At 43.7% G+C, this 144,179-nt stretch overlaps 1 protein-coding gene across 5 annotated transcripts; it reads right to left on the bottom strand.

Annotated features, from left to right (window-relative positions):
- Positions 1-42,545: 42,545 nt before the first annotated feature.
- BCL11B (BCL11 transcription factor B) lies at positions 42,546-138,604 on the bottom strand. Of its 5 annotated transcripts, none has more exons than XM_075151122.1 (4): positions 137,721-138,604; positions 123,771-124,139; positions 95,751-95,966; positions 42,546-49,727 (listed from the first exon to the last, which is right to left on the bottom strand). In XM_075151122.1, exons 1-4 carry the CDS (start codon positions 137,776-137,778, stop codon positions 47,716-47,718), a joined length of 2,655 nt encoding a protein of 884 aa, XP_075007223.1. In that variant the 5' UTR covers positions 137,779-138,604; the 3' UTR covers positions 42,546-47,715. The 5 variants fall into 5 exon arrangements, with proteins under 5 accessions (XP_075007223.1, XP_075007224.1, XP_075007225.1 ...); XM_075151123.1 differs by having other exon boundaries at positions 123,771-124,136; XM_075151124.1 differs by lacking the exon at positions 95,751-95,966.
- Positions 138,605-144,179: the final 5,575 nt, after the last annotated feature.

Here is a 144,179-nt window from a genome sequence, read left to right as displayed (position 1 = left end):
CACACTGACTAGTTACATACCCAACTATTTGCGGGATAAATGTGTGCTCCTTTGAAGGAAGGATGTGAATTCAGTAGTTTTGTTTAATTAGCCTTTACGGCCTGTCAAAAGCTGGAAAGTGAAGAGAGCATCCATCGAATGTGACATACTGTCAAAACCAGGCAAGGCAAGTATTGTCTCCCCTGCTGTACAGTTCCCTCAGAAACATCCCCTTGAGATAAACATCTTAGCAGTATCAAACTCTTGGCAACCCTGACCTGATCCAGAGCTCACAAAAGGCAATAGGAGTCTTCCACAGACTTCACTGGTTTTCAAGTGCATCACTGGTGCTCCTTTGGTCTTAGCAGTCAGACAGGATTCTGCTCCCCCCAGGACGGCTCTAGATGAGAAACCAGTGACACAGCACAGTGATCTTCTCTAGGTTGTGTTTTTACTTTTCCTTTTTTTGCCAAACCGGAGGCGTGTTTCCTTGAACATGGAAGGAGTTTCTGTACCCAGTCTCTGTACCCAGAATTCACCGTCCAGCACCGCAAAGCTCCGCTCCCAAGACCCCCGGTCCCGCTCCTGCTGCCCCAGCCCTGCTCACAACTGCTCCTCCTGGATTTTGGGTGGCTTTCCTGCCACCGGACGCTCAGCAACTGCAAACCCAGTATCACATCCCCTGTGTGCCACCAAGGAGATCCCCCTGCTTACATGCTCAGCTCTGACCTGGCATGTGCTGTCTGAAATCCCTCCATTGTCTCTGCCTGTTATTTTCTTTGTATTTAAAGAGGTTCAGTTGCTTCTTCTTCAGAGCCTGAAAAGGAGTGTTTGGCAAGCCCACTGATTTTAATGAGATCTATTATTGTCTTTGGATCAAAGGCTCACTTGATGGCAGCTATTAGCACCTTCCACCATAACAGTAATTTAAAGGTGACCACAGGCATTTTCTGTTTACTCCTCAACAGTACCCCCTCTTTCTTCCACCCAGATTGGAGAGGTCTGTGGGCACATACTTGACCAAGAATGAACCTGGAGTGTGTCTTCACTGTCAACAAAGGTGTAGGAGGGGGAAAAGGGAATCTCAGTATTATAATCCACACTATTTCCTTGCAAATTCAGGTGGAATAAAAGCTTTAGTTTTCATTCTTTTGTAGGCACCGCTGTAATCTCTTTACTTACACAGTCGACTTTACCTAACTGGCATCCAATATAAACTAGAGCATCCAGTTCACCACAACGGTACAGGAATATATCTATATATCTGTATTTTTTACCTTGCCTAAACCACTCTTATTGGGGGGAATTGCTGGTTTTACTAGGCTGGCCTGTTCCACTTGAGGGAAGTCAACTCCGTCCTTTCTCCTCTCCTTCCACAAACTCTCCTGCTGAAGCTGCTTTAACCTCATGGGTGAAAATAAAACAGAACTTACCTTCTAACAGCTGAAGACTTAAATTAAGCTATTTCTGAGAGAAAAAGCAGGCCGGAAACCTACTCATTTTAATAAACAGCCAAACTTTACCTTACACAGGACTGAGCTGATAATCAGTTGATAATACCTGAGAGTAATATCTAATTTATAATACTGGTATCACAGATTAGATTTTCCAGGCTGTCCAGCTGATGCACAGGAGAATGCCAGGTCTCTGGCATGCCATTTTTCAAAATGGGCTCCTAATAAGCGGTGCTGTATTTTAAAAACCATTAAACATGCTAACATCTTCTTCTATCTACTAAGCCAGGTGCAGAGGCACATGGCTGAACCTAACATCCTTTGCAAGGTATTAACATTGCATATAACCACTATTTATTATAGGACTACCAAAGATGAAATAAAGAAAATGAAACGCTTGCACATCTCCAAGAGCAATGGTTTCATTCTGTCTGTTTGCATGACCTATAAAGAAATTTCACGTAACTATTCTTGTCAATCATGTTCAAATAGCTCAGTCCTGCCCTTTCTGTGTCACTCTGCCTTCTCTCCATTGTGCTCGCAATCACTGCTGCCACCCTTACAGCTATTAAAGCAAAACATTCAACCACAAATTGTTAATTTCTGCAGTTACATGTACACTCTCTCTTTTCTATTTCATGGGACTACCGTGTATGTAGTTTATTTTTTATAATGGTTTCCAATTAAATATCACTAATTCAGTCTTAACATCTCATTTTTTACTTAACTTCAAATGCGACGAAGCAACTTATACACCAAATTAATTATGTCTATTATCACTTAAAGAAATCCACTTAATTCTGTCAAGTCTGGCAAATGATATAAAAATGTTGGTTTGATAATATTAACATCAACAACTTAAACTGTATTTAAACTGGGGAGGAAGAAAATAGAAATAATTAATTGCTCATCACAAATCTGCCCAATATGGAATGCCATGTGGTTCTGCTTTTCTAATAAATTAGTTTGCTTTCTCTGCACTATTCTTTGTGAGGTATATAAGTAGTTAAAGGAGCATATTGAAAAATGAACAATCAGGCTAACGAGGAAAGTGATTAAAAGTTATTAAAACCAGAGCCAAAATACTGAGGAAGATGTAGAAGTTTTGAAATGTTGTCCCATGTGAGCAGGACCAGAAAGCGTTTACCTTTTCCTTTCTATTCTTCTGTTTGTATTCCTCCACTAACCAACGTGAGAAAAATTTATGATGAAAAATAAAACAAAACAACACAGGAGAGGAACTGGGACAATCACATTGATTTAAGTGCTAAAACTGATGAAGGGAGGGACAAAATTCAGGCCTCCAATGTCACAGAGGCTTGCACTGTGATGACTTTACTAGGGCTCTGCGTGGGGAGCGGGTATGTCTGAGCAGACCCCAGTCTCTTTACATCGCACCCGGGCCAGACGCGGGGGGCAGCAGCCATTAGCAGCCGGCACCCCTCCTCGCGCAGCTCCACCCCGAGCGCCTGGCAGCCAGCGGACGCCGGCATGGGCGGGTGTCACGGCAATCTAAACAGACAGAGCAGAAATGAATTTCACCACCAGAGATTAGCCAGCAAATTAAACTCAACCTCCCTGACGGAAAAGCGCAGCGATGGAAAGCGCCTAACTCTTTGCCACGCTCCCGAGAGCTGTCCCTGCCCACGGTGCCTCTCCGACACCCGCTCCCTCAGCACCGCTGAACCCAGCGACAGGGGACACCCGATTTTTTGGCTGGGCAGAAGCCAGGAGGAGACAATGGCCAGAGAGCTGCCAGTGCAGCCCGCAAACACGGGACGAGGCCTCGGTGCAGGCCGCTTTCTGCAAAAGCCTCCCACAAAATAGAGAGCCAGATTCACCACAAGTTCATTACTCTGTTTGTAATAGTAATATTGACTTACACAAGGTGATGGTCCAAAGTCCCACATTTATTCCCAGGGCACAGTCTCATTTAGGTGTTCAGACTGCCCCCAAAAATAAGCACTTCATGGTAAGTGTTTGCAGAGTGAGGCACTATTTACCTATTTTCTGACACCAGAAAATCCCCCTCTCGGTTTGCCAGTCCATGTGCTCACACATTTTTCTCACTTTATCTTCCAAGGCCATGTTAGCCAGGTGTATACCATGACCAGAGCTGGCTTCCACGGTGATCTTTCTGAGGGAAACTTTGCAGTTTTGAAGAACCAAAAATCCAGATCAGAGTAAAGAGTGGAGGTTTCAAAGCTGGGTATGGAAAGGAAAATTCAAGCTACTGTAAATGATTGAAACGCTTTGGTTAGAAGTGCTGAGTGCAGGGGAAGCCCAAGTACAGACACCTCCAGCTCAGCTATGGCCCTACAAGCAGAACAGGGCACCAGAGCAGCGTGCTGGGGAGCTCCAAAACCTGCTGCCGCAGAGGCATGCCTGGCACCGGGAGCTGCAAGGGCAGCGTGGGGCTGCAGGAGGGTCACACCAGCAGCAGGGATGAAGCCCCGGACCACCCCAGCCCAGGAAGCCCACAGGGTGGACAGCAGAGAGGGAGCAGTGAGGAGCCAGGCTGGTTTTGACAGAAATCTGCTTCGCTGTCCAGTTTTAAAATCGTTTGGAAGATGTGTCAGCACAGGCCTGTTCTTTTGAAATGTCTCAGTGCCAGCAAACAAGTGTGTTTTTAGGAGAAGAAATGTTTCAGCACAAAAGCTTTGACCAGATTCACAGAGCACAGTCTGCTAAACATCCTCCTCAGCAGTCAATCTATAGGATATAAGAGTCTGCTTTAGCCAGAAAAATAAAAGCCCCGTTTCTTAATTCGTGCTGTCACAGCTCACACCTTGTACCTTTAGAGGTCAACCTCCAGCATTTAGCCAAGACAGCAACCTGTAACAAGACCTCTGCTGATCACTGAAATCCGTGTATAAGCCCGATCCAAAGTTCAGAGAAGATGGCAGGAGGTTTTCCATCAGCCTCAGTATACACAAAGACCTTAATGAAGAGCGTGGATGTTCCCAGACAGTTTTCACACATTCATGACTGTTTTTCCACCCACTGAAAGGACTGATTTTATCTTGTATTGCTTGAGTCCAACCATGAGATGTACTGATTGGAAAATCTCAATGCATGAAAGAGGTTCTGCTAAACAGGGATACAGGATTCTGCCCTGACTCAACCCCTTCACTCCACTTCAGTGGTGAAAAGGGGATACCATGCCTCCATTGCTTGCCAGTACTGAATTCCCAAACCAAAGGAATATTTTCTGCTGCCATAAAACCCCCAGAGGCATTTCTTCATGCTAAACTCACCTCCTTCCCTGCAAGGGGAAAAGAAGGAAGGAGACATGTCTGGAAGGGTGTTTGAGGATATAATCTCCATTTTGTCACCAAAACCTCAGTGGCAAAGATCCCCTTAGCAGCTGTTTCAAATCAAAGCAACAAAGCAGTATCTAGCTCACATGGGGATAGGACGCTGGGAAATCGGGGAGTCAGTCTTCTATGAAATGGATCCTGGAGTAGAAAATAAATGAGTCTTCTGCATCTAGTGTCCTTCTACCAGCCTCTACTCTCAGGAAAGACAGCAAAACTGAACAAAAATCACTTATAATATAGAGCAATAGATAATTTAATAACCACCTGGAGAAGGAGAGACTTAAGCCCTTGGACCAGCAGTGAAAGCAAGCTGCAAAGTCAAAGCCTTTCTCCTTGGCAAATGCCCAACAAGCAGCTATTTCTGATTTGCACACACAAAGTGTGTTTATATCTTTCACGCAAATTCCTATCCAAAAGAAGGGCTGCACAGCAAATATTCCCTGTCGCTGCTTTCCCCTGTCGTCCCTGCTGGAGACCGTGGAGCATGCTTGAGAGATCTTGTCCAGCCCCACTGGGAGGCTTTGACGAGAACCCTTTTCTAGCACATGGTCCTAAGTGGTATCAAAAATAGTAATTCAGCCATCTCTAAGCAAACAAAAACAGAGTCTGCAAGAGACAAGAGGCTGCCAAATCTGAAGTGATGCATGTAACGTTTTTCTTTCAGGAAGGAGGGATGTTTTCTCTTTCATCTGTTTTCTGTTTGTTCATTTGGTTTCATTCATTTACAAGAGTCTCCTTTTAACCAAAGGGGAAAAAGTTGATGTTTATTTACATCCTCTCTGCATAATAAGGCCCTGGCCCTCACACACATATGTGTAGTCCCGCTTAAGTCAATGGGATTACTTGCCTGAGGAAAGCTAAATAAGTACCCAAGCCCTTGAAGGAGCAGGGCATAAAATAGCTACCTATTGACATAAAATAGCCACCTATTGCAGTAACCCAAATAATCAGATTCGGCAGTTGTCCCCCTTTTTCTTCATTTAATCCACAAAGTTGTGTTCTGTTTTGTTGTTAAATCAACACAAAGTTATCACCGGAGTTAAGGAGGCAGCACCCAGTCTGATTTCCACGCTGCCCGACATGCAGCCCTTCGTTATAATCATCATAATAATATTAAATAAAAGATAAGGACCGCTGTCAAAAAGTTAATCATCAAAAGCTGGGAATCACATAGCGAATCTGTCAGTCATCTGAACTGGACGGGGTCATGAAAATGAAAGGGAAAGAATGCGCAGTCCGCAGATGATGCTTACATGCTAATAAAAAGCAGCCAGGCAAAAACATATATGCACAAGACTGAGCAATTTGTCACCCTGGGCTATCATGGCTGTTCCCCTGCCTATTGTAACAATGCCAGCATTCAAAATAGTCAGAAAGGAGCTTACAGGAGCTGAATGCCAGCACATGTGTTTTTCCAGCTGGAGCCGAGTCCTGGACCAGCTTCTGAATTCTAGTTTAAGTTTCTTACTCTCTCCCTCAAACAGGAAAAACACATAATGCAAAGACTGAAAGCCCTAAAATAAAAATGTTGAAGAGAAACTAATGCTGGAAAGAGTCCTAAAAACATAGCTGCGAATCTGGAAGTGTTAACCATCCCCCTGCTGCACACATACCTTCCTCTCCATAGAGCCTCGCCGAGGCTCGTCTTCCCGCAACGCGGGAGCCCAGGGACGGCAGACCCCCCAGCACCCTCCCTGCCTTGCACCCACAGCCCAGCACGCCCCTGGCCCTACCGAGGCTCTCGGGCTGGGAAGGGCTTTCTAAGTTTGCCTCAGCCTGGCGTTGAACACTGTACCTCTGAAAACTTTCAAATGCTTTGATCCTTTCACTGTTTTGGTCTTGCAGTATTAATAGAGCTTCCCTCTCAGCCTCTCGCCTTCTTCAGCAGGAATAGTTCAATGCTGTGCAAGTGCTCGTTTAAAAAAAAAAAATAGTTTGAAACCCTCTCCAAAGTTTACAGTCACCTACTCCAGGCATAATCATTTCAAACTCTGCAGCACTTCACATTTGGTTAAAACCACTTCAGTTTAGAAGTGATTAGAGGTTGAAGATTTGCAGTTTAAAATTTAAATTAAACTGTTTAAAATTATTGGAACACTTCACACATTTAAAGCAAATAATTTTTTTTTAATTATTTATCTTTCCTTCCCAGTAGTCCTGGATTTTCAGTAGCAAACTTGCAGAGCAGAAGCAGCTATTAAAGAATCAGATTTAGGGACCAGAAGTCAGATTTAGGTTTTCAAATCCCAGTAACTTACAAAAGAGAAAGTTGTGAAAAGGACTGTGTTTCCACAACTGCAAGGACAGCAAAAATATCTGTAGATACATAGAGAGAGAAGCATGGGAATGGATAATAATAGTGTGTGGTTTAAGGCTTGTGCTAAAATATTACTTCAGAACATTTGCAGCCAAATTCCGTTATTTATAAAAAGCCTATACCAAAGGCAAATAAGCACACTATACTCTACATAATTTCATTTTAGCCTTCTAAGATTTCATATTTTAGTTAGACAAATTAACAGAAGGACAGTAACAATAAATCCTCCTCTCCAAATGAATGTCTTTTTCTTCCCCTCCCAAAGACACAGACAACATCCCCAAACTTATCACTCCTACAAATCTACGTGGCACAACATGTTATCTATATCTGACCTGTAAACTAAACTGCTATCTGTTTCATAGAAATTAATCCCGAGTTCCTCCCAAGGAGCACTAGTGCTTGTGTCGAATTGCAGCTCCCCATTCAGAGCAAGAATCGCACAGCGCGCGCATGTACGTAGGTAAACCAGAGCTGGACCGAGACATTACATAGAGCATAGCCTTATGCTTTCAGCTCGCAGGGTCTGACAAAGCAAGCCGAAAAATAACATAGTTCCTAGTTTACATCACTACTAAAAACAGGCAACCCCCACTCTCGGATGGGCTGGGAGGGAGGAGAGGAGAGCAGCTTCTCAGACGGTTCAAAAACAACCCCCTGTTCCAGCTTTCCACCCCCCGAGGCAGGGCAGGGCGCGGGGCCGGGCCGGCCGGCAGCTCGCAGCCGCGCTCGGGTTCTCCCCCCCCGCGGCCCCGCTCCGCGGCGGCTCCGGCGCCGGGGCCTCCCCGCCCGCTTCGCGGCAGCGCTCGTGGGGTGGCACCGGCCTTTGTGTGCGTATTGACGGGAAGCGTGGGCTTGTTTCGTTTCTTCCTGCAGGGAAGGAGGTGGAAAAGAGGACGGCCCTCATAGGTGATTCTTTAAGTGCCCCTAAAAATATATGTATATACGCTTATCACCAGCTTTCATCTGTGTTCCTCTGGCTTCAAAGATCGGTCAGGGCCGAAGAGGGCCTTTATAGTTAGCAAAGGGTCATTTACAGCTAGTCTTTTGTAGTGCTTGGGCTCCTTAATATTGCCACAGAAAAGGTAAAGAAACATAAAAGTAAGGGAAAATCGAACCCAAGACGTATAGTATCATGTTTAACAAACCCCTCAAAAGCAGTTTTCATCCCTCCCTTACATATCCTTCCTAGTATCATGAGCTAACAAACCACATTTTCTTACTAGGTCCATCTACACCTATATATGTACGTGAGAGTTTAGATATACAGGTTGTACTAGACAGCTGTAACAATTCTTCATAGATGGGAATCCCCATCTAAAACAAAAAAAAAAAGGGGGGAAGGCAGAAAAAAAAAGAAAAAAACGTTTTTTTTCAAGTACCCACAAGTAATACTCAACACTTGTACATTCGGTATTCAAATCTTTTACGATCTTTATATTAAAACTTCCTACTTGCCACATGCCTTTTTAAGCATACTAGTCTTTGACACACACACTGAAATCTACCCAGTGTGTTAAAGTTATTGAACTGTCGCGAGCTTCCTGACAGCAGTGCTCTGCTAATGCCAGTTTTGATTCCACTGACATTAATCTTGGTAGGGCTGAGATGCTGTTAATACTCACTTCCTAAGCGAGGTAACCCCTTCAAAGGCTGACACACACCACCTCGCCTTGTTCATCAAATATATAATCTTACTAAATGCTGTAATCTTAAATCCCAACCTAGAGTAACTAGCAGTGCTTACATTATCATTTTTCTTTAAAGTTCATCTAAAGAAAAAAAAAAATTATCTATTAAAGAATTGCAGATTTCAAAAACTACACAGTCAGAACTCAAGACCAACACCTTCTCCATATACTGCACTAAACTGCTTATTAAGCTTTAACATTAACACAATCTAAGATTATTCCTGCCTTTCTGCCAGTCCACCCACGCTTCCATGCACACAACACACATGAATCTTCCAGAACGTCCCACTGAAATTTTAAAGAGCTCTTTTTTTTTTCCATTTGACAACTTTACATCCTCAAATTAAAAAGGGGGAATGTGGTTATAGCATATGATGTAGAAGGAATTATAAAAATGGCCTTTCATTGCCAGTGCTACTCAATGACAGCTCATTTTCTTGTGCCAATAGGAAGAACAAGATTAGAAGTGACTCTAATTCTTACCCAGACTTCAGGCCAGTGAAAGTCAAGTTAAAGAAATAAGGCGCTCAGTCTCTGGAGGGCAAGGGTACCAGTCACTTATTTCTTATGAACACTTGCTGACATGTGCACTAAGCATAATAATAATAATTTTATTTATAAAGTGCTCCCCTACTGAAGTGCTTGGGGCATTGTACAATATCATAAAAGCAATTTAAAATACATTTTAAAACATAGGAAATAATGGACCACCCTCTAATAATAATAATTTTTATTTAGAAAATTATGACAAGAACACTGGCCTAATGTTAGGCACTCCCATAAGCTACAACAGAGAAGAAAGAAAAAAGGAGAAAGAAGGAAAAAAAGAGGAGAGAAGAAGAGAGGAGAGTAAAAAGAAAGAGAAAAAGAAAAACGAGAAAAAGAAAACAGAAAAAGAAAAAAAGAAAAAATAAAAAGAAGAAGAAAAAGAAAAAGAGGAAAGAGAGAGAGAAAGAAGGAAAGAAGGAAAGAGAAAAATAGAGAGAACGAAGATAAAAATCTCTTCTGGTTTTGATTTACAAGTTTTAAGGCTCCTAAAGCATCTGGGTTTAAAAAATCACACATTTGAAGTAGGGCTGTTTTCCTACGTATAATGAAAATCATAAGGGAATAATATGACTAACAAATTGCAGTCAGGTAGTTAATTCTCAGCTCCTGTTAGCTGGCATTGATGCTTCAATTTTCCAGACTAGCTTGAATTACTTCATTTCCTAGATTTCGCTGTTGTAAGTGATATTTCTTATAATGTTAATGCAGGAGCAGTTGGGTACCTTTTTTTCCTTTCATATATTTTATGTATGTAACATTTTTAATTAATGTTTATTTAGGGATAAAAAGAAGGGTTTTTGCATCACAGGAATGGCCAAATTTATCGCACATGCTAATCCACTAGTGTCAGCAAAGTTACCCTGGGGATACATTTGGCTCTACGTTTCACACTATCATATATAATTCCAATGACGAGCATCTCCTGGGGAATAAGAGATAGAAAGCGGAAAGAGAACTGGGAGGTTCAGGGTGGAATGCTGAAGGTGCTTTGACAACACCTGGTGCTGGACGGCTTCGCCCCACACTGGTGTGGAAGGGGCAGTAACCCTGGCTCGGCAGAGAGGGTCCGACGAGGGCACCTATAGCCCCGTCCCGACCGAGACCTCCAGCCAGATCCCGAGGCTGCAGCACTGCTCGCAACCCAGGACTCTGCATACAAGGGTACAAAACGGGATTTTTGCTCTTTTTCGGGAGGCCATCCATGAAGATGCCCACTGTGACTATCACACAGCCAGACTGCTTCTGCAAAGCAGGTTCAGAACTACTGAAAATTTTGGCTAAGTAGGACTGGGAAGGTCAGATAGAAAGACTCCCTTGCTAGGCACAATCAGAGAGCATAGATCAGATTCCTAATTAGGACTCTACTAATTACTTTGAAAGGATGGATATGCTTAACAAGAAACTTCTGCAGAGTGTCCTTGTACACTCCACATTTCCTGTGCATCAGTGTTTTTGCACCCACACTTAGAGGTTAAGATTTTCAAGGAAGACTCAAAATAGATGCATTTTAATAGAAGCTGCTGAATAACTCTCCAAATTTGCTTTGAAAATTTCAACAACAGTGTCAAGGAACACATCTAGTCAGTCTGTACGCTCCCAGGAGAAAGGATTATAGCTTTACTGGTATTTTGGACAACCCCGAACAACTCTTCATACTTAGCAAATACAAATACATTCAAATAGGATTGACTGGTCTTGCATTCTCAAATGTGCATATGCACCCAACAGGCGGACAGTTCTGCTCAGGAATAGAACTGAAATTATCATAACCAACTCACCACTTCATTTTTTTTAAGCCTTTTTCTGTGCCGGTTGCACCTTTTCACTGAGTAGATTTACTTTGGTCTTTAAATTGTATTTTCCTCATTGAATTTCCTCGTTGCGTGCTCCTTTGCATGTTTCATTGCTCAGCATTATCATTCATTAATGTTTCAGCTGCTTTCTTTTGTCTGCTGCCCTTCTCCTGTTAACATCAAGTTTCTTTGCTAGTCAAATAAGTTATCCCGCTCTTTTTATAATGCCTTGGATTCAGCTTTAAAAAAAAATAAAAGCAGGAGGATGAAAAATCTTCAAATGGCTTATTAGAATTCAGTATGACTGGCAAGTGTCATTTAAAAAAGAGATACTGCACCTTTAATAAATTTAATCCACGTCTGATTACAGAGGAAGAAAGCTCTTTTTTAATCTTACAGGGTTGGAATATTGCAATAACTGTTCCATCTGATTTTAAAAATAAGATTTGCTAAAGGTCAACGTATCTCCTGGCCACATATGCAGCAACATTGAAATTTCCTTGGCCAGGGAATAAAAAGATTCTATCATTAAAAATAAAAGCGCAAGGACATCTTGCAAGCCCATAGGGTTTTTAGAAAGAGAAGGAGACATTTCGTTATCAACTAGCAATCATAAGATTTTTAAGCAATATCTCTAATCTGCTTCTCTTCCCCCCACCCCCGCTCCCCACAACCCCCCTTTCCTTTTCACATCAAGGTCTTTTTATCTTCCAATTTTGCATCTAAAGATGAGGTGAATGCCATTAGCTCAATTCAACCTCAAGTGTAGTCAGATGTGCCTGTGATTTCTGAAAAGCACTGTCTAAGGTCACATTAAAATGTATAAGAGCTTTTCTATTCCTGAGAAGGGGGCTTATTATCCATCCATGGTGTAAGGGAGTAATGTCAGTGGCCATAGACTAGGGTGAAAACAAAAGAGATACCAGGGTTTCAGGCTTTTGTCAGGGAACCTCTCTGCCTCTTTTTATTGCTGTCTGAAGCCCTACAGATAGCGCCACAGACTGTAAACTTGGGCAGCTCTGGGGGAGAGAAAAACAAGTTTAGCAGGCTCAGACTCTCCTTCCCTGAACCCTCGTCTTTAAACGCCTAACTCTTTCCACAAAACTGAAAGCCGGGAGCACTACTCCGCACCCACCGAGGGGTTTTGCTCCACACGTTTCCCAGCTGGGAACGCTACCGCGGCAGTGGCCGCCGGAGCCCCGAGCCTGCCGGAGACAGCGGCACCCGCTTTGCTTTGGGCACACCAGCGTCCTCGGAAACGAAACCTGGTAAATGCTCCTTGGGCTTAGAGGCAGGACAAGATCAGAGCTGCCAAATTTGGCAGCAACTTGGAGGCCCTTTTTTTTTTTCCTTTAATTTAAAAAGGGCTGTCAAGAAAAGTTAATGAGTGTTTACTTGGGCATGATGTCCGTATTTTCCTGCAATTGAATTAAGGAGCTGTCACTCAGGGATAATGCGAGTCATCAGTAAAAAATATTACAGTATCAACAGTTTCTGTTTTCCTTCTTTTTAAAAAAAAAATTAACGGTCAAAAGGAAAATTCAGTCATAGGGGATTTTCAAAAACAGATATTCATGGCCTGTTTTAAAACATGTCTCAAATGTAATTGCACATTTTAGACTCAATTCCCGTCTCAGACCTTTGTGAGTGATGTTATAGTTTTAAGTACCTTGTAGATATCCCTTCAGGGCCATGTGCATGGCTGACTTACAGCAGTCTGATGTCTTTCAGAGACTGCAGGCATGCTCTTTCTACCGTACAACTCTGCACTGAACTCCCATGACCTGGTACAGAAGATACACTCTCTTGGTGATCTACTGCTGAAGCTGCAGGTAGGCCTTTTCTGGAAAAACAAGGGATTATTGCCACAACTTCAACAGCCATTTGCCCTAAGGAATGGGCAAACGAAAAGCATGAGACAGGTTTTTTCTTCCTTTTTTTTTTCCAAACAGCAGGTCTGATTCATCTCCTCTCCGAAGCACATTAAACACAATCTAATTTATAAAGGGTGGGCCAAATGTATTCAGGGCATAATACTTCTGAATGTTACACTAGGAGTTAATCTGACCCATAATTTTCCAGCTTGGTAAATTTTCCCATCTTGCAACAGTGATGCCAGTTAAGTGACTCACTGTGATGAGATAATGTAGTGACTTAATTACCATTGTGAACAATGAAGTTACCGTGCAGTTTGTGTACCCTAAAATGGCACGCAAGCCAGTAAAGGTAATTCCTGGCTTTAGTGTGTACCAATGAGTTTATTAGAAGGAATAATAGATTGATATTTCTCTTTCTTTGTGAGTAGGGTTGATAGCTTCCACAATATTTTTTCATGGTGCTGCATATTTTCAAACCTCGCCTCTGAACTCATTAGCTTTTCCCCATGCAAACGACTGCCTGAGAAAAGGGAGCTGAGGCATGTTTGCAAACTCCAAGCAGCAACACAGCTCTGTGATGCAGTCAGCACAATCATTGTGGCATGCAAAGACAATTGCTCGTGCAAAGGAAGCTTTGACGTCTCTGAGATGTTTTTTGCCTGGTAGACAACATGAGCTTGAGTAGAAACCACTCTGTTTCTATGTGCTGACAGTGCAGTTGACAAGTACAGGTGATCCCAGTATAGGTTTCATCTATCTATTTCAAGTACAAACAGCAATGAATATTCAGAATTCCAGGCTTCTAGCCCAGGTGAGGCAAAAACCCTCCTCAAGTTGCCCTGCTCAAGATGATATTGAAAGCCAGACCAGCTCTAAGCACCGCAGAGACAAAGCAAGCTCTTCCAATCCTTCTGGAAAGATAACGATGTGTTGCCTTTGTCCCTGCGTGAGAAGAAGTTGCCATCAGTTGGACAACACCCATTCCTGGCCTCATGTGGCAATAGATACAAAAAATTAAGCTCTTGGTTACATCACTGTATTTACCCTATTTGTCATTTGGTTACATCAGTGTTGTCACTTTCCATCAGCCCCACGGAGCACGGGCAGCAGGTGGCCCAGCTCTTCAGCCTTTACCCTGGCCTCACTAATGTCTAGAGGCCATCACTTGACCTCAGTACAAAGCACACCTGGTGCCTCTCACAGGGCTGAAAACGCTTCCTCTGCAGACTCCAGCCAGCCTGGGATCAGAAGGATGAGTTAAACGCATAACTTCAAATATAGTCAAAGTTGCAGTAGGCTACTTGGTTGGTTTCCACACCCCACATGCCAAATACATCCTCTAAATTACTTCCTTATTTGTCATTTATGTACTTTTGAATTTTAATGAATAGTTCTCTCGTTCTTTGCCAAACTCCTATATTCATAGAAAGCTGGCATTTCACAAATATCAAAGAGTGCTGCTAAGTGAACCAACCTCAGAGAAACTCAGGAATCATCATTCAAATTCCCTGTTGAAACAGGAAAACAGCTAACTGACATTTATCTGTTAAAATACAAATAATATTTCTGCTTATCCTTTCTGTGATCCTGCACAGTCCAGGAACGTCTCCTGGAGTGCTGGGGCTGCAATTTTGTTATGATGCCTTGAGCTCAGCCTTCAAAATCTGCAGCAATATGAATCAGATTGGACTTTCAGTTTTCTGCTGTTCTGTTTAATAGGAAGGTTCATAAAGAAATTGACCCTTCTTTTTTTGGCAGTCATTTGACAGTAGATCATCTTTCTTTTAGTAACCCACATCACTGTTTCCACAGTAATACCGCAGTATTTCCACAGTAATACTGCAGAGCATGGACATTAGCATACTGATAACTGCAGCAACGTGAAACATTTGTTTCATATTCGTCTAGTTTTGTTCTATTTATTTATTTCTTTAGAAGGAAGGATTTTTTCTGATAAGCAATCTCTGACTTAAGGAACAGCTATAATTTTGTTTAGGGAAGATGAAAGACCTCCTCAGAGATCAAGGAAAAGAAACAGGGAAAGAAACGAAGCTGAAATCAACCCAGGTGATTTTTTTCACAGAGCCTTCCAATACAATGCATTGGCGAAGAACAGTGAAGACAGATATGAGACACTGATCACTATATTCTCCCACAGCACAGAGAAAAAGATTTTAGAATCAAAGACCATTCGGCTATCTTCTGTGATGAGAGATGGCTGCTTTGCTTAGATGGTCTCCACTAAAACAGGGAGAGTGACAACTTCCCAGGTACAAAATTGGCTTGTTATGTGGGCTTTAAAATAAGCTGAAAGGAGAAGCTTTTACTTAATCCAAAGAATCAAGTGTGTGCTTTTAACACACAAAATAAGACAGAAGTTGAGGCTCTGAAATAGAAGATGAATAATAAAAGTACTAAAGTCATAAAGTGGCTTTATATGAATGGAAATTCTGTATGGGAAACAAGCAAGAAGAACTAGAAGTATCACTAAATAATGGAAAGGATGAGTGCAAGTGAAACCTTGTAAAATGATTCTCATAACCAGAATATCAGTACGGACAGGTTCAATTTATATAGAAGGGATACAACGGGAAGAGACAGAGGAGGGATGGTTTTGTATGTGAAAAACATCTCCAATGCCAGCAGACGACAATATGAAAATGGAGAATACGGTAGTGAAATTCTTGGATAAAGACAAAAGGAATGAAAATCAAAGGGGAATCTACAGGAGGTAAACGCTATAGATCACCAAGACTGGAGGAAAGCAAGAATAATAATTCTTGGACCAACTCTCAAGATACTTGTAACCACAGGATACCCTCCCCATTGGAGAGTTTAATTTCCCAGATATTTACTGTGCAGCTAGAGCAAGATACAGGCTACATCAAAGAGATTTTTAAATTGTGTGGGAGACAGCTTCATAATCCTGACAGGAGAGATTCCAACCGGTGGAAAAGTCAACCTGGAAGTAATTCTTCCTCAGAGGCTTGAATTAATCACGTAGAAGCGACCAGTAAAGAAACTTAGAACAAGTTAACTACCATCTTCTTGCCCTGAGAGGAAGGCATTCATGGCAAAGTATATGTTTTAAGAAGCCATATTCTGGGTAGGAATGTTAATTTAAACCCAGTCCTCTTGCCTTCAAATCAGTGACAAAGCAACCATTGATTTTGTTCTTTGATGCTGGCCTCATCTTCATCTTGAAGTCAATTCACATTGAGGTGAGAATTTACAGCACACCAGCAATTCTGCACGAAGGGGACGGATTCACCTATGAGATGTTACAGAGGCACTGTCTGAGACACCAAACCTGAGTGCCAAATCACACGGCCTAGTCAAGAGAGAGACATCTCCCCAGGGTGTTTCAACCCACCTAAGATCTGATTGCCCTCTGGATACGCCTAGGCTTCTATGTGAAGCACCTTAGGCACCTACAGTTAGGGAGAATTAATCCCCTGTTCGATCCTCACGCGGATGCTGTTATGCTCCCACTAAGAATACCTTTATGTGAAGCAGCTTACTCTGACGGTATCCATATGGAGAGCGGATAGGAAATAGTTTCAGTGTTGCATACTGTATGCTACTTTTCCTACCTAAAGACGACTGACAGATATATTAAAATGCATCTGTGAGAAAGCAAGCTGTGAAATCTCAAAAGACATAAGAAGCGATTGTTTTTAAGGTCTACATGTAGCTCTTAGCTGTTTGACCATAGAATGGTGGTCTGGGTGATTTTTATACCATTTTTGCCTGTGAAGCTAGAAATAATGCTCTCAGGAAGGAGGGCTGAGGCAGGACACTAGCTTCTCGTGTCGAGGTCTTGCCGTCTCTTTTCCTGAGACAGGTTGCTTCCCTGTCTTCTTCCCAGTAGATTCACGTATACATTTTCCCCCCATTTAAATTAATCTTCATTCAATAAGAGTGAACAGAATTGCATTGTACACCTTATTCTAGAGGAGATCCTTCTCATGCCATATGTAGTATCATTAATATTTTGCTATTTCTACTCGGTATGTCTTACCTGGGATTTCATTTGCCTTTTTCACAGCCACATCGTTGCCAATGGCTTAGGCCCATCTCTATGTACTAGTCTGCAATGTTCGAGGTGCAGACATTTGTCTTCTGTCTAAATGAGTCTCCTTTTCTAACAGAAATTCTTGTTATTGTTTCCTAAGTGAAGTACTTTGCACTTTGGACTACTAAATTTAAACCAATTTCTAGTACTAATATTCTCCAGACCATTTGTATTTCTCCTTCTCCTAGCTTTTGGAAGCATAGAGCCAGTTATACAGTGATGATGGAAACTCTCATGGTTTCTTGTAGCATGAAATCTGGGGCTAGTGGCAAAGCCCAGAACACAGAGAAAAATCTTCAGACTGTGTAAATCAACAAAGCTCCTTTGATTCAGTTTTCACAAGGATGTGGCTCCAAATCTCTAGCGTATGTTCAAAAAATGTAGTCCAGTTAATGTGGAAGAAAATCCAAGTGCTATTGTTATTTTGAAGACTTAAGATTATTATTCATGAAATGCACTGGGACAAGAGAAATCTCACAAAGAAAAAGCAAACAAAAAAAAAACCCCAAACATGTAACATTTAAAATTAACTTGAAGATTTTTATCTTAATATGGAAAATAATTTTTCTACCTAGATTTGAGATGTTAATAAGTTTTTCCTTATGCAGACTAACTTGAAAAGAATACAAATGTCATAATCTGGATTAAAATCATTCCTATTCTATTTGAGATATACATCTTGTAATCAAGAACATCCAGGTCCCCCTTTCACAGGCACTACTATATTCCCCAGGGGTTTTCCATGCTGAAGTTAACTTACGCAGGTAGAAAATTTAGAGAGAGTGAGACTTGGAGCATCAACATGCAGGGCAGGAATCTATATACCTGAAAAAATGGATGAACTCATTTTAAAACAGATTTTGCTAGATGCACGCTGTCTCTTAAGGGCTGTCTGTTGCCTCTCCTGGGTTCTCAGAGCTCTCTGTGAGTTCAGAGTTGCAGCTCCTTACTGGATAATCACCAAGGCAGCTTGTGATAAGTATCACGCACAGTGGTGGAAGCAGTTCAGAGTTTCTGAAGGTAAGGTAAATAGGCTTCCATTAATTGGAAAGAGCACTCTTTAATTACTTTTCTAGCCTGGACTAGCCTATTCTAATATATATCATAATTCAGAATACAGTATACTAACTAACGTCTACAGAATTTTCATTACAAAGGGTGAAGAGCTAACTCTTTTGGAGCCAAAGGTAGTTATGCCATTGATTTTAACAAGGTCAAGAATTCACCACAGATAGATAAAGTTATTCCTGACTAGCACTCAGTGCTTGTGTGAGCAAGAGCAAGTCACTTCTCCAGGCTCCTGTGGTCTCTCCCACAGTTTTTGTACTCAAGCCCATTAGCACAGGGACTGTCTCCCAGATTTGTTTGACTGGACCTAAGAGGGTGGGAAGAGCAGCACACAAAAGGTCTCAAGGTGCTAAAAAAAAAGCTAATAAAAATAATGAAATAAATCTAGTATAAGGCAAGATTTCTAAGCACCAGACACATAAGAACATAAAACCCATCCTGGATCAGATGGCAATCTGCCCAGCCTGTGTCCAGTGATGGATGCCTGGGGAAGCAGCAGAGAGGGAGCTCCAGGCTGGGCCTTTCTCCAGTTTACCTGCCAAGCTTCCCTCAATCAGTTTTAAAGACCCCGTGAAGTGTTTACTTCAGAGTTTACTTCTGAAACATATGGTTTAACAACCACGCTGGACTTCAATGAATATGTCTAGTTCTTTTTTTAACTCATTTTCACTTTTCACTTCCACTATATCCTATTCTCAGTTTTGATTATGCACTGCACAAAAAAGGAAGGGGGTTTTTTTTCAAACCTAGTAATTTCACTGGATTGTGAAAAACAGAGCCTAATCCTTCCCTAATCACATTCTCTGCAATATTAGTTATATTATAGATTTCTGTCATACCCCCTCAGAAGTTCTTTTCCAAGCTAAAAAGTCCAACTCTTTCCAGTCCACAGTGTGTGGAAGGCATTCCTGCATCTGGTAAAACACATCACATTTCTCTGTACCGCTTTCAGGTTACCTTTGTCTCTTTTGAGATAGGATAACCGTAACTGCGTTGAGTATTTAAGAGACAGATATGTCATGAACATGGATAATAACATAATGATGCTTTCCATTTTTCCCTCTATTCTTTACATAATCATTCCTAATGTTCCCTTTGCCTTTCTTGAGCTGATCGTTTTGGAGAACTCTCCAAAATTATTTCAACATCTCTGGGTACCTATACCATCCTGTCCATAGATATAAGATATATAGACATGAACAGACAAGGATTTTAGGGAGGATTCCTCCCTCTATATAACTATTTTGCAGTTACCACCATTGAATTTCATTTGCCATCTTAAAACAGTCTTTCTGGATCATGGGATACTTCAATCAAAGCTACTAAATGAATGGTTGTCAAAAGCTAAGTTTTGGCAGATGAAACTTTTAATAACTTTCCTTTATAATAGGTGATCCTATTGTAACCAACTCAACTCCAAGTTATTCAGGAGTCTGACAAGGTTGCAGAGTCTCACTGGAGTTCCCATTGAAAATGAGAAGTAATATTGATGGCACAATAGATCATACTGATGCAATTTTATCGGAGCAGACAGCATACTAGAAGCCACAGTTCGTGCTCCATGTGGCAATTACAGAATTTAGCCATAGCACTTCGGTTAAATACTTGTACTATCTCCTAATTAAACGATTACACTTCACAGTCAGATAGTCCTCTGATTGAGTAAATAAAGGACTGTACAAACTTCCATCACCTTAGCAAAGTTTTTTCCTTTTCTTCTTTTCCTTTTGGTCTTAGATGATCCCTCTGCTTCTACACCTATCATAAGGTAGGAAATATAAGAACGGAAAACAATTCTGAGGAATAAGTAACATAAGACGTTATGGAACTCAGCACCCTTGTGGCAGACATATTTCTGAAAAAAAGCACCCCAAGATATCATTACTTAATTATATGCTAAATTTCTCCTGATTAAAGAAAGCTTCCATTCTTTTCTAATTAAGATATTATATATATATAATATCTAGGATAATTGAAGGAGAATATTCTCCCAGCACTGAACCAAGGAGGGAATCATTTGGTAAGTAATGGCAGGAGCCTGATGCCATCCCTCCACTGCACAGGCTATCAGCCAAAGAGCACCACACAGCTGCAGTTTTACAGAAGGATTTTTGGAGTTCTGTGACAATACAAAAGAGCCCTGTTTTCTACTTGTGCTCTCAAGACAGCAAGAGCTTTTCTGACATTTTATTATATTTATAAAGAAATATTCTAAACTAACATATAAACACATTATTTTTTACAACTACAGATATAATGATATACACATAAAATATATAGTTATGCTTTTATAGATATGAATAAATATATAGGCATTCTATAGGGCCTATATGAAAATGTAGGGAAATTATCTGCTGTAATGTCAGGGACTAAAGGAGTTATGCCCATGTTGTCCTGTTATTTAATAATTCTATATGGAACACATTAGATATACAGCTAGTGGAAAAGCATGAAGAGATCACAGTTCTTAACTTACTTGGAAACTGTCAACATATATGACATCCCATCACTCTTAGGCTGTTACTTTAGCATGAAAAAAGAGTGAGCCAAATTGACCTCTTCTTCATCACTGAATTGGATGATGGGTGAATTGCCATAGCTTTTCCTATGCTTACACATCACACAAGGTTCATAGCTTACTGGCAATTTTATTTTAAAACAACCCTCATGTTCTATTTAGGATGCAGTAGTAATTGCAACTTTTAGTGCGTAGCCTGGGACTGGCTTTTGCAAGGTTGCAAATTTACCTTGTAAATCTGGAGAACCCCAAAATTAGGTTCTCCTCCTCTGTTTACAGAAGAGAAACGACACATGTGGTTTACGAAATGTTTCCCCAGAAGGAGAGCACTAAACATCTGAGTAATGCATGAGATTTACAAACTAAAGCCTACAAAAGTGGTTTTCCAAGAGTAGCAATGATTAACGCAACCCGTCAGAGCTTTATTTATTAGTTGGGCTCTCTGTGCCAACTCCAACCACAGAGTTGGAGGCACGAGCATGCGTGCACTCATACACACGCGTGCACGCGCACACACAACACACTTGTTGTTGCAACATGCTATTAGGATATTTCCTTCCTTTCGTGTAGAAAGCATTATAGAAGATTAACCAGCTCTCCCTTTTCTTCCCAGCACACTGTGATTCTCCAAACTCAGAATTCATGTAATTCTGAAATTCAAACTGGAGGAGGTTTTCCTCATTCTGTGCAGATCAAAGGCAAACAGGGAAAAAAAACAAAATTATGCCTCATATACAATGCAAGGGCCTCTTCATTTCTAAGTTATGCAGATGACCCCTCCGCAAAAATAACAATCTCTAGGAACTTGGAAGAAGAAACTGTAGTCCCAGTTGCTTTGACCTAAATAAAGTGTCTGTGTAATTATCTTCAACAGGGCTTGCCAAAACATCATTTTATACTGTTCAAATGCATATTCTAAGAGGGGATGGAAATTTGAGGGACAGGATGGCAAGCAAAGTACATTTTATTTCTCTGAACAATTAGAAAGATTATAATAATACAGCAAATACTGTGCATCCTGCCACTATGTGCCATCTTCCATCCCAAAGGATCTCAAAGGGACTTGTCACTAATTCCATTTTTCTCGTTCCAAAAAATATGTCAACATTTAACTATTTTGTTCCATACAGTACAATATATACTTAAATTTCATACTTCCCTTTTCATTCTCATGAAAATGTCAATGTGCATTTGTTTGGGTTTTTTTTTTCCAGTGACTTGGGATTCCATGCAGTCTTGATAAACAGGCATCTTTGCTCAAATACAAGCCAAATTTTGCTCATAAATCATACCTTCCTTCTTCATTGCAGACATTTTGCAAACCTTTTACTCGAATATTGGAGATGATTGGGCAATTTTAGTTATACAATAAGAAAACAGATAAAATCTTATTTTGAAAGGATTTGCATGGAAACAAAATCTCAGTTCAGTCGGTGAAAACTGAGGAAATGGGAAGTGAGAATTTTCTTTTTGATGAATACTTTTTTTAAAAAAATTGAACTTTTCATCAAAATGTCTATTAAACAAACAAACAAACAAAGCAATTTTAAATTGATAATTCATTACACTGGAAAACATGATTTACAGGATGATGTAAGCGTTCAATATCATAACATCTTTTTTCATGATAGAAGTACAGATTGATTTGTGAGATACACACCCCAACAGCTGCCTGAAACAGAGGATATATCAAAAAATAGGAGAAACATATTCAACATTCCAAAGTGTTTCGCAGATTTTTAATAAAAATTGAAGTTCTATTTCCTCAAAATTTAGAAAAATAGAAAAAAGGAATAAACATCTCCGGCTTTCTTCTCATTATCTTAAGCTGACATTTCCTTAACCTGACAAATTAAATTCAAGAGTCTTTAGGACTTGACTGTTTGTAACTTCGAGAGGGATTTTTATAGACAGAAAATTATTCCCTGACTTGGAGTCTGGCCAGGGCACTGCAGAGAGCAGCATCTTGAGAAAAAGCGATCTGGTCAAAACAAGGGATACGCTCATGCTAAACTGTTTAATACAAAACCCTCCTCCTGGAAACAAGACGAACTGTCAGACACTACCACAGTGACCATCCCAAACAAAGCAGTAAAGCATTTCATCACGAATGTTATCCCACACTGTGTAATTTCAGACAATAGACACTAGTTTGTTCGCAATGAGTTTGAGCAATTTACCAGGAAATGTGAAAGCTGGTCAAGTAGAGAAAGGAAAAAATTTCCAGCCTATTACAGAAAACCTCAATGAGAAAAAAAATAGAGGGAGAGGATCTCTCCCACACAAGACCTTACTAGGCTGATATCTAGATGCATGCCGATAGTCCCTGTGTTGTTAGAGCTTTATTAGAGCCAACAGTGAAAGGATAAGTAAGACAAAAATTGAGATTTCCAAAGTTCAAAGCATACAATAGTTGATGAACTAGCGACATCTCGAAACTACCATCAGGAGACCCTGTTGGGATCAAATGTAATCTCAGGAGAAATCATATATTTGTGAGGAAGATACGTGTGTTGATCAGATAAAGCTTCAATCATGTAACACAGTAGTGGCTGGGCATATTATTCACAAATATCACAGATACACACTTATTACAAACTCAGGACATTAACATGGATGTGGTACTGAACTCAGTCAGCAGGATGTGGAAAGGAACATAGCAGACAAACGACCAGTAAACATCAGAACAGACTTTAAAAATACCTTGCTAACAGAAGAACCAAGTACAAGCCAGTCTCTTATCATCACAAGAATAAATTGCATTGGCACCAACATCAAGATGCCTGCAAGGTAAACACAAGACTTTGTACAATACTGGCATGAAAAAGGTAACTGTCTTAAACCCAGAAGAAAACACCTTAATTCTCCAAGCGAGTTGGAAGCTCACAAAAACTATAAAAGAAAGAACTTGGTGTGAAATGGTGTTAAGTTATATAATTGATGAGAATTTTAAATGTATAAGAAAGTTCTGCTAATCACATTTAATGTTGCTATTTTAAGTATGGTAAAAAGCACATTAGGAACGGTGGCTTCCCAAGACGGGATATTGTGTTTTGATAGGCTGCTTATGTGATATATTTATGTCTGCTATCTTCAAAAACTCTGCTTTCAAGAAGTGCCTCATGAGAGAGGACACTATACGTGTAGGAAGGACTAAAACCTGAACTATGCGCCACTTTGGCTCTCTCTTTTTTTGTGCTTGAACATCAAACACCAAGGACATCACTTCACTTTTAGTTCACCTTTTTAGCTTACCCGATAACCCTTATGTCGTGGTTTAACCCCAGCTGGCAACTAAGCACCACACAGCCACTCGCTCACTCCCCCCTGAAAGTGAGAAGACTCCTGGGTTGAGATAAAGACAATTTAATAGGCAAAGCGAAAGCCACACGCGCAAGCAAAACAAAAGAAGGAATTCATTCACTACTTCCCATCGGCAGGCAGGTGTTCAGCCATCTCCAGGAAAGCAGGGCTCCATCATGTGTAACGGTTACTTGGGAAGACAAACGCCATCACTCCGAACATCCCCCCCTTCCTTCTTCTTCCCGCAGCTTTATATGCTGAGCATGACTTCATATGGTATGGAACATCCCTTTGGTCAGCTGGGGTCAGCTGTCCCAGCTGTGTCCCCTCCCAACTCCTTGTGCCCCCCCAGCCTCCTCGCTGGTGGGGTGGGGTGAGAAGCAGAAAGGGCCTTGACCCTGTAAGCACTGCTCAGCAATAACAAAAACATCCCTGTGTTATCAACACTGTTCTCAGCACAAATCCAAAATATAGCCCCATACTAGCTACTGAAGAAAATTAACTCTATCCCAGCCAAAACCGGCACATCTTAACACTTCCTTTCATGGAAGTATAACTTCTAGGTGCTGCCTCTTCTCCTTTCTTCCCATGAGTGCAGTAAAGGTGAAGCTACTAATGTCCTTCAAATGAAATGACAACAGCTGTAAAAGAGAAGGCATTGTCTGGGATTCTGAAGAGACATGTTACTTGTCACCTTCTGCGTTACCTGTTAGCGCTGTGCTGACTTACTGCTTTTTTTCTCTTTAAAGTGGATTTCACATTTTTCTCTAGCAGCTCCTTTGGCTTCTGTGGGCCTTTGTTTTATTGTTTATTTTGGTTTTATCTGCAGGAACAATTCATGCTGTTTTTCCTATAGTGTTTTTGTACACTGTGACCCAAAATCTAACACTTCAATTTCTTATTATCTACAACAGAAAATTCCAATATTTTGAATTAACTTTTCTGTTGAGACCAACCTCCACCCAGCATAGGAACATAGGACATAGGATGTCTATATGCTGTATTGTGGGTAGACACAAACACTCTGCCAGTGTGCTAAGCCAACCGCACTCCACTCAACCACAGTTAACAGGCGTTAAACCTGACATAATAAGCCTAGCTGATAATGAACCCAAATATGCTGACTGCAAGAAGGCAGACAACTATCCCACTGCTTACGATGTCCCATTTCTTGCAGCTCAGCAGGGTTATGTCCTTCTACATGTCAATTGAGTGTGGAGCTCACACACCATATCAAGGCATCCACCTCCGAAAGGAAGCCAAGCCAATGGATTCATTTCGTATATCTACAGCCGCTAAATATTTGCAGTGAGCTAAAATACACATTCTGATTACAGCTTTCCTCTGCTAAGACTCATGTTTAAATAATTTTCAACTTCCTTTTTAATTATGTGCCTTAGAGCCTGCTTTCCAGATTGAATCTTTACACTAGGCAGACTGTATCTATGCTAGAACAGCACATCTCGTTTCAGCAGGTATCTGGTTGGAGATGTCACCCAGAAAGCCAACTGTCTTCTGCAGGGGAGGATGAAACACAAGAGAACAAAACTGAGGGGCTGAGGAGCCCAGTACAAGCAAACACAGTGAGCAGATTTGTATATGCATGGTGTGCCTGCCCAGCAGCACATTGCCATGGGTGAGCAGAGCCTCTGATGCTCAGCCCCAGGCAGCAAGGACAGCTTGCAACGGGAGGGCAACTAGAGCCAGGCTGGCCTTCTGAGGCCAGAATTTGCCCTGTCTCAACTCAAATTCAGAAAGACAAGCAAGGAAACTGCTGCAGATGTCCTGAATTTTTGGCCTGTCCTTTTAGAACAATGTAAATCATGTGAGAGGGATCAGCTGAGGAAGTGAAGGAGACAGACGGCTTCTGTGCTAACCAATAACCCTGTCAGGCCTTCCCACTACATGTCTCCCCAAACCCCACAAACTGAGGCAACGCTCAGAGGGACAAAGAAATCCATTAATTGTTTTCCCCTGAATATGTCACAAACATCTCTTGCCCAGTGAACCACTCTCTTCTGTACACCCTGAAAAATCACAAAGCCAGATTATCAGAAGTTGTAAAAAGCATCACATTCAACAATCTCTACAATGGCTGAAGATTGGATCTGATATGTCTGATGGTTATGGGCAGTAAATTCCAAAAACCCTTTATCATTTCATTTTTACATGAGACTGTATTAAATGGTGGCTGTTGGTTGTCTGGAGTTTAATTGCCAGAAGGATTCTCTTCAAAGCTCCACTTCCAAAAAGCAACTAAGAAATTTGTTTTCCCCACTGAAAACAGCTCCTGATTTGGGGAAGTATTGGAATTGGTTATTATTAATCCTTCTGAGTGAAAATTATCTCCCACAGGCAAGTAGTCACAGCAGGTACCAACAATATGCACCTACAGACTTCTACTTACTCAATGTGGGAGCAGAACTGAAGAATTTCTTCCTTCGGTCACAATTTTTTTTTTTCTTTGCCTATCTATAGCTTTCTCTGTAAGGAAAGTGATATTTGCTGTCATAGCTTCAGCCTCACTATGTAAGTTAAAAACATGCCCTGTCTCCATTACATGATTACAGGCAGACTTTCAACTCTGATAGTCTATGAGCTAAAGTCAAGGAACGTGCGCCAGCTGTTACAAAACAGTTTTCCTGGAAAATAGCCACCGGACCAGCAGTCAAACTAGGACATTCTACATACAAGGAAGAATAAAATAAAAAAAAAGCACAGCAGTACAACACATGATTTTAATAAAGTCAGGAATGCCATGAAATGTCCAGAAGAAAACATGTCTATACTAACCACTAAATTTGATGATCCATGAACATTCACTGCAAGAAGAGTACTATGGCACCGAAACACTCACCCCAGCATCTTCACTTTCCATTGAAATCTCTTGCAGAAATTCAGGTGTCTTTCTGTCCTGTCGAAACTTGGATACTTGCTCATCTGAGTATCTGAGGACATCACATTATGTGATGTGTCTCACATCCATCACATGTTCTTTGTTCTCTCATCATCTCCCCATGGAGGAGGAGTATGTGGCGCCAGGCCTCTTGTTTTCCTAGGGATTTTTTTTTTTTCTGGTTTTGTCTGCACATGTTGCTGCATACTGGATAAAGCAAGGTCACAAAGCATGTCTCACACTTGGAGTGGAAGACTGTGAGGCTTGTAATGGTCCTTAGCTTCTTAAGCTTTTGCTTTAGTTGACGGAGAGCTCTCCGAAGGCTGTGTTTCCTTCACAGACTAACTTTACCCAAATGGAAGAGTGCTCTCGAGCCAGAAGAGCAAAACTATCAGTGTCCACCACCAGAATGCTATTTATGTAGCTTTCTACAAAATTCAGTGGATAAATTCCAGGTGTCCCCTAGAGAATTCAAGTGGGGAGTTGTGGCTTGGGCCCATTTCTGATCAGAAATGACTAAGCCTGATGATCCTCATACTATGAACCAGGACAACAAGAGAAATTATAGGTACTGTAGCTTTATTTAACACCCAAAGCAACCTCTGCTACAAATGTTCACACCATGTCCCATGGGTTCAGAGGCTGGGGGTTCAGAGTTAGGAGCCTACTCGTCCTCCCAGACTCCCGGGCTCTTATGCCGGTTTCCTCGTGCCAGCATGAACATAAATCGCACCAACACTAACCACAGACCTACTCACAAATAAGAATGAACTTAAGGACTCAGCTCCCTCCAGACCATAATGTTATGTAAAATCCAGGAGGAGCAGCCGCAAGATGTGACAACATGGCGTGGCCATGATTGCTGGCATATATCATGAGAGGAAGGAGGATGTTTAGTCAGCTTGTCCAGGATGTATTGAGAGCTGTTGGCAGCCGGGAAGGACAGTTTTGGGCAGTCGTCAGGGAAATTGCAGATGCATTAAACATTTTGGAGGGTCCGGGTATCTCAGTTGCAGGAGAATGAACAGCTGGGAAGAGAAGGGGACTGTGAGCACTCTCATCGCGGCTGGGAGGTGCTTCTCTGTGACTGTCTCTGGTTGACCCTGTGCATTTTGATGGCAAAGCAAAGCCATTCTGCCATGCAGAACTGACGGTGCAGCAGCCAAGGCATGCAGGAAGGCGTTGCTACTTGTTTGGGTTTAGCATTTTAGTTATTCTATTGCAAGTTACCCAAACGAACTGCTGTTCCTGGTGGCCGAGGTTCACAACATGGGACTGAAAATCTAAGTCAAAGAAAAGGGAGAGAGTGTGTGTGTGTGTGTGTGTGTATAAACACACATATTAGCTATCCTGAAGATTCAAAACAGAATTGTTCTAGAAACAAGAAAGCTTACATTTAAGACAATGAAAACAATGTCAGACCACCAAGAAAAAACAGAGAATCACATGTTTAGCATATGCATATCAAGGTTTTTAATGTTATCAGAAGGGAAGTTCTTTCAAGAAATGCAAAGTATCCTGATTTGGCTTGAACACAAGTATTCCCTTAGAAATGCTAATCAGTAAGGTAAAAATCTACAGAAGAATATTTTGTACAGATCTTTCATCCTAGATATGGGTGAAACAGGAATAATTTCCTGATGAGATATCTACTATGTTCCCCAACCAGGGCTCAGTATGGCATCAGTTCTAGCTCTACCTTCATCCATGAAAGCACCCCTCTCATAATTTTTTCGTTAGTAGAGGCATGAGCATTTTACTGTACATTGCAAGCATCATTTCAAGGCATCATATTCATGTTGTGCTTCTAAACATGCACAGATGTGTTTGGACAGGCCAATACAGGTTAATTGTAACTTTACCAGTTATATATTGCAAACAAAACACTGACAATAAAACACGAGACAGAAAATCAATATGGTGTCAGACAAATTAATTATCAATGGTATATGGAGTTAAAAATAATGGAATGAGATCATCCACTTAGTTATTTTCAATGGTCTGCCTCTCTGTGATCCTCTTTTGAGTTTAGAAAATTCTCCATAGGTCTGCAAAAGCAGAATAATTACCTGTTCAATCAAGCGCCTTTCTGCACCTGCTTCTGCAATGAAAACTCAAACGCACTTCACCAGCCCCACTCATAGCATTTTGCCTCAGATCACTTCCACCCTTGCTGGGACCTCCTGGTGCTCTTATGCCTTATTATCCCAACTGGGAAATGAGTATTTCCAATTTCCAAATCTTTTCCCATTCTCCCACTTTCCGCTCAGGTGCCCAGCACTGAAACCCACCTAACCACTCCGCTGACCCTCACCTCCCACAAAGCCCTGCTCTTTCTCACTGCCTTCCCATCTCCCTGGCCTGGATTTTGTTCCCATGCATTCCTCGTTCTCTCCTTGCTTCTTTTGGTCTATCCCCTATTTTGCATCTTCCGCATCACCCAGGCTTTCTGAACCTTTTCTTCAAACCTGTTTGAAGGGCTTCTATAGCTCCATCCCACCTGCAGCTCCTATAATCTCCTGTGCTTCATGCCTTTAGGCCAGGTTTCCAACTTGAATGATACAGTTACAGACTGTCCTTTTCCCAAGACAAAAGCAAATGTCTTTGGGCCAAATCCTGAGCTGATATGCATCAGCTTGGCTCCCCTGATTTCAGGGAAAGGGTGCAGGCTCAGAGCAGCTGAGCAGCTCATACGCAGCTTTGCTGTAGGGGATGACTGCAGCACATCACACCGAGAGTTGAGAAGTTCTCATTACCCCAGTAATGGCTACGACTAGTCCTGCCTAAAAGCCAAAGACGGGAGCTGGTATATTGTGTTTTTATAGTTGTGGGTCATTCACAGTTCTGTCAGATACATAATAATCACAACAGACTTTGTTTGGCTGTTTTCAAAAACTTGGAATTGCTTGAGGGGAAAGGGGTGAAAAGCAACAAAAGGACTTAATTAAAGCGTATTCACTGAGGTCACCAAGTTATGACACATACATTTGGTTAAACAATTACATTTTTGTTCATTGTCGCAAAAACTGGCAGTGCAGATTTACAAGGCCAGTTTCTGTCTGCTAACTGTGCTGGTCTGTCTGGAGGCTCCCCTAGTGTCAACATGTGAAAGCAGTGGCCTCCGATAACCGTTTACATAGGACAAAATGTGATTTTTCAGGTCCTCCTCCCTCCTGGATTACCGACCTTTAATTAACAGGACTCAGAGGTCAGTAACTCAGACTTTCTGCATTATGAGACCCTTTCATCAACAAATTACGGCTCAGATCACACCTCCAGGCGCGGCCCTGGGACAGCAGCAGGTGATGACAGCGAGTCAGCCCAGGAGCAGCCCTGGGAGGCTAAGCAGCTCAAAGACAGCCCCGGCGGCACGCAGTCCCCCTCCTGCCCCTTCCTCGGGGCAGAAAGCGCTATCTACCACCAGCCTCTTCCAGCAGCAGCCTATAGCCCTCCCGTGACAGCCCAGCCGTCCCTCCGAGCCACTGCCCCCACACCTGCCCGTGGGAGAGGGAAGCAGCTGAGGAGCTCCACCCGTAGCACCGCACACCTGGGCACAGGCAGGTTCACAATATCCTTACTCCTCTGCACGGACACATAAATCTGCCCCAACAGGTTTCTTTCCCCAGCTGCAAAATGACTGAAATATTCTGCAGATGATAGGTCTCTGAGCAAGATAAATGAATTAACAGGCAGGGCCAAACCCTCAGCTGCGGAGATTTAGACCTGCACTGATTTGATGCAATATGGAGATTTGCTCTTCTCCCCCCGCCCCATATTTCTCTGCAAACCAAAGCTGTTGTCCGGCAGATTCTTCTTGCAGTAAACTTTGCCTAGAGATTATTCTATTGCTTTGGCCATCCTTCTTTTCCACCCCCTTCTTTTTTACACATTTTAACCACATAGCTTTTAAATAAAAGATTTCAGTGCTTACATAACTTGCAGTGTGCCACCCTGACTAATGAAAGCCAGTGAATCTGAGAGTAAAACCTGCCTGAATAATGGTGCTACAAATGAAGAAATAGAAGACACTTAGTAGAATGTTGCCAAGAGAGGTTGCGAGATGCCAGATAAAAGCCCGGGATATATCTAAGGAAACAAGGCAACTGCAAGAGATAAGAAGGCAAGTACAGAGATTTAAGCTCAAGAAATAAAGCAGATTTTTGTAAATCAGGACTACGATATAAAGACAAAGATGGGAGAGGAAACCAGGAAGAACAATATTGAATTTATCAAGACAACACTGAACAAACAAAACAAAACTTGAAAGTACAGTAGTAGGAAGAAAGCACAAGAGAGGGAAATATCATTTGACTGCAGTGCTGGGAAAAAGACAGAACTCCGTAAGTGACAGGGCACAAATCATTAAAAGGACTGGAGTATTCTACAGAGACTTAGAGTCCTGCGTTTAGAGCAACTAGCCGAGAAAAGAGGTTTTGCCTTCAAAAAGCACCTCTGAAATCACAAATGAATGAAATGCGTGGCCTGAGCAAAGCATACAGTAGGTCAAGGCACTGGCAGGCAGTTGCCTTTGATAATCCATGGAACAGCCTGTCAGACAGCAGTGTGCCCTTTCTGATGTCTGTTTGGTGTCCTGTATAAAAAGAGCTGTTGGTTCCCCTTGCAGGAGATGTTTGTCTCTCTCACAAAAAACTGAGGCAGTTGGCACAACTGATTCTCTGAGCAGAGATGCTGAGAGTTGAGTGGACATAGAGGAGTTTTTTTTTTTTAATAACATGGGCCACAGAAACAGAGATATTCTGAATGGACAAATACAGCATCACGGTTGCAAACATACAAGATGGCCCCAACTAGGAGGGCCTTTGAAGATTGTTTCAGAAAATTTTAGAAAGGTGCAATGAAGTGCATAGACCAGCCTATAATACCAGCCCCCGTACAGATTTGACTGTCAGCCCCCGAGTATGACCATAGCAGCAATGTGTGGGATCAGAACAAAGGTCTGCATCTTCTTTCTCCAACAGTGCCCAAATACAGGTGCATATGAAGCATCTAAGATCAAGGCAACATGTACAACTTTTCTCTAAATAGTCTTCCAGTCTCCAGCTCTTTGTGGCTCAGCAACTTCCTAGGCCAGATACGGTTTCTGTGTATTCAGGAATCCTCAGAAGGTTTCTCTTCTGCGAACTTGCAAAGCCTCCCTTTTCAGGCCTGTAAATCTTTAGAAACATACAGTAAGGAGTTCTCCAGCTTACCTGCACATGGGGTGAAAAATCACTTCTGACCTTCTGCAGCCAGCATCATTTCATCCATCCCTATCCACCCACATAATTTTACAGACTTCATAAATCTCTTTCACAGTCTCAAGAGACCATTTCTTAGTTGTCCTCTTTTCATATCTTGGATCTTCCCTGTGGACCTTCTCTGAATAAGAACCATGCTGAACCACTTGAAAAAGCAAGCACCACCAATGGTCTTTGTAGCTGATCTGTGGACCGATGGAAGGCAGTTTCGTATCAGGATTAATGGAGGTTTTTTTAAGGACAGAAGGAAGCAGAATGGAAAACATATTGTTTCTTTAAGAAAAAGAAGGCAGGGAAGAGTTGAGATACATTGGGCCTGACACTTGTAGATATACAATGCAGGTGTAACATAGCATTTCTGTAAGAGAAGTGGCCTGTACAACCAGAAGGTCAGAAGAACCCTCCTCGACCCTTTTGAAGCCACGTGGCACTGAAGCAGCCCAACAGAATAAGCAGAAGGTGCCAGATCTCAGACCAGCCCTTCTTCCCTGCTGTCTTACGACACTGGTCCAGGTTGCCACTGCACCAAAAGCTGAAGCCCCTTAAGGATGGCAGCAAAATACGCCTTCCTCCTAAAGAGCAGGAGGGCATTTCTGAGCTACCTGGGCAGCTTCATTCCACCCCTTACTCTAATCCTAAATTATTCTCAGAGGAGGTGATTTTGCACTGCCCTTATCTTAAACTCCATTAAATCATCTTTAACCCTACAGTGCCCCTTAATTTTAGTGAGATCAACTACAGATTAAGACACTATACAGTGCAGGAGTGACCCTATCCTCCATTTTTGCCTCTAAGAATCAAAGCCTGGGAAACTATTTCACAGCTCATACCTCTTACCTCCCCCTCCCATATATTTAAGAGGCCAGTCTATTTGTTTGTAGTATTCATTTGTCCTAGCCTAAGCAATCAAATGCCACCCTGCCTGGGGAGCAGAGCGACATTGGCAGAGCACTAATGGACAAACACTTCCAGAGAAAAACAAGAGAAACCCAAGTCAAAATGCTTGCAAATCCTTAAATCTTCTTTAACATCACCTGCAACCCTCTCCTACAAACACCACGGTAATTGCTAACACTGTGGGTATGGGCTCCAATTAGGCAATCTGCAGTGGGTAAACACTTGGGCCAGATCTTGGAGCTTCTGCTGATTTTTGGCAGCTACAGATCTGGCCTGGGATCTGCTGTTTACCCGCAACAAAGGCGAGAAGGAGTATGTCTTATACGTCCTGTTATCATTCGAGCAAACATCGTGTTTAATATTAGAAGCCGGTATGCATGTGGTTGCTTAGGAATGAGAAACAGCCCTTCGATATGCCCTCCGATACACACCGGGTTGCTGTGGGATGTTTTTGTGCATTCTACTTGAGCAGTTACCAGGGTCTGGAGTCCACAGGAACATGACATTGTAATCTTGGTCATGTTTTATTTATGGGGAGTAGTGCAGCAGATAGGGTGTGTTAACAAACAAAGATGATTGCTTCAGGGGCACTCTCTCGTCCTGAGGTAATTAAGACAAAGTAGTTTCACTGGTTGGGGGATTCATACTGCAGACAACCTTTCCCTTGCTAAAATGATCTGCAGCAACCGGGCCAAAAAGGCTAAATCAGAAGCAACATGGGTAGTGTTTTATCTTTGGTTAAAGGTGCGTCATTAAATGGCACTGGCATAAATTATACTTCTTAAAAATCCATATAACATTAAAAACTACTGAGAAGAAAATGTCAGGCTCAGAGATGTGCAGATTTTCAGCTGGAGAAGTATCTGAAGAATTGCCGCTGCGGCCCAGCATCTCTTTCACAGCCTGAACTGAAAACAGTGACTGTCACCAAGGCCACCCTAACCACAAACCCTGAGAGATGCCGGCCTGACAAAACATGTAAACTCGGAGTCAGGCTCAGCTGTCAAAGAATCTCAGCATCACGAGGGAAATCTATTCCACCATCAAAGGTCACAACTCAGAGACTTATGGCTGCTCACATTTGTTGGTTATTTGCAAACTGTACGGCTGTGATCACAGCCCTGCAATACTCGCTCCAGAGGAACTCACAGAAATACACACAAGGCACAGAGCAGGTTTCTCCAGGAAATATGCTAAGACCCTCCTCCTTGCCCACCGCCTCTTCTCCCTTCTTTTTGTCTCTAGCCCCGTCCCTTCCACTGCAGCAAGTCCAGTAGGAAAACTCGCCCCAGCTTCTTCTTGCTCTCCATGGCAGGTCAGGCTCTCCCGGTGATGGGCAGGTGCGTTGGTTGGCTGAGGTCAGGCTGATCGCTTGTGGTCCAACACAGTCATGCTGTGCTCCCCCCAAAAGCAGAGGATGACCTTGCCCCTTGCAGTTTTTAGCTGATCCATTGAAACCAATGGGAGATTTTTTACTGACTTGGACAAGCTCTGGGTGAAGCTTGTATGGAAAAACATCTTTTCTTACACCTTCAGATGCCGCTTGCCATAACAACACATCTACCAAAGGATGGATGTTCCTTTAGGACTGAGGAACAAGACCAAAACCCACCAGAACTGGACTCAGGAGATCTGCACAAAACTTCTGGTTACTTCACAGAGTTTTTTGTATGACCTTGAACGAATAACTTAACCTTTCTGTGCTTCAGATCCCCATTCATAAAGCTACTATAATAACAGTTTTTTCTCTTACTGTTTATATGTGCTGCCCAAAGATACTAAGTCTCTCTCAAAGCCAGAGGTAGCTCCAGCGCTGCTTTTCTGAGGCAGTTACAGGCATATGGAGTATTTCAGAGGCATCAACAATAAAGTCTTTCATTTTCAGGATTCCCCATCTTTCACTAATAGGCTACATTTGCTGTGTAGGATGCTTACAGCAGTGCTGCTGTCTTCTGTCACCATTAACCCAGAAGAGTGGTCTGCTCAAATGAGAGACAATTTGAAAGGAAAGAATAAATACACTTAATGAAACCTGACAGGTACCTTTCACACTTTTCCAGGGAAAGACATTAATTGCCCCCTTTGCTTTTAACTGTCCTACGTTGATATTTTAAAATAGATCAATATAGTATAAAACCAGTATCTTGATTGCTTGAACTGTATGTTTAATTAGGCTGATTTGCATTTTCCTCTGAGTTAAATTAAGGGCTAAATTCGGGTCTGGTGGAAGAAGGAGGAACTCTTTCAAAGGTTATGTTGCACTAGCTTACACCAGGTCTGAATCTGGTCCACAGGTCTCTACTTATGTTTGATAAATCCTGGGTGAAGGCAAGTGTTGCCATTGAACTCCTTTGTTTAGTAAGCATTTTAAAAAATCTTTGCTCTTTTAAGATGCCAGTCAAGGGAGCTATGACCACTGATTTGTGAGGAAAGGAAAGGTTTGCCCAGGAAAGGATTTGAGAGTTGCAAAAGGTGAAATTCTGTGTGAAGGTGCAGTGGATATGTTTCTTCTTCCAGCTACCATGAAGGCGTATGAAACCATGGAGGGGGAGAACATCTTTACAACATGTTTTTCGCTGCTTGAGAAGAGTTATCTTCCTCCTTCACTTTGGCTCCTTCTTCTGCTCTTTTTTGGATAAACAATCCAAATGATTTCAGTAGTTCCTCATCAAACATACACTGTAGACTTCTGATCATTTCCTTTGCTCCCTTCAGGACAACCCTTCAACTGACCTACATTTTTCTTGAATTGTAAGAACTGAACCCACAACTGGATGTCCAAAGTCCTCACCAATGCTGGCCAGAGTGGACAGAGTACATCATGTCATCTGCAGGCTAGTCTCTTGTTGATACATCCCATGGTGGTATCTGCTTTTTTTTCAACAGCATGTTGTTGTCTCCCTGTCAGTTGTGATCCTTCATACCTTCTTTTTCTGACCAATGGCTGTTTAGTGAACTTAGTGAACACTACCAACAACAACCTTCAACACACTTTTGATCTCTCCCAACTTGGTTTGGTGTGCAAATATAGTAAGTGTTGACTCCAGCCCAACATCTAGGGTTTTAATGAAACATTGCACAGAACTGCTCCCAGTACTGACCCTTAAAACCTGGTCCGTTTTGAGAGTGGATCCTCCAAGATGGCTTTGTTCCACTCAGGCTGTATGTCTCTTTCTCTCTCTGAACAGAAAAGGTACCCTGACGATAAAATCAGGAGCATGTAGGAATTCAAACAAACTGAAATATGATGTGGGGCTGGTAGACACACAAGCCAAAAAAACACTTTACTTGTAGGTATGCAGGTTGTTCTAGGGCCCTTTGTGCTCAGAGGATCTGAATTAATTTTTGCTTAAACTCCTATTTTGCTTAAGCAGCTATCATGTGGGAGAAGTGCAGAGGCAGATCACCAGTCCTCTGGGCCAGGAGTGTTTCGCAGGAACCAAGAAACTTCCCTTGAGGCACAATTACCTGTACAAATTAGTTCACATTAACAGTTTAGGGAGCTGTCAATGTCCAGTCTTGCCTGGCCAGAGGAAGAATGACCAAAACCTCATCTGTGGGAAAGCAGCATGGTGAAGAGAAACATACTGGTTTTACATTGAGGAATCACTCATCACCAGGATTAACGTGGTAACATGAAATCATGTCTGAATAACAGCTAACAAAAGAAACAGTCTCTGAGTATGGAAAATCATGTGAACTCTGTGGCCAGAGTTTCTGCATATCAAGACAAGTACATACTGCTGGGAAAAATTGCTTGAGAGATTACGTCAGACTGAAATGATAAAAAAGCTACTTAATTCTGCTGGCTGATCATTCACATACATCACAGAAGTTCCTACTGACATGCACAGTCTACTTAATTTACTGAGAGCTACTGCTTCCTACTACTCTTTTTGAGGATTGACTTACTGGGGAAGTCACACTCAGTATCACAAAGCAATCAAGGTAATTTGGTTTAAAACACTTCTTGCTTTAAAAAAATCTGAAGAACATCTTAGTCTTTTTGAAAAATATATCAGATATTAAAACCATTTACCAACCTGGGCTGGATAGCACAAATTTGAAAATAAATCTCAGGTAATAAGTAAGTAAGCCTAGCTGCCTTGGCACAACAGAGCAATGCTGGTTTACACCAGGCAATGTCCCATTTTGGTTTGCTTTCCCAGAAAGTAGAATTGGAAAATGCATTTCTCTACCTTGCTACTAAAAAAGAAAATCTGCTTTCAGATCCGCATCTGGGAAGAGGATCCATCTTCATAGATATATCCCCATCTCCATTGGTCATTACCCCTGTTCTGCATACATCTGCTGTGGAGTATCGAAGCGTCATGGATGGACAAGACATTCTGCGGCCATGATCAAACATCTGTTGCAGAACAAGATGTGCCAATTCAAATTGTACTGCTGAGGTCCTCTCCTCGTCTCAGACCAGCTTGATCTGTCAGTGGAGAACTGGTTAATCTACCTGACTTTGCACTAGAGTGGATGAGGAGCACCCGCGCGAGCTATCCTGCAACTCTTTTAAAGAAAGGATGGACTATGGCAGAGGAGTAAACTGCAAATACTTCACATATCAAGCTTCAAAACTAGCACATACATAGAAACATTTTCATCAGTGAACATTTTTCATACAGAGACATGACTTTTGACTCAAAATGTGTTTTCCTCAACAAGAAAGTTCATGTTGTTAGTTGCTGGTAGTTTGGGTGTTTTAAATAGCTATGATTTCATACTATTAGTTCAAGAGTCTTTGCAATGAGCCAAATTACGGATCTAAATTTGAACCTCCTGCAGGTAGAGAGGTTTCCACCAAGGTGTCATTCTGAGAGCTTCTCAATCGGACTACTGGAACACTTCTGAGCTGTATTGATATGGAAATGACTCTGCAGTGTTTCATATCTAGTGAAATCATTAGATTACTGTCCTGGCCATGCGCTGTTTACCCTGAATTTGTGCTACCTGTTGGTAACTATGATGGATTTCTAGACCTGAAATATGGGGAGTTAGAAGTTGTGTCTCTCTTTAGTAAAGATGAGGCTAAGACACAAACAGACAGGATGAGTCTGGCATTCCAATTTCTCTATGTTCAAAAATGTTCAGACATTAAAAGTAATAATTTAAACCATTGGAATATGAGCAGAATAATATCTATGACAGGAAATTTTTTTCTAAAATAACTTTGGACCACTGCCTTATTTTCAAAAGTCATTTGGAAATGCAAGGCGTGTTAAAAATCAGTGGGTCTAAGAACTCAAGTTACCTCTAAAATGGGATTTAAACTCCCATTTCACTTAGGTATTTTGAAATGTCTAACAGGCTTGATTCATCAATGATCCTCCAACACATTCCTTTCATCTGAACATTATTACCATGTGAAACATGATTTTCTCCCTTTTTTGTATCTCTTAACATCTCCTTCCCTCTCCTCTTCTAATTCTGTAATTGTATCATTTCGTTCTGTCAGTCATTTGGGGGTATTTTGCAGGAATGGTGCTTTTCTCAGTGAAGCTGCATTATGTTACATCATTGCTGAGAATTCAAAGTATTCTGTGAGAAGTGCCTGGTTTCTGATTAGATTGCTGCAGCCACATCCTGAATAGAAACTACTATTGCTATCAATATCAATTTTCCCTTTTTTTTGCTGATAGTTCACATTGGGAATGTATCATATGAAGACTTTACTCCTTTGGCCTCCTTCTTCACTCCAAAAATTCTTCTCACCATCACATCATGGAGAGTTAAATGATGAGAGTTTGTTCTGGAGTGTTTCCATGTCTGCTTGGCTTTTGTAATTTATCTTGGTTTTTCTCATCTCTCCACATCTCACAGCAGTGGGAAGACCCATGCTCCATGATGAGTGAAGCCCCACATCCCCCAAACACACAGGTAGTTATACCCAGCTTTTCATATAAATTAATAAATATAGGGAGAGAAAGAATTATAAACATACCTCCCAGTGGTACTTTGGTACTGTGGAAACTTTGCATGCCCCAAATTAGTCTGGCTAGTCACTGAACTTTGCTTTATGATCTATTGGTTTCTAGTAAAAAACAGCATCTCAGGGATTTTAATAGTGTGTACTAGAATGTTATATGGACATTGCCCACATGCAATGGCTACTCCAATTGTGATTTCTAAAGGGGAAGCAAGAGGTCTTCATTTATCACTGTAATATCCATTTTAAATCAGCTTTGCTAAAGTAACTGGCAATCTTGAGGATATAGTGCTGTGGACTAAAATGAGCTCAGTTACGCTTGTCTGTTAATTAGGAGAAATTCAAATTAAATCAATTATTATACTCTAGCTTTCTACAAATACACTTGAAATTTGAATCTGAAGTCTGTATACATCTGAGATGGATACATAGTTTTTACACACTCACACACGTATAACTTGTTAGTCGTTGGACATCCATTCTTTATGCTTAAAACATTTTTGAAGAGCAATGTATATTTTTTGCATTATTGTAATTCCTAGCCAGTTTTTAGGAATCATTAAAACATGATTGTTTTCCTTCACGTCTTCATTAGGTTTGATGTCCTCTGATGATACCTATGACTTTTGCCATAATCAGCACTGGCACATGCCAAATCTACATGAAAATATGGAAGTGGTCTTCACTTGCACAGGAGGTATTTCACAGGTATCCTAACAGAATAAGAAACAAATAAAAGGAAACCTACGTCTAACTTTTGTGCAGAAAAAATAATCTGTAAATCAGTGAATTGCCTGTATAATGCAATGGGCTCCTGATTAGTATGGGAAATAGAAGCATTAGAACACTTTTTGGAACTAAGCTCACCCTCAAAGTACAGTCCAACCTAGCCCTGAAGCATGTGCCCGCTTTCAATAAATGTAGTACTTTATTGTTATATCCTATGATTAAACCCATGGGGAAATGGATAGTGACAAAACTGGATGAAGAATCTTTCCTTACCAGCCAATTTTTTTTCAATAGCTAGATATAAAACTATATTTAATTCTGTCCTGCATAAGGTCCTGTTTAGGAAATGTACTGAACGGAATAATCTTGCATTGGGAGTGGATGGGCAAAAGGAGTGAATAGGTCTTTTCCATCTCTAACCTGTGCGATCCCAGAGAACAGTTTGTCATCTGTCAGACAGTGAAATGCCTGTTGTCATTGAGTAGCTAAAGGTCAGTGTTTAGCTGAGCTAGGAGAATAACTCAGAGCAAATCAACTATTAGGCAAATGTTGCCCCTTTTTTGCTTACAAGTTGTCTGCAAATAGATCACAATTTTCTCAAATATATTCATTATTCAGAATTATTTCCTGAATGATTTTGGTATATAATTATTGGTCTGTTCACAAGCCTTTCATTTTGAGTGCTCAGTTTTCAAGCTGTTTTAATTGGACGTACAGATCACATGGTATCTTTCTGTCCTTTGATAGGGTAAATGGAACTCTTTGACTCCACTTTCTGGTGGAAACATCTCAATTATGGAGTTAGAGTTCAATAGCCACTGCTATTCTGTCATATGTTCTTATCATTTATGCAAATTTTTTGTATGTAAAACCACTAAACCAGATTCAATCCCATGGAATACTTATGCAAATCAGGAGTAAATCTATTGAATCCAAAGAAGTAATATGGTGTAGAATTACTGTGAGGAATAAGGCTTTTGAGAAATTAAATCACCTTTATAACACATTTCTTCATTATAATAATTACAATACTGACTTAAAGTACCTCTCGTTTCATACCAAAGTTTGAACTCCATTGGTTTCATTTGGATTTCACAAAGATTTTTCTAAACCTTTTTCCTTTCCTGATTATGACAGAGCTCTTCTTGGGTTACACAAGCATGTGTGAAACAGGAGTATCCAACCCGAGGATGCTGCAGAGAGACTTGTTTGGATTTAGTCGTTTGCAGCCTTGTTTGTGTGATTTCTCACAGTTCCTCTGTCAAAAGGGCCCGATCTTGCTTTTTCCCTCATGCCAAGGTGTGTGAGTAATCAGGGCTCTGACAGACAAGCTCTAGCAGATCCAACGGTGATGAATTAAGGCATTACCACTTCCAGGCAGTCCATGCTTCTCCTTGCTAGGCAGATACCACCTCCCCTAGCAGAGGCAGTGGACGGAAAGTCCCCTCATGCCTCCAAACCCACCCGGCCACAGGCCAGGATGCACAGCAGCGGCTGCTGCTGCTAAATCTTCAACCACCACATCAACATCTGCAAGGCTTGCAGCGCCTTTAAAGCTGACAAAATGACACAGCAGTGTAAAGCTCCACTAGAATGAAGCCATGTTTACGGGGTGTCAAAAATACCCCATTCAAATGCAAACTGTACAAAATTTAGAAGTAAAATGTAACAGCCTTTACAGCTCACTGCAGAAGGCATTCAAAATGAACATGGCATTTTGGGAATTACAGTGTGAACTATTGCCCAATATAATTGTCAGCGTCGGGTTCTGATTTCATTTTCACTGGTTTTTCATGAGTGCAACTTTTCAAAGACTGTAACTTTTATATCACTCTGAAGCCTTGATCCAACAAGGCACTTACACACATACCTAAATTTAGATTGTAGATTCAGGGGAGCCTGAGATCAGGAAGGGACCATCTGTAGGAGCTCTTCTGTACCACAAACCACTTAGCTTCCCCTCCTGACTTCTGACTTGAGCCAAATGCTTTAAAGTCCAGGAGCAGTTCCTTTGAAATGAATTTCAGTTACCCACCTGCTTTGAATCACAAGCCTGTTACATGGTTTGTTGGACCAGGGCCTCCAGGAAATCATACTCTGGTCTGCGACACTCCAAATCTTTCCTGAGCTTTTCAATAATGGTTTGAATAACAATTCTCTCATTTAAGATTTCTACGCATTTGCTAACAGGTTGGCTTGATAAAGAGTACCAGGACAGTGAACTGCCTGTAGCTGTCAGCTCTTATCCTCAAACTGCAAATTGTGCAAAATTCTGCCTTTAACTGTGCGTGCCTTTGTCCATAGCTGAAGAGGAGGAGCAGATGTTTAGCTAAAGTTACATTTTGGTGCTTCTCACATAGTAATACTCAGTCTGCGGCCCAAATTCAGCTCCTGGTTAAATCCCTAAGTGTTCCTATTTATGTTGGCATCCAAGAAGCAAAACACATTAACAAACTTAGGTGTATACAGCATGCAGTTAAGTTTATGGAGATGGAAAGAAACACAAGAGCAAAGCTCTTCTCACCGTCTTCAGTAAACTGCACTAATCACCTCAAACATAGCATAATTTCATATGAGAAATGTGACTGTTTCAAGCATTATTCTACCATTTTCTCTCAAGAAAATTTTCCTACTCAGGAAATACTTTATATTATATTTAAGTCCAAGGGACGTAAGCAGGACTTGAGTGCCTGCTTAGCATCACGCAGGTGCTCATCTGTCCTCCCCAAACAAGAATTATCTCGTGGTTGACTCCCACGAAAGCCAAAAGAGAATACTGCACAAGCTCTATCATCTGTACGAAAACTTGAACTCCTCACTCCCTTCTTTTTTCCCCTTCCCACCCCTCAATTTCAAAAAAACAGGAAAGACAAGATTTGGAGATCAAGTCAAATGTCCAATTTATTTTTATAACTTGAAACTGGAACAAACGTTGTTTTGAACGAGCGTACAAATGAAATGGTAGACACATGCTGAACTCAACATTGTGACAATAAGGGAAAAAAAAGAGGCCAAAAATCTTGTACAGAGAATAAAAGGAACAATAAATATTTCACTAAGCCATATTGAAATGACCTCCAGCCATCTCAACATTTTATCCATAATAAAAAAAAAAGTGCTCTCGTTTTTTAAACAGAGCACAAATACCAAGCAATAATAAATAGTTCCAAACTTGTAGTAAAAGACAAAACCTCCAAGTAAACAACAAAAGCTCATACAATAAGTAATAGAAAAAGGTAATAAAAATATTTTGCCTTGCCGGTACAAATGCAAACAACTTAAATCAACGTTACTTTGCTTTGCAGTTCTAAAATACAAAGAGCACCATAAAAATGAGTTTGCCTGTGATAAACAAAACCTTGGACTGTCTTTTACGTAGGACTGGGATGAAATGCTGATTTTTTGACCCTTTCCTTAAAAATCAGTATTTTTCTTTCTGAAACCAGGTTCTCGGACCTGTCCTGTTGCCAAGGGAGTCAACTGGAGTTTTGCTGTGGACTTCAAAGGCAGCAGGACTAGACACAATGGAAATAATAAATTCAACCTTAAAATAATAACAAAAAACTACTTAAATTTTAAAGAGAACTATGGCAGCATTCTAGCTATTTTATGTCTATGTTATATTGTGCTTATGGCCTAGTAAACTACAGTTCTTCTAAGCAAGAAGAAAAGGAGAGCCATTTCATTATCATTACAGTCTGCAGAAACACAACCCTTGTGCTTTTGGGTGACTTGTTAGTTTTAGTGATTTAAGTCACAAAATTCGACAACTGCTGGTGTTAGCTATCCTGGATGATTAAAAACAACAGGGAGAACGGAGCTCCTACGCAACTTACACTAAAATGAAAGGTAAAATTCTTTCTTAAATCAATGAATTGTGGACTGAAAATATGTGGTTAACGTCTGATCTTTGTTACACCGATGCATGTCCAAGGGATTCTGCTGAGTTCTGTGACATGGCTCTAGATTTATATGAACGCCAGAGATTTGAATTTTCACCAAAAAGTGAAAATGTGCCTTTAAGGGACCACATTCCAGCCTCAGCTACGCTGGAGTAATCCAGGACTAAGAGTGATGAATAATTCCTGATTTATATCAGTTTAATTGAGATCCAGAATTTGTCCAGAAGTCTTAAGGGTATGTTGTTCAAGCCAGGAAGACATATATCTATCTGTTCGGTAGCTAGACCAAATTCTCTCTGCTGTCACACCCATGCCTCTCCAATTGCTCCAGCAGTTCTGCACTGATGAAAGCAGCAGCAGAACTTGGCATGGCAATATTTTTTTTGTTGTTTGTGTTTTAGTTTTACCACCATTTCCTGCAAGAGCAGTGAGCATTTTCTCCCTCTCCCCTTCACTAGAGCATCAGTGCCTCCTCTGCCACCTGCCTTCCCCTCGACCCAAAAGGGAGAGAGCGTGAGAGAGAGAGAGAGAAAGAACAGCAAAGAGAGAAATCAAAAGGCACAGGATTTCATCCCAGTCCCTCAAACATTCAGAAATTTATGGAATGTACAATTAGGACTGAACAGCAGCAAAGCAGCTAATAACATGGACTGGCAAGACCTGTACATGGAGTAGGTCCTGTTCTGACAGGGAAGAGAGGGCTGTGCCTGGACCAATTTTATTTCAACCCGGTTACAGCTGTACCAACAGCAGCCCATTTTACCATTTTATGTCAAAGTGGATGCAACAGCTCTCACTGTTTGCTATAAAACGACTTTCTTCCAGAGGGCGGTGGCAGGGTGTGGGGAGCAGTGAGATGGGGGCAGCCGGGAGAGGGAAGATGTGTTGGACATCTTCTTGTTTGGAAGGGGGGAAAAAATCTCCTCTCTCTCTCTCGAATCTGCAGGGAAGCTGTGGGATGTCACCCCAGACACCTTTACGGGAACTGAATTTCATTTCACACGAATCGGCAATAACCATCCAGCCTGGTTCAACCATACCTGGTAAAACCTTGATGCAAGGGGTCCAGGCAACTTTGAAGTTATTTAGAGCCCTGTGGGAACAGCACTTTTTTGTAGGCCATTTCTGACAAAAAAAATATATATACAACTAAAATTATTTGTGAACAACAACAACAAAAAAATTAAAAATAAAAAAGCACTTAATTATTTTGTTTTGTTTCTTTTACTCAAAGGTCGTCTAACAACCCCCTTTTTTTCTGTACAATAAGGACTTCACATACAAATTTTTTTTTATTTTTGCAATATTTTATCCTGCCAAATTAAAAAAATATATTATGGCAGCCTGTTTGTTTGTTTTTATTTTTATTTCCAAATTCACTAACAAAAAGGTACATTAAATCCCTTTAAAAGGACAAGCGTACAGTTAAAAAATTACAAGCTTCAGTAAAAATACAGCAAGTGCCTACATCATATGAATCAACCAATATCAATATCCATTCCAGAAGGGGAAGGGAAGGGGGGAAGGGGAGAAAAAAAGAGAAAAATAGGTACAGGTCAGAAACGTGATTTTTTTTTTTCTGCAAAGCAATAACAATATTAAGCACTTTTTTCTACGTACTTTTTCTACGTGGTGTAGCAATCACCTTTTAATCCCCAAATACAAGATTCTATACATTTTTTGAAATAAAAATTCAACACCCAAGGCAGAAAAAAATTTACTAAAACTCAAGACTTTACAGTTACAGTGACAAGAACAAATTTATAGACCCACCATTTAAATTTTACTGCAACATTTTCAAGGAAAAAAGAAAAGGTTTTTTTTTTTTCTTTCTGGTTTTGTAAAATGCCCAGGCATTCTCCATTATTACAAATACTGGTCCACTTTTACAGTAATCAAGAAATTTTAATATATATAATATATACTAAAACCCCGTCACCAAAAGAAAACAATATACACATGGCCATTATGGCATTTTTTTTAATAACCTATTAAGCAAACTTTGAAAAAAAAAAGATTGCTCAAACACACATACACACAATTTCTTTTTTACCCTTGTATGTATTCAATACTGTAAACGTATTTTAAGACAGAGTGCACTAAATTTAACTTTTAAAAAAAATTAGCCGTTGTTCCTGAATTGTTTTTTTCTCATTCAATGATAACAACTTGTAATTTGTGTCATTTGAGTTTTAATTCAGCAGTAAATCATTTCCATTCCATTTCCTAAGCAGCGTTGTCCTGAAAAAAAAAAAAAGGCTGAGAATAATTCAGCTAATGGATGTCCGAAGTTGTGCTGGGTATACATCTTCATTTGATTGGGTCTTATGGCATTTTCATGTCCACTATCTTCAACCAGTAATTTTTTTTTTAAGTAAATGTGGCTCTTTTTTTCTAAAGAATGTACTTTTCTTGTTTTACTTTTTTTTTTTTAAAAGTCTTTTCATTTCACAAAAACGTTTTGCATTTGTCTCAAGAGACTCAAATAGGAAGATCAGTTTTCAAGGCACTCACGTCAAATTGAATGGCAGTAGAAAAACTGTCCAATAAATTATTTTTATTTATTTTTCTTTATAGTGCCAGTATTGTGAATGCCATGCTTAGCAACACTGACACTTAATCTCAGCTGTTCCCTTACAGTTTAACCCACCTTTGGGCCAAGTAGAAGAATATGATGTAATTTCTTGTTGAGAAGCCATTTTTCTCTTAACCACAAACAAAAGCTTTAAAGTGCGGGTCAACATAATTAAAATCTCTAACCATAATTGTCCACTGTTTGCTAATATCACTCGTAAAAGGCTTTAAAAAATTTGGAATTTGAAAGTAGAGCAGGTGCATTTTTCTTTTCTGTATTTTTTTCTGTCGTAATGCTTTTACCTGAATACAATTCCATTCTGTTCCTAAATAAGTCAAGGGGAAAACTCTTACCGACTTCAGTAGGAGCAGAATCTTGCCAAGACAGAGATCAACTCAATCAACTAGAATTTATTTTTCCCTTCCTTATAATAACATCATTGTACATCATATAAGATAGTTCTAATATTTCTATTCATAAACCAAATGCCTATGAGTTGAGGCTTTTCATTGAGAAATTGACACTTTCCCATCCTCTAGTAATTATTTTAACTACAGCAAATCTGGACTAAAGTAGATGTCCTGAACTCAAATTCATGATTTTGCGGTTTAAAAAGAAAAAAGATGGCATTTGGCTCCTCCAAGATTTGAAAAGAATATTCCAACACTGAAGATGAACTTTTACTGTCTCTGGGAAGAGTGGCAGGAGGGGGAGAGGGAGGGAAAGACACCCCAAAAAGTGACAAAATGGCACCATTATCTTGCCATAGTTTTTAACAACAAGAAGAAACTATCCGATAGTAATGCACAATTAATAATGTTTCTGGGTTTTGAATGTAGCTGCCTTCTGCACCTATGTTTTTTTTTTGTTGCCATAACTTCAGTGATGAAATCCATCTAGAAAAGGCCTCTGTCATCAGCGACATTGTCAGTGCTACATATTCGATCCAATTCCAAAAGAAAGTGCTAATTTTAAAGATTGTTATCCGCTGTACAATTTTGTTTTCCCTAATCTTCAAGGTTATTTAAGAAGAGGAAAGGAAAAAAAAGAAAAAAAAAAAGAAAGGAAAAAAGAAAGATTTCTGTTCAAATGCTGGCTTCTTCACAAGAAATTACACATGCTTAGCTTAAATTTCAACAAAGCAGCGGCCCAAAAATTATAATTTAAAAAGATATGTTTCTCCCCTACAATGCAAGTAATCTCAGGCTACGACTGGGTAAAATTAAAAAGGGATACCCAACAAAATTTTAAAAGAAATTTAAACAGAAAGAATAAAAAAAAGTACCTGCACATGCCAAAAAATTACAAAAACCCAATAAATACAGAAATTATTGCACAGTTAAAAGGCTCCACAATTTTTACTGCCTTAATCAACCCTCGGGTTTAATAGAACTTTGTAGACACAGGTTATATTTTAAGTGCCAAAGGCTGGCACCTACCATAGTTATGCTAAGTTATGTTTACGGAGGCAAGTTAGGTCATCTTTTCTCAGTTGGCAATAGTTAAACTGTACAAATAAAATGTTACCTAGACCCCTGAAATTTAACCTAGCGGGGGCGGGGGGGGGGGGGGGGCCTTAGCTTCTTTCTGCCTGCTCAATTTTGACGTCATTTGTCAGCAAATGTTCTCCATGCCACTTTTTCATGTGTTTCTCCAGGGTGCTGTAAACACTGAAGGGCATCTGGCAAATGTCGCAGCGGTAGACCTCCTTCCCTATCTGGCCATGCGTTTTCATATGGCGCGTCAGCTTACTGCTCTGGGCACATGCATAGTTGCAGAGCTCGCATTTGTAAGGCCGCTCTCCAGTGTGGCTCCGACGGTGCACCGTCAAATTGCTGCAGTTCTTAAAGACCTTGCCACAGTACTCACATGTATCGCTCCTGCGCCCTTCCTTCGAACTGGGTCGCCCGGGGCCGGGACCGCTGATGTGGGGGGTGCTGCCTCCGCTCGCCGTGCCGCTGCGCCCTGAGAGCCCCCCGTCCAGCATGTCCCCCGGCGGGGTGGAGAAACGCAGGCTCCCGTTCTCCGACGAGTGCTCGGAAGAGGTCGCGAAGGGGGATTGTCGGGAGTCTGTGAATCCGAGGAACGGATCCTTCATGAAGTGCCGCGATGCTGCGTACCCTACCAGCCACTGGGAGTAAACGTTTTCAGAAGGTATTATCGTTGCTGGTGGCAAGTCCAAATCTTTCTCTACCTTTATTCTTTTAGAGGAATTGTTTAAACTGGGGCTCGTGATAGGCGTCGGCTTGCGAGGGAACAAGTTTGGGAAGGGCTCACCCGGGCCAAAGTTTCTTCCGTTGACCGTCCCTTCCTCAGTGCGGTCCAGCTCTCCTACCACTGAGTCTTCGTCGCCTGGATCTCTCTGACAGAGGTCTCGAGGACACAAGTCTCGCTGGTCAGAAGACCTTTTCATGAAGCTACTCCTCTTCTGCTTTTCAGCTAGCATGTCGTTATATTGCTGGATGGCACCTAGACTTACATTCTCGATGACTTTTCCCAGGACGAGGGATTTCTCGTCCGGCAGCGACTTAGAGCCGTTTTCTCGGTTGCGACTCAGCTCCGAGTCCATACTGAAGCTCGACTCTGGCCGGCTCTCGTTTTCGAGCTCCTCTTCCTCCTCCTCCTCCTCTTCCTCTTCTTCATTGTCATGGCCCAGGGAAGGATCGCTCTCGTTCCTGAAATCTGCCTCACTGGATTTCAGTCCCTCTCCAGTGAGCTCGCTTGTGCCCGGCTCGGGGGAACTAGTGGTGGACAGTCCGTCGTCTGACCTGCCCGTCATGGAGCCAGCTTTATGCATATGCGTTTTCATGTGGCGTTTTAGCTTGCTGGCCTGGGAGCAAGCATGGTCACAGAGCTGACACTTGTAGGGCTTTTCTCCTGTGTGACTGCGCCGGTGCACGATAAGGTTACTCTGGAACTTAAATGTTTTCCCACAAAATTCACAGGACTTGCTCTTGGCCTGAGGCTGGGGAGGCGTAGTGCTGCTGGGGGGCATGGGGGGCAGTGGCGGGGTGCTCAAAAAAGGTGACTTGGGACTCGGCTGGAAAGGATTCAACAGGCGATGCATAGGGTTGGTGCGACTGGGCGAGACTGGCGGAGGGGTGGAACTGTTTCCTGCCAGCTCTCGAAGCCTTCTGGAGAAATCCATCGCTGGGGACTCAATTGCCATGGGGTTTAAACGCATAACTCTGTCAAAGGCACTGGGATGCTGGGCAACTAACCCCATTTCTTCGGCACTAAGGCGATGTGGATCCAGATGATGACGAGGCGGTGGGCTGAACAGCGGAGGCGTGTTTGGGAGCCGACCCTCACCAAAGCCAGGGTGTTCGCGCAAGATGGGTCCTGTCATCCGCAAAAGATTGAAAGGGTTGTTGTCTCCAAGGAAATTCATCAGCGGGGACTGTGCAACAGTCTCCGGTCCCAGAGGAGGAGGGATGGTGATGCGTGGAGTAAGGGAACTGTTTGAAGGGCTTGTTTCCAGGTAGATGCGGAATCCATGTGTGTTCTGGGCGTGCTGAAGCAAGAACCAAGCGCTATTAAAAGGCTGCTTGCATGTTGTGCAAATATAGCTTGAAGGCTCATCTTTACCTATAAAAGAAAAACAGAAAGAACACTCAAAAAATAATACAGCGGAGAACATTTAAATACAGTTGGCATGCGCTTTATTTTGCTAGCACATTTCCTCCTTGGCATTTCTGAAAGAAGGACTTAATTGCAATGTATTGACTGATATAAATTGTTGAACAGCACATTTACTCACCACACTTATTCACTTAACATGTATGACAAATATCACACATACGCATTGGTGCTATATACATTAATATCCTCTAACTTGCAAATAAAACCTTCCTTTATGACGCATAAGGATCCAAATCCTCTCACGTGTTTATTCCACAAAAAGGAATTTGTTTCAAGGGATTTATGACTACAGCCGAAAACCAAGGAAAATGCAGTGTGGTAGGTTTTACAAGGCACCTGCAAGGAGCTTCAGTGTCATTTTCACTCTTTCATTTTATATTTTTATATACTTCATGCAGCAGTCCCCTGAGATCTCACTGAATTTAATTTATACATGCTTCAGTCATGCCAGCACTTCCATTTTTAAAATACTATGTAGGTATTTAGCTGCACAAGTCCTATTCAAGTCAACAGGAGCTTGGAAAACGTACCATTGCATAAACCACTTTGACATTCTTTTTGCCAAAACACCAAGAAGCCACTCAAATGAAACATCCGGTAATCAAAGCCGACAGCACAGTTGCAATTAACAGTAACAAATGTCGGGCCGTGCTTGAACTGGGTCCCAAGAATTTCTGAGCCTGAGCCTGCCCTCCAATGCAGAAACGCTCACCAGAGCCAAAAACATTGTTCTGTTTGCCTTTCTAGCCTCTTTGAACGGCTGCATAAAGGTGGAAAGCATTCCTTTAACCTTGATTCAGCTTTACATAAAGGACAGGTGTGGACAAGTCTGCACCACAGTCGTAATTTTGCTAGCTAGAAAATTCCAGTCCTGGGCACAATATAAACTATGTGCTATCTTCAAAAAGCATTTCTCTCCCCCCGCCTTTTTCAATGCCTCTGCGAGACTCTGATAAATTCATAAATATGTGTCAACTTGAAAATCATGATCCAGGATTTGTTTTGTTGTTGTTTTTTTTAAATGAGGGGGAGGTTTCCTGAAAAAACAACTACCCATTTTGGAAAATCTAAAATTAATTTCTTGCTTGTTTGTTTGTTTATGAAAGCACATATTTTGGCTAGCGATGGCCTCGCTGCACCTCAAGGCACTAAACTTCCTGAAAGTTCAAAGCCTGAACCAAGCCTCCCGCCTGACCCGTACCTGCATAACGACCCGAATGAAGCCTGATCCCAGCCCCTCTGCAGGAGCTCAGATCCGAAGCTGAACCACACAACCCCTTTCCAGACGGGGGGACTGCAATTCACGAAAGCTTGTTGCTTGAGCTTGAAAATGGAAGAGTTTATAAGGTGAACAGAACCGTATTATCGAAACTACCTCTGTAAAGAGGAATGACTCATAGCAGTCAAAAAAAAAAAAATTAAACTCGGGCACACCAGGCGAAGCAGGATTGCTGCTGACTGAATTCCCCTCTTCTGGCTGTTGCAGGAACGGCTGCTGCTAACAAAACCTACAAAACCTTAGACAAGGAGGCTAGAAGATTATCTGCCTACCTATCAGCCTGTCAGTCTATCTAATCTTATCACCCAATGAACATCCATAAAAGTGTAAAGGAAAAAGCATCTATCAGATTGAGACTTATTTACAAAGGTAGGTGATAAATGTGGTGCAGCTCCTCACGCTCCTATTGATTTAGTAGGGCTATTGCTGTGGATAGCAGCTTCAGAGCCCGATTTCGGAGAAGCCAGCTCTCCACAGCCAAGAAAAAATGTGCACAACACGGCGGGCGTTTCTGCCTGGCTGAGGCGGCCCCTGTGCCCCAGCCCTGCACGCTGCGTCGTATGGGACAGACCCAGTTGCTTTGATTAATCTCTAACAACCACTATTGGAAAAAACACAAGTCTGGGAGCTGTACTCGGCTTGGAAAAAGTGCCCGTAACTGCTATTGACATTAATGAAAGCCACATACAAACACGGAAAGGAACTGATACATTATCCCTTAAAAATATACTCAGCACTGAGGCAGTTAGGGAGTTTTATGTCAGCTCTGCAGCCAAAGCAACAGTAAATGCTCCCATTATTACTTCAAATATTTAAATTTCTGTTTCTTACAGAAATATGATGAAAATGTCTAGACCTTTAACTTTTCTTGCACGGCAACATGTGTAGTATAAAAAGTGACAGAAATCACTGAAGCAGACTAAAGTATATAACATACTCTGTCAAAAGCTTTTTTTAACAATATGTTTTACCTCAGCTCACCCTAGAATAGATTTTAATAAAGCCCCTTCTGAAGTGTGATCTAATAGCAAATGAAGTGCAGCATCTTACAAGGTCATATATCTTCAAATTAGAGAGTGCTCTGCACCCTTCACCTTCATTTTATCCACTCCAATTAATCGATTTATTACCCACAGCTGTTTGATTCTTTCATTTTTAAAGTCACAGCATGCATTCTTTTTTGTTGTGGGGGTTTTTTCTTTAAAAAAATAAAGTGTGTGAGTCTGTGTGTGTGTGCATGCATTCTCCTTGCTTAGCTCAAAAGCTGACAGGAGGAAGAAAGCAGCTGTGTATTGGACGACGACAACAACAGCAACACGTTTACTTCAGCAAAGGCGCATACGTAAGGAGAAAAATTCCTGAGCAGGCTGAGGATCAAGGCCAATCTAAAACCGAAATGGCTGATTAAAAAAATTACCCTCAAAATGGCAGCTGGCTGGATGCTTGCTACTACATGTTACATGGAACTGAGATGTTTTGTTTTGTTTTGTTTTGTTCTCCAAAACTTCACCTCTGTGAAATTCAAGTGAGGAAAGTAAATCCCCCTCCTTTTTAGTTTTCTTTCAAACAGAGCAAATTAGTGCTATTAGTGATCTAAGATTTACAAGCTATCAGTCATAAAATGGTCTTCTCTTCCTTTTTGTTTTGTTTAGCTTTTATGCTCCTTAACACTCCTCTTCAGGAGACCCCAACACGATGGCAAAATTGACTGCAGGCTACCTGGCTACCAATCTCTGAGTGCTTCATGAGTGTTCGTGTCTGCATGCCTATGTATATATATATTTTAACTATCAGAAGCCTCAAAGACTCTCCCCAGACTCCCTGTTTAAAAAAAAATGAAAAAAATAAAATAAAATGTTCATTTCCATATTATCACTTCATGGTTATCTTGCCTAGAAGTTGCCCCAAGCAGTGTAGATGCTCACTTTTAAGAACAGAACAATGTCAAAAAGTCTTTGAAGATCCACTCCGAACATTTTTATATTCAAAAACTTGCTAAATATTTTAAACATGCCCAGAAACAGCCACGTATTGCTCAAGAATGATCCTTATATTTAATAATGCAGTGCACCTACACTATAAAACTCTTTGTTATAAGGCTACTTTTGATATATGGCTATCTTAATCCCTTGCCACCTGCACTGAAGTCTGTCTAAATACCCACTTTATGACAACTAGCTATATAGGCTCTGCCATATGCAGTCTTTATCACTTTAGCATGTGCTTGACTTTGAGCATGTGAGTAATCAACATCAGTGAAACTTAAGCATAGGCTGAAGTGCTCTGTTGGATAGTGATGAAATTATTCATGTGCTTAGAGTTAAGCACAAGCCAAGTCTTCATTAATACTGTTCCAGGAATTGCACATGGATTCAAACCTACAGTCTGTAACTAGGCATGATTTTGGGGGCTGATGGCTCAAGTATATTTTTTTATCTTTACATTCGTTGGTAAATACGATGTATGTACTGAGATGAGACATCCAGGCCACAAGCCCTGAGCAATCAATAGTAGTTCCAAGGTTGCACTAAAGCCAAACAAACACTGCCACTGGAGTTCAGACATGAGACAGGTGTGTAGGACTGGATCCTACTGAGATGCAGGTGTATACGTTCAGAAATATTGATTTGAAGGCTAGGAAGGACCAGGAAATTAAAGAATGAGAGGGCTGGGATAAACCTTAAGGGTTGCCCTTGTCCAATTCCTGACCCAAGGGATGTTCATATCCGTGCATCTATTCATATCTATGGCAGATGCTCCATTATCCCACTTCAAAGGTCACCCGGATAGAGAGTCTACAACCTTCCCAAAGTCCTCCTCATTCCTTCTCTCCTTTACCATCATGAAGGTTCCCCAAATGCCTAATCTAAATCTTTCTTCCTGCAATTTAAGATCATAATATTTTGTCCTACCTACATGTACACGAAAAACACAGGAAACAATTTAGTCTGCACCTCACATACAGATATCATGCAGCCCAGTGATTTGCAGTTGAACCACTTCATGTCTTTTAGCACCCCCTTCTCCTAACTTGATTTGGAAATGCTAAGGGAGAGAGAATTCACTCTGTATTGGAGTAATCTGTGGCGATGGTTGACTGTCTTCAGTATTAAAAAAACTGTTTTCTTTCTGATTCAAATTGCTGAGTTCAACTGCCAACCATTAGATCTTGTTAAGTTTTTATCTGGTAGATTAAAAATCTCTCTAGTATCTTCTCCCTAAGCAGGTAATTACAAACTATGAACTTATTGAACACTCCAGCCTTTTCTCTGCATTGTGACAAAAGATGGTCTTTTCCAGAAATATTAAAATGTGTTCTCTCCATTACTGCATGACAGATTATGTTCCGTTCAAAATGTCAAAGCAATAATGAGCTTTTTTCTCTTCCATGAACAGCAAAAAACAAAGCTAAATTCAGATCCTGCCTCCCAGATTCTGCCCTTACAGGGGACAGTGAGAAAAGGCAGGTCAGTTTGCCCAGCCCAGAACAAGAGTAGCCTGGGTCTGTGGACATTCGTCCCACTGCACCAGGCAGCCTGAATCCCCTGACTTATCTGTCCTCTGCAGTCTGACTTGTATCATTTAGTGATACGCAGATCTTCCTTGCCCAGTTGGTACATGACTTTCTATATAGCCTGAATGCTGAGCGCCTTTGCCCTGGAGATAAATTTCCCTCAAAATATCCGCAGTTATTCTGGATGCCATCAAACAATAAACAGTGTGAGATAAGAACTGTTGAGAACTTATTATTTTCTGCTGGGCTACAGTGACATCCAGTGCCTTACGAATCCTCCCCTCAGCATGCCTGAATAATTCCATTAGCTGTAACAGAGAACAAACTCCCCCCATCTTTAATCACCCACCCATAACCCCTGCCGGGACTGCGGTGAGGACCTGCAGTCAGGTCCATATAACCACTGCCATTCTTTACCTCTAGCAATACTTTCCAGATAATGTTTCTGGTTCTCTTTACAAAGTTACAACAGAAGCAATAAAAATGTTAAGGAATTTTAATGCTGCTTTACTGCACCTTTAGAAGTTCAGGAAAAGTAGAAACTTGCAAGCTTTAAAGAAAGGACACCTTTTATTGTAGCACTCAGGAACAGACATGTATCAGGTTCCTACAATCTTTCCACCAATGTTACTCTCTTCTTCACCACTCGATTTTTAATGAGCATTTAAATAATTACTTCTTGTTATTATGATGGTTACTCTAATAATACCAATAAAGGTAGCGTGGATGCTCCATAAAAAATACACCTTTAATTGAATTATTATTAAATTAAAATGCCATAATTGAGAACACTAGTTTAACAAGTCTCCTTATAAGACCAGCTGACATTAAAGAGAAAGGCATTAAATACTGGAAAGATTTAGTGTTTCATAATGAAGAAAATATATGGTTATATGTGGTTCGACAGGTCACCTAGACAAGGGCCAAATATTTTCCAGGTGTCTGCAGTGTGGAACTGCAGTGTGAATTATATCGGTTCATACCTGATGCTTGATTGGGTATGCAAAAATATCTCTAATATAGGTATTTCTGCTGAAGAGGTTTTATAAGCCATGTTCCACTCTAAATTATCTAAGTTAGCAAGAACATTTACTTACATATGTTTATGATTGAATAAACATATGCTGAGCACACCCAATATCAAGAGTTTTACCCTCCCTGCACTCCCTGGGGTGTTTGGAAGTGTTGCTACCTCCATTTCAGAGGGACTGATAATCTCAAAAAAAAGGACAGAAGTGTGAAGCAGGGTCCAAGCCTGGGTGAGGATCACCACTGCCAGACCAATGCCAGTCACTAGTTTTAAACACCAAATGCAATGGAACCATTTCTCTTTATAACTCTCTTCATTTTAATTTTGGTTTGATGGCAACACAAGCTTAAGATGTAAAACAAGCGCAATTCCTCTATCCATTCCCAGAGCTAACACAGTGCATCCATCCCCTGCCTTGTCCAAAGAAAGGGCTCAAGACAGTCTTGCAGCACATCCTGCTGAGGGTGACGGGGACTATCAGCAACAATTCGTAAAGTAAGCATCAACTGCCAACTAAAGTTGGTGGTTTATGACTTAGCAAGACACCTGCAGTCTCACAACCTAAGCATCTCCAATTCTCCACTCAGATAAACAGCCACTCTCTTGTAAAGCTCAGACGACCTGAAGTGCATCTCAGTCAAGAAGAGGAGATGAAGGTTTAGGTGCAAGAGCCCAAGCATGAGGGGCCACAGAGCCTGTCGTCATCTGGAAATGGAGAATCTCAGGGTGAGGTCGGTGAAAAGAAAGAATGTGACAGGGAAACAAAAAGGAAATGTTTTTAAGAGGTGGATGGAAAAATAAAGGTGTCTGAAGAAAGGAGGAGAAGTAACCAAGAAGTGTTACTTCTCAGTAACAGAATTCTGTTTTCTCCCATACTAGGCCCTGTTCTCTTTTTCTGCTTTGCCTCTTGAGTAGCCTATCTCCTTCAGTGCCATCTTCAAACAGAAGAAAAATCACGACTTCATGCAATATTCTTCTCCCACACACTGTCTGAATGTTTTACAGCTTTCCCTATCCTGTTTCTACCTTGACTAGTGAGACTGCAAGTTCTCTGTAGAGATTATGCAAGAAGCTTTATGCCAAGAGAACCTACAAACCCCACAAGACCCTCTCTTTCCCAGCACTGATTTTAATTAGCGATGTGAATATTCTCAAAAGCATTTTCTACCTGTTGAAAAAGATCTACAATAGCACTGGTTGACACCAATATTAAAATATATTAATATTACACTACTATTAGTAATGTACTATTAATTCTTTCTATGCTAAAGCCAACTGCCAAACTCTGTCTTTGGTGGATTAAATGCTGCCCCACTTTTGGGAGACTATTTTATTTTCTGAAGCCATTTGTGCTTTTCAGTGGTGTCCTTTTTTATTAGGCAGGACTGCAAATTGTCTGTGTATTATTATTTATTTTTTTATTAATAATAAATATCTTTCTTGTCAAATGAACTATTTTATCATACAAGTGGAAAAACAAACAGATTAATTACCAATCACATTGTCGAGAAGTCAGACTGTCATGCTGTCTGTCTACAGCCAATCCTTCCATAATTCCAAGAACAAAGAGCATGAAACCTTGAAAGACTTAGAGATATCAACCTGATACCTTAAAATCATACTCTTAACCAAACTCTGATTTGAATTATCCTGCTATGAATTCAAAGTAGCTCCAATGACTACCATTACAGACTTCGAATTTTTCCAGATAGGCTATACCAGGTTATCACAAACAAGGATCTTAACTGGGCTTATATGAATATACCAAGTTGTGATTTTTTTTTCATTAAACTTTCCCCAGAAGCATTTTACATGTCCTCTCTGGCATTTATACTTACAAAAAAGGAGGAGACTGCAGGCAGACTACAGCCATGCATAACACAAACAGATGCTTCCTGCTTCTTAATGGACACAGGCGACCTTTGGCTGAAGATGCAGCTTGTGTTCAATAGTCCCATTTTCTGTGAGACTTAATCATACCTCAGATCTGTACTGCCAGATTCACATAAATGAGCCAAATGCACAGCTCAGTTTAATTTCTAGTGCATTACAAAATGGCAATATTATATTTTTAGGTATAAAATGTCAATAGTCATTTTGGGCAACTTCCTTCTGGATGTCAAATTTCTCATTCCTTAAAAGAGCTTGTGGCTTACTGGAAGTTAATGTTCAGCCTACAGAAGTATAAGAAGTGCTTTTACTTAGTGCAGAAAAAGAAAGAAAAATGCATAGCAAAAAATTGGAACTCACGACACAGGGATTTTGACCCAGAAGCACTATTAAAATGGAAGGTAAAAACCGTGTTTGTCACCTCCGAACACCTTCTTCTAATTGGTGTTAAATTCTAAAATGCAAAGGCAATTTATAAAGCAGAGAAAGGAAGAAGTGTGAAAAGTAAGGAGCAAACAGGAAAATCAATATTAAAAGATCAATAGTGAATGAGTTAACTTTTAAATTAGCCCTTTGTGATACAACAGTTTCAAGTAACTCCACCTTTAGCATCTAAACAGCTTCGTGTCTTTTAGTTAGTTTCTCTGAACCTAAGACATCAGCTAGCAGACTGAAAGGATGCTTTACAAACCTGCTGTATAAAATAGTGAAAACTATCAGTGAAAATGGGGAATGTAATACGGGGTGGAAATGCACCCACTCATGAGATAAAAAGACCATAGGTCTACCCATGGCTGGTGGTTCAAAATATCATTTACAGTATTCATGAAAAACCCTTGTACTGCTCAAGGACACTTTTAGGCCTTTTCTTTGCATAAGGTATTCAAATGCATTTGAAATAACGTCAGTCTTTTCTACAACATATGAAATATGCCAGCAGCTTCCCTTTAAATCGGTTTCCTGTAAGTAGTTTTGTTTGAAAACTGGCAAGTGCTGGGTTTTTTTTTTCCTACAGACTTCTCTAAGGTGCCATTTTCTCATCTTACAAGCAAGAATTCTCAGTAATCTGAACAGGAACTTAAAGGAGGATACATAAAGGAAATTGTCCATGGCATATAATGGAAAAATAAAGAGTAAATTAGGAAACAATAAAAAAAGCCAAAGGGTGAAACCAAATTTTCCTGTTTTTTTCCCCAGGAGTACTTCAGTCTGTTTTACTACAACTATTTCTTAAGGGTATTAGGTGCCTATTCATAGTTAGTAAATGAAATAGCATTTTTGTTTTAATTCATTGCTTCTTTAACAAATGCTAACTCCCATCTCTGCTTCTTTAAATCCACAAAATATCCACGTTCAATCCTAAGAAGTATTATAAAGGCTGTAAATCTTGTTTTAATGGAATGTACATTTAGCTATGAGGAGATAATTGACGTTATGGAGGGCCTAGATGCTGAATTATATAGGTTATCTAATACAAAGGGGACTCATTACCGAAGCACTACAAACAAGTAGTAATATATGTATATTGTTCTGAGTGGCGTTATAGCAAAAGTGTTCGGGTCTGCAGGGATTTATAAAACACAAGAAAACAGCAGACATGCACTTGTAAATTTGTCTCATTTGTCTCTGAAGTTAAAGGTTATTCCCTTGATCTGAATTTGTAATAAAAACATGCTAGACTAAGGTTTGTAGAGAATGTTTGAATATGTAAATTGTGTATAATGATAGGCAATTATAGGGTAAAAACTGGACCTTATGAATGTTACAGAATTGCATGGAGCATCAAAGTATTTTCCTTCAGATGAAATATTTATCTTTTATGCATGTTATAAGCACTTTTTCAAAGGTATTCAGCAACCTATTTGAGTGGAGAGTTGACAAAAATCAAACCATTACAACCGACTAAGACTGTGGGCTTATGCACAGGAGAAGCCACAGCTTTTTACAGAATATACATAATAAATCTCTTGAACTAATGGTTCCGGAGATGGATCCTCAAGGACAAGTTCCACTGATTTTCACTCCCTTAGATGAAAGCTGGTCAGATTTTTCTGAATTTTTTTTAAGAAGGTGTGGGGGTGGAAGTGCGGGGAGGGAGACTGGGGAGAATAACTAGGTAAGAATGTGAATTTTCTTGGACTGATTCAATGAAGCTCCATTTCCCCTTCAGTTCGTTGGCTGCTGTTTTCAGGGAATAATATAAAATAAAAAAAAGAAAGGATGCTGCATCAAGATAGAAAGAAGTAAAGCCGGGAGATGATACTGTAGTTTATGCTACTGAAGATAAGGTTTTCTCCTTCTCTGAGCACGACAGTCTGTTCAGGTTAACCAACTGCAGTGTTAGAATAACTCCAGCCGACTTGTCACAGAGTACAAAAGTCATCAGCAACTGAATGTTCTTTTCTGCACCGCAATTAAGACGAATCAATACGACGTGCCACAAATGGTATTTTACTCTCAATAAGAACTCGGGCTGAGTTTATTCAGAATATTTTAGCGCTTCCCCAGGGGATTTTGGTCCGACGCAGATGGCAAATAAAGTACTCAGCCTAGGGCTAGAGCACATTATGCTAATTCTAATGTCAGATGTACTTTAATATACAGCTCTATTTAATCACCCCATTATTTCACATTTCCATATGAAAAACCTGCGGCACTTCTGCAGAGCTTTCACTCTGCGACAATGCCAGCTTCCTTCAACTAGCTCACTGCGAAAGAGAAAAGAAGACTGGTCATTCTCGCCAGTCAAAATGTTACAGTTTCAAAGTTTCAGTATTCCTGAATTTAAAGCGGGTCTTCCAGTGCAATTAACAAATCGCTCGGCTAGAATGCTGATATGTACAAAATGCTAAGGAGGTGTGACTGAAAAAAAATAAAAATAACAGCCCTTCCTCTCTACCTCATCTGCTCGCACACACAGACATAGGCAGGCACATATCTCAAATCAGTAATAAGAACAGTAATAATAAAAATAATGAAAATATTTTCATAGTGCAATTCAACCAATATTCTCAACACTTGTCACCAAAACACTGCTATTCCCGGCTGCATGGCTTCCGTTATTTAGAAGAACAGACATGGCTGGCACAGCTGCCAACCTACAGATGTCTCCGAATAAAACCTTCCTTGTGTATCAATAATTTTTGCCTGCAACAAACTACACCTCTAATTAGGTTTAGAAGACACACACCTTCAGCATGGGCCACTATCCAAATTATCTGCAAATTTACCTTGATGCCTCATTTCTGTTGACCACAGAATTTGAACCTATGCACTTGAAGGTAAAATAATTCAAAACTGGATTTACATTGAAAGGAATGAAGGAAAAAACTTTGCTGTGGAGCTGTTTTTCAAGCCATGTAGGCTCTTGATGTGCAGATGGGGAAAGCAGAAGCAGTCCTTGGAGCACTTCTTGAGCATCCAAGCTTTCCCTTCAGAGTAATTCTGTGAAGGACCCTTAATTCAGCATTCGAGTATAGTCACCAGTGAAATGAGTTTCATGGTCTCAGCAAAATCCTCCCCCAGTTTGGCATAATTGGGGCTCCATGACAACTAGTACTGCACATCAGGGGGAGCCAGGCCAGGACTGGATTATACCCACTTGCTATTAGAGGAATGTACGAAGCTTAAGTCGATCATTATTTTAATCATTGCATTAAACCTACAACATATTTCACAAAAAAAGATCTATTTAGAAAAAGACGTACTTTTTCCTCCTCCAACCACCCAGTATACATCCTTTAAAAATTGTTCAGCAATGCATGCAGCAGCCAGCACCTGGGGCCAGATCTCACCTGGTTTCACTCTTATGCATCAACATTTAAAGATACAGAACTGAGCTGCTGTGCCTTGACAGGGCATATGCCGCAACTTCCATGTCCTAATTTGAACACAGTGGATGATATCCCTCACATTCAAGGCAAAAATGCTTACATTTTCAAGCTTTCTTTTATTTTTATATATGTACATATGCATGTATATATGTGTGTGTGTGTTTACGTATGTGTGTATATATATGTATATATACATGATTTGCTCTCTGTAAGACTGGCTACGAATACAGCACTATCCACAAAGGAGAAAGAGGGCTGAGTACAGGGCAGAGATCCGACCTTCCCCAGCTATTCCAACTAGACCTTCGAAAACACAATCATATCTTGGGAGAAGCATATACAACAGTTTCACCCTACTGGAGTTTTGCCTGAATGGTAAATACAGCACAAGTTAATTTAGTAAATTAGGGCAACTTTAAGATTTGTTTAAAGTAGAGGGTATCTCACCCTGAAACTAAGTAGTTAAATTCAAAAGAAGAAGAGGAAATGAATGTTTAATATCCCAATACAAAGCCCACCAAAGTCAATATGAATCTTTCCACTGGCTTCAATGGGCCCTGGATGAGGGTTGTCTTCCACATTGGGATTTGTTAGTCTCAAGACACTGTCTTCAATGTAGGGATAAATCTGGTTTGTGGTGGTATAGTTAAAAGAAGATAACTGAGTTCACAGCAGCTATACGCCTAAAGAACTCAGCTGCAAATATTTTAGAGAAATAAATGGAAATATATCTAGTAAAGTATCTTTTGTTTCTTTAGTTGAAAGAAAAACAGTTGAAATAGGAGAAATACATAAACTGAAATTAATCCTTAACAATTCTGTTGCTTTTTTTAATGTTGGTTTTTGGAAGTAAAAAAGGATAATAATAATTCTCCGTAGATCTATCCTATTTCTTTAGCTCACTTTAGATAAACTGACTACATTCTTAAACTCCGTTATTAAGAATTCTTCGAAAAAATTGTAGCTGAGACTAGCAAAACAATTTTTTTTAATAACATATTTATTTCTGGAATCCCATTCAATTTCCATCATTATGGAAATTTTTTTAATGCCAGAATGTCTGTGGACACATCTTACTCTAAAGGGTTCCTACAGGACTCAAAAGTCCTGTAAAGGAAAATCCCAGGCTGGGTGAACAAAGAAGCAAAACGAGCAGAAGTTTTAAAAGGCTAAATATGGGGGGGTCAGGGGGAGCAAGGGAAGGAGGAAGGTATAAAATACTTCAGATGAAAAATAAAACCCACCAGTTACAGAAGCAGGGATCTTGGGGGTTGCTCTAGATTAAGCAGTTAAATTGCAATCTCTGACTACGAAGTTGCAAAAGATGAATCTCCAATCATGCTTCCTGAAGCGCAAAGATAAAAATACAATTTTTGCTCCTTAAATAGGTGGTGTTTTATGCCACTGTAACACTGCAGAAAATAATGCCAATGTTGGCTTAAAAGAAGATCCTAAAAACTTCCTATTTTATTTCTATACAATCCAGATTGATCACCTAAGAGAAGCATAATTAAACAATGCTAAGCATCCCAACCCCTTTGAGAATGTACTGCCGAAAAATATTTTTAGAACAATCACTGTAGTAATTCTTCTTAGTTGTAGAAACACTCCAAATCAGAAAGTCAATTTTTCCTCTATTTGCAGAAGTGTGCTGGTTTTCACTGGAAAGGCGCCTGTGTTTTGTTTGGCTGCTGTTCATATACTGCCTTGGCAGGATTTCCTTGGATTGCTTACAGTGAACATTGCTCTTGCATACAGTAGCACTCCCATTTTAACCGTCCCAGCCACACGTTTTCTAATAACACACGGAGAGCTGCAAAATCCCTATAAGCACAGCTCTTTAAAGCAGCAACAGAAGGGGGTGGGGGCAGAGGACCGGAGTCGGCGGGGGGGGGGCTCTGCCTGTTCAAAATCAAGCACTGCAAACAGAGGATCGTCCTTTTAAAAAGAACCAATGCGAATTGTGTTTAAGGAATAGCTTTCCAGGAAAAGAAAAAAACATCTCCGAGAAGAGGGCCTGATTCTGCTGATTCACTGAATCTGTTCTGCGCTGGCTGGGCTCCGAGCGTCACTGAATTGGGTCCTAAGTACTGTTTATTTTCTTTTTTTTCTAATTTTTTCCTGCCCTTCTGAGGGGTGTGCAGATAACTTAATAATTCCTGGTATTACCTTACGCGTTCGAGACCCTGCACCTAAGCCTGTGCTCCTCGTGCATCCAAATTTTCCGCCCCGTCAGGGGGAGGCTGGGGTACACAGGGAACACAGGGCTCCACTGTGGGAATCAAACGGGCAGGCGAGATGAAAGAGGAGGACATCTATCTCGCTGAAATAGTCGCAGGAAACAAATGCAGCATTTCTACCTACGGCTGAGAGAGAGAGAAAGCCAATAACAAAACCGTTATTCAGCTCCGTGCCCTTTACAAATAGGACTGACTTGTTAGTGGACAGCTGCGGCTCAGCCCCCCTCCACGCCATTCCAACTTGCTGCCTTTGCCACCCTGCTTTTGGAGATCGACAGCAATTTGCATCTCCATGCATCTCATTTCTCGTTAAGTAAGTTGATTAATTTGGGCGAGGGAAGTTGTCATTCAAAAAAACAGAAATTTCCACTGGCATTATTTCTGCCTTTCAAAATTCACCGACCTCCCCCTCACGGGTCCAGCCCCCACTTCACACCTCTCTTTCTCCCTGTCCCTTTCTCCCCCCTTCCCGCTCCCTCCCTCCTTCTCCCTCTTTCTCCCTGTTGTTTACAAAGGTTTCATTATGTTTTCAACTAATCAGAAAGGCCTACTAATACACAATTAACATGTGACTATAAAAAAAATAGCTTCCAGAAGAAGGAAAAGTAATTAAGTAGAGAATGCTTTTCAGTAAGTGCTCGCTTTAACCCATCGTCAGAGAACAGAGTCTAGGTTAGTCCACAATGGATGGAACAGATGCCAAGGGCGAAATGTTAAAAGCAAATAAAAAAGGACATTATTTTCTTTGGGAATAATAACTATCAACGCCACAAAAACGAACATCAGACTGCAGTTGTTTTTATCTGACCTCCTCCTCTTTCCTCCACTTTTCTAAAGTGCCTTTTCTGTGTGTTTCATTAAAATAAATACAAAAATAAAGGTATCGTTTATTGCATCTTTGCTTCCAAGGTGACAGCAAACCAAGTAATCAGCATCACCATCAAAATGGCACAATGCTGTAGGTTATTAAAAAGATTTTACTTTAAAATATTTTAGGCCTGAATGTACACATAAACTAAGCTCCCAGAAAAGTCGGTAGGTATTCTGCCCAAGCAATGACAAGGGGTGTTGAACCCTCTGCAAGTTGTGCTCTGTTATCACAACATATAGGAACTATAGGAGACAGTTTTAAAGGTTGTAGTGTTTGCAGCACTTCAGTTATTAACTTTGGATCTATCTGCTGACACTGTCCTCAGCCTGAGAGCTGCCACACAGGTTGGCAGCCTGGGGACACTAGCACATATATAACATACACCATATATATGTGTGTGTGTATACTGGGGTGGGGCGTAAATTAGAATGCTATCTAAATAACATGGTTTTTTTTTTATCCAGGGATTGTCAAAATACGTCTAAATACTCCTTGTGTTCTTGACGCATTCAGCGAACCTCCACAGCAAAAATGGTTTCCTTTGGAAAAATATATATTTCTCCAGATGTCTGTCCTTGGAGTGGAGCATTTGAGATATTTTTTATTTCTGTTCCCCTCCCTCAAATGAATTCTAAAACAAACAGACACTTAGTTGTGCATTTTGAAAACCAAATTCTGCAAGGAGATCAGTGTTTTGAGCAGGATGCTAAACACCACTTTGGTCCCACTGAAATCAAGGGGGAGCTGAGGGGTGTTGGGAGGAACAGGTCCTCCAAAGTCACAAAGGACCACATGCAATAACAGCTCTTTTTCCTTACATTCTCCCCCCCAATGAATTTATATTCCAAACTATGTATCACATACAGAGTATTTTTTACTATCCAAAATCCCATTAGTTTCATTGGCACTTTAGGTAATAAGATTTGCATGGTAAAAATTCCATTTCTATTAGATTGGGTCCATAGGACTCACCAGCCTGATATGATTGTCAGAGGAAAGGGAGGATGTGTGGGTTTGTTACAATATGAGGATTTGTCCACACAGAATTTGGCACCAGTTTAATCAAAAGGACTCACTTTAACCAGTGCAAACCCCAGTGTAGCCTCTACTTCTGTCAGCTTAAAACTGGCTATATCAGGAAATTTCTCACTGTAAATTTATATAGGTATGCTAAAACAGGTCAGCTAAACTCAGGTGGCAATCAGTTAAAACAATCTATACCCTGAAGTATTCTGGATTATCTGTCTGAAAGACCCCTTTAGTTAAACAAGCAGAAGAGGGTGTTCAGGGAAACGATGGCATCCTGGGCTGGGACCTCAAGGTCTCTTTCAGGACAGAGTGAAATCAGTGAGATCCCATCAGCCAGACACTACTCCTCTTGCTCATGTAAGAACACAAAACCCCTGGGTTATGCCCACAAGCAGGACCCCATTTTCAACTATGGCCACCAGCAGAAGCTTAGGAAAAGAGCGTGTGAATCAAGGTAGAAAAAGGTCACAACTAGACCCTATCCAGCCCTCCCAGCTCCTAGCAATCAATGATTTAGAGTCTTTCAGTGCCAGGGATTGATCAGACCAGATTAGCATTCTTATTAAGCACCCACCAAATCCTCCTGATTTTGCCTAGTCCTTTTCCGAACCCATTTTTTACTTTTAGACCCTGTAAGATCCTGCGGCAATGAGTTCCACACCTCCCTTCAGTGTGAGCAAAAAACTACATCGGCTTTAGGTCTGCTGCCTGACTCACAGGACATTTAACAGGGACGCTTGCCCTGCCAAGTGCAACCTGACTGTGTCACGGCAGCAGACCATCGCAAAATATTCCCTAGCGATACGGACAGCAAAATCACTCTCTGCTTTTACACAATTCTTACTGCAGCCAAATCCTTACCGATTCCACAGAAGACTGACTTCTAACTAACAGCAAATGGAAAACTTCAGGATTGGGCACAAGTCAGATATGGCAGCTCCTTCCCAAACCATCCTTCCTTTAGTTTGTTTGCTCTTGATTTCTGATCAACTGCATAGTTTCTTGTTTTGTTCCTAGCCTAGGTTTAACATCTAATCTAGGTTTAAATGCCTCAAACAAAGGAGACGTATTCACCAAATGCTAGAAGATGGGTTATAAGTACTTTGCTGAAACTTGGCATTTTTGCACCTCTTAAGAACATTCTACAACCTGAAAATCAGTCATGGTCTGGAAGTTCTTCCTAATGCTCATTTCACACGTAGTGCAGTTTACCTATTATTCATGGCTGTAGCTCTCATTCTGAAAATGTACCTGGTGCGTAGCATCAAGCCGATACTGAAGCCCCATTGGTTTCACAGACTTCATAACCTCATTCCAAACCTTCTGGAAATGAGGCCTGGAGGGGGTGTCACATTACTGAATCACCCCAATGTTCCTTGTTACTTGAATCATTTTCCCTCTACCTGCTCCTTATTCAACATGCTCATATATTTTTAGTTCTTTTCATCTCTCCCTATGAAACAATCCTGCCAACATTTTAATCACTTTTGTTGTTCTTCTCTGAATTACCTCCAATTTGACAACACCCTCCAATTAGCAAGGTGCACAGAATTATACACAGTCTTGGTCATTGTTCTGTGGAAAAACAGTTTCCCATTTAGTCTTGCTGTGGATCAGATTCTGACTTCAAGAACACCCTGGGATGGTGAAACTGAGGACTGAATTTGGCCCATGTGCATAACTAAGGCTGACTGACGTGTACAAATTGGGAAGTAAGGGTATTTTCTACAGCTCGGTGTCATTGCCCCTGGATCAAACAGTGATCACGAGCCTTCCCTCCTCTATGACCCCTGAGACCAGCAGACGGAGCTTGGTGACGGAGGGATTAATTGACAACCTTCAGTCTGGACTGTTTTGCCTTTATCAATCTCAGGCAGATGCTTAACTCTACGGAGAAGTTATTTTCTAACCAAAACATCATGGCACACCAGATTTACAAAAAAATGCAGTTGAGGGATATGGGATGCAAAGCAGCAAGAAGGGCCCCGGCCATGCACAGAGCAGACAGCAATCAGGCTGACTTATAGCCGGAGTTTGGCGGGAGGCTCCAGATAAGCATCCAGGAGTGTCTGACAGGGGACAGATAGTGAGGATGCCAAGGAATTGTTTGGGGGATCCCACTGGGGTATAACAAGAAGTAATGGGATTTAATTGGGCCAGTGACAGTGTAGGCCGATTATCAGGAAAACGTTTCCTAACTCTGAGGCTGGCAAATCCTTAAGAGAAGCCCCAAGCCGGCGGCGTCTCAGACGAGGGGGAGCACTTGAGAGTACACCACAAAAATAATGTCACATTGCCAGAGTCAGGGCAGCATTATGAAACAGGCATTTTCTGCTTTCTAAATTTACAGCCGTGATTCACAAAAATGAATTGGGTTGCTCCAAGTGCCCCATTTAGAAACACCGGACTCAGCGTGAGCTGCACACACCCCCTCCAACCTCAACGGAGGCTGTGCCGTATGGGAGCCTCAGTGCGCTCTAGAAATGAGTGTTATCAATATCAGTCACCGAGAGATCAGGTCAAAACTGTTAATATCTCATCAGTCACGCAAACTGCATCTCTTTCCCAACACACACCTACAGATTTATTATTAGGGTACTTCAGCTCTTTTGTATTTTTAAATCCAGCTGATTCACATACTTTAACGTTCATTATACAATTAAAAATATGACGGTAAAAGGTTTTTTCCTAACTTATTAGGAAATACATACGATATATATTTATAAATTACATATTATCATCTTTTTAGACCTAATGATGTGTGCTGTCTCAGGCAAGATGACCTGTTACTCAGACTAATTGATTCCGTTTCATATCTACAAGCACAAGGTATTTTTATCTAAGCTTGGTCATTTGGCTCTATCCATAAAACATGTTCTTTGGGTTTTGCTGGGAGGGGGGATGGGAGGGAAACGAGATTGAACACTTGAGTCAGTATTTATCCCTTGGTCAGGATGGATGAGGAACGGATAAATCTGGTATATATGCTTTGTCCACTGAACTTGGCAACATGGACTCTGCTCAGCACACCCATCAAAGTCAACAAATACTCTCCCAACTAACAGTGAATGCTAGGTACCAGACAAACAGAGAAGTCCTGACTGCTTCAGTGAATAACATGGACTTTCACGATGACAAAATGAGCAGCGTTATCCACTCCCCCAAGAGGTGAGATAAACACTCAAGGTCATTGAAGTGTTGGGAGAAATAATAAAATAATTTTTGAGGTATTGATTCAAAAATGCCCATTTCTAAAGCCACTTCTTCCTGCAATTCTTCCAAGCCCCAATGCACGCACAATTGTTCTCAACTGCACTCTTGTGTTTGAAAACAGAAATTGGAGTAATGCATAAACCTTGCCTTCCTGAAGACTAAAATGGGACAGAGGCATGAAAGCTCCCCTAATTCTTTAGCCCTCAAAGCATGAAAAGGGACTTGCATCTTTTTATTCCTCAAATCAAAGAGGACTTAAATCAAAGTGGTCACTCCTGCTTCAGCCTACGGGCCTGACCTTCCTCGGAGGTTCGGAGTGATTTGTCACATCTCCTGCACATCTCTGAAAACACAAAGCACCGACCGGCGAAGGCTGGAGCCGTATTTCACATGGCTCCACGCTGCCAGTTCTCCCTCCCCTGGGTACACCAACGTGTTTGTGTCGGGTTTTGGAGTTGGAGGCTGACTGAAGGCAGACCAAGTTCCTCTGTGCCTCACCCACAGCCATCGCCAGCTCTGCACGGAGGAAAGGCTGTGGCTGCAGCACACACAATTTCAGCAGGACGGGGCAGGGCTGGGAAGCAGCATGGGGACCGCGAAAGGTAACCAGAGGTACCGCCTGTGACAAAGCCACTGGGCTCTGACGAGGGAATCCAAATGGCAGCGAGGGTGACATCTGAAAGCTGCCCACAGAAAAGGACCGTGAAGCTCCATTGAAGCTACAGGGGACTAGAGATCTGAATTCCTCCCTTCAAATCCCACTTCGTGATACACACACTCCATTCCTATCTTTTCCTCAATAATTATCCTTCCCTCCTTTGCCAACTTCCCCTTTGTTTTACCTCCTATCATCAAGCTCTCTTCTGGTGGCTTCTGTTTAATTTTTCCACTGCTGATGTACCTTAGTCAGAAACTAAGCAGTCCAAGTTTTGCCCTATTGTAAATCTACCAGAGCCTTTTACCAGAGATAAATGTAGCCCTGCAGACACAATAGGGTGCAATGGAGTGGCATACGGAGAGATCTGATTTTCATTACTATAAGGATACAGACAATGCAGTTATGTGGTGATTATTATATAACCCACACCTCTATAATGGACAAACGGGAGTCAAACTTGTGCACTTAAGTAATAAAAGGTTTACAAATGGGCCTCTTCTATTAATGTAAATAGTCTTCTCTATTTTATTAAGATCCATCTACTGTACGGTGCACTGAGCTAACAAGCAATCTTCAGTTGCCACCTCGCGTGTCTGCATTGCATAGTACAATTCCTCCTAGATAAATATCTCAAGAGAAGCAGGAAAACAATTAAAACTAGAAGGTAATAAATGATGAAGAAGCCTATGAACAGCATGCTGGCGCTCTTCCCAGTCTTCATTCATGCATCAAAAAATCCCATAGCTCTGACTTTTTGAGAGGGCAGCTGGGCAGTAGGGATGTCCACAGTAATATAAATGGGAATTAGATATGATCGAATGTGCTCATTGCATTTTCAGCAGCACATGTAATCTTCTCCCCCCTTCCCTCCAGTTCCCCCACCTCTCACCCTGCTACCAGAATAGATGACAAATGATCCTGTAACCAAGCAACTGGGCAATTGAAGAGTTTCAAAGTTCCAGTACATGATAGTTTAGCTATGATCTTTGGGTGATCAGGCTCTGACTGGAGACACCATCCCTGAGTTAAATACCTTTGCTCTCTCCAAATAGTTTTACCCTGGCAAGGGTTTTCAAGGGTTGGTGGAGGTAGAATTTTGTCCTCAGAGCTTAGCAGCTGTGTCCATTACTTCTGATGCTCCCTGACACACGCAAGAGGATGACGACCACAGAGGAAATGAAGATGCATCTACTTGAGAGTCACCTGCATGGCAGCAATGGAGGCAGCCCAGTTAATACAGCCTTGGTGATACTCCATCGTTGATAACCCAATAAGATTTCATCCCCAGCTACTGAGTGCTCATACAGAATCCATCGGTAGAAACACTTAGCACCATTTAATCCACCACCATTATTCTATTTCTTTGCATAATGCAATAACATTATTTATAAGAATTAAGTCACTGAAAACATTTTAAAATATCTAAATCTTTTTCATGGGTCTATTCTAACTGCCGTAGCCCTTTCCACTGGGGGATGGATTGTGAGATAATTGATTTTGATGCCACCACGTGCGCCCTTGCTTTAGACTCAGGACACATAACTCACGTGGAGGTCAATTATCTCATAGTACAGTCCCCAGTGGCAGAGTCTATAGCTTAAAAAGATCCTATGCTAGAAAAAGTATACCGTTATAACAGGCTGGCGTTTGTTTCCAAACAAAAATTTAATGGTAAAATTGTTTATTGCCTACCCACATATACGTGTGGATACATGTGTGTGTATAATATATATATATTGAACATAAAAGGAATATGTTGATTGTATATCTATTTGTTCAGGTATGTCTGTAACTCTCACCACTACATTATCTTTGATGTAGGTGTAAAAAAACGTACAGCATGGATTTTTAACTCTTGCATTGCAAAGAAAATGTCTATAGTAAGGATATTCAGTTTACCCATTTGAATAAACAAAGCAAACAAATGTCTTTAAAAGAAACGCAGCCCAGAATCTGCTAATTGTTTTTAAACTCTGAGCTGTATTAAGCCTTCTCAAATCCTTGAGTATCCTGGCAATACTGAGTCTGCATTCACAGATCATCCATAATTGTTAACTAGCCACCGCAGATGAAAACTGTTAGTAATAAAACTCTACCCTATTAGGTTGATCCAATATTAAGTTTTCTGACTGATCACTGAATGGAGGTGGTCAGACATGCATTCGTACATCTCCATTTAGCAACAGGGGCCCAGAAGAATGTGGCAGTATTCTAAAGAAAACTAGTCATAGGTAACTAAACCCCCCACAAAAGACTTGGCAAGCCACCCTGAGATCACACTGCCAAATTCCAAAGGGGGGTGAGTGCTTTCAAATCCCCAGGAAGCATTCAGGTTAGACTCTTCGGTGAGGTAGAGGTTAAATCAGTATCAGGTAGAGAAAACTGGTGCAAACAGTGGCATCTTTACCAGGCTGGGATTCTAGGTGACGCAGTAAGAGGTAGCTTGCAGGTAAGGGGATATGGCAGGAAAATCAGTCAACTGGAAAATATCACATACCCTTTCTTCAGCCCAGCTCCTTGGTGCCTCTCCATAAGCATACTCTTCCAATCTCAGTTTTTAAGTTACGTCCAATTTCTGATCCCACATTAATGTTGAAAGTATTCACACCTTACCACTTACAACTCCATTTGTTTTTTACCACCTTAAACCCACAGAATATAGTCTCAGTCATTTGAATACCAGGCCTCAAGTCGATGTCAGTCCCAGTGAGAGATTTGCCAGAGGGACTGAGATGTGCCTCAGAGTGAAGACAGTGAAAGAAATTAAGAAAACTATCTTGGGAATGTGCATCACTGGGACACTTTAAAGCTAAATGAGATCTATGTTCTTTTTCAAAGTCAGGCTGAAAATCAAAGAGCTTCAAGTAAGAAAACACACACTTCGGGAAATTAAGAGGTTAGTGCAGCTGCAGTTTTTCATCACTGCTGCTTAGTGTAGGTTTATTGGCCACTTTTAAGCAGAGAAAAGAACGCCTAGCAAAGATCATCTCCAGCATGCAGAGCTTCGAACCTGGAACTATTAGCATCCTCTTCAGGGTGAATAATTACAATCAATAAATTCACCTTCTTCATCCATGTTGGAATTACTGTAGCCATGGATAGTGCAGATATGCTGGAGGGATTTGGGGAGCAACCCTCCTCACTGCAGTGCTCTCACTGAACTTACATCTCATTGAATTGGGCAATAATTAGCAAAAACAGAAAGACTAAAAAAAAAAACATTTAAAAAAAAAAAATCCCACAAAACCAAAAGAAAAACCCCTCCAGATCTTGTGAACTATGGGAGTGCAGGAGGCCAGGTCCCTGTAGAGTCTGGCTGGTTTAATAACACTAGTAAGAAAACAAGAGTGGTAAAAAGAACGATCAGAGTGTTCAAGAGGAGCGAACAGAATATCAATCACAGTGCAACTGCCAAAACGCTGCCCGTTCTCCTCCTTGCTGAGACAGTAACTCTGAACAATTTGCTGCAGCAAAGGAGCAGATTTAATGAAACAACATGGCCGGAAGGGTTGCGATGGCAGGGCGCCTGGCAGACCGCGCTACACGGCGCACAGGCACCGGTGCAGGGCAATGCGTGGGCTCCCACCTCCTCGCAGGGTGCTGATCCTGCCAGCGAGATGGCAGTCCCAGAGCAGCCATGCAAGAGGCAGAGCCGCAAATCCACCCACTCCTGCTCTCCCTCCACCCTTTCTCCTCTGGAGCAAACCCTGGGGATGCAGCTTGTGCGCTCCAGAGCTAGGCTGCTGTTGGAAATGCCAGCGTGAGCTGAAGCAGGAGAGGAATGGCGGATGCTCTACTGCTCGCACAGTGGTGTTGGGAAAGGTTGCGCTCTTGCCTTACAAAAACCATTTGGAAGCCTCCACAGATGCTGACTTTGCTCCCTAAAAACAGCTTGTTGGTGGTCAGGAAGACCTATTCCCAAACAAACTGCCCCTTGGCAGGAGCCAGGGTGAAAGGACTCAAGCCCAGAGAGCCCAGCATAAGCCACTGGAAAATTTTAATACCTCAGCTTTTGTCCCAAAATGTGCCCTCCTCCATTTTAACATAGGTGACCAGCATGTCCTAAATCTACTATTATGACTCCTGTTTGATTTACAGACTGCTCGGTCTCCCTGAGTGTGCCCCGCAGCCCCGCGCGCTGCATGCGGAGCACCGCGGGCCCATCAATACAGCGTGACACGAATTCTCACAGTGGAGTGATGTTTTGCACCGGGCTATTGTCCACAAACCATTATGTGTCAAAAAACAAACAAAAGGAGAACATTGGAGATACTTTTACATGATACTTTTCTGGTTCCTGAAAATGTGAAATAATGAATAAAAATGTTCATTACAGAATTATTCACTTTTCTCCATGATTCACGTCCCAGTAATTACCGTGACCAGCCTAATAAAAACTGCTACAAAACGAAGGTCAACTAGCAGTTAGAAGTGTTCATTTTCATTTCAATGTATTCATCTCTGGCTCCTAATGGCCTCATTTTCTCCTATGCTCTTTAATAAATACCACTGAATTACAGGTTAAATAGCTAAATTAAATTATTGCAATTACAGCGTGCGGAGCACTGAAACTGGTTTACCTTTCCCAGTTCAATTAGAGGGGAAGTTTCAACAGCCTGAGACTCCTGATTGCTGTCAATATTCTGAATCACTAGGAATCCGCACTAAAGGCCAGGTTATTTGGTTACAGACTGGGTAATTTCTACACCCCTCTTCCCTCCTGTATAAAGAGGAATTACTTGAGCGCTCTCAGCTAAAACAAAATGAGGCAATCAAAGTATTTTGGGGGAAAGCAACCGCAACGCATAATTGATTCTTTTTGACTGAAGAGAAGGAAGCCTTGAAGTGGCTCAGGCTGAGGGAGAGTATAGGAAACAACCACCTTGTTCCTCTAAAGGAGAGGCAAGTACATTTTAATAAATATGAATGCTTAACCTGCCATCGGCCCACAATTATTTTACATGTACAAATTAAAGATGTTCTTCATTATTTAAATATATTCCAGCATTTGTTGATGTTGCCCCTTCCACAGGCTTAATTATTTACATCCCTTTATAAGAATGAATATCTTAATAATAAGGACTGTTGGAAGATAAATTTAAAAAAAAAAAGGTTTGTTTCCAAAAGATCCCAGAGCATGCAGCGATATTTGTTGTGGAAGAGCTCCCCCTTACTTCTTCACTCTCATGTTTGCAAAAAGCACCAAAAAAAGCTATCAAGGATGGGGGATTCTTTCCTGCAATGATAACCGGACATGAAACACAGGCACACTCAAATACAGTTAGAACGAGAGACTGAAATATTTTGACTGCTCAGTGCTATTGCTATTTCTAGCATCAAGGGGAGAGGGAATCTGTTTGTCTTCCATCACAATCCACATGTTCAAAGCCACACGTTCTGTACCGTACTTAAACGGAGAAATGATACTGTTACTGTGAGAAAAGTGAGGTGGACAATGCAGCTAAAGCACTCACAGGCTTGGATTATTCCTTCTTAGGACACCTATGAAAAGGAGCAAGAAAGGGAGTTACTTTGTGCCAAGTTGAGGAGCCACATTAAAACGTCTCTATGGCCAAAGTAAAAATATATATACTCATTAAGGTAATCGGGAGTGTACACAAAATCCTGTTCTTTTATTAGCTCATCTTTAATACCTTTTGCCACTACAAGTATTTAATTCCTGGTAATCAACCGGGTGTAAGCAAGAACAGAATACAGCCAACACACCAAAACAGAGTTGGGATTAATATGAATGTTCAAGAAGGGGACACTAATAGGGACACAACTGTGAATTAAAAATGCCGCTGAGTCCTTGCACATGCCACATCTAGACTGTGGAACAAAAATATGGTTTCGCCTACTGGATTTTGGGTTGGGGTTTTTTTGGATTTGGATGCTGCTGCCAATAGCCTTAATGAGCCACAATATTGCATTGGTGTTTGTTCTCAGTAGCCTGAGCAGAATTGTATCCCTATCATATTTTCTACAAACCACACTTCTCATGAACTTGGGTAGAGAGACAGATTCCACATATGAATTACCAAGAGAAGATCAAATCTGCAACGAGGTAACCTACAGTGCGGGGCAGATCCTGAACATACTTTATAACAATGCAAGAGCTAATTAGTGGCAGCACCTACAGCCCCGAAGGAGAGGAAAGCACTGTACAGCACTTCGGGTGACTCAGCAGAGAAAGCCAGAAACACAAATAGAAATTATTACCAGGATCACTATGAAGTAAAGTCCTGAGTAAAGAGTACTAAAGGGCTCAGTGCACATGTGAGTAGAGGAAGAGGATGAGGAGTTCTGAAGGTGTGAATTTCTCGGACTCATCTCTCTAAGCAAACTTGAAAGGTTTGATTCTCCACCCACCCTTCCTCAACCTGAGAGCAGGGTTCAGTTCACATACAACCTTGTGAACCGAACCCTGCAGGGCTTGAACAGTTCTAGCCAAAACCGTAGCAATGGAAATGAAATGAGTGTTTTGTGATAGCTGACAAATTAGGTTACATCTCTCCAATTGTGAAGTGCATCCACTCTGCAAGGTATGTTTCCACTGCTTTCCTCCCAGGTCTAAAAGGGCACCCGTAACACCCCAGGGCTGAGTGACCCATGTCTGGACTTTCAGATCCTATTTGGAATCTAGCTGGGATACGCAGGGCATGGAAGAGACAATTGGAAGGCTCTTCTTATGTCTATCACATTAAAAAAGCTCTTGGAGGCTGACTGTTCCAGCCAAGCAATGTAATCAATGTATACAGCCCATTCCTTTTCACAGGACACCACACATCCTATCTTACAGATTTGACTTAGGTGGTTAAAGTTAAAACAAGTTTGAAGACTGTGGACTAGAGCTGCTCAGAACACTTGATTCTTGACACTAAGATGACCTGTATTAAGAGCTGAGTTTCAGTGAAGTTTCATCAGAAAGACTGTGCGAGAGAGAGAGAGAGTTGTCTAGTGGTCAGGGACCTGCCTGGTAGTCGTAAGACCCATATTCAGTTCCTTTTGTCAGATTGCAAATGATCTGGGGGAAAGATGCTGAAACAATATTGATACCGACCCAGAAGCCATCAGGTTTGAACCAAAATATCATGGTTTTGCCTAAAAAACTGAACACACTATTCCATTTCTCAGAAATCTTTAAGTTTGGGTTTCATTCCAGTAGGAAGAAAAACATAATTTGAAACTTTAATAGTTGATGCAAAGTGAACGTTTGTTATTCTTCTCAATTCTTAGGACACTTATGAGAAAACTGATAGAAATCACCACGAAATTTCTAGTGGGTTGAACAAACCACAGTTTCACTCCTAGATCATGTGGGTTTTTTTCAGAACACCAGTGCTAGCACCTGAAAAAGTGAAGGAAGTTGGATTTTTCTGGGCAATTTCAAGCTTTTATATCACTATGAAGTTCAAGTTTCCTCAGCTAGAAGCCAGGTAGGAAGGAATACTAGTGCATCAGCAACAGACAATAAAAGGAAACATAAAATGTATTGCTACAATTCCTTGAATTACAGAAACCATCAAAGCTCAGACAACTTGGAAACATGAGCCAACACTAACTTCTTTTTGACTCTTTTTGTTTTACTCTGTGAAGCATAGTTTGTACCCTCTAGGGTGAAGCCTTTATTGTACTCCCAGGGGAAAAAACACCAGCTTGCTAAACTCACTCCTTCTCTTATGGCTGAATTGCCACTCCCTTTTTCAAGGTTAAGAGAAAGGGCAGTATCACCATAATGCACTATCGAGATCTCAACAATTTCAAGAGACTCCAAATCAGCCTCTCAGGGCTAGTGGCAAACTGCATTGCCTGAGGGAGGGTAGCAGTAACGTCTAGAGACTTCTCCAGGGCTGACAACTGTATCACTGCAGTCAGATGCAATTATGGACTGGAGCAGCTAGCAGGAAAGGGGATTGACAGTGACCAAGAGAGTGGAGAGGCCTGGGAGAAAGCAGACCAAACATTAGTAATGCAAAGTCAATGCCTAGATTGCTAAATCTATGCGTTACACAAAGGACCTCCTTTGGCAACCGTTACTCAAGATGACTAACGTTTGCTCATGCTGACTTCAACGAAAATTAAGTGCCTGAGAAACTGCTACCTAGGGTGAGGAAGGGTATGTCTACATGGTATCTGGCAGGCTGACAAAGGCTCACCCTGCCTGCACTCCAACCTGGCCAGACGCAAGCCAGCACCAATGGAGAGGACACGTAGCTGTGGTTGGTACAGCCCCAGACCCGAGCTAACAAGCCCTGCAGAGAGACGGGGCTGGGGCTCAACATCCTCACTCACGCAGCTGTACGGCTTCCGGTGCAGGGCTGGCTTCTGTCCAGTTGGCTTGAAGCATGGGCAGAACAAGCTCGTGTCTGCCTGCAAAATACCACGCACACCTACCTTCACACAGCTCTGACTTTCGCCCAGGAAGTTGAAGAAATGAAGAAACCCCTCATAAAGCAGCCATTCTGGATTCTTGGCTTCTTCAAAACCCGGACATTCACACTGTAGAGCCAACCCTGGTTTGCTTTCCTAGCAGGCTCCACGTATCAAGTACTTAATCTCAACAAGATAAAATCAGTTGTATTTAAATCTTACAGGTCGCCGCTTTTTTTTAATTTCTTTTGTGTGTTCTCAGTTACAGTAAAAGTCAAAAGCCAGGCACATCCCATGATTTGATCAGAAATGCTCCAGTATCTCCATGCATAAGTTTTAGCCCTCCTAAGTAGGAATTTTAGACGTACTTTTGTCATGCATTTCAATTCTGACTATCTTGGGCCAAAATACTCTTATCTTCTGCAAGATAATTTGATAACTGCTGACCTGGATTATGGGCTTAATCCAAACCCAAAGCAAATCACTTTCAACCGTACATTCATTTTATGCCTGTTGTTCATGTAGCAACATGACCAGACCAGATTTCTAGAGGCCGGGAACTTACTAACCAAGTCTGTGCCCAAGCCCCTTTTTTTTTCCTGCCTGTAAAATGGTCATACTCACCTGTGAGGGCTGATTAGGAGAAACCACAAAGATGAACTATGCTACACAATCTCAGGCAAGTTGCAGCATTTTGAAGGATTATCGCTCTATTTCTAACCCACCAAAAGACTACACTTCAGAGAGCAGAGGAGCCAAGAAACACTACACTCTCTGACCCCTACACAGTTTAAATTCTTAGCAATCTACATGTCAACATGACGGACACTATTCATAAGTAACAAACCTGGACACTGTACCCTGGTGCTTTCCGATCAAACCAGATCACTACACCCATTGCCAAAAATAATGACTAATGAAATGACTAAGAGGGACGGGTAACTGAAAAGCAGAGGCTGCAGCAGTGACACAATACTGTTAAGTATTAATTCTGTCAGGGAGCCTGGCACTGAGTATTTTATATCCTTTTCTCTTTGGGAACACAATGCCAACCCAGTCTGGTCATTTTATTACATAGGAGAGGGGAATTCCTCCTTGCAGCAGGAACCTCATCACTGCAAAAGAAAAAGTAAAGCCATCCAGAGGAACAACAAAATGTTAAAGCAAGTCTGTGTATTAGAACTTGAAGTGGGACTCAGAAAGGCAGCAAATGACAACTGAACCAGAATCTTCTCTTGCTACTTATGGTGCACAGACATAAGAAGAGAGAGAAGTGGGACAGGAGCATGGCAATGGCAGAAATGAGTGTGCCAAACTTTCTCTTACTACCCTTGCCAAAATGCCCTGTTGTCTCCTGAAATACAGCTTAATGGCAGTCAGGGAGCAAGAAGCCTGATCTAATGCTCACTGAATCAATAGCAATTGATTTTTCTGATAACTCCCATGGACTTCATCTATGTCCTGCCCTGAAAGAGTTCATTTGTTCCCTCGCTATTTGATCGTATTTCTTCCTAGAGTGGATTTCCAAGGGCTGAATTTCTTTGAACATACAAGTCTATTCACAAAAATCCTGTTTAGGTTCTTGCACTGCTTGCTTTATCTGCGTACCTGTTTGCCTGAGATCAAGCCTCACATGTTATTAGCCCTTCCATGTCCCCACTATAGAGACACATGGGGGGGAAAGGGAGTTGGCCAGGTTCACAGAAGGACTGTGTGGTGGGGGCAGCAGCAAGAAACCCCAATTCCACTGGCTTCCCAGTTTGGCATTTGAGCTGCAAAACTATCCTTGCTGTAATGACTCGTATTTTATTGTTTATTGTTTGCTCACTCTTCAAATTAGAAGTGCTCTGGGCTCCTTGGGATGAAAGATTCTACCTAAGTACATATTGTTGTTGTTGTTATTATTATCATTAAGATTATTCACAAATAGAAGTGTCAAGGTAGATTCAAAACAAGTTCTGCTGAGGCTCATGTATCTTCCAGGCATCTATCCGTGCTGTTATATAGTATTAAGGTGTGAAGAGGGAAAACCATATACCCAGTCAGCGCTGTGTTTAAGTGGCCTGCCAATTCCAGCTAATCACCAAGTTATTTACTTCCAGTTTATTAGGCCGAAACTGCCACTAGCTGTTGGCAGCCTCTAATATTTACACCTTACTTTCCTGGGGTCTCTTCAAGCACTGCTGTAATAAAAAAGCCATTTCTTCCAGGTTTAGATGCAAGAATTAACACACAGAGCACCACGCAAGGCCAAGTCAAATTCTGATCTCAGTTACAAATGTGCAACCCCATTGATTTCCAATGGCTTAATTTGCAATGGTCTTGAGCTGCTGTACCTGAGAGCACAATTTGATCCACCGTTTTCACAGAGAGGAGTAACAGCAGTACCTCTTACACACTTCTGAGTATTTTAAACACAGTAACAGCTGGACAAACACCAATCACCATCAATGGCCCTCAGCCTCATTTCCATCACATTCAATGAAACCCAGGATGAGCAATTCCTCAAAAATTAGCCTAAATTATTCTCACTCATTTTATATACTTCTGTAGCTTTTTATTATTTTAGTATTTAAGCACCTCCAAAACTTTCACATCTTTATCCTCATAATACTCCCATCAGAGAGTGAAGAGTTGGAATTCCTTACTGAATTGGTGGGAGACTTTCCTTTGCGAAATTAAGGGACTTTTCCAAGATCACAGGGAAAATTCAGCGGAGAAACAAGGCTTGGATTTAGATTTCCCAAACTGTAGGGAATAGGACATGAGATACAAGAATCTCCTTCTCTTATTAATACATTTCACTGGATAGCAATAAAAGCATGCAGCAAATTCTCAAATCCACTCACAATATTTTTCAATCTGGATTTTCCATTTTTAGCCAGATACAGGGTCCTTTCATTTATATCATTGGGGACACCTGGACAGGAATGCTTCCTTTTCTCCCAGCTGTAAAGACAGCCTGTTGTTGGTCTCCTAAAGCTGCTTCTTCCCAGGAATGTTCCCTGTGCGGTGTTCTTTGATTTTAGACGCATGATTAAAACTTACAGCCATGCCCTCAGTTGTGTAAGGCCAACAGAGTATCTGCCTGAGCAGAGCAAACATGAGATTCCTGATGCTGAGCCTCTGATGTGCATTGAGCTATGTGCTCCACGTGAAGTTCCCAAGCCCTTTACACCTTCCCGCTGCCAACACGAGGGAGTTCCACAATTTGGTCAGGGCCAGGCACACCTTTATTCATACAAAAACCTGCTAAGAAGCAGCCAGAGCAAACCAATAGTGACTCACAGCACATGTGTACTTGCTCAAGTGACCACTTCCAGAAACAATAAAATACTGCGGACAAGCCCTGTCCTGCAAAAATTACACATTCGCAGCTTATTCAGCAGGCTGGGTTCATTGCAATGAGGAAAGCCACCATGTTACAAAGGTTAGCTTTCTTTACACATTTTCTCAAGGATGTTTCCTCCTACCCCACGTAACAATGTAGGAACAACCAGTCAGGAGAGTACACCAAGAGAAACTGCAACATATTTTGCTGACTGCACTGTAAGCTGTGCCCCATCTCTTGACTTCAGTCCTGGCTCTCCTCCACAGAAATGAAGTTTACTATACACTACAGGCTGACCAGTAACGATATCAGCCACGAGTGTCTCACCGGCTTAATTTAGGATAATCATGTTTGCATCAATTACATTTCTTCCCTATAAGAAAGGAAAGCTAAGAAGAGAGTGGACAAAGAAAGAGAAGGAAGACAAAAAGTAGATTTTGTTTTTTAATAACTTGAAAGTATGACCTGATAGGGAGAGAGCTACCATTTATTTTATTTTGGTCCACTTTCAGATTTCCAGTCACTTTGTGAGGTACATCAGTTGGGAATTGTTGACATTATAGCACAGTCAGGTAGATACAGGTCAGGAAAAATCATCAGAAACAATCTAAAAGGCTAGGTTTTATCCCAGTAAAGTGTAGTTACTTTAATTGAAAAAGTCTCGCTGCTGAGTTCAGTACTGTCTATGAAACAAAACCCAAGGATTTTAAGAAACAATTGTATTTGAAATTAATGTTGTTATAGTTACATCCCAAACGGAAAAGCCAGCTAAACGTAAAACCAGTCCCCGCTCTGTTCTCACCTGCCTGCTGTATGTAAAGTGCTATTCAGGTACCAAGGGAACGGAAGGTCACACTGGAAGTACTTTTCTTTGCTGTAATTTTTACGTGACTACAGTACAGAAGCTGATGTAGCGAGACCTCTGGGATGCCAGTACCTATCCTTCTCCATGACTCCAAGTCTCTCCTCTGTCCCGTTTATCCTCCATCTCCCCTCCTCTTTCTCTTTCCCTCTCTCTCCTGCCATACACACATCCCAAGTCAGACTGACTTATGACAGCAAGGAAGATTTGTGTTGGTCTTTACACCTCCATCTGTCCATCTGTGAAATAGTTTTCTAGTCATAGATATTACCTGAAGAGTGATTTAACAAAAAATAAAAATGCAAAGGTTATTTCACAAAAAAAAAAACCAAAGTGACGAAATCTGTTAAGATAACTATTTTTTCTCTTTTGTTCACAGTAATGCTGGCGAACATTTTAAAAGTGCAGGAAAGATCTTTAAAAGACGCTTCAAAAAGCAAGATCTCTCTGTTTTTTGGAAACACTGACAATCCTACTGCCATTATCAGAAATGCCTGCCCTTGGCCAAAATCTCTCCTCCTCCACTCTGACACGCACTGGCTGCTAACCTGCTGTAACACACTGGCTGGGAAGGCGTACTCGAACGGCCAAGAGAGCACCGCTTGTGAAAGGACTGTAAAGCATCATGCATTACTAAACTGGAGAGCCCACACGAAAAGATCCTGTTTGTACCTGCTTTTATCTAAAAAGCTGTTGCACTTATTGTGTGCAGGTGTATGTCAAAGTTGGCTGGACGCTCCAAAACCTGATCTGGTGCCCAGGCAATTCAGTCTTTTACTCCTTTTACTGTCTGCTCTCCACAGATCTGCATGAACTCAAGCTAGCGGACTCTGAAAAGCATTTGGCCTGGCTTGCCAGAAATGCTTGAGCACCTAGCCAGTCCAAAGTAGAAAAGAGAACAGTATCAGCTTCATATTTTTGGAGGGGTTGAATTAACGTCAGACTCAGCACTGCACATGCAATAGCACTGGAAACTGAACTTACCTGCCCTCAGACAACATACCAACACTACTTCCTGAGTAAAAACTGAGACACAAAGTCCTGGTTGTAATCAATTCACGGTGCATTCTCCTGAACTGGAGTTTGTCAAGTATTTCTGGCAATTTGAGGATAACACTGTCTTGTGTATAGATATTTCACAAGCAGAGAAAAAACCTACCTGGGATACATTATTTGTACTGTTCACTCAGCTCATGAGAGGTGTGTGACTCTGAACCGTATTTGGCATCTAACATCTCTCTTTTGATAGATAGCGGTATCTCAGCAGCCTGCTCTCTGAGCCAGTGCAGACAAGGAATGGGCAGCACACGTTCATCAAACTAACATCTGCTTTCAATTCTCATTTATAGATGTGGAATCCTTTCAACTGGACATTAATCATTCTCTACAGCAGCAATTAGATACTTGAGACAGATCAGAACAAATCAAATTAGCCTTATTTATTAAACAAAAAAATCCTAAGGAGTAAATAAAAAACACACCAGACCATCCTGTGTGCAGCAACATAAAAAGAAAATTAAGACACTGACACACAGGAGTCTAAAAGCTTTCAGGTGCTATTTTCAAAGCCTCAACTGTAACCAAATAGCAGAGGGGTCTACTGCAGAATGCCTCATGGATTATTTTAGCAATAAGGTATAATTGAAAGGATTAATGTGAATGTAGTGTTTCCCTTCCAAAAATTCCAGGAATGCAAAAATGACTCTCATCTGCACTGTGTGACTCATGTTTTTAATGCTGGAACTTCATTTTCACTCATGAGGAATTCAAGCTCAGGGAAATGTTACCACAGAAATCCTCATTCAATTGACAAAGGAAAAGCTCGCTCTCTTTTGCTGCAGTTAAACAAAGCCTAAGAATGATATCTTTGGAGAGTCTGGCTTGGTTCAGCTTCAGGCAATGGACATCCTGCACACCGAGGAGAGACACTGCTCTCCCTGAGGGATCAAGCAGATCACCCTGAGAGGCTCAAATTCTCCAGACTAGCTCAAACCAAGCAGAGCAGCTTCCTCTTGCTGGGTTTCCCGGGCTTAACATGGCAGACAGCTTTCAGCAAGCAAGGTGGGGGGGACTGCCACATTTGCGTGGAAATTAGTAGCAAAACATCTGTAAGTCACAAGACAAATCTGGACTGGTCTAGGGGAAGGTGCGCAGCTGTCCACCAAACACCTGATACTCTCTTTCTCTACCTATCCTTCAATTGCTTTCTTTTACTTTTTATGAGGAAACAATTTAACATGTTTGTTACAGAAAACTGGCAATGCCTAAGCGAAGAAGAGTTCTCACCATCTAGATTACATGTATCAGCAGCAGCATTTCAGAGTTTTTTTATAAGGGGGGCTAAATGTTAAGCAGATGAGAAGTTTCATGAAAGAATACGTCTGAGAATGGCAAGCAGGGTTTGGCCGTCCACACACAAAATGATCCTCGTCTGCCTGTGCCACAGATCATGAAGCCGATCATCTGCTCCTGTCCAGAAAGCCCCATCCCGCGCCGGGCTGCCTTTTCTGCTGGAAATCGCCAGGGTGGGACGAGTAGGTCCAGAGGAAATGTGGTTCTGCTGCATGCCATGAAAAAATGTGCTGCTTTATCGCCTCTCCTCTCAGTACCTATTCAGGGTGTCCATGGGTGGGATGGAGGCTTGCGTGGGAAGGAGGAAGACACTTTTTCCAGTGAACCCGTCAGACCTCTCCTCCTCCTCCTTCGATATTCACAGCCTCCCGTGCTGATCCTTCCCTCTCCCTTCCCCAGCTCCGCATACACCTGACTGTAATAACAGCAGAGATACCATCTGGGGTTAGCTCATTACATGTTTATTACCCCTTTGTTTATTTCTTCATAAATATAAACTGTTGTTACCTGTGCGAGCCTGTGCATCTAGCCCAGTTCTGGTGAGCCTTAAAAGCCCCAAATTGAAAATAGCCTAAAGATGTGAAGAATCACGGCCGGCATCGCAGCCCAAAAGGCAGTCAGTTAGCTGAGGTATAGAGAGAGAACCATTGCAACATGCAGCATGTAGGGATGGTTTTATATTTAAGATTTCCTGGCTTGGAGGTACTGTGTTAGCTAGTTAGATGTGGTTATAAATAGAAGCGCCTGCTGACATTAATCACAATAATTTGGCGATGTGGCTACTGATGTGAAATTACAAAAGGGACAGGTACCTTGCAAAGCTAAGCCCAGTTTATTGTTGGCCAGATCGTTTATCAGCCAGGGAAAATAACCTTTCCTCCATGTTCTGTGATCTCATGCAAATGGGAATCTGAGTGAGAGAGGGAGGAAGGGGCCTTGGTTTTTTATTTGATTTGATTTTTCATTTGGTTCAATGTAACTTTAAGAAATATTAATCTGCTCCTTCATTTAATTTCATCTGTACCACTGGCCAAGAGAAATGCACTAATTTATAAGTTGAAGCAAGCCTTGAGATAATGTCACCCACCATTCATCCAAATTTGTCACTAGCATCCCATTAAAGCCGTAATTATTTTTTAATTAAAACTAAGGAAGCTGGCATGCGTGTGCCTACTTTATACATCTGTTATGGGTTAAAATAGCTTTTAAAAAATGTTTTTTTAGACCGCAGTCTTTTGTGGCTGTGGCCTATGCCAAAGAAAACGCAAACTTGCTTATTTTCTCCATGGGGCGCAACACTGCCTATGTGTGCCTGAACAGATTCGACTGGCCGTGAAAAGAATTCTAAATAAAACACAAACATGGAATTTGGCAACGCCACAGAAGCGAGCTTAAGACTAATTCCAGCATGCGGACGGCTCTCACACAGCAAGTCTGGCTCCACTATAAATGAAACCAGGCTCTGTAAAATCGCCAGTAAAGTTTGAGTTAGGATTTAAAGAGACAGCACTCTTATTCCAAGGTTTAAGGGGAAAAAAACACACGCGCGCGCGCGCACAGTCACATACCCCAGCTTATTAAGGAAATTTGTGCTGGCCCAATAAGTCTGCACGTTGCAAGCTGTGTTTACTTTCAGCAGTCATTTCCATTTAAAAAAAATGTGAAGTTAAAATAAAACACAAAAAAAAAGCAAGTTCACTTTGGATTTGATTTTTAGAAAGAAATGCTGTAATTATTATTGCAGGGGCCACTGGCAGAGACAGCAATGAATGAAGGACCTACCTGATGGCAAAGTTGAAATGATATATTAAAAAAAGAAAGAAGTATGAAAGTGTGGGGCAGAGCATGGGAACAGAAAGGTGCGGATGGGGAGAAGCTCCATGGCCAGGGTGGCCACGGACAGAGCAGCCTGTTCCCATCAGAGAGCCCAGCAAGCAGGATGGTGACTCACTGGGACTTGCTGGGAGGGAGCTATATGCAATACAGTCCCGTGCTGCCATGGAGAGGGGCAAATCTAACCCCGGGGCAATGCAACCCCCTGGGTAATACCTCCCCGGCAGTCCCAGCCAGTCCCAGAGAGTAAAAACATGTGCGAAGAAAGAGTGAGGAGAAAGTGAGAAACAGCATTCACTCATCTTTACCTATTAAGGAGAAAACAAATTTAAGAAATCCCAGCTTATAATCACAAGACACAGCCTGGCAAACTTCACAGGAAAGGGCAAGGAGCAAATTATTTAAGGCAGTGATGGTACTGCCTCCCACACACCCTCATTCTCCCTTACAGCTCTGGATGATATCAGGCCAGAATTAAAATCAAACCTCAGGTGCCCACCTCAAACCCTGACCATCATTTTTTCCCTCAGAACAGGGAGAGCAGAAGGAAAGATTTGCTGGCTAGAGGGCTCTAAATATGAGTAGAGCTCAGACATTTTTGAGTGTGCTCAACTGCGCTAATGAACACTGACAGTGGTGGTGGAGGCAGGGGCTAGCACCACTGCAGCTTTCACACCACTCCTCGTGGAAAACGTGCAGGGAAAGTACAAAGGAAACTGGAAGGGAGTTTACAGTAATTTCACATGATTTTGTAAAACTATTCTACGTATCTATTGATAATGATAGTGAAGGAAGGGTTTGGCTTCAGTAGTCTACAGAGTTTTTAAGATTCTACCTCGACTTTACAATGGAGGTATTACTTCAGTTTAAGGAGAATCCAGAAAAAATAGAGAAAGAGCATCTTTTTTTTTTATTGTATTTTATGAGGTTTGGCAGAAAGGTAAAGTTACTCACTAATCTTGTCCTCACTGTAAGCAAAGCCACAATGATCCTATTCCCAGTTTAATCAACAGTTCACACATTTTTATAAACGATTTGGATTAATCAATCCATTAACACTCAGACCTAATTTTTGGACAAACTTTGCATTATAAGCCTGTCTGTGCCATAACAAAGGAACTTACTCTCTCCCTATTCAACCAGAGGAGAGAAGAAAATAACCCAAATCTCTGTTAGAAGATACAAACTGAAAAAATAGTTCCCCCACAGGCAAAGGGTGCTGCTGCCATGTTGAGGTCTTACTATGTTCCATGAATTTTTGTTTTTCACCCTGAGTGCCATGAATAGTTTTAAAAAGGTACATATTTCCCAACAATACTCTGATTCTTACTTAAATCTCTGTACATCCCTGAATTCCATAGACCATGATCACAGCTGGCATAACAGTACAATGCCACGGATGTCAGAAAACACCTTGTAGAAAGATGCTCAGCTAAGCATCCCTAGGCATCCCTAAGCATCCCTGGACTGCTGGCGTGGTACAGCATGCCCTGGAAGCACCACGCTTGTCACGCAGCCATGGAAGAGACATAAGGATCAGGTTTAGATCTGACCTCACATGAAGTAATCTAGGTCAATACAGGACATGTAAGGAGACAGTCTGACACACAGAAAGGACAGGATGCTCCCCTCACACTGCCAGGGGACAGACTGAAAATAATACCTTTACAATTGGCTCCAAATAGCCAAGTGACATTTAAACAAGCATAAAAGCTGCAGGTATGGTGTGCAAACTGGCCTCTCTCTAACCAGAGATTCCTTACGTTAATAGCAAAGACAACAATTTAGAAGGCACTGTTTCATGGCGTGATTCCAGCGCCTATGTCTCCCCACCGCCTTGCTTAGTGCCTGCATTAACCTCATTCCAGAAGTCCCAGGACCTCTGACTCTTACAGCTGAATTCATAAAACATGTAAGCCCTCGCTATGTGGGATTTTTGCCTACTTCCTTCCAAGTGCACGTTTTACTGACTCTGAACCTGGCTTCCCCAGCTTGTGCTACGGCAGGTTGTGTTAGCTGGAACAGGGACCCCTAGAAATGGTTTGATTAAGACAAAAACAAGAGGGAAATAAAGATAGCAAAGGCACGTACCATACTCTAGCCTACCAGATTTCTGTACGTACTGCAAAGAATGCTGGGAAAAAGCCTGTCCAAAAGAAAGCAAACAGCATAAAACGTATGTTGCTAACAGTTGCTCAGCTGTTTGCTGCTCAGCAGAAAAAAGGACCAACATGCAGCACACTGGAGCCCAGTGGGGCACACGCGTGGTGCATCAGCATGGCTTCTTTTCTTCCTTTCTGAACATAAAGCGTCCCATCTGAGTGCTGAACTGTTCCTTTCATCTATTTTTATGAAGCACTCAGAAAAGAAAAAAGAACCCAGGTCTTCTGAATTAGGCAGCTCTGGAGGGACATGGGGTAATTTTTTTGCAGTTCTTTGGCCTAAACCTGAGCCACCCCAGGAATATGTGATCCAATTCCTTTAAAAAAATAAAATAAAATAAAGCTATTTCTCTACAAAATGTACAACGCCTCACTGTGGCCTCCACCGTTCCCACTCTGGCTTATGAACTAAAGAGCGGTTCTCATCGCAACTACCTACACCATACCCCATGGCTCGCCCTACTTCCTTTGATGCCGAGCATTATATTTGTGCACAAGAGATTTATCTCTGTTCTCACAAACTGAACAGCCCAATTCACTTCCTGGCTCAGACACATAAACACATCCGCATGTATCTGACAGAAAGCGAGAAGAAAAGTGATGACAAAAAACTACTGCTGAAGGGGCAGGAGAAAACTCCATCCTGAATATGCCAGGTGAGGCTGTACAAGTGAACTGTTTAGCATATGCTATGCACAAATGAATGGCAATTTACTGAGAGAAAGAAAGAATAATTGCAAACACTTATGCCTCGTGTATAAAAAAAAAAAAATCAGCTCTTAGAAAGCTGGTGCATTGCCCAACCAAAAGGCAAGGCACCTGACAAACAACACTACCCCTAATTTTGTTGCTTTGTAGGTGATTGCTTCCTTCCTTCTCTTCCTGCAGTTGATTTCTTCTCTTTTTAGGAAGCGTTCACCAAGAGGCATTCAACTCCCTGAAAAGGGTGCGAAGGAGATGGCAGCAGGGAGAGGCTGGTCCTATCCTGCAAACCATCCCTGGTGGTTACCTTGCTGCAGAAACACGAAAGCGATTCTTGTCCCTTTGCTGAATACAACCACGCACCATGTTACAACTTCAAAAATAGGTCTGCTCCTCCTTCGGACAACCAAGGTGTTTCAGGATGTAACGGCTGCCGAAAGCTACGGTGCCGAAACCTTGCCTACTGCACCCCATTAAAGCAGTCTTTATTTACGCTGCTGTCTTCTGGAAAGTACTGCACAAACACCAAGAAAAGAGAAGACTCTGTGATTTGTTTGGGTCTTCTGTCAGAACAGCTGGCAACTTGCCATCAGTGGTGCCTCTCTGCAAGCAAGCTACTCTCTCCCTTCCAAACTACTGATACTCCTAAATACTTACTGAATCAAGGGGGGAAAATGGGACTTATTACTAATGGGAACAACAAGGCACAAGAAAGGAGCCCTGTAAAAAAAACCTGCTCAGTGAGATAGAACAGAAATGTCCTTCCTTTGCTTTCATGTAACCTCCCCTTTTGCCTCATCTCCCACCTGATACCACCAAAGCCTGTTCGTGCTTTAACAAAGATGGATCAGTTGCTGTGCGGTCCCCTGGTGCTTACCTATACTCTGAAGTCACCTACTCCTAACCCAGCCATCGCTCAGCAAACTATAAAAGGAAATAAATTCGTTCACTCCAATAAGCAAATTATAAAATCACCTTCATCCATCTTGTTCCTATATTTTTAAATTTGATTGTGGGCAGAGAATTGCTGGCTGGGAATTACCCTTCCCCCGCTCGCACATACACCCTTTAAAAATGCAAAATCTAGCCCTCTATTTCAATATTTCTGATGTCAGTGACCGGTGTCGGCTCACCCCATACAGTAACTGCTTTAAAGCGCTGCATACAGCACTGCATTAAAAATTAATTACACATGCTATTTTATTGATAGTGCATAATGTAATGAGCACCAGCTGTGCTAAACATCCAAACTCCTTTTTAAGACAGCTATAAAAAAAGAAAGAAACTGCACTTCCAAATGCTTCTCCTGTCAGAGGAGAAAAACAGCAACATCTTGGATGGATTTGAAACAGGATTCTTTGATTTAGCTCTCCATTTGGAGCGTTTGAAGAGTTCAGACTCTCGGGCTCAGCGTAGTGGTATGCGATCGAGTTAACTCTCTCAATGTTGGAGCCATTGTCTTTACTGCAGGCAACGTTGCCTTGAACCCTTTTGTCCTGAGACTACCAGATTCAGTTCCACCCATTAATATTGCAATTAAGGGCTTTTCTTTTTTCCTGGAATGTCTGGAAATGGCAGGCATCCACTTTAAAGCACCTTTAAATATCGCTATTGCTCCTGCTGGTTCTTAACTTGACATAATTAGGACTTACAAAGTTATAGTGATCGGGCGTCTGTCTAGAACAAAGCCTCAGCCACGCTCAAATTGCCAGCGCCGCTGCCCCATGCAGCACCCTAATTTTAGCCGCCTCTTTGCTGTCTTAAGATCTCTTTGCTGCCTCTTGACAAATACGCCAGTCAAAAAATCAGTTTGTGATTAGATCCATCTAGTTTGAGTTTGGATTTGATTTTAGTATCTGGTGAGACAGAGAGCTGCATAGACAGACAGGTCACATATGATTTTAATACTTGGATAGATGGATGAACACATAGATTGATAGATAGATGAAAAGATGGATGCGTACACTCAGACTGATGCATTACCGTTTTTAGTATATACATCTCTCACACATCCCTGCACTCTGTAAGTACTGTCCACAAAGTCACTTCTACTATAGCATGCATTAAATATTCCACCAAAATGAATAAATACATGTAACCATGACTAATAGGAACATCTCTCCTGAATGTTAGCCAGTACTTTATGCAAACCTTTTCTTTATGCAACAAAATGAAAAAATACATTTGCAAAGGGTCTCAGGGAAACGACAGATCTTTCTTTGCCTTCAGACACGTATACCCAATTCTTCTTTCTCCTCTTGAAAATGCACCCAGTGTCGATCAGGTTTTTTTTTTTTTAGATTCCACTCAACAAAAAATGAAGAGTAGAGTATCAGCCATCGTCCTGGGACGTGATGAGTTAGGAGGTTTTTGCTGGATGAGTTTGCATTCTCTGCTCTGATTACTGTTTTGTTTTCCATTGATCCTCCTGTGTTAATAAAACCCAGTCTGGAGTGAACAAAAGCTTGCTTCTTGTTCTAGTAAGAAATGGGCCGAGCGCATACCATATCATTAACATAAAAGTTTTTGAAATAATACTGCTTTCTAGACAGCCTGTATTAATTGCATCAAGCTTTTTACAGCAGGGTGGTCTAATCTAGCTCTTCTTATCGGCTGACTCCAGTTATAAAACCAATACAAAATGAATATGGTGCTATAATTGAAGGAGGGAAAAGTATTCTTTTAAAACCTATTATTTATTTACAGGTACTTCTTTTATCTTTACTGCCACCTTAACCTTTGCCAAGAAAACACCAGACTAGTTAAATGATGCAGTAAGTAGAATTTTAGTTGCCAAATAAATTGATATTAACTTTCCAAGATGACTGTGTGATTTTCAAAATGTCCTACAGCTGATTCCTTGAATTAACGGGAGCTTGTTCCACTCTTCTGAGCTATGGACCCATGCCTTCCTCTATTTTAGACCTTAAACTTCCCAGCCCTATCCATTAATCACTGTGTCCATGCCCACTTGCTTGGACTTGCTGTTTTTATATATGCAACTAAGTATCATAATTGCTTTCCACCTCCTTCCATCAGCCTACATGTGGGAAGGAAGCTGGTTAGCTGAATATATATGTATTGGACAGATTTAATTATCTTTACGGAGGTATATAAAACCCTCACTCGTGGGCCCAGGTCCAAAGATTTTGGATCAGGTATATATCTGAATGCAGGCGTAGGGGATAAATTATTATCTGTGCCATTATAATCCCCTTTGTCTTATGCCGATTATAATTCCATTTCTGGGGCTTTTCCACTGTAGGATCTTCAGGGCAGGGACTTTTTTCTTTGGAGACCACACTGTAAAGCACTTCGGCGCTGAGATTTTCAAAGCTCATTTCTCGTTAACTTTAATGGGAAATGGGCATCCAAATCTCTTAGGCAGCTTTGACAATTTAAGCCTTAATGTACAATATTAATAAATCAGCATCATAAAAAGAGCCTTATGAAGATGTATTGTGAAAAAACAGCCCCACAAAAAGCATTGCAGTGTATGTGTGCATGCATACGGGCATATACTTTTCTTTTCATAATTATGTCTCTCAACAATCATTTGCATGTCTCTGTTACGCAAAAAAACCTGTGTGTGTTTTACAGTTACCCTGAGCAGTTGCAATTCATTGAAATGAAATAAAAAGCAGGCTCAAAAAAGCACCCTAATCTGGCAAGGGGTAAAGCAAAATGAATGCTTTGCCCATTTATATTTTAGATCCAAGCTACACAACCCTGTGAATTTCATGACTCTATTCCAACTTCTAATTAAATAGGCACTAAAAACATTTGAACGGGAGAACCCAATTCAACAGACAGAAGCCTCTGAGGCAAAAAATAAATAAATAAAGACACTGAGAGAGAAATTGTTCCAGTGGTAGATTTTTTTTTAAATCACATGGAAAAACAGAGACCTTTATGCGCAAATTCCTCATCCTGTGGTGCCCTGAACACAAAGAATTGAACAAAGACACCAGCACCGGCCGAGCGGTGGACACCCAAGCGGACTTCCCAGCATCATTTACTGTGATTGAAACTACTATTAGCAGCACGCTTTCTAAAGATTGCAAACAGCTCTGGATGAGGCAGGATGACTTCCCTTGTGCATGACTGAACGCTACTCAGCATTCCAGACGATCGCTCTTATCTAGGTTGGAGATTTCCAAATGCAGTTTTCACACGTGCATACCCCAAATCCCACCAGCAGCCAGAAGTTTAGATTCTCTAGCACAAAACTGCTGGGGCTCTTGAGGGCCCAATCTGTGAGTGCCCGGCACAGATTTGGGAGTACCTGCAACTTCAAGCCTTCAGAGTTGCAGCCTGTTTGAGAACTGCACAGAAAAACTCCAGGTCCTGAATTAAATGAATGCTGAAAAACAGGAAAGGTAAGAAATGATGAAGGAGGAGGAGAGGCGGGAACTGTTGATGGCTTTTGTTCAAAGAAGGAAACAATTCCTCAGAAGCAAGAACAGGGCTGACAGAATAAAAGGCTCATCAAGCCAGAGAGACAAGCAGATCTCTAAAGCTGTAGCAAGTGACTGTTGTAAATGTCTATATTAAAAAAGAGGGCATAATGCAGGGATGGTCGCTAGATTATTAGTCAACACAAAGAACTCACTTTTCTTTCATTTCCACAATACATTTCAGGGGCTACAAAGATCCCGTACCCTTGCCACAGGGTCTAAACCATGCCCAGGCTCATATAGAGTGAATACTACAGGAGCTAAGAAAGGGTTAAGTAGACATAATCTCCTTTTTCAAGGGAAGAAAATGTTTCTTTCAAGCAGAACTTGACCAACTACTGTCATAAACACGTAGCATGGACTTTGATATAACCTATTCTCTAAGTGCCGCAGACTGCAGCAGTAATTACAGGAAGCCATGATAACAGGTCTCTCTCTCCACAGAGTTGGCATTGCTCTCCCAGCAAACAGGCAATTCTGAAAACTCACAGCGCGCAACTCCAAAGTGAGAACTCAAAGTACGCAAAGTACAAAAGCCTCGCCTTCCCACGTTCTTTAATAAGTTATTCCTTCCTTCCTTTTCTATTTTTAGTTGAACTTGCTTCCCTCCCCACTAGCTGCTGGCATCAGAAGCAACAGGGAGCCAGGGCATCCAGTTCACTGTTACAACTACCTGCCTACAAAGGCACCTGTGTGCATACTGCACCAGTGAAGAGAGAGGACAGCAAAACATGGGATCAGCTGCAGTTTAGTTCACTGGCTAAGGGGAGGGGGGAAGCAGGGAGGCGGGAGAGCTCTCTGACTTTCTGATCCAGCGCTCACCATTCAGAAGAGCCCATCTCTACACCCGTCTCAAGCCAGTTGGTCTATCTGCTGAGGTTGATGAAGCAGAGCCTGATTAAAACAGCATCCTCCTCACGCTGTGTACAGCAGCTCGGATAGGAAATCTGACCAAATCCCCTGGATGCAGTGACTGCGCTGCACCACGCAGTGCATCGCTGCTAGCCCAGTGCTTGTGCCCCCGCACAGCGGCTGGGTGCAGCCTGAGCCTCTCCCAGGCAGCACAGGAGCCTTCCTCGCGTGCCCTGAGCTTCACCCAGGGTCGAAACAGGACCCCATGCAGTGCCTTCAGCCTCCTCCCGAGAATATTTTGTCTTTCCAAGATGCAAATTTACATTTCATGCAAAACTTTTTCTCTCGCTGTATTACAATGACGAGATGTACAGGGACATTCTCGTGAGATACAGTGTACTGCAGCCAGATGGTACCACTGCTTGTGGAAGGAAAAAGCTGAGCACAGCAAAGTTTTGCCAGCTTCAGGGGGACATGAGGAGCCATTTCCCAAAGGCTTTACTCCTGACAGTCATTGCTGTCTCTCTAAATCCTCTGGTCCTCACGCATTACTTATCCAGCATCATTCTGGGAACTCCCTATTAAAACTCCACGCACGTTAACATGAATGAGGGCTGCAGGGTTTGGCCCACCACAGTGAGACTCCATAAACACTTGCGGATTTTGCCACAGCTGTATTTTCTTTTAAGCCCTCCCCATTTTCACCTCTCCAGCCCGCAGTTCACCATAGACTCAATCTTGCAACGGAGCCATGCTCAGAAACACCCACTGATTTCAAAGAGATCGCTGGGTCTGAAATGATGGGGTCTGGCGACAATATGTCCGTGTCCTCTTTGGCTAGCTCGGTACACCCTCATTTCCACATCACTTTCCCCTCCTCGCGGTGACAAAAGTCAGACATCCAAAAGGAATGAAGGAAAAGAAAAGCTGATGGGGGAGAGGCGAGGGATGTGTGGCAAGTTACCAAGGAGCATTTTCTCAAAGCAAGGGAGAAAAATGGCATGGAGCACATACATCCTGCGTGCACATGGACGCGGAGGAGACCCTTTAATACGAATGATTGGGGAGGGAGGGAAAAAAGAGGAGGGAGGGGGGGAAACTCAGATGTTAAATGTTATCCAATTAAGCTTAAAATAAACAGCCCGGAGAGAAGAAATCTTGATACTGGGGTATCACATTCTGTGAGGAGTCTCAGACATTTGTTCACAACATGGCACAACGGCTCGGCAGTGGCCACTGGTGACAGCTGAAGGTGGGCAGGCAGGAGGGGAAGGATGGGGAAATGGAGGGAGTCGCATGCCCTTTCCCGCTCCCCATCCTCCGCCAGGGGGGAGGGGGGAGGAGGAAGGGGAAGAGGGTGGTTTAGTCCATTTCCTCTGCCTTCCCCATGCGACCCAGCGAAGGCAGCTCTCCCACAGCAAAGACGACATCACTTGGCAGCACTACTGACCTTCAGATAGCAACAAAAAAAAAAAATGTTTCTATTACCTGACAACTGACAATGACATCCAAATGTGCCTGACGTCTCAGTCTGAATCTCAGTCTGAGTCCCGCCAACTGAGACTGCACGTGCACCACAGCAGGGCAGGCTAAGGCAGGGCGGGAGGGAGGCCAGTGCGCGGAGAGGTGACGTGATCACGGATGTGTGAGGGTGGGAGGAGGCAGCTATGGGAGCCCCCGGCAGGTTTGCAGGCCTGGACGGCCCTGGAGAAAAAACAATAGAAAAAACTGTCAGTCGGATCTAAGTTTGAAGGGACAGAGGAGGCATCATCAGGGGAAACAGGCGAGGAGGGGGCTGGCTGCCTAACGCGCGACACGCTCGGTCTGAACCCCTCTCTGGGTCCGGCTGAGGCTGGCGGGCTCGCACCGGGTGGGGGAAGAGCAAGAAGAGACCTGGGGGACCCGCGAACCCGGGCTGGGGGCCTGTGGCGGGGCATGGAGAGGGGTGAAGCAGTGGGGAGTGGCTGGCCCTGGCGTGGAGCAGAGCCGGAGGCAGCGGACGTCGCCACCGGCACTTGCTCGGGGACCGAATCAAAAGGGGGATTATTGTTTTATGGCTGTGTTAATGCATTGAGCCGACACAAAACTGGGCAGGCTTTCTGCCGAGCCACCGCTGAAGCCGGCTCCACACACCAGCCCGGACAAAGTGCAATGACTTAGAGCTCAAATGGCTTCAGCGAGGTGCCAGGAGCCGAGCTCCCAGAAGGAAGCATTGGCGGCCGCTGTGCTGCCTTCCCGCTTGAGCTGTGGCCAGCTGTGCATTTTGCATGCCCCGATTATGCAGGCTGCTTTCCTACCGAGCCTGCAAAGAAGGGAGCAACCTTTTTCCTGGTATAGCTAAAGGATGATATTGTAACCTCTAACCGTATTATTTATTTTTAACCCCTCTAGGAATCACCTGCCATTTAAAAGCTGTATTTAAGAGTTTTCTCCTGCTCCGCTGGAAACGCTCGCTCCTCCTGGCACTAGTCCAAACTGAGCTCCACGGCTTTGAAAAACTAAGATGCAAGTCTTAAATATCGATATACACCTGCACAAATACAGATACACACAAACATACACACACACACACGCAGAATGAGGTAGGACCTGCATTTTTCACTGGTGCAAATTAGCAGAGTTTAAAGGGAAGTTGAGCGAACTGCACCGCTTTACATCCACCGAGAATGCCACCCCCTTTATTTAAAACTATGGCTGCCACTTAATTATTAAATAAAGGGTAGCTACTAATCAAGGGCAGTTTCTAAATGAAGATATGTGGTAGAGTGGTCGCCATTAAAAGGCTGGCATTTGCCAACAGTTACCACAGTGGCAGATCAGAAACCACAGTTTCCCCCTGTATTGAGATCAGGAAATAGGTGTGTTAATTGTGGGGTAACTCCGGGCAAATGCTCTCTGTTTTTTAATGGTGGCAATTCTGTCTGTGCATGTGTGTCTGCCTTGCAGATACATGCAAACACTGTGGCAACAAGCAGGAATATTTATCTGTGCTCCCTCCAACCCAAGAAAAGCAACATTTTCTAAGGGAGCATCTCCACCTCAAAAGTCCTGATTCAGAAACTAGGCCTGCACGTTGATCTGACAGCTACACATGTGCGGCAAACGGGGATACTTCATCCTTGGCACAGCATCCAGCGCTCCAGCCTGCAAGGACTGCATTTGATTTTGTCGTTTATCTTAAATGGCTAAGAGACCACCAGTGCAAAACATTTGTGTGAAGCTTTTGCCAAAACCACAAGTGAAGAGTCTAAATTCCCTGTGTAAATACTTGAGCTTCAAGCATTAAGGATAAAATTTGTGCTCTTTTGTGAGGACTAGTTTTAAATAGAAGCCATCTCTGTGGCTTGTGGGACAAGGAAGGATTTTTTATTTTGGGGGCTCAGTTGCTTTTGCAACTGATTGATCTCCCTGGAAGTACTACACAAGCAGGTAACGATAACTACTATCCAGATCGTACCTACGTTGCATTTTGGGCATGACTGTGCATTAGGCATGTGGAAACTGATGTCAGACATGGATTTCTATGTGTGTATGAATCACTCTACTGCCACTGTAGCATATATGAATAACAAGTTTGTTTTTTTCATGGAACAAGCAAAAAGTAACAAAGATTTCCTCCAATGACTTAAGAATTGTATCTTATATTCCTGATATTATAAAAATAACTAGGCTAGCATAGGCTATGTTGAGCCGCTTGGGCACTCGTCCTTGCTGGGAAAGTTGTGAGCTTGAAATCAGGATTTAGAGTAGGGCCACAGGGCAGCTACATCTCAGGTTACACCTAGACATGTCCATGGCCCCACCATGACTAAGGGCACAGGTCCTGCAGTCACTTGGGCCTCTGCACATCTTGGTGTCATACTACAGGTTTTGAAGGAGCTCGTCACACAGAGGAACTGTATGAAGCCCACCAAGTGCCCCTGTCAACGACAACTGCATGGGGTTTTAATGGGAGGTGCATGGGTCCTAGCACGCAACACTACCCTGAGACCAACAGCCTCTCTTCTAGTCCTGGTGGGTCCCATCTTTCCATTGGCAATGATTCTGATACAATCTGCACAGCCCTGAGGCATCTGAAAAGACGCTAAGAGCTCACCAAGTGGGTATAGGGAGGCCTTATCCAATACATCTCCTCTAGTGTGGAAAGGAAATTAGGAGGTTTCTCATCATCTGGGCAAAGGGATCCTGTAAGAGCTTTCCAACAGAGGTACTGGGGGCAAGCCAGCAATCCACTTTAACAAGGTGCCTAACAAATTTACGGGAAAGACTATATGAACCAGTTGCCAGTGAAGGGATGGAACTGAGCGTGTCACTTAGAAGGTCTTTTTCTGTCCTTTGATATATATATAAGGAAATCTAAAAAGTGCTAAACTAGTGTCAGAAAGGAAAGGGTTGGTGAGGGAGAAGAAGAATGGACAAAGAGAGACTCTGGCACATCCTCAGGGAGTCCCACCACCACTCCCAAGTCCAGCGCTGAGACAAAGATCGTGGGGCTGACAGACCAGGAGGCTGAGTCTGTTCCTACAAGCAAAGTCAAAACAGATGATTCCTCCTCCTCTTTGCTACCACTTTAGGTTTGCTTCTTTGTCACAAATCAGGACAGTCCTATAGAATCAGATCAAGTGGCAAATAATGAAGAGGGAAATCGTATCCTGGCCTCGAGGAAAGGCATGGAGAAAAGGTGTGCTCCACCGTTAGGTACGTGATACCTCTTCATAGCTATAGAAAGAATAACCGTGGTGATCAGAAATGCTCAGCTTGTGTTTTACCTCTCCAGCTCTTCTTCTGTGGCATTTTTCCCCATAAAGACTCTATTTAAAGCTGAAAATTTAGACGGGAGCTCTACAGTTCTTCAACTTAACTGCTACAGGTAATGAACAAACACAAAAGGAACGGATAAAAAGATAAACAGATATAGGTAGATAGACAGACGGTATCCTAAGGTGGTGCTGAGAGTTTTCTGCTCAACCCACACAGCACCAGGCAAGGGAGGGGAGCTAGTCTCTGGAATTCTACGGCCGATCGACCACATCATGTTGCACACAGGTTTCAAAAAGAAAACACTCCTGCTGCCACAAATGGCACAGCCACAACTGGCACTAAGGGAAAGCAGACCACAAGAACTGCGCTGCAATTTTAAAAAATCCAATCTGACTGGGGTGAGCGGGCACACACATGCAGCTCTGTGTCGCTCGGACATCACTGACACGATGTGTGAGGCTCGATTTTCCTCTTGGGTCAGTACTGGGAAATCACTCACCTGCACTGCAGATCTCAGTTATATATTCTGCATTTATTCTGCACGGATGCGAAGGGAAGTTTTGCACGTAGCATGAGTGTGAAACATGCACAGGGGCTGTCACCATGTAAATAAAAGATCTGCATTGCTCATAGTAAAGGAGGATTTTGTCCTCATGCTTTAAACAGGCTCAGCATATACTCAGTGCCTGTACATGGCAGTAGCTCACAGGTTATGTTGATTCTCAGGCACCGCTAAAAGTAATTTTTTTGCTCTCTGCTATTTTTAAACTTGCAAAGAAGAAAATAAGGTAAATTGGACATGACCCCAGAAGATGGAAATGCGCGTAAGAGCCTAGATGAACATGACAAAAGCCACAATCAAGGCATAAATTGCATCCTTTTGTTGTCCCTCTCCGTAAGCCTAGGCATGACTGGCCATATGATATGGTATATGTAAAAAACACTACGCTCCTCTGGCACATCTGCAGAAAAGTCCCTGAGCAAAGCACAAAGACGGAGCCGCAAGCAGCATTCACAATGTCCCACCTCAGTGTGGTTCAGACCAGGGGACCCGATCTTAATTTAAGAGATCTTGCTTTACGTCTCGTGTCACGTGTAAATGCAGCCACACATAGCTGTGTAGCTGGTGCATCCCTCGTGTGTCCCCCTTGTGTGCTTGCCTGGGTGGGTGCCTGGGTGTGTATCTGTGCACAGGCAGACAGGTAGATGCATAGGTAGACGTGTAAGCGACTTAACAGGGCACGAATCAAGTTTTTCTGCGTGTGTCTGTTCCTGTCTGGTGATGGAAAATCAATCAATAGCTGGTTAGAGACTAAAGCTCAGTTCCATTATTAAAAAACTCTCTTTCAATAAAAAGAAAAACATCTGTTCAAACAGCGTACGGCTACAAATTCAGAGTGCAGGCTGTAGCCTCCTCCCTGCCCTGTGCCCGTCATGTTCAGAGAGAGCACTGCAGATGTTTTGAGATGGGTTTTACATGTACCATTGCGGCAGCCTTGAACAGACACATCCAAAAGTGAAAGACAGATCTATTCACTAATCTTTCCAACAGATTTTTTCCAAGCTTTTCCTAAAACAAGTTGTCTCATCTGTATTACACCCTCTTATACGGACTGTTCCCATCCGATATTATTATGTTTCTACCAGGTCTTTTTACACAGACACCAACAAGGTTGACGAAGCAAACGTGCACAAGCACACATATGTTCACGCACAGAGTGTACAGAGACACAGAGGCACAAACATTTCCAACAGCAACTAGCAGAGCAATGCATGCACACCCTGCAAGTGGCGGACACACGCAGCATCCCCCAGGAACGGCAGAAGGACTCAGCGGTATAGGCAGACATACTATTATACACACTCAGGCACGGCGTCCGGCGCTCAGCCAGAGACACCTGCACACCAGCCTTTACCTCTTCCCACAGCACACACACAGCGGTTTTGGAGCAGTTCCCCTGCACCGACTTCTGATGCTAAGACTAAAACTTTGCTCGAGCTGGAAATGGGAAGGCTGTACTGGGGAAAGAAGAAGGAGGGCAGGGAAAGGATTTCTTGTTATATTTTGCTTAGGGATTTTTTTTTTGGCAGACAAGGATTCCCTTTGAATTGATACATTTCTTTCTCCCAAGAATTTCGAATGATAATGCATAAATGAGTCGTAGATCAAGAACAGCGACGTGGTGAGCAAGAAGGAGAAAGAGTGTGAGAGAGGGGCACTGGCACAGAAATTTGACAGTACCCCAACTCCCCCCCTTCCTCCCCCCATGCCAAGACATTAATTCTCACAAGTCGGAGAAAATTACTATGCATGAATGCAAAAAGCATGATCAGGAGTAATTAACATGGCTTCATATGCAAATTTTATTAATGCAGAAGTACAAAGTCATTATGCAAATGAAACTTACGTCAACTCTCTTGACAAATATTCATCTCTAAAGCTCAAGTTTCTCCCTTCTAATTTTTTTTTTTTTTAATTTTTTTGGTGTAAAACCAAAAAAAAAAAAAAGTGACGAGGACTGTTTGACAAGTTTGCAAAGTTGTTTTTCAACCGGAGAAATTTATTCTTGCATTGTTGATATATTTTTTTTTGTTGTTGTTGGCAGGTACACGACAGCTCATGGAGGAGAGCGGGAGGATGGGGGACGCGGGCTACCAGCAGCAGGCAGCCAATCAAAACGCCAGCGGCTGTAATGAGCGCGATTGATGACTGTTTGGCTTTACTGCAGGGTAATGAACTAGAATCCAGTCTGAGGAGGAAAAAAATATGAATATTCATGAAGCTGTGCTCCTGCCTTTGATGATTAAAGAAATTTTTAATATTCAAATAAGCGCTTGCCAAGTGATTAACAAAGAACAAGCACGCAGGAATATGGAAATGGAGCTGTGGAAGATTTGGGAGTCACAGTCTGTGCAGAAAAGACAGCACAAAATTTCATAAACAAGATAGGCAGATAACCCAATTCAAATCTGAGCAAATAAAGGGGGAAAAAATCCCGTTCTTTTTGATCAGTTTGGATATTGTATCAGTCACTTTGTTTTAGAGTGCGAAAGAGAATAAAAGCAACCGATGCAAGAAGATGGGGGAAAAATCCAAACCCTGAGAAACCCAACCCAGCAATTACAAAATAAGAATCCTGGGCGAGAAACTGATAGGAAAATGATGGCTAAGTCCACCGTCTGCTGTGGGCTATTGCTTTTCAAAAGCAGGAGCCTGCCTGATGCTGAGAGCCTACCAGCTACTGAGAACCGCCAACTTGTTGTATACGACAGGCAGGAGTCGAAAGTATCCCAAAATAACCAAGGCCGGTCCCTGCCGTTAAATCCCTTTCCTCAGCTAGAGGATGCACCATGGGGCTTGATCGCTGTCTGGGAGAGGAGGGAGCGCGTGCAACAGAAAGAAGAAATATTATTGCCAGGGGAAAAAAAGCAAAAAAAAAGTGCAAAAGGAGGGTGCAAGGAGGTCTCAGCTGCCCACCCTGGTAATCAGTTGGTAAGAAATGTGTTTTCAGTGTCTGAGCCAGAAAGGTCCTCCACTCCCCATAGGTTTCTGAACAAGGATATAAAAATCCAGCCACATTACAAAATGTCTGGTAAGTTCAGGCTCTCACACTTTAATAGCTTCACTAAGGATTCACACTGAAGCACATAATAACAATATTAGCTGCTAAAATGACTTTGCAGTTAAAATACATCTAATTAGCAGCCAGCAACATCCTTTTTTTTTTTGTCTTTTTTGGAAAAACAGTTAACTTCAGGGCTACCTTATACCAGGATGAAATGTGGTTGAGCCAGAGTAAGGATGTCTTCAAATTCTTAGGGAATTGGAAATCCGACTCACTTTCTTTGTTATTAGATCCTGAGGTTTCACAGGCCTGTTTGGCTTTTCTGCAGATCTTTAAAACCTCTGGTTAATTATTTCCTATTTTAAAATCTAAAGAAAGCATAGTCTGGGTACCATTTGTAATTAGCTGGTGTCTTCAGAATGTAACATTTCAACTCTACTTTAAAAAAAAAAAACAACCAAAACAGCCTGAGGACAATGCCACAAAATGCACAAAACAGCCATGACCAGAACCTTCAGAGCTGCTGTGAAAACACATCATGTAGCTAATGGGATTTTTCCCCCCATATTTGCTCCATTTTTGGAGATGCAAAACACCCACTCTTGATGTACCACAGGAAAGAAAAGAAAAAAAAAAAAAGAAGGGAAAGAGGAAAAAAAAAAGGAAACACCTAAACGTAAGTAAAGATTAAGGTTAAACACCATGCAGGGGTATTGCTGGGAGTCTTTCCTCTGAATAATGCCAAGACCTTTCGAAGATGCCTGTTGTCTCTAGGTGTGTGTGGGCGGGTGAAGTGTGGTATTACATAACATACACGCGGCAGCGGCTGTGCACAACCGTACTGGCTAAAACGCTTGACTGTGAAACTCAGCTCTCCATTTCCTGGGCTGTTTGTAGCTCCTGTCAGACCCCTGAACACCGTAAATGTCACCCTTTCTATGAGATTCCTTGGCTTTATTTTAATCAATGCATTTTCTTTTTTCATGCCAGAGAAGCAACTACCAACTCATACAGTTGGTTGCTTTGAAGCCCTTCTTAAATATCAGTTGGGTTCCACCATATAAATGTGAATACTTAATATTTATGCCACATTTTCTTCCTTTCTTTAAAAGCACCCTATTTACATATTTCTGGAGAATAATGATACTTCAGCAAGGCAGGTGAACACACATTTCAGCATATGGAGTCAATGGGAAAAAGTATTAAGAGTCAATATTGTAAAAATAGCCCCTAAATTTAAGTGGCTTGAATTGAGCGTGCAGCTGTGATTGCCTGTCAGTAGTTAGATGCTGTAATAATAATACTACTAATAACAACAACAACAATAATAACAATAATAATAATAATACGCCTTTCATTTCTCTAGTGCCTTCCACGCAAAGATCTGGAAGCACTTTACAAAGATAAATAAACTGAGCTTGGAACACCCCGTGTGGTTAATAAATATCCTAATATATCTAAATATCCTGTTTTGAGCATGCAACTCTTCTCACTGCATAAAAATCCACATTTTAGGTCGTCCACATATTTGTGCATCGCATTTTGGAGGCTCAGACATCGAGGGCAGGCTGTAGGGATTCTTACTTACCTAAGAGACCATGTGGATTCCCAGAAGTAGCCCTCACTATGCCTGCAACATTGCTTATGCAGTGCCAAAACCTGTCTTTTAGGAAATGGGGGTGTGGGTTGTCACTGGACCCACTCAGGGGTCAGGGGCATCCAGGTGCTGCATGGCAGCATCGGCAGCATCCCTACAGGCTCCTGCAGGACCACCATCCCCCCTCCCACCTGATGCTCATCCAAACCTGCTCCCGGCCCCTTGTCTGTGCTTTGAACACGAAGCTAAGCAAAAAAATGAAATATCTTGGCTCACCCCAATTAAACACACAAGAAAAAGGACTCTCGCCCCCCCCAAGGCTGCATTCATTGCTGCCTTCCGCCATGCCCTCTGCCCGCCCTACCGACGCAAGGCTTTGCCCCAGAAGGACTGTATCCCTCTGCTATGAGAGCAACCAGGAGTGAGAGCAGGGGAAACGAGGGCAGGATTGGGCCTAAAACATCATAAGGCATAAGTAAATACAAGCGTTTCGACAGATGTGATATAAATATAACATAGGAACCCAGGGCGTTTTCTCATCTCAGAAGGGTGGTCTTGCAGACAGGGCTCTGGGATGGGAAGGGGGCTGGGGCGCACACCCCAGGGCACGAGCCACCCAGGCTACAGCATGTCCCCTCCCAGAGCTCGGCTTTCCCATTCCCACCCTCTGCCTGTCTGGTCTGTTCAGCCCCGAAACGCTTCCAAGCAGAGCCCGGCTCTCGCTCCGGGGGTGCAGAGTGCCTAACACAATGGTGCCCTGATCTGAGCTGCAATGTCCAGAAGCTACCGCAATAAACTAACAAATAACAATAATCACCCTGATTTGTGGAGTTTGTTTTCCAAAAGGCATACAGGGTTGACAATAAACAGTTCATCAATTCTCCCAAGTTTGTTCCCCAACTCTTGTAATTAAGTCCTGGGGAGTTTCAATGCTTGTAAAAATCCTTGTGGGGATTAAAATTTTTAGTCCTGATTATACCGTGAATATTTCTATATACCAGCAAATATTCCTGATGTAATTGAAACATATAACCACCCCAATAGACGATCACAGCAATTTAACAGGCCCTGGAACTAATAAAGGAACTCAGTGGATGGAAAGAACTGTTTCCAAAGGACAAAATAATATATACAGGCAGCTAGAGAGAGAAATACCACTACAAATAATCTGAGGGCTTGACCACAAGAGCATGGTCAAGAGGTTAAAATGAAGGAAGTGAAGTGGCCAGAGAAGAGCCCCAGATGGGCAGGAGTCAGTAACAGCGGTGGACTTCTCTGCCTTGGCCATTCGGCTCTGAGCCCTGCTTACACCTGCAGAGGCTGCGCTGCACACACGTATCCTCCAGCAGAACATGGCCTCTGGAAAAGACAACAGCAGGATCTGCTGCTCAGGTAAGTATCTCTTTCCTTGCTCCAAACTTTGCCTTCTACTAGTATTTTTGAATTTTTTCCCTATCCCACACTAAAATTAAAAAATCACTGGTGGAATTAGGCAGGATGGGGCTTCAGCAGCTCTTCAGCTGTGTGGTAGCAAAAACAATTCCTGGAAGTGGAGGGAACTTGGGGAAAGAGAGGCAGATGAAATCATTCTGCCCCTCTGTGCCTCAGTCTCCCCATCTGTGAAAATCAGCTAATGACATCCACCTGATTTAGTTAAATGTCCTGGAAACTAAGACGACTGTAACAGCAATATATTAAGCAGCAGCACTGTTAACTGCTTCACTGCTGGAAATGCGAAGGAGGACGATTAGGTGATGCCGATGTGCCTGCAAAGCACAGATGGACAAACTTAATATACAGACACAGCTTTGGGAGAGAACCACAGCTCCTGGCTCACCCCTTGCCAAAAGCAATGTAAGTGTAGGCACTTTATAAGTGCTGAATTTCAATGTGAAAAATAGTCTACCTGCCTAGTGTGAATGCATACATTACACTTCAAGTAATATAACAGTGTTTGGGGGCGTCCCATTAACGTGCACGTTTATAATTTGCAAATTTTCCCTTGTGCACGGAGCACGTTCACACTCAGCAGAGCATTTCACTAACACCAAGCAAAGTTAAGCAAGCAAAGCAGGGCAAGCGATCGGGGGGGGGGGGGGGGGGGGGGGGGGAAGCAACAGAGATTTTTAAAATGAGGATTCCCTTTGAGTTTTGGATCTCTCAGGGGAAAAAAATCCAGCTGCGTGTGTACAAGTGGACCCAAGTCTGATAACTGAATCTGTCAAATTAAATGAGCAATCAACTGGAGATGGTAAAACAATCCAGCAAAAGAGGGGAACCCTGAGGATCTAAAGCTTCAGTCCTCAATTTACTGGACACCAGCACAACTGAGTAAATAATGCTCTCTGAATGGAAAAGAGGCTAGAAAATTAACTAGCTTTTAAATAATGAAAGAAAGCAGACAATAAACCAGCAACCAGGAATCTAGTTCAGACTATAATATAAATTAAAAAAAGAGAAATAATAAACCGACGTTTCATTTGCACAAGGAAGCATGTTGCGAACCTGCACCCAATCCTGCTGCTAAATAGCACAATGAAAAGTTTCACCCAAACACTCGCATCCACGCAGAATTTGGCCAGTCGCAAGTGCTAATTAGACAGGATAACTGAACCCTACACCAGGACAGGGAAAACACAAGTACAGTATAAAAAAAACCCTTACTCCTTTCAGTATGACACAAAACTAAGAGCAAAGCCAACTACAAGAAGCCAAGAACCATTCTGCGTACAGGACATTTTTTCTGAGGTATTTTTTTCCTGGACCAGATTTCCCCGTAACTCCCAGTTCACCCACTTATTTGTACAGAATAGCATCTTTCTTGATAAGATAAAAGTATAAGACACAAAAAGGCTTTTTATTATCAGGTCTGCTTGAAATGGGAGCTGAAGTTGATCACCCAGGAAAGTATATTCAAAAAAAAAAAAAAAAAAAGAGAGCAAAACAGAGATACTGTACAAACCGAGATGAAACAAAATAATTCCTTCAAACATATATGGTCAGGATGAGGAAGTGATATTAAATTCGTACCTATCACCCCAGTAAAATAAAGGCTAGTGGGTTTTTGTTTTGTTTCTGATGAAAATGTCAATATACTCAAACGGCAGCTTATTGCTGTATATCACAGTCTAACCAAATCTTGCTATAACCTCTTGCATTACAAGCAAAATCTCTAAAATGTCACCAACTAAAAAACTGAACTAGCCTGTAATTAGTTTCAACAAAATAGTCCTTTTAACCCTAATTTTCTAGATGTAGATGCCATTTCCAAAGAAAGTGTTATGAACCTTCCTTAAGGACAAGAGGAATCAAATTGTAAAATCAGAAGCAGCGATCTAGTAGTTCTTCCTCTAAGCAAGCCTTTTATTTCCCTGTAATAAATTCAAATCCAGTCTTCAGTCTCTTAAATAGGTGATCAGAGAAAATATGCATGCACACCTAAACCGCTACAACAAACCTTATTTTTTAAATAACACTTCAATCACTAATATAATAAGGACTGTTATAACACGTTAGCACTGGTATCATTATTCCTTATGATTCAATATTCTAATGACTGGCTGTAACAGAGGTTTATGTTCTGTCGAGGTTTATACCACTATTTAATGTAATTAAGCAAACTGGCAGCCAGTGCCTCTATGGAAATATAATTTCTATCGCAGAGTATTCCCACCAGAAATTCAGAGGAATCATAACATACAAACTTTGATTCTGTTTATTTTTTCCCCTGTTCTGAAACTGATCTGGCATTTCTTGGACTTAGTAAAGTGGAAGAAGGAATTAATTTGGCTTCTGTAGACATGTCATTATTGACAATACTAATAATCGATGACAAATGGGCCATCCCCGCTCCTCTCTTTCAGCAGGCATTGCAGCCCGCAACATCGCTTTGCAAAACCCCAGAGCTGGACTCTCCTCGTGCCCGGAGCCCTGTGAGTGCACCAGCAATGGGGTTTTAAGCAAGCCATTAAAGTGCTAATATTCAGCACGGGCCAGATCCCTGTTACCACTGAAAGCAGAACTAAAGCTCCTCTGGAGACAGGATAAGGCCCTTCCAGTGTAAGCAAAGAGTAAATACATGCAAAGCTCTGGTGGGAAAAAGGATCTTTTTTCTGATTTTAAAACCAAACAGGGAGAGTCCACCAGGCTCATAATCCATGTTACAGTCACATCTGGGATCACTCACATCGGGGATCACTCACATCTGGGATAACAGCAGCAAGGAGAACGGGTCCAGGCTAAAAAGTTGCCACCTGAGGTCAAAGAGGAGCACTTAATACCCAGGATTGCATCAAAACAGAGTTAGTGACCTTTTGGGCTACACTCCCCTCCACTCGACGCAGCTCTGCTGACAACAGCAGATGTGCCACATATATATATGTATACATATGCACATATAGCTGTGCATGGTTTTGTCACGTCTGCACTCACCCCACCTTGCAAAGGGAGCTCAGCCCCTTCGGCAGCTCTCACTCAAGCAAGAGGTTTACGGGGCCGCCCAAGAGCGCAGGGTCGGGAGCAGAGTTCGGCCCCAAAACCAGAGTTCAGCCGCTGCCTGCAACAGCGACTGAACCAACTTGGTTAAAATAAAGGCTTAGTTACCTCTCCCTCCCAGCTGTAAAGCTCTCTGTAGAGGGGAAAAAAAAAACAACACTGAAACAAAACCCACACCCATTTGTGGGGGGGAACGGGACAAGGAACGATAACAAGAAAGGGAAAATGTCTGGTTCCTATTATTGCTATCTCCAGCGCTTTCACCTCCACAAACAGCTTAAAGGAGGGCTTCTGGAACAGAAGTTCAACTTTCCTTAATCTGGGCTCTTAAACTGCCAGGATCTGGTTACATTTTCTCCTTCTCCAGGTTTTAATACTTTTATTTTACGTTCTAATATAGGGGGGAGGAAGGGGGAGAATCTCAGTGTCACTGTAAGAAAGAAGTCACCGGGTTTTGCGATCCAGCAGCTTCCTTGGCAGAGGGAACTGCTGGTTGGCATAATCCACTCGTTTGACAAAACTACTATTTCTGGGCACGGGCTCAAAAACAGGTAGGAAGCAAATGCTGAGAAATAAGGAAGTAAAAACAGCCAACAGATTTTTCACTACCAAGAACGCCAAGAGTAAACATGATTTATTTAGCTGTGTTTAACATGTCTCTTCTGCACTAGACTGCAGAAATCTGCTTGCATTTAGAGCAGGAGGAGGAGGAGGCGGGGGGGAGGGGATGAAAAGGGAATCCATTACGGCGCTTCACTGGTACTTTCTGAATTGTTCAGTCACACAGTTTTATTGAGTACAAGTATTTTCTAGCCCAAAATATATTCATGTGTCAGAAGAAAGCAGCACTAATCTGCTGTTAATTAACAAGCTGCTGCTAACAAAAGATGAAGGATCCAATTCATACAAACAATATTTACGTGGGTGTCGCATGATTTTGTCACAGATCTTTTCTTTTCTTCCTCCCTCCCTTTTCCCCCTGCCTCCTCCTCTTCTTCAGCACCCAGTTGCGAGGATGCAGCGCAGAGGAGTCCCAGCTCCTCTTGGGACCGACACCCATGATGGAGGTGAGGGCACCCATCCTCATCCCAACACAGCCAAACTCAGACAGGATCTCGCCTGAGGCACCCGGCTCCGGGGCTCCCATCTCCCTGCGTGGAGAAGGGCCCTATCACATGCTCACAAGTGAAATTTCCTCAGATTCTTATTCAATTACGAGGCAGAAGCCATCTTCTGGCACCATGCCCGCGGCAGCAACACTGCCGAGGCTCCGGGAAGTGGCACGAAGCCTCCCATCCTCCATCCATCCTCACCGGCGGTGCGCGGGCTGCGAGAGGGGACAGGCGAGATCGCCACCCTCCCCGGTGCCCCGCCTGCGATTTCACATTTGTTCAATCCAACCATTTTGCCAAGGACTTTGGGGAGGGGGGGAACTTGCCAACAGCACGGAGACCTAGAGGGATTTGGGCTTGTTCAAAATTATCAGTGCACGCACAAAAGGGTAGGGCTGTGAGCAGTGAACCAGAGGGCAGGCTCTCCCGGCGACAGCCCCGCTGCCGTCACCCGCTCCCTGCTGTCATTTTGGACGGTAGCACTTGCGGCCTCATCCAGAGGGGTGCTGAGCACAGCAGGCTGCCCCAAGCCCCCGCTGGACGCAGCCAGGCACGTTGGAAAAGCATGCCATTCACATCTTTTCTGCCTCATCTGAGAAATGAGAGTGCCTATCTGCATATCTCCTGTGGGCGGTTTAAAGCTGGCGCTGGCAAAGAGAGGGGAGGGTTAAAACCAACAGCAACGAGCACTAAAAATTCCTGGACTTGCTCAGTCCCACAAAGGTGGGATTGCAGGATTGGAGAAAGGGCTGATGGTCTCCTGTGCTTTACCCATCAAACCACGCAGACCTGCCCTAGAGAAGGGTTACGGGGGACAGGGTTTAGGCTCTGCTCAGCACTGCCATCACACAGCCAGGGCTGGGAGAAGCGTAGGGACAGGACGGTGGGAAACAGAAGTATTCAAGTGTAATTTTGGAATTGCCAAGGTTCTTCCGTGATGGCACGCTGGGGTGGTATTTCTGCTAGCGCAGTGCTCTGCACACCCCAGTCAGTGTCTCGCCCCGAAGGCCACAGTTTCCTTGGTAAGAAACAAACTCTGCTGGAGCATACACACATCTGCCCCTCCAGGTTTTGTCTCTGTACCCTTACGCTGTTCCCCAAAGCATGGGTTTTCTGCTGCAAAAGTCACAGCCACCCGCTCAGCACACCCCCTGGGCACCCTCGCCAGCAGCCAGCCCCACTTGCTGGCCGCAGCTCTCCCCTGCCGCGGGCTCCTCGCCGCAGGACCTGCTCTGGGCTCTGCCCTGGCAGGAGCCTCCAACAGGGACCAGCCCTGAATGCAAACTCGCACTGACTCTTCCCCACATCTTCCCCTCTTTGTGCACGTCCAGAGTCACCTTTGCCACTTCTAGACCAGGGTTTTAACAAAGCCCTGGCCTGGGCTTCTTCAAAGACCTATTTTTTAAATGTTTTTTTTTTGTTAAAAGTGATATTTGAAACACTGACATTTACCATTTGAAAAGCAAAGCGAACACATTTAAACAAGCGTCTTAAAAGAGCTAATGAAAGAGAAACAGATCCATCTGTATTGCATTCCCCACCCACTATCACTCTAAAAAATAAACCTTTCCAGACAGCAGGGAAGTCTCCCAACAGTGAAGACAACAGGAGTTCCCAAGCTTCCCGCGGACGGAGTGAGGACAACCCACCCGCCGGTGTACCACCCCACCTAGGTAACGCCTGCTGCAAGCTGCCGGTCGCCTGGCACAAACCCTAGCCTGAGCATCAGCAAGGCTCCAGCATCAATGGAGACCTCATCAATCCAGTTCATCAGTCCTTCCGACACAAGCAGGTGCCTTTGCTAGGGATCTCTGAGACACCACTGCATCCATAAGCTCCCCCTACTTAAATATTTCTAATGAACATTAATTGTCAGATAGGGAGCATTGAGGATTGAGAGCGTTTCTCCTCATACCCAGAGCAGACATGGTAAGGATGAGGCCAGGCCAAGACAATGCACTGTCAAAAGTGCCCTGACCTGAGGGATGGGTGCTTATGGTGGCCAGCAAAGACATCCTTCGCTCCTGTGTACTAGCGCTGCTAACAGAAAACTACCTTGTGCATATCTTTCAAGAATCAGGTATCCTCAATCAACTTCAAAATCAAAAATAAAGTGCATCATCTTAAATGATGAACTTTGCACAGTGAGGCTAGCCCCCCTCAGTGGAGTCCGAGGGGCTGGAGTGGAGGCTCAGGGTTTTTTTTAGAAGGGGTTGTAGGTTACTGTTTTAACTTCTTTCTGCAAGAAGGTCCTGTACCATAAACATTAATCAAACACTATATTCTGCCTTTTAGTCTTGAACAATTATGAGTACAGTTTTGTGATCTTTAGCCGTATTTACTGATACTCAAAGGCAGATTCTATCTTGTTAGATTGTTATAAATGGGACCCCAGGGAATCGGCACACAGGCAGAGGCAGATGTGAGATAGCCTTCTCAGAGCTCGGGTGTGCTTCAGTTTTCTACTGCTGAAATTATGAATGTTTTGGAGAAAAAAAACAACTCTAGATTCCTCTGTCAGATCATTATAAAAGAGCTGTCCATAGACTAAAAAAAAAGTTCCATTTTGCTGAACTTAAGATTTTTTAAGGTTAACTGTTAAATTTCAAAGTGTGGTTTACATGTGCTGGCCACTTGTATGCACAAAAGTTTCAGAGATAGACACAGAAAGAAACACACAAATTCTATCTCGTTCTCTCTTAGTTAAATGTATAGTTTCTGCTCCAGACCTGTTTCATAATACCATAAAATAGAGGCATGTTTCCGATTTGAGAAGCTGTCACATTAAAGGTAAACTTTTAATCTGCTATAGACAAACAGCACACATTTTTATTTCCTGAGTAACAGCTCTGGAAAAATGTTTAAACAGGAATTTAAGAGCTTTGTGGTAAAGCCACATATAGGGGTCTCAGACAGCTACTGGGTTTGAGCTTCTTTTCTTTGTTGTCGTCCTTTTTTAATTCTTTAAATAACCTACTCAAAAGTAAACTTCTAGGAGCCCAGTAACCAAGATGCACGGTAAAGTGAACCTCTAGGCTTGCTTTTATTTCTAGTTAATAAAAAAGAAATGTTTAAACTGAAACGCAGGCCTGAATTCTAGCTATTCATCCCCATCTTTTTATTTTCTTGGGACTCACAATCAAATACTTTTAAGAAGTTAATTGTGTCACAATTAGTAACACATTAGTCCTCCGATATTTTTAATAGCAACCCAGGTTCTTCCCCAAGGCATTTAAAAATGGCAGGCTCGGCTATACTCTCCTTTTTTTAAAACTCCCATGCACTTTCCTCTTTAAAAACCTCCCACATGCATTTCACTTGGTCTGAAAATACCAGCACAGATCTTAATCCTGCCAACGCTTACAGACATGCTTAACTTTCTGCACATCAGTAATCCCGCTGACTGCGAGAGGACCGTTGGCGTACCTACAGCTCGGCACAGGCTAGGGATGAAATCCTGCCTTCGCTAAAGCCAATGGCAAAACCCCCATTGACGTCAATAAGGTTATGCTTTGACATCCAGTTTGTTGCAGGATTGGGACCATCCTCATTTTAAGGTACTTTCCCAAACTCTTGTTGTTTTTTTTTTTCTCCCTTTTAATTCCTGCTCTTTCTCCCCCTCACCTCCCACACTCACTCTTGTGGGGCCCCGGATTGAGACCACTTGAAAACTTCTGCCTTTCAAATCCCTCCGTGAGGGAAACCCCCTCGCTGAGACGGGAAACATCCTTTGCAGGTAAAGCTGAAAGAAACTATTTTGCCCCGCTGCGTGCATTTGAGTAACTAATTAAAACCTGGGAACGTGGGTTCCAAACAATGCCAAGAAGCAATCGTTAATATGAGCTGAAGTGAAATGGGAAGATCCAGACATTTAAAATTAGCTGTAGGAAAAAGGAAAAAAAAAAAGGAGAAAAAAAAAGTGGAGGAAAAGGATTTTTTATAATTTTACCATGAAGTCGACTTGGTGCAGTTTGGATTGCATGGGGTTAAAATGAATTTGGGAGGGGATGCTGTACAGTGAGGGGTGAAAGCGCTGCTGAAAAGCAGGGGAGGGGGAAGCAGCGGCAGCCGGCTCGGAAGCGCTGCAGTGCTGTGAAGAGCAGGCAGAAGTGAGCAAACCAGCTGAACCGCTTGCAGAATTAATCAGTAACAAAGAGGCTGGAGCTGTTGGCGGGCTTCAGCCCTTGAACCTGGACTCTGCTCTATAAATTTCAACTTGGAATGGCTCTCTACTTGTTGAAAGACAGGTTGGCTCTGGGCCAAGCCATAGGGGGAAAAAAAAAAGGCCAAAAAAAAAAATTCCTTCTTGCTCAGGAAACTTCCCTTCAGCTTCTAACTCTTTTTATGAGCTAGTAATAGGGCACTCTAGAAAACGGGAAACGAAAAGCGGGTATTGAAAGGAAAAAATGAGCCGGGAGTTGGTTTAATAAAGAAAATAAAACAAGTAGGTGCTAAATTCAAATCTGGATTTTGCCTGCATGCAAGTACATCAGCTATAATAGAAGACTTCAGAGCGCCTCGCCAATAATTCAAAGGAGACTTTTACAGTTACATTAGCTGGCTACAGGTTTAACTCTGAAAATAATAAATGTCTTAAAAGAAGAAGAGGGCTGTTTAATCCCTGTCTGCAGTCTCGTCTTGTTCTCTCCTCCCCCATCACTCCACCTTGTTTAAATGACCATTACGAAAGCAGCGTGGTATAAAAAACATGTAGAACCACCATTTATTCAGCAGCATCTCTTTCGTTTCTTATTTTTCCCCTCTTCAAACAGGGGAGTGCGAGAGAACCGACGCTCTCCTCAGCCTCTGCTCATTGAAAAGGCAGTTTCAGCACAAATACCTTGCCGCCGCGGTGCTTTCCCAGCCTGAGCAGACAAGGAGTGGGCTGGGGCAGAGTGAGGGGCTGGAGTGCGGAGGGGGGGAGCTGTCAAAGTGGGAAGAAAGAAGGCAAACATCTATTCAGAGGCCAGACGCGCTGAGCAAGGTCAGCTGCAGAGACACAGACCCTTGCAGCAGCTGTGCAATTACATCCAAAGTCTGCACAGCACCAAGAGTCCCACAACCTGCATGCAAGGGCTGGACCGGAGGATCTAGGGCAGCTGGAAGAAGGTGTATAATGATTTTAATGGCTCTTCTGAGATGCTAAAGGGTAGATGAGATGGTCTTTAGCTAGAGCAGGGGGCTGATGCTCTATATCGCTTGCAAGAATACGTGCAGATAAAATACCCTAATGAGAGAGTGGAGAGAGAAATATGGTAAGTGCCAGCCGTGATCAAAAGGTGAAATAAAATATCGAAATAAAATGCAGCCTAATCAGAGCACGGAGGACAGGGATACACAATCTCTTCACCAAAAGTGGCTGTTAAGGTAAATTAGATTAATCACTCCCACCTCCCTTCCTCCCCAAACTCCCTTGTTTTTAATGAAGGGGCTTAGTTAGTCCTGTAAGGCTGAACGCCGTCCAAGGCTGCTGGACATTTAAAGCTATATACATAACACACTCGCGACAGACACGCATCCTGTACTTCCACTTTCCAAGAAAACTGGGATCTACTACTTGGTAGGTCTTTTCCATCTGCAGCTTTTATGACCCTGCCGAGGGACCGGCGAGCAGTGTCCCCCTTTTCTCGCTCAAGAAATATGCTACCAAATGCCAGAAGAAAGAGCGAGTTTAAGAGCTGTTGGGCTTAACAGTGGTTTGTGCTGATCGCGCTCAAATCTTTCTGCAAAGGCATACATGCAAAGAGGAAAAAACAACAACCGCTAAGTAACCACTTCACATCTGCCATTAAGATTATTAAACTCCTTACAAGCAGTATCTACCCCACCTTCCCCACTACACACAAACATACACACACCCCCAAGCTCTCCAACATGGCAACTAGGAGCCAAGACGGCTCTCCTTTCCCTGCTGCAGCAACCACATTCGTTCCTGTTAAGGGGTTAACGATTCGTTTCCACTACTTCTCTCGAGAAAATCTACAATGAAAACATTGGCTCACGAAAGCGTTCTCACTGCCAGAATGCCACAGCGCGAGTGAAAAGTCCGTTTTGTTTTCATTACATCTCTGGGATTTCCGGCTTAACTCCTGAGCTTAGACACCAAATCCCTAGATACCCCACCCACCCACTTTTTCTTCTTTTTTTTTAATAACATTTCTACTGCACAGCCCACCAATTACCATTTGGAAGGTGGGAGGGAACGGGGAGAAGGAACCATGCTGAAAGGGATGCTCTCGTCAGAGCGAGCGCACACATCTCCCAAGCCGAGAGCTACCCAGTTTCTCTGGGCTTCCAGGGTTGTCCACTGAGAAACACGGTTTTATTTCTATACTTGGCCTCTCTCCTCTATTTCTCACTCTCCAGGCTCCCATCTTCCCACTCGGCCACCGAAGCCAGCGCTGAAACTCAGCCCCAAATCTATGCCCTTTGAAGTTATGTGACATGACATAGAAATCCAAGCCTTTCTTGTACAAAAAGTATGATTACTTCACAGGGGTTTTTTTCTCCAGTTATGATAGAAAAATGTTCCAATCTCCAAAAAACCCTAGAAAGGTTCAACCTTTATGTCACAGCCGATTTGGTCACTGTGTCTATAGGCAGTGCAGTTCAAACACAGGCTGAGAAAGAAAAACAATCTATGGAAAAGACATGAAGGGAGGCAGCCTCATGCTATAGCAGCACTTCTGTCCTGCTGAAGCAAAGGAACCATTTCTGTGCCTTTATGTATTTATTCACTGTCAGAGAGGAACAGCAACTTTTTCTATCTATATGGGAGCTCTTCTGTTTTATAGTACTTCGACGCAACCGGCTTTCCTTCGGCTACATCCCACTGCAAAATTCCCCTGCGAATGCACACAAACTCCTTTCTTGCCGTCAATACTCCATGGAGCACAAGCCTATTGCTATTAGTCACATCCACACAAATGCCAAAGCAGTCTATAGGATGGTTGGGCACTACTTTTACTTTGCTTCTAAGAGTTGCTCACAAAGTTGTCAAGAAAAATGAGTAATGACTGGCTGACCAGTGCCTTTTCATCATTTACCATTAGCGTTGTCTAAAAAATCTACCAATCTTTCCATGCTAATAATAATCAGAGATATACACACGGTTTCTGGTCTCCCACACATGGCCCAAGTAATTTCACAAGAGGGCTCAAATTAAGGCAAAAAAAACAGTTTGTTGGGTGACATTTTGACTGGGCTCTACCTCTGAGTAAGTCCCGAGTCCTTCCACTGAATTAAAAGAGGGTAACGGCAGTGCCAAGCAGGTGCAAACAAGTTTTGCTCTTAAAGAGTGACTCCCAATACGCATACACCCCAGAGCGAGAAGACTCTGGCCACGTGTACTGAATGACCTTCTTAAATCCCCTCTCATCAGGCTGCAAAATGGCACTTCTGTCGAAAAGGTTTTACCTAGCATTGTCACACACAAAACTGAAGATGACTATAACTAAGAGAGATTAGAGAGAGAGAAAATGACAGCAGCGAGCTCCCGTTTTGCAGTTCGGCACCCCGTGCGTTCGGGGGCAGGTCCCTGCTTCCGCCGCCCGATCGATCTGGCATGGCACCGCCGGTTTCAGGGGAGTTACCCCAGGTGAAGCCAGGGTGGAGTGGGGCAAGCCGGACCCCCCGCCGCTCCTCCAGCACTGGCACCTGCCGTCCCCGCCTCGTGGAAGTCCAGTTAACCGCACACAGGGCACAGAAAATAACTTTGGAAAACAGGATGGTGAGAGGAACAAAACAAAAAGCTAAAACCGGCAGGGAGAACTGAGGGCATAATATTCCTCAGCGGTTTTTTTAGTCCGCGTTTAAAACTCGGTGCGATTAATTTCACACTTGACTCTTGGGGATGCCGGGAAAGCCTCCGTGCCCGGTGGGCCGGACCCCGGGCAGGACACAGCTGGGGGCAAGCCGAGGTGGCGGCAGGGAGAGGGCGGCCGGTGGCCCCCAGGCCGGGGCTGAGCAGAGAGCGCTGGAGCCACGCCACATGGGTGCGGTGGAGTTCAAGCAAGGGGAAGAAAGGGTTTCGTAATCAGCAGGTTTCTCACCTTTAACTCTTGCCGGGATTAGCAGGGTGCTTACCCGTGCCTTGGCGGGAGACGCTGTGCAGACGCTGTGCAGCGCCAAGCAGCCGCGGCCCTGCCGTCCCTCACGGCCGACTGGGGGCACACGCCGAGCGTGGGGGCTGCCAAGCCGCCACAGGATGCCCTCTGCACCAGCCCCCCTAAGGATCCCCTAAAGGGGGGATCACATCACCTGGGGAGCCTCCACCTGGCCTCACTGGCAGCCTTAAAACTTTAAGCCGTCAACGTTTCGGCAGCTCCGCGTCGTGCTTGAGCTGCAGCGAGCCAGGGGAGGGGAGCTGCCACCGCGGGCCCCTCCCGTGGGCTGGGGGTGCCCTGTCCCCCGGAGGAGAGCCGGGCTCCCCCGACGCGCCCTCCGCCCTGCCCCGGGCGCAAGCAGGGCTCTGGGTGAGATCACCCGGCTTGTTTTTCTCCCCGCGACCCAAGTCAGGACCTCAGCCGAGGTCCCCAGGGGCAGGAGGCTTGCTTGTTAACCCTGCTCTCAGCGGAGCTGTGGCTGACACCTTCCGTGCGTGCTGCTCAGCCACACCAATTAGCAAAACACGTTGCTAAATACCTGGTGAAGCTGCAGAGGAGGAGAAGGAGGCCAGGTAACTCCTCTGCACTCAGGAAAAGCCTGGCAGACGCGAGGGAAGAAACAAGCCTGGAAAAGTCACACGAAAAGGATTTCAGCTGCAACACGAGTTTCTCAGGCTATTACCACACACTTCTGGAAGCCTCTTCTTCCCTGCGTAGCATTTTTCCTGGCCTGGCTTTGGCAAGTCACTGCTGCAAGACCCACTGCCCTGGGGAGGTGCTGGCGGCAGCGCCCGGTGCCACGGCGGCCTCGGGAAGGGGATGGCCCCCGTGCCCCGCGCCGGCTCGGCACTGCTCAGGACACCCCTTCCCAACTGCCCGACATCGCTGCCGCAGGCCTCGGGTTGTTTCAGCTCGCGTTTTCCTCCCCTCATGTGTGAAGGCATCACGATGGCTGTCTGAGTCCTACAGCTAATATGGGTGCGCGGGTCCATAATGGTACATTGTAAGTGAATGTCTCAGGGTAGACAGCAATAATAATTAGCTGTCATGATTTGAAAAAAGGATAATCCGCGCCATTGAGTTAACAATCACTCACACAACACACATGGATTTAACTAATCTTAATTTGGAGAAAAATAACAATTCTAAATATATCAAATAGCCTATTTCATGGCAACCTGCGGCGGTGTTTATCTCTGGCTTCCAGCACATGCGAGTTATTTAGTTTCTCTCACTGGCAGTTTTACCATTCAAAAGCCTGAAATGAACATTCATGGAGCAGGGGTTGCAGTTAAATCCTGCCTCTGACAGGGAGCCTTTTTTCACGATGCACATCTAGCTCAAGTACATAATGTATGGAGCCCAGCACTGGTGGCTGGGACAGGATGAATGAGGAATTCCAATCAACCCCCTCCCCTTTCCTAGCACCATTTTTGCAGAAATTAACTACGCTGTTTTAATGAACCTCTGCTGCTGGTGTGGTTTTCTGTCCATGAGGGTACGCTGCCCAGAGCATGCAGACCAGCCAGTGAAGCTGCAGAAGGTCTGGTCCAAGTGGTGCCTGCCCTACTGAGGCTCCCTCCTCTGCTGGGGTTCTCTGAAACCATCCAACATTAAAAACAAGCCGACTGCTACTTTTTCTTTAATCTGGATCGTTTCAGAGAACTGTGCTGAAGAACAGCCTGGTGGCCCACGAGCCCAGCAGGGCCGTGAGGAGGACAGGAGATACCATCAGTCAAAGGACAGCGGGAGCCACGTCCCCAGGGCCTTCTTCAGCCAGGACAGGTCACCTGGTTATGCCCAAGATCGGATAAATATGAAAGATAAAAAGAGGTATAAAATACAACGGTGGTCTAATTTTTTCCAAAATACCTGCCAGCGGTGAAGTGAAAGAAGCAGTGACTGATAACTCCTAGCCAACTCATTGGCCTGGGTGTGTTTTGCTGTACGATAATCTGTTCGATACTATCTGTTCGATACTATCACACCCTCGGTACAAGAGGCAGAACTGATTTTCAAACAGGTCAGCTTATTAGAAGAAAAAAAAAATTACAGGACAAACTGCTCCTAAACAAGTCACATCCTCCCAGTGCCAGCTAACATGCTACTACACACCTCACGGACAGCGGTAACTAAGTGAAAACGCCTTGAAAAGCATGAATTTGCAAGTTACCAGTCAGGGAAAGATGATAGACTTCATTATCAGAAGGTCTTTAAAACCAATTGCAGAGATAAAGTTGCCTTTGTCTCTATTGATATCTAGAAGTGTCAGCTGGAGATCTGCATTGCGTGCATGCAAATTCTTGCAGACTCCTGAGCTCCACCTGCCTCCCTCAAAGTGGCACAAGGTCTGTTACGTGGTCAAGAGGCATTCAGTGACCAGAGCAAGCAGAGTCACCAGGAAAGAAAGGCAAAAACAAAGAGAGAAGGGAAGACCTCAGGACTCCGGAGCACCCTGCGCCAGGGTGAACGCCCAGCACAGTGCTGCATCCCAACATCCTCATGCCCAGAGGGAAGAGAGGTGCAATGGCAGAGCCAAGCTCAGCGCTTGACGTACCCTCGCTACACTCAGCCATGGGAATCTGTAAGGTTTGGCAGCTTAATCACACCGCAGAAGGTCGCGCAAATCATTTCGACCAAATAAGAACGTCTACAAAAATAACACAAGATCAAGGAGAGGAGCTGAAACCTATTTGAGGGCAGCAGCGGTGGCAGCATATTTCAGGGAGCCGGAGTGGCGAGTGGGTGATTTCTGGTTTCCCTCTTCAAATATAAAGACTCAATTATCTTTGAACAGCTTGCTTTACACATGAATTGACACATTTATTTTACAATAAATAACTGAAAGTTATCTATGTTTCCTTTACTGTTAATCTACACAAAGAAATAATAAACAGAGCTTGTCTACAAAAATGCAACTACTGCAGTCCTCAGAATTCAATTAAGCTAAAATAATTAATGCTTCCACCATATTAAATTACTTTATACATTTGAGCCACTGAAGTTTTTTTATTCTTTAATCTTTTTCGCCTTTTTATTTAATAAAAAAAAAAGTTAGTTTCAAAGTGGGGGGGGCTGGCTAGGAGGGAAAAAAAGAGCATGATTTGCTGTTAAAATGTAATGGTCTCCTTTAGCTGACACAGCATGTAGAGTGTTTTGTGCCTTTGATTAAAATAACATTTTAAATGCTTTGAACAAACATATCTCCCCATACTTCTAAGGGATTATTTTACATATTTCTTGGTGGAATAAAGAAATTCATTCTTCCTGTCGCAGTACAGAAAGGCTAAGAATATCTTTCGTCACATATAAAGTAAAAATACTGTAGGCTGTTGCATTATTACCAAAAAAATAAAAAAATAAAGGGAAGGGGTGGCGGGGTGGGAGAAAGCTGCCTTAGAGATTAAGTTTCCCTTTTATGAAATCGTATTTAGTCTCTTTTTTTAACAAATCTAACAACAATGCTCTACAGCCGCTCACTGGGAAATACCTTTAATGTTAAATGCAGATTCTGATTTTCTTGGCTAATGCAGAAAGCCTTTCTATTGAAATATAAATAAGGGGTTTGGTATATCCCACTAAAGCCTTTCCAGTGAATGACTTCTGTGGGTTTTTCATGGCTACCCTCCATGGCTGTAATGTGAGGCTTTTATCCTACTATTGAAAACTATCCGCTATTAAAAAAAATATGGAAGGACACTGCACCTTTTCATCTCGGAGCTGGGCTCCTAATTGAGAAAGCATTATTACTGCACTATTTAGTGGATGTCCCTATCTCCGTGCACTGCTGCGAAAATGCCAGTCAAATGATAAACCCTTTTATTTTTCTCAATTCAAAATCTTTTCTACATATTTTCATTTGATATTCAGTTTAGTCTGAAAGAGATTAGGTGCTCCAGATTGGCTTTTAATTTTTTTGTTATGCCTTTTCCATATGTGAACATCCCCTTCACCCCCTCCCCTAGCAGATTTTCTGCATGGCAAAAGCATTAGTTATATTGATGCTGACCCCCAGGAGCTGGGATGGGATGGCACCCTCTGCGCTGAGGTATTCCACTATGGACTGAACTTGGGCACAGATTCATAAGAGATGAGATCTGGACTGCAACTACAGCGTAGATCTCCTGACCAACCTTACTAAGCACTGGGCACCCTCTGCGAGGGGCTGAGCGCCATCAGCTCACACAGAGATCAACAGCTATGGAGAGTGCTCCGCACCATTCAGGAGGCCTTTAGCAGACTGGAGGAGAAGGTCCTGAATACTTCTCTTCTGCTCCCACCAAATGGGAAGGAAATCTAGCCCTCAAAGCTGCTACACCATGAGGTAGTCATCTCTGCCAAGAAATGCATTCACAACTATAAAAGGATGGGGAAAGCTGAAAAAGGATGGGGAAAGCTGAAAAAGGATGAGGAAAGGACAGGGTCAAGTCTTACAGTAGGGTTGCTTATAATGTTACACCACATGCTGCCACTGCTAATGCCCCCAAAGCTACCAGCCGCCCCACGCCAAGATGGTGACTGCACCCAAAAAAGATTCCTAGAAGACAACAAGGTAGTCAGTGGGTGGCATATGCCCTCTCCTAAGAGGCAGATCATCTGGAGATCTGAAGACTGCAGCAATTCAAAGCCCGCATCCTCATTTATATGACGGCCAAGCCCATCAGAGATGCTGGGGACTGACTCAGAGACCTCCAATGCTAAAAGCAGGAATCTCTTAAGCTTCAACTGTAAGGATAGGAGCCTCTCACAAGCCTTCTGGGGATCCCTCATGGGAACGTCTCTACTACAGGCAGGATCCTGGACCGTCAGATCTAATCCCATCAGACAATTCCTAGAGAAATCGGGATAGTGGCAGCAAAGACAAATTGCCACTGGGCTTCTGTATGGGATACAGTTGATTTGAACAAAGAAGGCCCGTCTGAGGGGAGATCCTGCTGTGTAACATAAAACCCCCACTCACTAGCAGGGAGCAGAGCCTTCCTTTCGCTGCTGCAGAGGAACACGCCGCTGCAGAAGGGAGAAACGCCCTGCACGACGGAAGCGGCCTCACGCCGGGCGCTCTGCAGGAACCGCTGCACAGCAGCTCGCCCAGGTGGATACCATTGCCCGCCTGCCCACCTCTGAGGCGGGGAGGTCCGCTGAGTAAATGTTAACTGCACCACGTATAAGAGTTTTAGAAAAAGAAATGCCTGCAATTTGCTCACCCGGGCCAGCCTGTGCTCTTGTCTCCTCATTCAAAAGCCCCATTTGGGGCATGCACGTGAATGGAGGTGTCGCCCACCCAACTCCAGCCATCTGCAGATCCCAGGACAGGCGGCACAGGCAGCAATGCAGACCAGGAAGCTGACATCTACCCCAGCGAAAGGAACAAGCAAGGACTTAATGAACCCCTGCTTTAGCCTTTGCAACCAAATCTTCTTCCCACTGCAGTCAGAGGATTTTTCCACTGACTTCAGTGGGATCGGGATTTGGTCCTTCCCAGTGGGTCTGCGTGTGACAAAGGGTATCTGAACTGGACTGAGCTGAGCATCTCACCAAAATCCCATATCCCTCCGCCACTGCTACCTGCTTAAGGACACTCCTGAAATGGTTTCTGACCCCAACTTTCTGCTTTTTCCTACATGTACCGGCTGCCCCTTGGCTCTCCCGGGGGATTGAGGCCCCTCTCTCTGGGAGCCGGCCCCGTGCAGATAGCTACACTGAATTAAACGCGGGGTGGACAGCCCTGCTGAGCCCTGCGTAGCCGTGAGGATCCTCCAGACCGATGGCTCCTATAAAGACCTGTTACTGAAGCCTCTGTTTCATGGCACTTTCTAGAGGGCTCTCGTTAAAAGATTACCTAGGCAGTTGATTGAGTGTAAAACATGCTGTACCTGCAATGTTCTCCTGCTTGGGGCAAATTCCTTTTGTAGGCGTGAGAAGACGGTCTTCTTCATCGGGTGTGACTTGGATCCCGATTTCCACTGGCTCTGACACTTTCCTGAGCTCGGCGCGTGAGGAGGGGGGAGGGCTGCTCTTATCCATGCTCTTTTCATAGCAGGCACCACCAGTGCCATTGCACTGTTTTCTCTTGTGCTCTATAAAAACCAAGATGTCTCCCAGCGGGAAGTTCATCTGACACTGTCCACAGGTTAACAAGTCGGGGTCTGTCCCGCCTGCGGCGATGCTGATGCCGCCCGGCTCTGTTATTGCCAGGCTCTCATCCTCGTCGGCGAGCGCCGGTTCCACATGGTCAGCCTCTGCTTTACATGGACAAGGAGAAAGAGGGAGGAAAGGGACGAGGGGAGAAGAGAAAGAGATTGCTTTGAATGTTCAGAGACTCTGAAGGATGCATCACAAGAGGCCCAGCCTTCCCCCACCCCTCCAAAGAAGCCAAGCCTGATTAGATCTTTCTTTTATTTTTCAGCTTTTCCGCTCTCCCAGAATGATTTCAATATATTTTGCAACCAAGCCTGCCTGAAACAAAATGGAAAGGCTGACCTGGCATAGCTTTCCTGACAGCTCCTTCCCACTGCTGCCAGCGCTGCAAGGATATCAGCAAAGAGCCATTTTGCAAACGTTCAAGCCCCGAGTCACTTTCTGAAATAGTTCCTCTCTTTTTATCCCACCGCATCTCCCAGCCATCTGGTCAAGGCCCCATCCAGCAAATCTTATGCACCCGAACCTCTCCTCCTGTTTCAGAGAGGGGAAAAAGTGCTTGCGTGCTCCAAACAAGCAGGATCAGGCTCCATGTGGCGTACAAAATTAGTACCACCTTGTCCCATTACAAAGACACCGGCAAGGTTAAATGACCACCCATTAGCACAAATTACAGCAAACTGTTTGCAAGAGTAAGGTAAGCAGGATATGAAGTTAAGGGGTTTCAAAGTGTATACAGTGGGAAAGAGAATGAGGCACTTATTTAACATACGGGAATACTGGCTGAGCCTGAAATCTTCCACTCATTTTCCTGATGTCAAATACCCCTGCAGTTGCTATATAGGTTAAGAAAAGTTTTTTGTTTAAATCTTGCCCACGGACCTGATGGATTTCATACTATTACCCCCAAAGACTGGGAAAGCATTTCTGAGTGGCCTGCATCGATTTCTAAGAAATAAGTAACTTCTCATTTCACAATTAATAAAACACAGTGCATTTTTAATGGGTATTTTGAACATAATTCTTACATTATAAATAATTACGGATCACAATCCATTTCTGGGGCAAAACATGGTTTTTTGGTTTGTTTTCTCTTGTTCTGCCGTATCACTGCCAAATCATACAAACCTTGGTCTTTACTCAGGCAAAATTTCCACTGACTTTTGCCTAAGGCTGTTTTGCCTCTGCAAGGACTATAGGATTTGGGCTGAACAAAACAGAGGAACTAACAGTATGTAAATCAGCGAGTGAGACCTCTAATCGAATCAAGATTAAAGGAATAGGAGGAAAAATGTTCTCTATTAGCCCGAGCGGTTTGCTTATGTATTTCCTGGGGAAAGCAAGTCACACAAATATCTCAAAGAAATGAGGCTGAGATAAACAGATGTTATAATCCAGATCTGGATTCTCCTCCTGGCCAAAAACAAAAGGAGTTTTGTCCCACTCTTCACCGAATTGCAAAAAAAACACATAGGAAAGGGACAAGAGGTAGAAGGTGAAATGTATTACCTGGCAACAAAAATGGTTGAGGCTTGAAAACGGCAGTTTAGAAAAAGAATCGCCCCCATTTTCGCCTTCCAGAATAAATAATTGATCGGTATATCTACCAGCTGTATTACAAGTTGCATCAGAGCTCACCAACAGCAAAGCAGAGAGCAGCAGCAGCACCAGCGGCAGCAGGAAAAGGACTGGGACCCCAGAGAAGTGCCCGAGCACGGACCATCCTGCTGGAGCAGACGATGGGCACGGGAAGGCTTCGGTTTCCTAACTCATACCAAGCTTACCAAATACACAGCACAATACTCGTTCTGAAAACCATTAATTACTTTTTCCCCTTAATCTAAGTTTAAAAGGAGTTTGAGGACAATACTACATAATTAATTCACCAATTTATATCATGAAAAGATACCTCCTTGCCTTAGTGAAAATGTAACCATAACCCTGTCGGGCTGAACGGGGACTGCTGGGAAGGGAGCGGATGCCTGCGAACAGTGTGTCATGATGCAAAAGGTAATTATTTAGTGCTGCGGTTCCCTTTAATGATCTAACATTGAGCAATATTGTTTATATTGAAGAGAGCTTGCACCTTTAATTACCAATTACATATACATCATTTTAGAGCCAAAAGAAAAGGACTGTGAAAAGGGTCCTTTAGAAACGTGCACGCTATTTCTACGAAGAATTCCTATTAAGGGGGAGCAGAGTGTCAAAATATTAAAAAAAAACCCCACACACAGAGGCACACACGGGCATGCAGATACACATGCGGGAGATGGGACAAAGAGCTGGAAAAGACAACACGAAAACAGGAACTAAACCAAGGGTCGTAAGGAAAAAAGGTGGCAGAGGGGGAAAATGCTTGTTACTAGTTTCACCTAACATTCCTGTAAAGCCTTCAGATTAAAGTCTGCCTCTTAAATTACAAAGGCTGAATTTTGGCATTTATGTATATATAACAAATAAAAAGAGAAGCACAGATCTCAACTTTATTATCTTTTTGATGTGAGGATTTTTTTTTTGCCTGCGAATTAAACTGTGCTCTTCAGAAAACGTAGCAAAACTGCTGCGTTTGATAAGGGTCCTGACCAGGCGTCTGTGGAAACATGAAGGAGGTTAAAGCAGCTAAACTGTTGTGAATTCTTTCTTTTCAGTTCTACACTTCATTTGAATATTAGTTAAATCCACATATGCCTATTCACTTACACTTGCTCACTCTCTCTTTCCAAGGACTCTGCAATGGCACTTTTTTAAAATAACATCTGGTATTCCTTCATATTTTGGCAGTCGTCACATTACCGAAAATCAGCTTTTCGTTTTCTTGGTACGCCGAGCCCTCATGATCAGTAGTAATTGGGTTTCAAACTATCCAAAGATTTTTTTACTCGACTCTGATTTCTGATTTGAGCTTAATAAATCATCAAGCATGAGATCAGCTGTACACCCAACAATGCAGAAGCTATATTACATCCCCTTATTCGGGATATGGAAAACAGACATAAAAGATTGAAAAACAAAATACTGAATAGATCTTCAAATGCATTTTATTCATGTCAATTTGCATTTTTTTTTTTACTCAGAATAAAAAAAAAAAGAAAAGGCTTCCTATTGACAACTCAATTAAGCCATTAAAAACCTACATTCAAGTAACATTACAGGAGAGATTTAAAACCCACAAAGGAAAAGAGAAAAAAGCCTGCAAGTCCAGCCCATAACGCATCAGGTCATGCCTGGTTAATACAACAGCCAAGATCGTAGGCTGTTTAAGGAGTCCTTTAATACCAATGGGGCAATTTAGGCCAGTCTCAATCTAAAGTTCTGACTCCACTTGTGTCTGTGGGTTTCAAATGAGTCGCTTCACATTATTTGAATTTAACTCTGTGGTTTTATTGCTGTTTGTTGGTAGCCGGGTTTGGGGGAGGAGGGTGTTTCCTCACGAGTATTTATTTAAAATTAATTTTTTTTTTAAGAAGGAAAAATCAAGCCACACAAAAAAGGAGAATGGAAAACATCTCATCTCCCTTACGTGGGAAAAGGAAAAAAAATGCAAACGAGCTATTTCCAGCCAGGACTCGTGCCCTGGTTCTTCCAGGTGTGTTAAGGTGTGCCTGGCATTTTCCCTGCACCCAGAGATTCCTCCAAAGAGGATTGCCTTGGCATTGCCTGCCAAAGGAGCACAGCGAGACAGGGACAGGCGATCTATGGGGACGTGAGTGGCACTGTTTTCATCCAATGGCTTCTTGAAATCAATGCAATCGGACAATCTAAATAATTCGCTTTACTTTGAAAAGCATTACACTTGCTGGCTGGACTCTAAGCAGCATCTCCAAGCTCTCTGGCTGCCTACCACACCAAAATACAGTGGGCAAACTCCTTAATTCCATAAAGGCACTGTTGCAAAACCACCAGCGCTCCTACTTCAGCGTGGTGACATCATTAGAACATATGTGCCCCATGCAAACACCACTCTCATGCCCAGTATTAAAGCGAATGCACATGCTAACTACTTTCTGCCTGTCAGATGTCTCAAAATCGTACCCATTAATAGTGAGAAAGACTGTGTTACTAAAAATCATTTCCAAGGCCTCTAAGGACAAAAACGTGGATGCTTGTTCACGGGGCTTGGATGCGGCTGGGTCCAGGCAGCAGTAATTTATTTTCTTGTATTTTTTTTCACTGCGGAAACCAAAGTAAGAAGGGATCTGAAAGTTGCCAACCTATTCTCTTCCTGATTTTTCCCGTCCCACGGTATCAAAAGGAGGCAGAGAAAGGGGGAAGAGGGATCAGTCTGGTGCTGGGCCAAAGCCTTGCATGTGAAACCTCCCCTCCACAGTCGGTTTCTGCACAAATCGATAACAGGAGGGTAAAGGCAAGCGCTGCCAGTGCCTTCGCTGCAGATGGTGGGTGGGTGCCCTGCCTGCCCTGTCACCCCACCGCAGCCACTGCCCGCCCTTGTGCCCACCTGGGGGGGAAGCACGGGCTACCCCAGGGGCCACCCGTCTCTGGGATGAGCTGGGGCTGCCCGGGGTCCACCATGGGGGCACGGCTGCTGGCGCCCAGGCACGGGAAGCCGCCCGCAAATGTGCCGCGCGCGCGCCGTTCTCCGCACACAGTCGCTGCTGTCTTGAAGGCACATCCAGCAAGAGCTCAGCCTAGTTGGGGAGCGAGCACAAAGAAGTGACTCGCTCTTCAGGGTGTTGGCCCAAAGCAGGCCTGACAATGATGTCCCTTCAATCAACACCCACATGTCACATTTACTGTAACATCAACATGCTTAACGGAAATAGCTCGGATCACACGCTCTCTAGCTGAGTTATCACCGAGATCGGTGTCAGGATCCTTGCTGCACAAAGACTAACGCTGCTCAAAGCGGGCGACGCAGCTCCTCACCGTCGAAGTTTATCAATAACCTGTTTTCAGAGCCTCCCTGCAGCTGCAAGGTGCAGAGTTGAGCTTAAGCCTACATATTGCATCAGCATCATACTCAGCAGTACTAGGCACTGCTTATCTGCCATCAAATTTTAATTTTTCTGAGGACTGAAAAACAATTGTCCAGAGTATTTTACAATTTTTTAAATAAAAGTCTGAGGCTGAGTTGGCCAGAAGAGGCAACTTGATCAGGAAGCCCCAGAAACACAGGGCCCGCAGCTCTGCCTTACTTTCCGAGTGACTCTCGGGCACATGCAAAGTGCACAAAGGCGGCCGGAGCAGCGGCGAACCTCTGCCGCGCCGCGCGTGGCCCCGGTGCAGCTGCCGAGCTGCCGCCGTCCGGTCACCCGCCGCCGCGCTCCAGCCCGCCGTCCCCGCGTGCCGGACGGCAGCACGGCACGGCGGGTGGTGGTGGCCGGGGCGGGCTGGCCACCGACACCTGCCCGCAGCGGCGGGATGGAGCCCACCGCCTCGGCACAGCCCGCGGAGCCACCCCCGCTGGGTACCGACAGCAAGAGGAGCAGGACCCAGCGGTGGAGGGAGGGTGGAGGGAAATAACCCGCTTTGCTCCAACACCTTAGCAAGCCCCACGCACAGCTGCGAGTTAGAGGACTCTCCTGCAACGCCGGTAGTCGGACACCTTTTGCAGAAGTAGCCCGAATCTCTCAGAAAGCAGTTTAACCCTCTGTACACACCTGAGACAGAGCAAGACCAAGCACCGCCACAAAGAGCCGGGCAACGCATCAGGGTTTAGCGAAAAGAAGAAGGAAAACGACACAATAACCACGCCAGACCCAAACAGAACAAAAGCCAAGAATATCCAAGAATTCACGCGAATCTCCAACACTTGTCAGATGTTATTTCATCAGAAACTATGTACAGTGTTAAAGAAGGGAGTGGCGTGTCTCCTCTTAAGTAAACTATACGTTCATAAAAAAATATTTACTGCTTTTGAGAGCGGAAAATGCATAGGCTGTTCTATAGACTGCAGAAGCTGTAAATCTCCACAGATAAAATGGGATGTGATGATGTGATATAAAAGCATTCTTTGTTCCCCAGTGAATACATTTGGTTTATTTAAAACTAAATGACAACCAAGGAGAGAAAGGAGCGCTCGGTGCCACAAAAGGAGAAGGAGCAGTATTTGGGTACAGGCTTTTAACTAGCGTAGAAAAGGATACTGGAAGCACAGATTCTTACCCAAGGATTTAAAAGGCATGATCAAAATTAAGTAATTAGTTTTGAACATGTATTAAACACACAACAGCTCTGTTATTTTCTTAAATATCAGGCTCAAAAGAGACTGTGTTTCTCAATTGTGTATGGCACACTGTTGCTCATATACAATTTTCTTAAGCCTTTTTTTCTACTTTCATTGAAGCATATTCATTATAACATTCAGCGAATTTATGGCTTCTTCCAGTGGCTTAGTAAAAGGGGTCATAAAAAAGTTAAGTAAACCAGTGTGTTTTTTTTCCTCTCCCTTAACTTTGGATTCCTTTTTTATACTGTGCTGTCTAGTGCTTAGTCTTTGGAAAGTACCTTGGGCATATCCAGCACACACACAAATTATCAGCTGCTCCAGGAAAAAAAAAAACGGAATTTCTTGCACTGAGGCAACTACACAAAAGACTTGCATATGTCAAAAATACAGAACCAAGTCCCTGTGAATGCTGCACCATTAATCAAATCCCCGATCTGGTGTCACTTTTGCCAGTAAAATGATGATATTCTTCTAACCCCCTTCTACTGGCGCGTGCCTGCAACGCATGAAGTGTGTCCCTCTGCTTTAATTTGTTTTCGAATAGCCTGCTTTAGGCATTTTTTATATATCCTTTGGAGAAAAAAAAAAAAGGAAAAAAGAAGCTGCTACTTAAAGCTCCAGCAAGGATCTACAGTACTGAGCAAGCAACAGCTTTTCAGGAGGGAGGGCAGACAGCAAGCAAATTTAACTGATGTTCAGGAGCTGCACACACAACTGCCTCTGAGGCTGTAACCGTGGGTGCCGAGGAACGGTGTGCAGCCTGCCCAGATACATTTTAAGAAAGTAAATAAACACGAGAGAGGAAGGTGCTGTAGTAAGAGTAGCTGAATGAATCACATATTTATCAATGCACACAGTTATTGATGTCTTTTCCCTCCCTCATTAAAAAGATACATATATATAAATCCATCTACAGCCAATGCTGATGCTTCACCAAACGCTTTTACAATATCGCTAACTTTAAAGCAGGCGGTAACCCCCAGCCTCCGTTTATTTTTCCGTGTACTTTTCCTGGAGGCTACCGAGGGGAGACCAAATTTAACCGACAACTGCAACACAACCCTGGAGAAACCGAACTGCAACCAAACAGAAGGAAATGCTCTGGCAAGGTGGCGGAGAGCCATTTTGGGGTATCAGGAATCCGTGGGGAGACTTTTCCACCGAGCTTCATCCTGGGGGAGCGGGACGGGTGGGAGGCAGAGGAGGGAGCGGGAGGAAGGGGAGCGTAGGTGTGCGTGCGCTGGGTGGGCAGAGGCGATGGGGAGGAGGAGAGGGGAATCGTTGTTTCTCTTGTAAAAGTTAACAGTCATGGAATGGAAGGAAAGCCTCAATCGGTGAGGTTGGAGGTTTTGGGAGGGGAGAGGGAAAAGTTTTCCCCTCGGCTGGGGAACACTAGCATCATCAGTGGCCCAGTCACTGTGCTCTTCAGCTTACCGGTCTGTTAAACGAGCTGGCTGCTGTCTATATGCTTCCAACTAGCTCGATTCAAACATTAAATGAACTAGAGAAATCATCAGATAAATTTCTGGCCCTCTCTACCCAAGAGTGAAGGGTTTTTGTACAGCTGATGACAGCGCTGATCTTTTGTCTGACCTAATTTACTTCTCTTTCAGGTTAGAATAAAGCGCGCTTTCCTGTCACAGGATAACCTCCATCCACATATTGTGCCCTAAAAATAAGAAGACGCTTGTGCTATATTAACAATACCATAACTTGATGAATTTCTCAAGTTGGGTGAAATAAACATCCACTGATCAAAGCTTCCCGTGTGTACGCCACGAAATTATATGTTTGGGCAAGAAAGCGTCCCGCTAAAGTCCGTCCACGACGCGCAAGCCGACTGCAGCAGAGAACAGCACAAGCCCGGCAGAGCAGCCTGAGAGCTGCTCAGCAGCAACTTCTACATGACAGATGTGATTTTGTGTTTATTTCTCTAGAAAAAAAAATTGCCTATTTTCATATGCAGGAACTGCGGATTTTTTGCTATAAGGACCTGAGGATCAAAGTACGGTAAACTATCTAATATCAAATCGTCTCGGCAGGGGTACATGTGGCTTTCTAACATGTAATCAACGCCAAATTATGTACGTGTATGTCTGCTTTATTGCTGTACACACCTTCTCCTAGAACTCCAGCTTCCTTGCTCTGTGTTTTTACATCCACTGGAACAAACAAACGGATCTCCGTGGGTTTTTTCCCCCCACGCAGAGACACTCGCTCATGTACAGGTATCATTACCCCGATCGCTATCTGACAACAACAAATTGAGAATTTAAACATTGCATGTTGACAGTAAAAGGCATTGTTAAAAACTAATTTTAATTAAAAACTCCTGTCCGCCCGAGTCAATTAATCAGCCGCGATTTAGCTAAAAATAGATTTGTCTCGCTCGCAGCCCCTCTCAGCCAGCGCTATATAGATCTTCGCATGAAAATCAATACTACAACTTTACACTGAAAACATTTGCAGCAACGCGAGCCGTCTGCGCCGGGGCTGTTATTTCCGAGGGCAGAGCATCCCAGGCAGCCGCGCCGCGGGGCCGCCGCCGTCCCTGCCATGATGCGGGCTCTGAGCTCCCCCTAGTCGTCAACACCCGCCACTTCCAGCCGCGGGCACAAGGCAGCCTTCCGAGGCAACCAAAAAAGCCAGCAAAGTTTATTTTGGAACGTATTTTCCGTCAACAAACACCACAGAGCGCAAAGCAATCCAGGTAGGAAATGCGGAAGGGAAGCTAAAGTCTTGTGCGAGGCATTTTTTAAGGGAAAAGATTTGCTAGCAGCAAGCTCAGCCCTGGGAAGAGCCACTGAAGAGGTGTCAACTGAAGTCGGTAACTGATATCAATAATTTGTACTACTTCTACGAGCGCACACTCCTCTAAGTCATAATTATTGTCAAATATGTCACAAGACAACCCTTTGTTCTGCAGAGAAACATACATTTTGCGCAAGACAAGGGCTCCAACCGCTCCTATTAAAGGCAGCAAGGTTGTAAAATCTTGAAGACTTTTATTTCTCAATATTTAAATAAGCCTGACAAAATATGCTCTGCATCTGCCGACCAGCGAAAAAATGCAAAATTATTTCTCACCCGCTGTACATCTATTTAAGCCATTGAGCACATCAACCGAAAAGGACGAAACAACCTAGATCCACAATCTAGTTACTCTGCACCATTTTTAAAAATATTTTAAAAGACCAGAAACTATTAAAATGTGCCAGTATTTTTTTTTAATCTTGTAAGTCCAATACAAATATATTCAAATGAAAGGCAACCTGGAAGTCGACAGCACATAACCTTTTTTTTTTCCCTGTCCTATTTAAAGCTAATACATGTAATGTCTTTTAAAAGCACGTTAAGCTTTCCTGTGCACAACTATGCGGGTATTATGAAAAAGTCAGCCATCCCCAAAGTAATAATGATTTCCTCTCTACTTCTTCAGTCACAGCTTACATTCTCTTTGTATTAGAGTTGATTACATTGGTGTCATTTTTTTCTGTAGGAAAAAGTGCATTAATTGCACTAAATCTAAATGCATTTTAAGAGAAGGCCCTTGAAGCAATTTGCAAAACTTTTACATGCGAAAAATCGTAGGCTTTTTTTTATTATTATTATTTTTAATGACTACGTACAAATACAAAGCGGTAACAGAAATTATTACTCTTCCTAGGGAACCTGTTGACCAGGTACTGAAGAGCCTCCTTGGGAAACCTGGCTCTCTACCTGGAATTGTATGATTTTACTGTGCCTTTCCCTGCCAATCTTTGCTGCTGCTCTACAGAAATGTTCCTGCTTTGCCGCCTTCTGCAAAACTGCTATCAGCGAGCTTTTCACATGCTCTCGCCTTTCACATTTCCTTCAAATGCAAAATGCAGGGCTAGTTTGAAAACAGATTTCTCAAGTTAAAAAAAGAAGATCTTAAGCTGGAAGATCAGCAATTTGAATCAAACCAAAATAACGTTTCTTTGCACAGAGCAGCTCAACAGCTCAGCCTCCTCTGCATAATCGCCTCTTTTGCTTTGTCCACCCGTTTAAGTGAGCTCAGCTACCAAGTTTGTTCTGTCCACCACCACTGAAGAAAGGTCCAGAGCTGCTCTTTTCTCCCCATGTGTTTCCCCTCTTTTTGTCCTGCACATGCATCCATTACAAGGCTGGCTGGGTGAGCCTGGCAAGGACAAACAGGCCACTCCGTTTTGCAGTCTTAAAAACCACTGTGCTAATGAGACGCTGCAACTCTGGAGCACAACTACATTGCAGCCTTTCTGCTTTTTGTGTTTGTTTGTTTGTCTTACACTCAGGATCTAAACGTTTCTCTGAGCACCAAGAGCATGAAACCCAATAAACTCCAGCTGAGCAGTGTCAGAAAAACCTTCTCTCTCTCTCCCCATCTCTCTCCCAGTCTCTCTTTCCTTGCCTGGCACAGACCTCCAATCCATCCTGAAATGCAACTCTCCTGACAGATGCCAAAAAGGGAGAGAGAGAGGGGGAAAAAAAGCCCAAGCTAAACACGACATAAATGCAAGATTTCAGAAAACAGTATCAATTCATCCCGGCTTTGGGGGCTTGGCTTGGGGTTGGCTTTATTTTGTTGTAAATGTTTTGGTTTCCCATTCCATTGCCCGCTACTTTTCAAACTCCCTCTTGCAGAGGACACTCTCCCTGGCTGCTTTTCCCCCACGGATGACACCTTCCCGAGGAGTGCGGGGATTGCGAAACCCCCCTCCTGCAAGCCTGCAGCTGAGGCTCAGCGCCTGTGCGCTGAAATGCCTGCGCTTCCTGCTCCCCCCAGCCCCAACCCCAGCCCCAGCCGCAGCCGCAGCCCCCCCCGGCTGCCACCCCCTCCTCCCCTGGATACCTTCAATTTTTTCTGCCACTGTTCAGTATGCAGCCTGATTTCTCCGCCAGCTTCCTCAGGATGGAGATATAGATAAATACAAGAGGGGAGGGAGGGAAGCTGCGTACCGCTCTGCTCTCCATTCCTCCCCAGCCTCCCCGCTAAACCCATTGTACACGCAGCTCCTCGGCACCTTTTAATGTTCTCCTGCCTGGTTATTTACTTTCAAGTAAAGCGATCAGAAAAGGAGATCAAATTGGAAGAACAAACCTACCTGGCTCTCTTCTCCACCCCACCTCCCCCCCCAGCAGCAACAGCAGCGAGAAAATAAATGTTTCACCCCTTTAAACAAATTCAGACGTGCGCAACAAACCAGATTTTCCGCACACCCCCTTTCAACACCCCACATCTCCTCGCTACTGAGACAGAAAAGAAGTGGGAGAAATTGCACAGGGCGATTTAGAGGGGTTAGGTTGTTGATGCTTTTTCTTAAAAAAAAAAAAAAAAAAGGGAAAAAATTAAGACGCCACCAACAAAAAGGGGAAACTCATTTTCCAAACCGGATGGTTAAAAACAAAAATGCAATTAACGAAGGGGAGGGAGTTGAGGAGGGGGGGGAATCCACCTTTTATGGTGATGCAAATCTGACTCCAAAATAACAATGAATTAAAAGCAAACCCCCCCCAGAAAAAGCTGAATACCAGATGCATCTTCATTTGTGTTCCGCCAGCTGATGGGCTGGAGGGGGGGGAAGGAGGAACGGGTTAAAAAATAAAGGCGCACACCAAAAAAAAAAAAAAAAAAAAAAGAAAAAAGGGAAAGACAGAGCGAAAGAAATTGAAATTTCGGGACCCAAACAGTCCCCCCACAACCCTCCGCTACGAAAAGAAAAAAAATCTCAGGAGGTGGAAAAATTATATACACATATATATCTCGATTCCCAAGGAAATCTTACAAACAGAAATTTATCATCGGTAACAAAGAAAGAGAGGAGCTCGCAAGCACCAAATGCTCCTGGCAGATGGCTCCTATTCTTGGCTTTCAGGGGAGGGGAGAGAAGCCGGGGGAATATTTTATTTATTTATTTAAATTCTTTAAAATCTCAACATAAATATTCGGATCCGCCGCGGCTCAGGCTCAGCCCCGGGCTGGCTCCGTGCGCGCCGCCGCCCCCCGCAGCACAGCAACTTGCGGACTCGTCTTGGAGGGGGGGGGGGATGTCCGGCCGGCCTTCCCGGCAGGGTGCGGGACCCCATGCCGGCCTCCGCCACGCAGACCTCCCCACGGCGCGCTGGGCGTTTTCTGCCAGCCACCCCAAACGGGTCCGATGCTATAGGAGGGAAATGGGGACCCCCCTGATCCCCCCCCCCCCGTGCCCCGGTGGCGACGGAGCAGCGGGAAGCGCTGGGGGCCCCGCGCCCCGGGAGACGCCCCCCACACACCCCCCCCCGCGGCACAAGCCCCGCGGGGACGGGAGCGGCGAAGCAGCGGAGCGGGGCGCCCGGCGCGGGGACCTGCCCCCGACTCTGCCTGCAGGCGCTCGCCCCTCTCCCGGGGCTTTAGGGGTGGGAACGGGGAGGAGGGGGGATGCTGGAGTCGGGGGAGGGGGGCGCCTCCTTCCCTCCCCCCGCTTTATCTTTTCCTTCCCTATTTTTTTTTTTGGGGGGGGGGCGGGTATGTGTGTGTTTTCAGTTCACAATGGGAGCTTCGGCAAAGTGCAGCCTCCGCTCCCGCCCTGGCACCCGAGCCGGTGCCGCTGCCCGTCCCGCATTTCGTGCCCTCCAGCCCCGTCCTCCGCCTCGGCTCTCCCCGCTCCCCCCGCCACCGACAGACACCCCCGCGCGCCCCCGGCCCCTCTGCAGCCCCTGTCCTGCCTGTAGCCCCAACCGAGCTGATCCTGCCTTCCCCCCTCCCCGCGCTGGAGGAGAGTTATCTCCCCCCGCCGGCGATGCACCTGGGGCGGGCAAGGTGCAGCCTGCCCATCTACCTGCCCCGCGTCCCCGCGCCCGGGGGCTCGGCGCCCGCCGCTGCCGGTCCGCGCTGCCCCGTCCGGCCCACCGCCTCCATGTGCTTCCCGTTAAGTCCCCCCCGGCCGCTCTGCTTCTCCCCCCCTCGCTGCCCACCTTGATCCGCCCCCCCCCCCCGGCCCGGCTGTCACGCCGAGGCAAGGCGCTCGGCCAACTTTTCCCACCGCTCCGCGCTGCCCCCGGAGCGGGGAGTGAGGAGCGGGGTCGGGGGCGAGCGGCGGAGCCTCGGCGGGGTGGCCCGGCACGGCCCGGCCCGGAACGGCGCGCCCCGCTCCGCCGCCCCCCGCACACGCACCCGCTCCCCGGGGGAGCCCCGCGCCGCCCCACGCCACGCCGCGCTGCGCTCTCCCCGCCGGCAGCGCCTTCCCCGTTCCACGCCGCCTGCCTGCCCGCCTCACCTCCGCACCGCTGCAAAAACGCATAGCAAACTTCGGGCTTCTCCCCCCCTCCACCCCCAGCCCATCCCCCCTAGCCACACACCCCCCTCCCCTCTTTAATTCCCTTCTCCTCTCCCTCTCTCTCAAGTCATTTACCAGCTTTGGTTGCTCCTGGAGTCTCCCCCCCCCCAACCGCTTCCTCCCCTTCCCTAATTTTGCTCCTCGATTTCGGCTCGGTCTGGTTCCAAGTTCAAACTTACGTGTGATAATCTCTCTTTGTGACAAGTGCTGCGGGTTTCCCTGCTTGCGACGGGACATTGCCCTGGCATTTACACTGGCATCGCCTGGAGAGCTGCACTGGTTTGGGGGGATGTGTTGGGGGGGCGATCCTCCTCGTCTTTTTTTTTTCCTCTTTCTTCTTCTTCTTCTTTATTGAGTTCTTCTTCTTTCAAAAAAAAAAATTAAAAAGGAAAAAAAAAACCTCCTTTTTGTTGCTGCTGTGGTGCACTGGATGGGATCCCCTCTCAATTAAAAATCATCATCATCATCATCATCAGGAAAAGCTCTTTCTCGCTCTTTTTTTCCTCTCTTTTTCACACACTCTGTCTTTTCTCCACTGCTTCTGCCACTTGGACTTCCAGATCTCTTCTTGAACTTAGGAGGATATGCACCGCCAGTGACACTTTTCTCTTTCCCTCCTTCCAGAGTGCTTGGCAAATTGGCAAGTGCGCTTTTCCACCAGGAGGGTAAAAAAGAAAAAAAAAATTAAAAAAAATTAAAAAGAAAAAAAAAGCAGGAATAACAAAAAACGTACTAGAATTGGGATTGCCCACACACACAAAAATTGCCAAAAAAAAATGTTTTTCAGAGATTGACCCTTGCTGGGTAGATATACAGAGAGAATTTTTTTGAAAAGGGGTAGCCAAAACTGTGTCTCCTCTTTCCCAGTTCAAGTGGCACTGCTTTGCCCTGGTGCTTTTGGATTGCCAGTGCTCCTGCACCACTTTGCACTCTTCCCCCCTCGCCTGGCACTGGGACTGGAAGGAAGGAAGCCCCCAGTGCAGCTGGGCTGGTGCTGGCTATTACTATTATATATTGCAATGTGAAGATGGCGGAGTCCTGGTTCTCTGGGAGCGCTCTGTCTCTCTATGGCTGGGGCTGCCTCTGTACAATGGGATAAAATTCAAGTTCAAGTGCGGACGTGACGTTTAATCTGCACTAGAGACAAAAAGACCCAGAGAGTAGGAGCACTGGGGGCGACTAGCGGTGGCTTTTTAACATTGTACCCTGCAAGAGAACAAGAAACGCCACTCGCACACACCGCGCACACCCGCACTCGCAGACACACACACTCGCACACAAACTAAAGCACACGCGGGGCTCGCAGCCGCTCCGGGCTTTGTGCAGCGCTGCCTTCTCGGGTACGCGGGGTGCCGGCAGCGAAGAAAGGCGGGGGGAAGGAATAAATCCGCATCCTCACGCACGGCCGAACTTCCCCGAGCCGGCCGCCGGCCGCGGCGGGGGCGGTTGGGACGGGGGCGGCGGGGCGGCCCGGCCGCGCTCGGGGCGGGGGCGGCTGCCGGGGGCCGCGCTGCGCCGCGCCGGGCTCCGCGGCCGGCTGCCGAGGGAGGCGCGGGCGGGAGGCGGCGGCGCGCTGCCCGCCGGTGCCGCCGCCTCGCCGTTACTCATTGCGGCGGCCGGTCTCCGCCGTCCGGGCTGGGCGCTGGGTCGTGCTCCCCGCCGTCCTGCCCGGCAGCGGCACCTCCCGAGGGGTCTCGGGCTGCTCTTCCCTCCGGGCGCCGCCGCAGCTCCTCGGCGGCGAGCACGTTCCCCCGGCATTTCTTTCAAACAGTTTTACAACAACACAAATATCTGTGTGGGTTGGGGAGAGGTTTTTTTTTTCCCTCCCTCCTCTCTCGCTACCCGAAGTGTGATGGTAGCGGGACACGCGCGCACACACTCCCGATCCGCACACGCACACACGCTCCGACCTTCTTCTCCCACCCCCCCGCCCCCCTTCCCTTAAAATCCTGGCAGAGAGGATTTTTCCTTGGAGGAATTAAGTCCCAGCCACGAATCGAGAGACGCCGAGTTCCCAGGGACCGCATCTCAGTGCACTTTTCCTCCTATTTCACACGCAGGTAAATGCCCACAACTGCGTGCGCTTCTGACTTGGGAGATTCTTGGAAACCAACTTTTTCCCCTCTACCTCGCTCTCCCAGCCCATCTCCTGCCATTATTTTTTTTTTCTCTCTCTCTCTCCCCAGACAAGGAAATTGTTCGGTGCAAACAGCTTTTCAGCACCAGGTCTGGACAGGGCGAGGGGAATGGAGAGGGGGGGAGGGCTGGGGGCTTGAAGGCAGATGGAGCAGAAACCCAAGAAACCCAGCCTCCACCCGGAGCACGCTAGGAGAGCCGCTCTGCAGTCGTGTCATTTACTTTCCACGTTAAATGAATATTTTTTTGTATTAAACCGCATGAGAGCCTTGGGGGGGACCAGAATTCATCTCGGTGCCCTTAATCAGCTTTGAGTAGAATTTGGCTAAACAGCAACGCTCTCGCCTCCTCCAGCAAAGCTGCCTTTTCCTCCCCACACCCGCCCGCCCGCTCACAGCTCGCATTTCGGCGCTGCCAGCCCCCGGTCCCCCGGAGCCCGGCCCGGCGGCACGCCGGGGGCTGCCGGGCCCCCGCCAGCTCCCAGGCCGGGCGGTGGGCGCCGGGCCAGCCTTGCAGTGCCTTCCTCTGCCCCGGCTCAGCCCTCCGCCTCTGTTAACGCACAGCAAACGCGTAAAAGACATTTAACGGCGCTTAAACTGTTTAGATTTTCCGCCGTGTGTGTTTTGGTTTGTTTTGCAGGTTCCTGCAAAGAAAAATGAGCGTGGTGATGGCAGGGGCCAGGCAGGGGAGGGACGGGACCCGCGGCCCCCGGGCCCCGCGGGGGTGCCCCCAGGGCTGGCCCTGCGAGGCAGCGTTCTCCGAGGCTGGAGCGGGCGGAGGGAAGGGGCTCCCCTCCGCTGGCCTCCGCACCCGCGGGAAGGGGGCCCGGGCAGGTCAGAGGGGATGGGGGCTGCCCTCACTCCTCCCGCCCCCTCTGATCACTCCTTTCCTCCCGGCTGGCGAGGCCGAGCAGCTTTGTGTGGCCGTGCCTGCCGTGCAAAGCGCGGCCGGGCCCGGGGGCCACTCCGCGGGGCTGCGGCCGCGGTCACGGGGGGGTTGTGGGGGTGTCACTTTCCACCCTCGAGGGTGCAAAGTCCGGCTCGCAGCGGCTGCCACTGTTTCTCAGAGAGCTGCAGGAAGCTGCACCCCTTCGGAGCGCAGCTTATCGGGAAGTTACTGGGCATCATCTGTTGATTAACCAGTGTCTTCCAGTGGGCACGGAGAGCAGGAGATAAGGGCCGGCAATGATTGACCAGGCGGGCGCCCCGGCTGCCTGGGACGGCGGGGCCGCCGGAGCCCCCTCCCGCCCGCACCGCCTCGCCGGCTGCGGGCAGGGCTGCGGGGGCGAGCCCCCAGCCTGCCTCCTCCTCCTCCTCCGAAAATACATCCCAATAGGGGGAAAAAAAAAATTCCAAAGTGATTTCTCAGTCTCCTCTTTCCTCCCCTGTCTGGCACTTGTGATCATTAGCACTGAAAGCTGTTAATGTCTTGTCTCACAGCTCCCCCTTTAGTCTCTCTGCTCTCCCTGTCTCGCGTTCAAAGCCAGATCAATAGCAGGCTCTTTCTAACCTTGACCTATCCCTCGACCCGCCTCCATCTGCAGCTGGCCCCGCGCTTGTGTCTCTCCCCCCCGCCGCAGCCGGTGGCAGCAGCTCCGCAAGAGGGGCCGGGGTCCCCGGGGCTGTCCCGGGCGGCGGCGGCGGCCCCCGACATCGCCCCGCTTTGTGCCGCGCTGCGCGGCCGTGCTAAGCGCCCGCAGCCGGGAACGGGGGCTTGTGCTCCCCGGCCCCCCGCTCCGCTGTCCTGGGGGCTACGGCACAGCACCGGCCTCCCGCCACCGTCCTGCAAACCTGGAGCCGCAGCTCCCCATAACAACAAAAAAAACTCAAAACAACAACAAAAAATCCCCCAAAGAAAGAAGAAAAACAGGCAAAACGGGAGCATAACCTGCAAGAAGATACCAAGCTTTTCGCTAGCCTTAAAGGTGCTATAGTCCCTTGTTTTAAATTAGGGGGGCAAAAAGCACTTTCATACACAAAATATTTTGTATTAAGGTAACAATCTTTTCTACCAGGGATTTGAGGAGTTCTCATTTAGAAACACCGTCCTTATCATAGGGGAAAACGAGCTAATATGATGTTAAATATTCCATTTTACCTTATATATAACAAGGCATGCTGAGTCAAGAAGTCTCTGCACACACATGTTCGACTTCTGGGTTTCTCTTTTCTTTTTTTTTTTAAATCATGCAATGTCTTCAGCTAAAATTTGGCACGGATATAGGTACATAAATAACAGTGGCTTCAGTGTGAAGAGGAAGTCCCAATATCCTCACAGAGGATAAGCTTGATGTGTCACTTGGACACATTTTGAATGCATTTCCACTTTTTCCCCATTTGCTCAAATAACTTTTCAGTGGAAGAAAAATTGGAGCTGCAGATTCTGTGTGATGTGATTTTAGTTTCTTCCCAGTCTTTACTGAGAAAGCTCATGCTAAGTTAGAAGTAAATTGTTTTTGATACAGATCTGGGAGTTGGAGGGGGGGAGAAGAGAGGGAAGGAAGGAAGAAAAGGAAGGAAGGAAGGAAGGAAGGAAGGAGGTTTGAGACAATCTTGACATAAATGAGGCTGCTGTCTTCATTCTCTTTGAATCTTTAAATGTTGCTGCTTGGGAAGAAAAAAAAAAAAGAAGAAACACAGGGCGTTGATCTGATCGGCTTAGTTAGCCGCTCCACCTTGTGAAAAGACACCGAAACACAGGATCTAACCAGGTCATATTTACATACGTATTAATAAAGCTCCCGAGGTAGCAGTTCAGCCTTCACATACAGTGCAAGGATCTCTGTGAGTTCTCATTTTAGACCCATAAAAAATATAAAAAGAGGTTGTCCTGGTTTTAGCTGGAATAGAGTTAATTTTCTTCCTAGTAGCTGCTGTAGTGCTGTGTTTTGGATTTAGGATGAGAATAACGTTGATAACACAGTGGTGTTTTAGTTGTTGCTGAGCAGTGCTTACACTAAGTCAAGGACTTTTCAGCTTCTCATACTGCCCTGCCAGTGAGGAGGTGCACAAGAAGCTGGGAGGGGACACTGCCAGGACAGATGACCCAAACTGGCCAAAGGGATATTCTATACCATATGATGTCATGCTGAACAAAAAACTGGGGGAGTTGGTCAGGGGGGCAGCGTGGCTGCTGCTCGGGAACTGACTGGGCATCAGTCAGCGGTTGGTGAGCAATTGCATTGTGCATCACTAGGTTTGTATATTCTTTTATCATTATTACTGTTATTTTCCCTTTCTTTTCTGTCCTATTACATTGTCTTTATTTCAACCCACGAGTTCTACCTTTTTCCGATTCTCTCCCCCATCCCACTGAGGGGGGAGTGGGGGAGTGAGTGAATGGCTGCCTGCTGGGTTAAACCACGACAGTCTTTTTTGGTGCCCAAAGTGGGGCTTGAAAGGTTGAGATAATGACAGATCTGACCAGCGTGTCTTAAAAGAAATTGTTATAAGCATTCATTATTAGATGAATAGTCGCTGGTCACAACGTTGATTTATTTGCTCTCAGAGTTGTTGTGCTTGCTCTCAGACTTGTGTTATGTAACACCTTACTTGCTGTGTATGTTCCTTGTTGTGCTGTTTATCATATCTGGGATTAAGGTCATCATTTTGCTGTACTCGTCAACATGAGATGATGAAGTTACTGGTCGTGAGACTAATCTGGTATTTGTGCTCAGCATTGCCGTCATCTCTGTGCTTCGGGAGCCATCTCTCAGAAACTATTAATAATTACACTCTTTACCTTTTCTCCTCAGAGAGCCAATTTATGGGGGAAACAAGGGGGGACACTCTTTCCCCTGCTCCCTCACCTTCCCCTTCTCCTCCAGACTAGTTATATAGCTCTTGAGAACTTTGAATATCCTTGGGATGTTCAAACCAGCATGTTCCTGTTGCTATGTCTCCTGAATGTGTTTCAGGCCTTATTTAAGGTTAAACAACTATTTAAGAATACCACCCAGAGATCTGCCCTGAGGCTGGATAGTTATGAGTGGCAGGGTGTGTAGGATGCTATGGGCAAGTACCTAGGACAGTGAGCACCTCCAGTGTTTTGGAAGTTCACCCCTGAACAAGTGCAGAATCCTGAAAAACTATCAAAATACTTGGAAAAAGCATGCTGTCACCCTGGTGACTCTAGAGAGAGACAAATCACTGCAACGCGCTGGGGCCTGGCCCATGCCTACTGAGCCCTGTTCAACACTATTCAGTACCCTCAAGGGGAAGAGAAGGTGTCTGGATCTGATGACAAAGCGACAGGCACTGCAGTTACTCCAACCCTGGTGACAGGCACTGCGGATACTCCAACCCCTGCAACAGGCACTGTGGCTACTCCAACCCTTGCGACAGGCGCTGCGGCTGAACCAGAGAACCAACCCGTGCCAGTATCAGCCTCCCCTATACGCAAGAAGAAATATTGGATGCAAAAGTCAGCTCATTTAGTAAGGGAAGAAACTCCTACTAAGAAGAGGAGGAGGAAGAGGCAGAACTCATAAACAAGGCATAAAC

This window comes from Calonectris borealis, chromosome 5, assembly GCF_964195595.1.
Source record: "Calonectris borealis chromosome 5, bCalBor7.hap1.2, whole genome shotgun sequence".
Classification (NCBI taxonomy): Eukaryota; Metazoa; Chordata; class Aves; order Procellariiformes; family Procellariidae; genus Calonectris; species Calonectris borealis.
This window is presented reverse-complemented; position numbering and strand designations above follow the sequence as displayed.

What these genes read in the sequence shown, in the direction of transcription:
- BCL11B (XM_075151122.1), bottom strand. Translation starts at nt 137,778, where the DNA reads ATGTCCCGTCGCAAGCAGGGAAACCCGCAGCACTTGTCACAAAGAGAG. An exon ending in ACAAAGAGAGATTATCACAC is followed by an intron (nt 124,140 to 137,720) that starts GTAAGTTTGAAC and finishes GTCCATGTAAAG; the next exon opens with CAGAGGCTGACCATGTGGAA. An exon ending in ATGTCATTGTCAGTTGTCAG is followed by an intron (nt 49,728 to 95,750) that starts GTAATAGAAACA and finishes TTTCTTTTATAG; the next exon opens with GTAAAGATGAGCCTTCAAGC.